General features: G+C 48.9%; 2 protein-coding genes across 2 annotated transcripts; both read right to left on the bottom strand.

Annotated features, from left to right (window-relative positions):
- Positions 1–6,892: 6,892 nt before the first annotated feature.
- SELPLG (selectin P ligand) lies at positions 6,893–8,524 on the bottom strand. The gene has a single exon (XM_075534401.1). It carries the CDS (start codon positions 8,522–8,524, stop codon positions 7,184–7,186), a length of 1,341 nt encoding a protein of 446 aa, XP_075390516.1. The 3' UTR covers positions 6,893–7,183.
- A 23,389-nt stretch (positions 8,525–31,913) lies between these two features.
- Positions 31,914–127,219, bottom strand: CORO1C (coronin 1C). The gene is made up of 11 exons (XM_075534507.1): positions 127,065–127,219; positions 79,449–79,648; positions 56,730–56,852; positions 41,977–42,106; positions 39,195–39,376; positions 38,754–38,873; positions 37,878–37,982; positions 36,197–36,342; positions 33,855–33,912; positions 33,515–33,760; positions 31,914–32,895 (listed from the first exon to the last, which is right to left on the bottom strand). The coding sequence occupies exons 2-11, from the start codon at positions 79,641–79,643 to the stop codon at positions 32,776–32,778; spliced, it is 1,425 nt and encodes a 474-aa protein (XP_075390622.1). The 5' UTR covers positions 79,644–79,648; positions 127,065–127,219; the 3' UTR covers positions 31,914–32,775.
- Positions 127,220–144,179: the final 16,960 nt, after the last annotated feature.

Below are 144,179 nucleotides of genomic sequence, written 5' to 3'. Positions count from 1 at the left end.
TGGCCTGTTCCAACCTCCCCAGCTTGATCGCCCGAGTGTCCCCCTGTCCCCCAAGCAGTCTGGGTTCACAGAACACTCTCCTCCCTCTCAGCCACCCAGTCAGCAACGTGGTCTCCTTCAAGTTGCTAGCATGGTGTTCCTGACCCCTCTCACCTTGGCACCCCTGGACAAGTTCAGGCCCTGCCACACATGCCCAGTGTCCTTTGGGTACAGGCAGGTTCCTCTCTGCCTCCCCCTCTAGACTGGGGGCTGTCCTGCTTACATGACAGACTCAAGATACATACACACACATTACCACCATCACCATCACCACCACCACCACCACCACCAGGCCCCCATGCCCAGTCGTTGGCCTAGTGGGCACTCGCTGAGCTGGGGCCTAGCTGAAGGGCAGGCAGGGGCGGCACCTGGAGAGAGTTAGTTAGAGAACCCCTCCCCTGAGCAGATGTGGGAGAAGTTCACCAAGAGGTGGCAGCCCCAGCGGAGAGGAGACCCAGAGTTTATGGGTATATTTAGTGGCCCCCTCCCATCCCATCTGCACGCCTTCCTCCTGTGCCAGCTGAGCTGAAGTCCGCCGAGCCTGGTTCGTAGCAGGGTGGAGCTGGCTCTGGGGGCCTCAGTCTCCTCAGCAGTAAAATGGGATCACAACTGCATGCACCCACCTCAAAGGTTCCTTGTGAGGCCCAAGAGTGGCATGGGGCAGAGCCCATAGTAAGGGCTCAGGAAATGCCAGCTCCCTGCCCCCCAGCCAGACATCTCTGCCCTGGCCTCTAGCTGCACTCTGCTGGGCGGTCTCTGCAAGGACTGGGCCGGGTTGTGCCCGAGGCTGAGTGCACATGTCACACCCTTCCTAGTAACGAGGCCGTCCCCCCACCCCGGACTCGACTTCCAGGCACCAGGCAGGTCAAGCAGGCGCCAGTTTGGGGCTTGGAATTTCCCTAGGACCCCACTGAGCTTTCAAGAAAACGAAACATCGTGGTAAAAACCAGGATGACTTTTTGACTCAGTCCTGGCTTGGCATCCCAGGTCCTCGTGTGCCCCGGGGTGGCGGGTGACTTCACCTGCCCGACCCTCGGTGTCCTCATCTGTAAAACGAGCAGCATTCACACGGGATAGTTCAGAGAGCACCTGCGAGGGCGAGAGTTCAGGAACTGCGCGTGGATGAAGGGGTCGGGGCTAGGGGTCTGCCGGATGGGCTCAGCAGAGCGCCTCTCCCGGCTCGGGAGGCCACTGTCCTGTATTCAAAATTCGCCGAGGCAGATCTTTAATAAATAGTAGACTGGACCATAATGAATGTCGCAGAGCCTGACATTCTACCGTAAAGACCAAGCTCATCCGTTCTTAAAACTCACCCCCTCCCGATTGGCCTTACAGCACATTACTCTCCTCTGTGTCCTCAGTGCTGGCCAACGACAGCCTGGAGAGCAGACAGGTCTCTCTTGGGGGAAGTGCAAGCGGAGGGCTCCGTAGGAGAGGGTGGCGAGAGGTCGTCGCACCTACTTGGGACGTGTCATCCGGAGGGGCTACCTCTGAGGGCAGTGCAGGACCGGGCGGTGGTTTCTTCTGTCATGCACACAGAACTGCCTGGGCCGCACCAAACAAACCACACCAAGATGCCCTTGAATGTTATTTACAGGGACTGTAAGGTAAACTCTCAAACCCACTGTCATCCGGTCGATTCCACTCGCAGTAACCCTGTGGGACGGGGTGGAACTGGCCCTGTGTCCCCGAGGCTGTGCATCGTGACCCGGGGTAGAGAGCCCCCTCTCCTCCTGATGGTACGATCGCGTGTCCATCCTGCTTCTGTAGGCCAGAGGAGACCTGCCCCATAGGGTTTTCCAAGGCTGGGCATCTGTCAGACAGCCTCGTCTTTCTCCTGGCAAGCCACTAGTGGGTTTGAACCGCCGGCTTGGCAGGGAGCCGTGGAGTGCTGATCTGTTTGTGCCATCAGGGCTTCAACTCCAGCTGGTGGCTGCAGGCTCAGAGTCGGCACTGGTTGGAAATTGGCCAGCAGTCAAATCATCAGGACTCAGGGCCCCCCTGCTAGCGTCCTAGCGTTTCCCTGGGCTAGGAGCTGGTCAGTTTGCCCAGCTGAGGACCAAAAGGTTCGGCTGGAGTCCGCTCAGAAGAAAGGCCTGGCCACTTACTTCTGAAACCTCGGTGGCAGCGACTATGGACAGGGACTGCTTTCCTGGCTCCCGGAGTGACCCCCCTACCTCTTCCTTCCCCCAGGGATGGGGCTTCAATGGCTTGAGAGGTAGAGGCGGGCGCCCCCTGGCGGCTGCTTCCAGCACCCACCCGCATCCCTGTGAGCTGTCCACGCTCATTAAGGAGCCGATCCCAAGGGCTCAAGTCGTAAGAAAATGTTCTGAGAATGATGATGGCAACATATGGATAAATGTGCTTGACACATGGATGGATGGATGGATGGATGGATGGATGGATGGATGGATGGATGGATGGATGGATGGATGGATGGGTGGGTGGGTGGGTGGGTGGATGGTGATAAGAGCTGTACCAGCCCCCTAGTCTGGGGCACCCACAGGGGTGGTGGTGGTGGTGGTGGGGTGTCTACTCAGACCTCGAGGGCTGCTGAGTTGGGAAAGAACCAATGGCAGTGAGGGTTTGTTTGTTTGTTTGTTTAAGTCAGTTCTGACTCCTTGGTGACCCTGTTGTGACACAGTCAAACAGCCCCAGAAGGTTTCCCCACTCGCAATCTTTTTTCGAATCCTTTCACTGGGGGCTCTCATGGCTCTTATCCCAATCCCTCCGTCCCTCCGCGGTATTAAGCACATTTGCACACAGGCTGCCCTCATCGGCTGCAATCTTTACGGGAGCGGATCGTGAGGTCGCTCTCCCTGGGAGCGGCCAGGTGGGTTCGAACCACACACCTTTCCTTGAGCAGCTGAGCACTTAACCACTGTGCCAACCGGGCTCCTGGCACCGCCCATCACTAATCACTGTGGCCAAACGAAACCCTTGGCCCAGAGAGGGGTCCCCACCAACCGACTCATGGGAGACCAGACTTGTACTGTCACCCAGCGTCCCTACACAGGACCTCGCAGAGATGCAAGAGCTGCGTGCACCCTGCCCAGAAACTGAACTGATGTGGCCAAGTCCTCTAGCCTCCGGGTCCCCAGCCCCAGCTGCCGCTCCTTGATGTCCCCGTCCCCTCCCAACAGGGACGTATGGGATGTACCCTTCTAATCCATGAGCCTGCCTTCTCCAGGGCTGCCCAGCCCACAAAGAGTGACACCCACACCCCTCCCCGATCAACACCCACACCCCTCGCCTGCCACCCCCTGTTTCTATCCCAGCAGGATTTCCTAAACCTGCTTGGTCCTTTCCCACCCACCCCAGCCCCGCCCTCACCCACTCTGTTCCCTAGACCTCTGCTGGCTGCCATGCCTGCCCCCAGCCACTGTCTCCTGACATGCTGCCCAGGGCACCCACCCCAGTGCTCTCTCCGTAAGAGATTCCCTGGAGGCAGGAGCCTACCTTTCCTCCAAAAGAGGCCACTGCCGGTGTTTTTTCTAGAAGGGAAAGCAAAAAAACTTCCCCTAGCCCCTCCGGGAACGAAACCGGGCCATTTCTGTAGGTTCCAGCTGCCTTTATCCCCAGGAGCCCTGGGGGTTAAAACACTAGCTCAAGAGGTGGCAGTCTGTGCACACGGAGGTGAAAGCTTTGGGAAACCTACTGGGACCGTACTTTCCATCCCGCAAGGTCGCTATGACTCAGAGAGTGTGGGAAACAGATTTCTCCCAAGTCATCTCCCCCAAATATATGTTAGATTTAGGACGCTGCTTGCAGCTAATGGTAAACGATTGTCAAGTTACCTCCCTGAAGGCAGTCAGTTGCCAGACTACTGTCTGGTCCCACCACAGGTAGGACCCTCTCCCTGCTGTTAAGGATAAGGGGCTACTTCTCCCTAAAGTCTTGCAGTCAGGGTTTGGTCCCTGTAGGTGGGGTTTACACCTACTGATAATGGTTTCTATAGTGAGCCAGAGGACAGGTCAAACCTGCTCAGTGACATCATGAATCAAGGATCCGCCCATTCTGTCACATGTGTACCCCCATTACCTCCCCTTCCTGTTGTGTGTATATCCCTAGATTGTCCCCCTCTCATTGCTGCATAACCTATAGTGCTGCCCATTCCTGTGACATAGGTCTTTATCTATAATTAGTGGGCTTGCACTCCCCCCAAAGATATATAGGCCTGGGTTAGCAATAAAGGCCCCCTTGGCTAAGGTGACCAGATTTTAACATTGGTAAAGCAGGACAACATTGATAAAACTCATATCCTGGTGAAATAGCCACATGGCAGCCGAAAACCGTATACCCTAGCTTGTCGTGCATTCTTTCCCAAAATCAGGACTTTTTAAAACGCCGCGGGACGTGGGGAAAAATTGTTAAAAATCGGGACTGTCCCGCCAAAAGCGGGACATCTGGTCACCTTATGGCCTTGGCCTCTCGTTGGCTCCTCCTTCCTCTCCTCATCCTCGTTCCCCTGTTCCTGTTCCCCTTGTCCTCCTTCCCCTCCCCCTCTCTCCTGCCCTCTGGTGTCCCATCTCCACGTGGACCACCAAGCAGGGCTGATTTGAGCATGCTACCATGAAATGTGTCTGACTCCATCATTTCAATCTCTCTTCTATCTCTCATGCTCTCTATGACTTTATTATAATCTATATAGAGATATATATATATTTCAACCGTACAATTGTGCCCATCAAACCCGTGATTAGTTGTGGGGGGCTGGTCTTTCCCTTGCCAAAGAGGGCCCATTGGCCGTGACGCTCCGCTTCTCCTCCCTGAAGAGGACTAGAGGGCGCGTGGAGGCAAACAGTCAACAGTGTGAATCCCAGCTTGGTCACCGACGGGGCGCCCCTGCCTTTTCCCCTCTCGCTCGTGGCTTTCTGATCTGCAACATGGGAGTAAGGGCAGCGCCCACCTCGTAGTGCTGAAGTGAATTCGGAGTGAGCAGATGCATCCTGCAGGCTCACAGACCAGACCAAACTCGGTGCCATCGAGTCGACGCTGACTCAGGGACCCCACAGCACAGGGTCGAACTGCCCCTGTGGGTCTCGGACACTGTCACTCTTTACAGGAATAGAAAGCCCCATCTTTCTCCTTGGGAGCGGCCGGTGGTTTCAAACTGCTGACCTTGTAGTTAGCAGCCCAGCGTGTAGTGCACTGAGCCATCAGGGCTCCGTATGCATGCTTGAGCAGGCGGGGGGTGGGGGGGATCAGTGTCCCTTAAATCGGGTGGCCCACCTTCCTGGTTTGCCCGGCGGCACGGAGCTTCCCAGGACAAAGGGCTGTCAATGCTAAAGCCAGGACAATTCCATTCAACGTGGATCACGGCTGATCCCCTGATGCTCAAATCGGAAAGCTGCCAAGTTACAGGGCCTCATATGGCTCACCACCTGTGCGTAAATAAAGTTTTATTGAAACGCAGTCACGCCCACCTTAGCACTACAGGGCCATCGCTGAGAAATGTCCACAGAGACCAGGTGGTCCATAAAACCCAAAGCCCAAGCCATTTGCCATCCAGACTCACGGCAACAGATTCCACAGGGCAGACTGGCTCCGTCTTTCTCTCGGCAGCATTCTGTACAGAAACGGATCGCCAATCCTTTCCACAGCGGTGCTGGTGGGTAGGTGTGTACTCCGAGGTTAACAGCGCTGTGCCAACACCTTGAGCTATTTACTCCCTGGTCCTTTAAGGAAAAGTTTGCCAACCCCAAACTTTCCTTGACAGCCACTGGATACCCTCAGTGGCCGCATGGAAGATCAGAGGTTTGAATCCACCCAGAGGCACCTTGAAAGACAGGTGTGGTGACCACTGGAAAAAAATCAGCCTCTGAGAAGTCTATGAAGCACAAGTCCACACCGACACACAGGGGGTTGCCAGGAGTCTGGGTCGACTTGCGAAACCGTGTCGCTGTGAGCAGCTGCTACTGGGTGCTGGGGTTGCGGAACAGAGCAGCCAGGATGGGCCAGTGGTTTATTTGCCTGCCATTTCAGAGCTAGTGGGGTCTCAGGAGCTGCAGAGAAATGAAAGGGACTGAGGGGACAAAAGAGAGCCCAAACCCAATACCGTGTCAGGACTTCACATTTATTAAGACTCAGACAGGACAAAGAGATGTGGGAGACTGTTAGCACGAGCTCACACGTGCTAACAGAGATGGACAGGAATCCGGACCTTACATGGGACATGAGAGGAAGCTGTCACAACAGCATGGTGGTGGCAGACGGCTACGTCGTGGCTGCAGGCGGGCTGCCGAAGGGGGACGAAGCCCGTGATTGGGATACAGACATGATGTTGGACAGAAGAGCTTACAGGAACTTTCTCTGGGAATTGTGTCCTGGTGACACAGTAGTCCTCAGTTCTGCTCTGGGACCACGTTGCACTGGGCATCTGTCATGCTGAAGGGCCCACCATCCAAGGCCTAGTCCGCAGAGACGCCAGTGCTCAGGAATGCTGGCCAGTCCTTCTCAGTAGCAAGGGGGTGGAGGGAGGGGATCAGGCAGCCCTCCCTGAGTTGCCCCTCCGCTGCTCTGCTCCGAGTGGCAGCCGGCTCCTGAGCTGTCATCTCAGCTGGGGCCTCTCAGCTCGCCCCAAGAACCTTTCTCTTGTCTTGGGCGATGGGGGCAGTCTCTGGCTGTGGGGTATGTGGAGGGACCGGGGCCCGTATTCGAGTTTAGCCTGAGCCCAGAGTTTGTAGGCGGCTCCGATTTACCGTGAAAGCCATCTGTGAGTCTCCACATGGGTTCTTGTCCACACGGGGCCCTCAGAGGCTCAGACCTCACCCTAGGCTCCCTGGAGACGCACCCAAGAAAACCCAACCTGCGGAAATCCAGGAGCCTGTCACTCCTGAGCCCCGCCCCCAACCCGCCTGTCTGCCCTTGGCAATTGGGTGGAGGAGGAATGGAGGGTAGGTGAGGGTCCCTGACAGTGGGGGCAGGTAGGCGGAGGGACTCTTAGGGAAGCGACAGAGGGTGGGAGAGGATAGCATCTACATCTAGGTCCACTGGCACAGGGTGCTGGCTCCTCCTGGTCCCACCTGGCGGGGCTGCCAGTGCCCCTCCCCAGAAGATCCCTAGCCCTGCAGAAGAGAAGTCGGGTCTGGGTGGCTCCAGGTGACGCGCTGCCTGCGAGGGATATGGCAGGCGGGCTGTGGGGCTAAGGCAGGAAGCTGTGCAGGGTGAGGTCATCCCCATCGTGCTCCTCTGGCTTCTGGCCCTGACTCTTGGCGGTGGGGGGGCCCCCGTTGGCCATGGGGGTGGCGTTGGGCGCCTCACCCCCGTCGGGCAGCAGGGCCGAGATGCAGACCATCTCGGTGGGAGAGTAGCTGCGTACCGGGTACCTGTGGTTCTTACGCGACAGGCGGACGGCCAGCACCACGGTGCACACGAGGAAGATCGTGGCCACCAGAGCCAGGACCAGGATGGCCAGCAGGCACTGCCTCACGGGGATGCTGTCGGGAACTCCTGAGGGTCTGGGGGCCTCCGAGCTCCTGGGGGTCAGAGCCTGCTGGTCCTCCCACTGCTTGATGCTGCCTCCGTGCCGTTTGTTGGTCGCTGTCGTGACGTCCCTTTGGCCATCGGGGGCCATCGGAGGGTTCACTGTCGGACCGGTTGTAGTAGCAGATTTTGTGGTCTGGGCCTCCGTGGTTGCCAGTTCTGTGGACACCATGACACGGGGCTTCAGGGAGGAGGTTTCCAGGACTGTGGGCAGCACGGGCAGGCCCCCAGTGGTGGCTGGCTCCGTGGACAGGGGTTCCGTGGACAGGGACTCTGTGGTGCCTGTCTCTGTGGACAGGGCCTCTGTGGTGCCTGTCTCTGTGGACAGGGCCTCTGTGGTGCTTGTCTCTGTGGACAGGGCCTCTCTGGTGATGGATTCCATGGGCAGGGCCTCTGTGGTGCCCATCTCTGTGGACCGGGCCTCGGTGGCGGTTGCTTCTGTGGACAGGGCCCTGGTTGTGGCTGGTTCTGTGAGCAAAGCCTCTGTGGTTGGGGGCCCCGTGGGCAACACAGTCAGAGCCTCTGTGACTGTGGACCTTGTGGCTGCCACTGTGGACTGGGCCTCCATGGTGGGAAGGACTATAGTGATCAGTCCTGTGCTCCCCCGGTCCTGTGTCCCAGCATCCCCCGGGGAGATCAATTCTGTGCTCGGGCCCCCTGTGGCTGCCCCTCCTGCACCCAGACTAGCAGAATCTCTTGGGATTGGCTCTTCAGTGGTGGGCTCAGGAGTTCCAGGCCCTGGGGGTCCTCTCTGGCCCAAGTTCCTCATCCCGATCAGGGTCACCGGCTGGGTGTGGTTTTCAAGCATTTCTGGAGGATCTGTGTTGCCTTCATAGTCATCCTCCTCCAAGTCTGGGTCCTCGGCCATGAACCCTTGTCTCCGCACCCGGGCCAGCAGCGGCCCTGAAGTTCCCTGGGCCCTGTCCTCCAGGGGCTCGGGCAGCTGGAAGCTGCGGCCAGGGCCCAGCAGGGTCAGCAGCAGCAGGAGTTTCAGAGACATGGCACCTGGGGGGACAGGGACAAAGCATGTCAAGCCCCTCAGGATGACCGTGTGTATGTGTGTGTGTGTGTGTGTGTGTGTGTGTGTCTGTGTCCGGCCCCTGGCATTTTCACCCTCACCACGGAAGCAGCCAGCACCAGCAGGTGGCTTCCAGTCCACCGCAACGGTTGTTAATCCTGTTTCAACATCAGTTAAAAACATCTGTGGCCGGGTTTGGGGAGCCACATCAGAACAAGAAGGGTCATGAAAGCAACGCCACCCAGAGGTCGGCTCTATGCCAGTGTCTGCCAGGCACCAGGTAGGGCATAGGCTGGAGCCAGCTCTGTCTTTGACACTGACCTCCAGCTGGGCGCGGGGCCCTCTGGACCTCCGTTTTCTCAGCTATCAGTTAGGGAGAGCAAAGAGTGCTAGAGTGGAGGGCCAGTGAAAATGAAGGACACCCCATCCCCCCGAAATAAGATCCATCAACACAGCTGACACAATGAGAGACGCAAATAGACCCACAGCCACGAAGATGGCTAAGAAGTCCCAGTGATGTGGCCTATTAGCCACACTCAGGAGAGCAGCTGAGACCACCGGCCACTCCTTAGGAGAAACAAGGCTGCCTACTCCTGTCAAGAGTCACAGTCTCAGAAACCCGCAGGGCAGTTCCACCCTGTCCTATCAGGTCGCTGTGAGTCGGCATCGACTCGATGGCAGTGAGCTTGGCTGGTTGGTTGGTGGAGATGATGCCAGGCCGGGCATTGTGCAGTTCGAGCCAGAGCCAACTTGCCCACGGTGACGCCACCCCACCTATCGCACGGGGCTGTTGGGAGAAAGCAGTGGGGTGACGGAGGTGGGAGTTCCAGGCTCGCAAGGCCCAGTAGAAAGACACACCATTCCCATTAAGTGCATTCAGCCTGATGGCAGAACCGGGGGCTGCTGAGCTGAGCCGCTCCATAGGACTTTCTTGGCTGTCACCTTCCTAGAAGCAGGTCACCAGAACCTTCTCCGGTGGTGCTGCCAGGTGGGTGCCAGTCACCGATCCTTAGATCAGCAGTTGCATACAAAGTGGGCATCCTCCCAGGTCGCTCTAAGCCCAAACTCCCCTGCCATCGGTACTGACTCACAGCCACCCGCTGTGGGCTTCTGAGATTGTAACTCTTTAAGGCAGGAGAAAGCCCAGTCTGGACTCCCCAGGAGCTGCTGGAGGTTTCGAACTGCCGACCATTCCGATTGCGGCCCACTACACTACCAGGGCGTAATAAATCTCACACACATACACACACTCTCTCCCTCCAGCCTGCCTTAGGGACAAGTAGAGTTGTTTTGTATATTAGGGTGACTTCCTGTTTGGGAGGAAGGTAGATGACCCAACCTTGCCACCATGATCCTAGGGCGGGGCCTTTCAGAAGAGGCCACCAGCTGGGAGATGTCATTGCATAATGTAGGTCAATAGTCAAGAATGGTACCTACCACCCCCACTGGGGTAGCTCTTGGTTCCTGAAAGAGAGCCCTGGGCCATTTCCTGGAAGCTGAGAGGGAGGGGACAAAGCCTAGGGCCCACTGCCTGCCAGGTTCTGGGGCATTGGGGCTGCACCTTGGTAGCCTGACTGCTAGGGGGGACATATGTGTGTGGGGGGCTTCACGCTCAGCAGCGCCCCCTTCCTACATCCGTGCTCGCAAGCTCAGCACATGGACAGACAGGATTGGAGGGAAACCACAGGCTTTGCTGAGCCTCCGGTTCCTCATGTCACATGGGAGGGGGCATGACAGCTTCAAAGGATTGTCAATGAGGAGACCAGAAGGGGTGGTGAGGCCCCTCCCCGGGTTGCAGACAGAAGGGCAGCGGGAAGGGAAGCCTGAGACTCACTGGGGCAGATTCGGAGGAGGCCACCTCCCAGCATTCCTCGGGGCAGGGCAGTGCCAGTGCGGGAAGCAGCAGGGCCCTGTGCGGGGTGGAGAGCAGCTGGCACCCACTAGGCACCGCTGTGCCGGCTCATGCTGACACCATGTGTCACAACTGCTCCGTGCAGATTCCTGGGCTGCTGCCATCTGTGGTTTATCCTTCTATTAAAAAAAACCCTCTTTATTGGCAATTTACTGCACGTATCATACAGTAGAATCGCTCCATCCTCTCCATTATGATCAATCTCAGAATGTGTCCTTCCCCTGCTCATAGTAGGGAGCTTCCCATTTGCCCCCTCCATGGGGGACTGGCTGGGATCTTAAAGATAGTAGTAGATGGCCAGACCTTTCTGCTGTGGTGCACTATGCAGGAACTGCCAACAGTTATGAATAGCAGTTAAGTGCCACCCATGTGTCCCGTCGAGGGACATGTAAGGACCACTTAAATCGGCAATTACAGCCCCATACCCTCTCTGCCAGCAAACCCATTCTGACTCATAGCGACACAATAGGGCGGAATGGACTGCCCCGGTAGGTTTCCCAGACTGTATCTCCTTACGGGAGCAGACAGCCTCCTCTCTCTCCCATGGAGTGGCTGATGGGTTTGAACGGCTGACCTGGCAGTGGGCAGCTCAACTCATCACCCACCACGCCACCTGGAGAAACCCCAATCTCCCCACCTGGGCCTGGTCTAGGACGGACCAACTCGTCCCAGTCTGGGCCTGGAAAGTCCCCCAACCTGGGTAGAGCAGGGCAGGGGCACAGTCTCGTTCGATGGGCAGTCTCAGAAACACACAAGGGCAGTTCTGCTCTGCCCGAGGATCGAGTCGTACGGCTCTGTTTGGTTTGGAGTTCAGGGGCGTTCAAGTCCACCCAGAGGCGCCTCCCAAGAAAGGTCCAGAGCTCGACTTCAGACAAATCAGACGCCGCTGACTGGAGCCCAGCTCCGAGCACGACAGATCAGGAAAACACAGCTCAGAGCTGAGAAGTCGCTTCCTGAAAGCCCCACCTGCCATTTCTCCTCTCCCCAGGGGGCGGGAAACGGAGACTTACCACCAGGACTGGCCTGGAAGGCGGGAGGGGGGGGGGCGGGCGAGAGCTACCACATCCGATGTGTCTTGTTGCCCCTAACGGAGGCTCCGAGACCGCCTGCCCCGCTTCCTGCCCTGCACCCTAGACCAGCCTGCTTCTGTGCCACCCAATCTGTCCGTTAGAAACCTGGTGTCAGGTCCCCTCCCCTGCACCCTGGAGTGCAAGCCACACACCACTCTGTCTGCTCAGGAAGTATGTTGACTGAACCCTGAGAAATTCAGGGCTTCCTTCCATTGCCGCCCAGTGGAAGCTTAGAATTGGGAGAGGCGACTTGCCCCGGGAGAGAAGGCTCTGACCGATTCCATGGGAGGTCAGACTCGGGGCTAGGGTGCACCCCAGCTAGGCCTGGACTCAGGAGCCCAGTCAAACCAGGGCCAAATTCCACCTCCATCACTTCCATGCTGGGTGACCTTGGGCAACCTAACTCACCTCTGTGAGTCCATCCCTCCTCTAAGCTACCCACCTACGCCTCATGGGGTGGTTTGGGTTGAAGTAAGATAGTGGAGGGTCGATGGCAAATGCTGGCTGTCGTCATGCTCAGCATGGATCTATGATGCATCAAGAGCTGAAGGAAGAGTCCTCAAGGTCAACAGTTCAAAACCACCAGCTGCTCCTCGGGAGAAAGACGGAGCGTTCGACTCCCGTCGAGTGACAACCTCAGATACTCACAGGGGCAGTTCTACCCTGCCCTATAGGGTCTCCGTGAGTCGGCATCGACTCGATGGCAGGGAGCTTGGTTTGGGGTTGGAGGGCAGATGGAGGAGTGGGTTACACATCGGGCTGCTCCCCACAAGGCCAGCAGTTCAAAACCACCAGCTACTCTGAGGGAGAAAGACCGGGCTTTCTACTCCCATAAACAGTTACAGTCTCGGAAACCCACAGGTGAAGCCCGCCCTTGTCCCATAGGGGCATCATGAGTCGGATGGCTCGGTGGCAGTGAATTTCTGAGTGAGGGCAGAGGAGAGTGAGACCCCCTAGGTGACATGCTCACCGGCTACCCCACCCAGTGCGGCTGCGGGAGAAAGGCCTGGCGACCCACTTCGGTAACCTTTTTTTTTATTATTAAATATAACAACCGAGCCAGTTGCCACCAAGTCAGGTCTGAGTGCTGGCGAAGCCCGTGTGTCAGGGTGGAATGTAGCCCCCCCGCTCAAGCAGAGCTTCTGAAATAGCTCAACCAGGTCTTTCTTCCGAAGCGCCTCTGGGATTCAAACAGCCAACCTTTGGGTTCCTGGTTGAGCCCTTAACCCTTTGTCCCTGCCCGGGGCTAGGCAAAGCTGAGAGCCACAAAAACCGGGTGAAACAGTTCTGCTCCATAACCCAGGAGAGGTCATTGTGAGTCTCGACTCAAAGGCAGCAGGTTTGGACCCTTGTCTCCTCCCTGTCCCCAGCCCTGGGTCAGACTTGGACACACCTCTGACTTAGTCTGGAGAGGGCCGAGGCAAGGGCTCTGTCAACCTGTTGCCATTCCAAATTTTACTGGCTATGGTCATGTATTGAATTATGCGCGTGCTCCCCCCCCCACCCCACACACATACACGTTAGCTCAGCTGAATCATGAACCTCAGCAGACTGGCAATTAGGTAATCATGTCATTATCCCCATGATTAGGACGCGATGCCACACCCTTACCTGGGTCACAGCTGTGAGGGGAGCTTCCCTGGGGGGAGAGGGGGTGGCCTGCAGCACCGCTTACCTCCCAAGAGAACAAAGGTGAGCGGAGAGACCCATTACCACTGAGAGCTGAGAGCAATGCACATCATCTGGGCTCGGGGCCCATGCGCTGAGAATCTCCTAGACCCACGGTGATGCCCACAGGTGCCGGCAGGAGACAAAGCCTAACCTGTGAGCCCACAGAGCCGCCTCCTGGAGCTGGAGCCCCGAACTGGAACTTCTCCCTAATCTGTGAAAGAATGGCCATCTGTTTGTAAGTTCCACCCCCTTGTGGTGTTCTTGCCACAGCAGCCCTAGATCACTAGATAAAGAAGAGCCCCACCCTCTGCTGCGATGTAAGTCTCCGTATTTACTCGTGTGTGTGATGTGCCAGGTAAGGAGTCCTGGGGGCCCAATGGGTTACACATCAGCTGCTAGCTGAAAGGTCAGCAGTTCAAACCCACCAGCCACTCCCTGTGAGAAAGACAAGCCTTAAAGAGATACAGTGGGAGAAAAGTGAGGCCGGCTTCCCTTGTCATGACTTACAACTTCTTGGGCTGCCAGCTGCAGGGTCAGCAGTTCGAGACCACCAGCCACTTCGGGGAAGAGCAAGGAGGCTTTCTATTCCCAAAGAGAGCTCCAGTCTGGGAAACCCATGGGGGCAGTTCTACCCGGTCTTGGAGGCTCGCGGTGAGGCAGAACGGGCTCCGTGGCCATGAGTTTGTTTTATGGCTTGGAATGTCCGACATCCTGGGAAATCCACAGGAGCAGCTCTACCCTGTCTTGGTGTGGTGTGGTGTGGTGTGGTGTGTGTGTAGAGTTGGCATCACCATGGTGGCAGCGGGTTTGAGTCCCCTTTCCATGTGGTAGCGCTGTTCTGCGCATGCAGCGTGTGGCATTAGCTCAATGGGTTCTCATCACCTAGGTAACCGTTGCTGCCCCCGCCCGCCCCCTCACCCCCCCCCCCTCGCCCTGATAAGGAGGAGGAGGGCTCCTGGGGTGGTGCAGTGGTGAGCTCAAGGGGGAAGCTGAAGTCTGCCTGCAGGCACTGAACAAGAAAGAATCCTGTGATCCCATTCCATCCCAAACCCCATGGGGTGCAGTTGCACTCTGACCCATGGGGGTCACCACGTGCCCAGGCGAGCTGGAGCAGGTCCACCCGCCAGACCTGCCCTCCTTCACTCCCCAGGCCCCCTGGAAGGGCCAGGCTCAGACTGGGGCTCCAGGAGAGGCGAGGCTGGGCAGCCCAGCCCCTTCCGCTGGCTGGCTTTCAGTCCCCCTGGCTGCTGGCCAAGCTGGGTGAGCAAAGCACAGGGTGTGGCCCAGGGAGCGTGGGCCTGGGCACCCCACCCCCCACCGCAGCCCACCCTCCCTCTGCCCACAGAGAAGACCCCAGGGGCTGGGCCTCGGGCTGGAAGGAAGGCAGCCAAGGTCAGCGAAGAAGGAATGAGCCAATTCCAGGTTACATAGCCGCTGACACTTCACCCAGGCCATGTAGCGGAGAGGGGGTTTGCCAGGGGGGAGGGGCTCTGTGGCTTCAGCCACCAGCCACCACCCCCATCCTCCTTCCCTGCACCTAAGGCACACCCCCACTCCTCCAAACAATTTCTAAGGAGAGCCTTCGAATGTTTGCTGTGACTTGTCTTTTGCTGAGGACAGCACCCCAAGACTGACCACCACCCCACCCCACCCCCAGCTGTAGATGAAGACGGAACATGGTCAAAGGGTGAACAGTGAGTCTGAGGAAGCTGCAGGTGGGGGGCCTGGCCGGGGGCGGCTTGACAACCAGTCGGGGACCCTCCAGTCTGCGTCTCAGCCCCGGCCCTAACAGACCCCTCCCTCTCTGGACCTGGGCTTCCCAGCCAGGAAAGCCAAGAGTAGGGTCTTTGCCAGTAGGGACCCCACTGGATAGTCTAATGAAGCAGGTAGTCCCATCTGGCAGGGCGGTGGGCAGAATCGGATGGGCGCAGGGTCTGGGAGAAACATCACGCCTGCTGGGTCTGGGTTGTGAGACGCCCTGGGGTCTGCAGCGAAGAGCAGGGCCTGACTGTGCAGCCTGGGACCTACCAGCAGCTGTCAGGTCACCCAACAAGGCCCTAGGGTGTCCTCCCTCCCGCCGTCCCCGACACCCTGTGGCTTTCCAAGAGCCAGCACTTACCTTGCTCAATGGAGCAGGAATGACCCAGCCTCGTGGGTGGCTCCTCTGCTTTTAGTGACAAGGACTCAGCCCAAGCCACTGGGCACACACCCCTGCCCACCCTCCACCCCCAGCTGAGGCCCCAGCCCAGGCCCACCCCCAACGGCTGTGTGCTGGGGAAGAAGGAAGCGAGAATGTGGTTCCCCAGGCAGGGCCACGTGACGCGTCTTGTTTATTGCGTCGTGGTGACAGTGCTGATGGAGACACAGGGTGGGTGGTGGCCTGACACCGGTCTCGGATTTTGTGACCACAAGGCACCAAGGACCCTGTAGAAACTTGGGGGGCTGCACAGAGAGCCCTTTGAAGGGGGACAACATCATCACTCCACAAACACGGGAAACCCCACCCAGGTGGGACCCCACCCTTAGAAGGGCGTGACCAGGTTGAAAAAGGAGGGTGGATCTCCGGTCTTGTTCAAGATGTGGGTGGGAGGAGAAAGCAGACGCTCACAAGGCTTGTCAAGATGATGCCTCTGTTCTTTGGCCCTTAGAGCAGCATCTCCACGTGTCTCTGGGTGGCCCGTCACACGGTCACCGCACATGGCATGCTCTGGAGATCCAGAGGGGACAATTCCTGGTCCTACCCTCGGGAGCCCTTCGTGTGGGAGGGAGGGGAGCAGGTGCAGGAGCACGCAGGACTATGGTGACGGGGTGGTGTCCCCCTGGAGTGAGTCCGGTCCCCATGCTGCCCTGGGCTGGTCAGAAGGAACTCCCAACGAGAGGTGGGCACTTGAGACGGCACATGGGTAGACCGAGTGAGCAGCTCGGGAGGACAGCACCGTGTGGGCAGGGCTAGGAGGAAGGGCAGGAAGGGGTCCCCTCCCATGGTTGGCCTGTGGCTTGGCACACAGAGGGCTCAGAATGTAAGCAGAGTGGCGGGGACTGGGGTGGTGGTGGCGGCGGGGGGTGGGTGGGTAGACACAGAGCCAATGAAGCTTAAACCTAGCACATGGAAGCTAGAACACAGAGCAGGAACAAGAAACACTCAAAGTTGAGAAAACTCGCTAAGAGAGGGTCAATCAGAGCAGAAGGCAGTTCCTGGAAAGGGGCCGTAGAGTGGACGGAGCTTTTGCTGAACTGACCAAGCACAGAGAAGCCAAGATGGTCATCGCCAAAGTTAACGTCATTTACAAAGAGGGGCCATGACAGCTGTCCTGGTGAAGGAACATGACGACAGAATGGTCAGGTGGTGGCAAACTGGACAACGTGGGCGAAGGGGACAGTTTCCCAGAAGCACACGAGTTGTTCACACCGACTCGCAAGGAAGCAGAAAGCTTCAGTGGACCCGTCACAAGAGAAGATACAGAATCAGTGATCGGATACCACTCTGCCCCCCTACCCCCCCAAAAAAAAGGGGAGCTGGAAAAGATGCTTCACTGATGTTCAGAGAAGAGTTGACACCCAACTGTTGAAGCTCCTCCAAAAGATGGAGCAGGCCCACAAACACCGGTGGGGTTAACTGAAGGGCAGAGGATAAATGGCTCCGTGAGCCTCGCCTTTCTAGTTCTCAGGTCTCTTGCTTTGTGATGGTCGGACCAGGGTGCAGCTGCCTTAGCCAGTTCCCTGCTTCAGCTGGCAAGGCTCACTTCCTGCAAGACATCCCTGAGGGGAAGCCACATGAATCTACACCGATGCAGCCCTGGGTGCTGGAGCAGCCAGTGCTGAGATGCTTGCACATTCACTGACGCGGCTTCCCTCCTGCAGTCGGCATCATTGGGTGTGTTTTGTGAGATGGAGGACTTTGTGGATTGGTGTTGGACATGTAGGTTAATGTTGGGCTTGTGGGCTTGGACAGCACTGGGTTGTGATGCTTTCTTAATGTACACTTATGTACACTTAATATACACTTGCCCTTTATATCAAACTCTCTCTCTTTTTTTTTTCAAACTCTCTCTTATACATTAAAAAAAAAAAAGATGGAGCAGGAAGGTGTGGAATACGCTCTCATTCATGTGACAAAGGAAAGACAACCCTGATCCCCAGAGTGGTCAAAGACATAGCACACAAAAGAAAACCACAGGCCAATATTTTTTTATGAGTAAAGATGCAAAAATCTTCCAAAAAGTTACTATAGACTTCAACAGCATCTTAAAAGAAGATTCACCATGACCAAGTGAACGGTATTCCAGAAAGCCAGGGATGGATCAGTGCTGGGAAAGGAGTCAACACAGAGGATTCCATCCACAGGTCAAAGGACACACACCAGACCGATCCTTTCCACTGACCCAGAGAAGGCCTTTGCTGATCTCCAACACCATTTCTTGACGAAAACCATAAGGTAAGGTGACCAGACGTCCGCTTTGGGTGGGACAGTCCTGATTTTTAACAATTTGTCTGCGTCCTGAGGAGTTTTTTAAAAGTCCCGATTTTTGGAAAGAATGCACGACAAGCTAGGGAATTGTGGGAGAACGGGAAGGGAATATATGGTTTTCGGCTGCCATGTGGCTATTTCACCAGGATATGAGTTTTATATTATTTTTGTCAATTTTATGTTAAACTTTAATAATAACAAATAATTGTTGAGAACTGATTATCGAGAACTGCTTATCAAAGTTCGCATTGTTGATCAATTATTAGAATTCGACCACCATTGTTTGGACTTAATGGACAATGGCATTATTTGGCATTGGCAATGACAAAAACATTAGTAACTGCGTGCTAGTGCTAGTTAAACAAGTGATGTTAACAAATCAGCTATTCAGATAATTTAGGTAAGCACTTTATTTATTTATTTCATAAATACATAAATTTTCTTGAATTTAGCAAACAGTAATCTTATTATTATTTATATTTTATAGTGGCGGCAAAAAGTCTAGCGCCAGCCTTGAAAGTGACACTTAAGACTTACGTTATGGCAAGTTCAGAGAAAAAATAATACAAGTTAGTATTGTTATTATTTAGAAAGAAATATAGGATTAAAATGAAAATAATTTTTAAAATATAGTTACTTCATAACAATAAAATTAATTTAATTTCTAAACTAACAAAATATGTTCATGCAATTATTTACCTATTGCTGTGTTTTTAAGCAATATGTATATAATAATTTATAATATAATTTTAAATTATTTTTTAACATTTTTAACATAATGAGTAAGAAAAGAGGATGCAAATTCAATGATGGTCTAAGAAGTGAATTTCCTTTTATTAAAAAAACCAAAAGTGATTACATTGTAAAATGTGAGAAATGAAATGGTGAATTTTCTATTTCGTACGACTGGAAGAATGATATTTCAAAGCACTTGGAGACACAGAAACATAAAAGATATTTAAATACTACTGCATCTTCCTCCAAAATATAGGAATTTTTTGGGAAAACAACTTATGGAGACGAAGAAAAGAAATTAGCATTAGCAGAAGGACTTATGTCTTTTCATGCTATTAATCACAATCATTCCTTCAGATCTATGGACTGTACATCACAAGTTGTCAAAAAGTTAATCAACAAAAAATTTTCCTGTGCTGGAACAAAATCCGAGGCAATTGTGTGTAATGTGCTTTCCCCATATGCACTTTCAGAATTAAGCAAACATCTAGAAAAATTAATTTTATATCCATATATTCTGATGCATCTAATCATAAGGATATAAAGTTATTTCCAACCATTATTAGATTTTTTTGATTCAGAAACTGGAATAAAAATTAGAATTTTACATTTCATTTCTGTGCCCGGTGCAACTTCTGAAATAATTTTCAGTTCCATTATTAACATTTTGAAAAAAACAATTTAAAACATAAAATGACTGCATATTGTGCTGACAACATGAACACAAATTTTGGAGGAAAAGTGAGAAGAGATACAAATAATATTTTTTATAAATTAAACAAAATCCTTAATCAAACATTATTGGTGTTGGTTGTGCAGCGCACATAATACATAATGACATTCAAACAGCTGCTGATTTGTTGCCCGTAGATGTGGAAAATATTGTTATTAACATATATTCTTATTTCTATATATTCACTGTGCATGTTGAAATACTTAAAGAATCTTGTGAAACTGCGGAAGTCGAATATCAGAAAATACTTGGATACAGTAAAACGCGCTGGTTAGCTCTTTTGCCAGGTATCGAAAGAATTTTAAAAATATACGATCCTTTGAAATCCTACTTTCTATTACAGGATAAATGTCCTAGAATTTTAAAAGAGTTTTTTGAAAAAGGATCTTCAAAAATTTGGCTAGAGTTTTTACACAATCAAGCAGCTCTTTTTCAAAATACTATAAAACTTATTGAAGGTGACAAAATTTCGGTAATTGAAGTAGCAAATGAAGTTAATAATTTAAAATTTCATTGTCAAGAGTGGTTAGAAAATAATTTTCTTCTGTATTGAGAAGGAAAAGGTTAAATCTTGGGCATCAGCAAAAATCACAATAGAGAACAAATGGTTAGAAATATTTCATCATTTTGAACCAAACCACGTTCCATACAATAATGCACTAAAAATTGTGGAAGATGCGCTGCCCTTACCAGGAACTAATGCTGCGACTGAACACGCTTTTTCTACGGTGAATAAAGTGTGGACATCAGAAAAATCATAATTAAGTGTTGAGACTTTGAAAGCCATTTTATGTGTGAAATATAATTTAACAAATTCTTGCGAAAAATTTCATGACCTTTTAAACAACGACAGCAATCTACTAAAAAAATCCACTCAAATGAGAAATATGCCAAAGAATAAAATAATACTATACATATTTTAATGTATTATATTTGTAAATTGGACTTATGTTGAAAGTTTAAAAAATATTACAATACTATTTTTGCATTCTATGAAAATTTTTGTTGCTCCAGATAGACCAAATTTTTAATCAAGAACCCCCCCCCCACACACTCCTAGTCAATGGTGTCCCACTTTACCAATGTTAAAATCTGGTCACCTTACCCTAAGGACGAGTGGACTAGAAGGGAACTTGCTCAGTGACATGCAGGGATGAGGTGAAAAGCCAACAGTCAATATTATACTTAATGGGGAGAGATCCAGGGCTTCCCCCTTGTAATTTGGGGCAAGATGTAAGGATGCCTGACCTCACCACCTGTATTCAACATTGTCTTAGACCTCTTCGCCAGAGCTAGAAGACAAAAACCAAAAGAAGAAAGAAAAGATAGCCAGATTGGAAGTTTACTTCTAGTTGTTAATGATACAACCCTATACATAGAAAAATTCGGCATCTACAAGAAACTTAGTGAGCTAATAGGGGGATTTGGCAAAGTTTCAGGGTATGAGGTCAACAAGCAACACTCAGTTGGACTTCCCACACACCAACAGTGAGAAATTTGAAAGGGAAATTAGGGAAACCGCTTCATTGACAACGGCATCTAAGAGAATAAACTCCCTAGGACTAAATCTAAGGTGAGACATGAAAAATACACACACACACACACACACACACACACACAATGTGTTAAATACACTGCCGAGAGAGATGAAAGAAGACTTACATAAATGGACCGATGTTCCGTGGTCATGGATAGGAAGACTTAATATTGTTCAGATGTTAACACAACCCAAAGTAATCTAGACTATCAAAGCAATCGCAATCAAAATTCCAACAGCCTCCTTCACAGAAGTAGAAAAATGAATCTTCCAACTTTATTTGGAAGGGCAAGAGGCCCTGAGTAGCTACAGAAAGGGTGAGAAAGAAGTACAAAAGAGGAGGGCTCACGTTACCTGATTTTAATCGGTCGTCAGAACAGCCTGGTAGTGGTATGCTATTAGACACATTGACCAATGAAGAGAATGCTAATTCTATCCTGCTGGGGAAAGTGGGTCCCCACAGGCAGGAAAAAAAAAGAAACAAGCCCTGGGCCTCACACCATACACAAAAACAAGTTCAAAGTCGATTAGAGACCTACCTGTGTAAACACCGAACCCAAACCAAACTCACTGCCATCGAATCCATGCCGACAGACTCAACACGACTCTGTATGACAGGGTTTCCAAGTCTGTGACCCTTTTTGTGGGAGTAGAAAGCCTCATCTTGTCCCCCCTCGGAGTGGCTGGTGGTTTTGAACTGCTGACCTTGAAGTTAGCAGCGCAACATGCAACCCACCACACCATCGGGGATCCTTCACATGCAAACTAAAACCACAGCATTATCTGAAGAAAATTCAGAAGCAATGCCGCCAGGCCTACTGGACTGACAGAATGACAAGGGTACAGATAGCAAAAGACAACAAGTCAATGGGATCACCGAAAATAATTTTCTTACGCTTCATTCACGAAAAGACTTTACCAATAAAAGGAGAAAGAAATGACAAGCTACCTACTTGAAGAATAGCAGCACAAAGCAGATAGCCAATCAGAATCTAAAATCCAGGATGGGGGGCGGGGGGTGGGGGGGAGCTAATATCAGAGAGTTCAAGAAGGAGGAGAATGGTTTGAAACTGATCGCGGTGGCAATTATTCCATCCTGCCTGGTGCGATTAACTGTGAAATGATACGCCATCTGTGTGAGTTGTCAATAAAATGGCTTTGAAAAATGATCATTAGAAGGTGAACAAGCGGCCATCTAGCTCAGAAGCAAAAAAGCCCACATGGAAGAAGCACACCGGCCAGTGCGATCACGAGGTGCCAAAGGGACCAGGTATAAGGCATCATGCAAAAAAAAAAAGATATATGTGTGTATGTGTATGTATATATATGTGTGTATATATGTGTATATATATATATATATATATATGTGTGTGTGTGTGTGTGTGTGTATATATACCATAGTGAATGAAGGGGGAAGTGCAGAGTGGAGACCCGAGGCCCAAGTGTTGGCCACTGGAGATCCCCTCACAGAGGGGTTTAGGAGAGGAGATGGGTCAGTCAGGGTGCAATGTAGTACCGATGAAGAACACAGCTTTCCCCAGGAGAGGGAGGGGAAAAAATGAGGAGCTGATGCCAGGGGCTTAGGTGGAGAGCAAATGTTTTGAGAATGATGAGGGCAATAAATGTACAAATGTGCTTTACACAATTGACGTAAATATGGATTGTGATAAAAGTTGTATGAGCCCTAATAAAACAATTTTAAAAAAGAAAAAGAACCCGTAAATAGCATGATCTCTACTTGGTGTGGGGTTGGGGTTGGGAAGGGTACTTAGAGGACTGTGGTCCACGGAACGCCTGGAGGAGGATGTCCTGCAGCTAAATCATCCATGACCATCGTGACGGATCTGAAAGCCGATTCCGGTGAGGAGAGACTCTCACGGTGATGAGCTAGAAATAAATCTTCATATGTATTCTCCTGACCGGACACAGTCCCTCCAACAACCCCCCCAGTGAGGAACTGTCATCCAGGAGCTACCGTCTACGAGGAATCATTTCTGTGTCTGGCTACTTCACAATGCCCAAAGGTTATCTGCAGATCAAAGCCAGCAGGTTCTGTAGTCAAGCCCCTGGTCAACTAACACTAGGTCAAGCCAATGACTCACCTCATTGCTGGTTTATGACATTACCCGCTTGTGATATTACCCATTGACTGTGTGATATGCTAGTTGTATGACGTGCATTCCTTACAAAAGATATGTAAGACCCATGATCTGTCCCCATTGGAAAATACATGGTCGCTCTCACTCCTGACATGGGACGAGCAGCCCCTGTGCCCGCTGTGTCTGTCTTTAATATTTCCACAATCGCCAAGTTGCTCCTGAGGACCCATTCGAGTGTTGGGGACCCCTCACCCCAATAGAGAATAAACTGAAAATTCTCGAAACATGCCTAGTGCTTATCTCTCAGAGACTCAATGTTGGTAGCATGTTCCATTTGAGTCTATTTCCCTTTTCTATGTTGTTACAAGGCTCCCTGGTGGTATAGTGGGTACATACAGGGCTGCCAGCCGAAAGGTCAGAAGTTCCAAACCACCAGCTGCTCCTTGGAAAGAAGAGATCTCTCTACTCCTGCCAAGAGTCACAGTCTCAGAAATGCTCAGGAGCAGTTCTAGCCTGTCCTCTAGGGTCGCTGTGCGTCAGAACAGGCTCGATTCAGTTTTTCAGTTTGATACTGTTTCATAGAAAAAAAAATGTGTCTGAAATGGGTGAATAAGCAAATGTGGCGAAGAAAGCTGATGGTGCCCGGCTATCAAAAGAGATAATGTCTGGGGTCTTAAAAGCTTGAAGGTAAACAAGTGACCATCTTGCTCAGAAGCAACAAAGTCCACATGGAAGAAGCACACCAGCCTGTGCAATCACGAGGTGTTGAAGGGATCAGTTATAAAGCATCATTATCAAAAAAAAAATCTTACCATAGTGAATGAAGGAGGAAGTGCAGAGTGGAGACCCAAAGCACATTTGTTGGCCACTGGAGATCCCCTCACAGAGGGGTCTAGGGGAGGAGATGAGTCAGTCAGAGTGTGATGTAGCACCGATGAAGAATACAGCTTTCCTCCAGTTCCTCAATGCTTTCTCACCCCCCCCCCACCCCACTACCATGATCCGAATTCTACCTTGCACGTCTGGATAGAGCAGAGGTTGTACACTGGTGCAGATAGGAGCTGAAGGCACAGGGAATCCAGGGCGGATGATCCCTTCAGGACCAGGGGTGTGAGGGGCGATACTGGGAGGGTAGAGGGTGAGTGGGTTGGAAAGAGGGAACCGATTACAAGGGTCTACATGTGACCTCCTCCCTGGGGAATTGACAACAGAAAAGGGGGTGAAGGGAGATGCCGGACAGGCCAAGATATGACAAAATAATAATCTATAAATTATCAAGGGCTCATGAGGGAGGGGGAGCGGGAGGGAGGGTAAAACAGAGGACCTGATGCAAAGGGCTTAAGTAGAGAGCAAAGGCTTTGAAAATGATTAGGGCAAAGAAGGTACAGATGTGCATTAGATAACTGATGCATGTATGGATTTTGATAAGAGTTATATGAGCCCCTAATAAAATGTTAAAAAAAAAAAGAAAAATGTGTCTGATGATGTACATTTTGTCTTATAACCAAGAAAGTGATTTTAAGCGGCGCAAAGGTGTTCTGGGCACTCAAGGGTGGCTGGACCTCAACTGCATTTGTCTGTGAACTTTCTTCTCCAGAGAGCCCTGGTGGTATAATGGTTACGAGTTAGGCTACTAACTGCAAGGTCAGAAGTTCAAATCCACCAGCGGCTGTGTGACAAAGCTGAGGCTGTGTGCTCAGTTCCAGGCTCAAACCCACAGGGGCAGTTCCACCCTGTCCTCTAGGGTTGCCAGGCGACAGAATCGACTTGATGGCCATGAGGCGTTTTTCTTCTGCCTCCTGGGGGCACAGCTTCCTCCTGCACCCCAACCCTGTGTTTCTTAGGGTACCAGACAGATGCCCTATCAGTCACAGCGATGGAAGGGGCTGGTGAGGCTGGGCTGACCCTCTAGTGCCAGGCCCGCTTCTCCAATTGCTTCTCCAATTGCTTCTCTGGAGGGTTTTAGGATCTGTTCGAACCTCAGAGACTAAATCCTTAGACAGCAGCTGACCCAAAATAGAAAAGCCTATAAATAGTTCAAGGTCTGTTTGTTGACCTTTAGGAGTGTTTTCCGGTTGAGTCTGATGGGGTGCCACACCCTGGCCCCAAAGTCTATTTTTGGTATTCCCGTGGGACTTCCTGCTCTGCTCCCCTTGCTGTTCTGTTGCACACCCTTAGTGTTTTGCCTCGGTGTGGAGGGGTCAGATTGGACACAATTCCCACACTGTGTCTCCAGTGTTGTCCCTTGTAGGACAATGAGTCAGTGAGGGATTTCATGTCTCATAGTGGGGCCGGCCATATGGTCCTCTCTCTGCATTCGCTGCTCTGAGTGGAAATATCGTCCTCAGGGCTTGGTGGGCCAGGATGTGCTCCATTCTCTCTTCCGCCCCCTTCATTTGCTCCCAGGTGCTCTGATCAGACATGTCCCTCTCCTTGAAGCTGTAGCTACAGTGCTGTCCTCTGAAGTAAATTCTTCTGGGGGCAGGGGCTTAAATGCTTTTTTTAAAATAGCCTCAAAAACCCAAATGGGCAGTTCTACCCTGTCTGATAGGATCCTATGAGTTGGCGTCGAGACCCTGTGGCAGCGAGTTTGGTCTGGATGGGTCTGCTCTTGTCCACATTGACAGCCTCAGAAACCCTGGACAGGGTCGCCATGCCTATAGGGACGTACATGTTGGCAATGGGGTCAGACTGAACTGCCTACGTTGGGCAAGGATGATGGATTAATAAGAAGTGTCTTCCCCTTTGACCAAAACGATAGACTGCACAGGTGGAAGGACACTGGAAAATCCAAACCATTGAAACACTTACTCTGTCAGGGCTGCAGGCTGCCCTCAAGCCAGGCTGAGCAGAGACCGGTTGGTTGGCCAGCCAGCTTGAGGCCGGCCTAAGGGTAGACCAGGAGCAGGACTGTGTCCTGCAGGGCCCTCCAGTGAGATATCTTGGCAATTTATAGGCCACGAATCCCTTTGCTCAAACAAAAGCAACATCTCTCAGCAAAGATGCGGCTTGAACAAAAGGGCCTGCCCGGGCACGGGGGCGGCCGTGCCCACTCGCCCTTCTGTGCACTGAGCCCTCTTTGATTCTATGGGCGGTGGGGGGGTGGTACCGGGGAGGGAGCCCTGGTGGCATAGAGGGTTGGTGACATGTTGGGTAGCTAGCTAACCACAAGGTCAATGGTTTGAACACACCAGGTGCTCCTCTGGATAAAGATAAGGAAACCCATAGGGGAGGTTCCCCCTGTTCTGTTGGGTCGCTGAGTGGGAAGCGACAGGATGACAGTGAGTCTGAGTTTAGTTTTTAAAGGGGAATTGGTCCTTTGGGGGCCTGCTGCGTCCAAGACTCAGTTCCCCTTCTCGAAAGGGAAGAGCTGGGGAGTTTCACATGTACCCCAGGCCTGGCCGCCACTTTGAATGGCAGGGCTCCAGAGTCCACTGGACTGGCCAACGGAGGGTGAACACCAGGGAGGTCGCCTAGGACCCTGGTGCAGACTGGGTGACTTTCTGGAGAGGGAAGCCTGGCCTGGACCCCGGAGCCCTGGCTTCCTGAGCTGTAGGAGATAGCACGAACTCAATCCAACCAGTTGAACTAGAAGTTGGATTTCAGGTCAGAAAGGCAGCTGGCCCTTAGGTGTGGATCACATAGCTAGATAGACGCTCCCGCCTCTCCACCTCCATTGCACACTGCTTGGCTTTTCCAGGCCCGTCGGTGGGCTCCCCTGGCACCCTGGCCCACCCTGTGAAGGTAGACTCAAGTTCACACATCTCAAAGTGACCTGCTGGGCTCTCTGGAGAAGGGTGAGGGCCTTCGCCCTGGAGCTGATGCCCTATGATCAGGGGACTGCCCCGACTTGGAAGCAAAGGGCCACCCAACAGGTGCCCCTACTGCTGCTAAGATCCTGATTTCCCATCATTCCCTCTCCCAAGACTTCCTGGCACAGGGTGCCAGACCCTAGAGCACACATTCAGGCTGGGGGAGCCAGAGCTGGCGGGGATGAGGCGTGGGGGGGGGGGGGGAAAGCAGGTTAGACACCCAGGAAGTGGAATACGGTTCAGGTGAAGGGGTGAGGCATGCAGAGTGGAGGGGTGGCAGGCAGGTGGCCAGGACACAGGCAGAGGTGGAGGGCACGGCCTTAGGCCATCCCAAGGCTTGGCGCATTTCCTTTTTTTTTTCTTTATAACTTTTTTCCCCTTCATTTTAAAAATCATTTTATTGGGGCTTTGTACAGCTCTTATCACAATCCATCCATCCATTCATGGTGAGCAACAGCCACAGGGTGGAGTAGGTCACACTCTGCCACCGTGCCCATGCTGACTCACAGCGCCCCTGGAGAGCAGGGTAGAAGGGCCCCTGAGACTGTCATTCTTGACTCCGGGGTAGAGGGCCCCGTCGTTCTGCAAGACTGGGGCCAGTGACAATGACCCTCGATTCAAGGGACACTGAAATGTGCACCTCCTATCATTTCCATGTCAGAAATGTTTCCAACCACTTGAGAGTACCAAGCCATCCTTCCCTTGTGGGCTGCACCACAGGCTAGGGGGCAGCGGACCTGGAGGATGGCGTCAGGGGGATGGACAGGGAGGCCAGGCAGGGTCGATGGAGTGTGTTTCCCAGAAACCCAGCCAGCTTTGCTTCTAGGAAACACTGCAGTGGAAGGGAACAAGGGAGCCAGGGATTGGAGAGTGATGCCCCCCACTCCCCACGAGCGGGGGTGTCTGGTGGCGGGCTGGCTGCCCACGAGATGACGTGGCATTTTGTGCCAGTTTCAGGGCAGCTGGGGGTCGGGGGCCAGGTAGCATCCCAGGAGGGTGCAATCATGACCTTGCCTTGCCCAGCTCCTGCAGTTCACACACCCACCTGGGGAGGGAAATAAACCTGCACCAACTTCTCAGACCGCATCATTCTAGCTGGGAGCTTGGATTTCGTTGCTCAAATGCTGGTGGGGGTCTCGGGGTCTGGAAAACGTCCTCTCTTCACACTGTTTGGACAACCTGCGCAGCGACCATCTTCTCTGGGATCACACTCACGTGGTGCCGGTGGGTTTCCGAACCCGTGAAAACCGGGGTGAGGAGAGGCTGTCTAACGGGAGGAGGCGATTAGGATTAGGAGACATCCCAGGGCTGGGATGAACAAGAGCCCGCCCCGAGGGAAGGCAGGCTAGCGGCGTCTAGCATCTGTCCTGTTCTGCTTTCGCCTGGCCTCCCAGCAGTAAGAAGAACCTTGTGACTGCTTCTGTTTCTCACCAGGATTGTCACCAGGGGACATGGACTCTTGGCAACTTGATGTCCCACAGAACCAACCACTGCCCCACCCTAAGCCGTCCCCCTGATGGTTTCCTTTGATGTCCAGCCATCTCGCCGAGGGTCACCTCTTCGTCATGGACCCTCTACTTTACCAAACTGATGCCCCTTCTCTAGGGACTGGTCTCTCCTGCTACGTGTCCCAAGTACACGAGACCCAGCCTCACCAACCTTGCTTCTCAGGAAGCCTTCTGGCCATACTTTTCCCAACACAGATTGGTTTGTCCTCCTGGAAATGCAGGGCCTATTTGATATTGTTCAACATCTTAATCGAAATGCCTCAATTCTTCCCCTTATCTTCCTTTGTCACTGTCCAGCTTCCACATGCCTAAGGAGGTGCAAAATGCCAAGGCTGGGGTCAGGTGCAATTGCCTGTGGCTAAGCATCGGACCGCTCACCACAAGGTGGGCAATTCAAATCCATCTGCCGACCCATCGGAGAAACACCAGGCTGCCTGCCCCAGTGAAGATTCAACTTCAGCAACCCTATGCAGGGCCGCCAAGAGGAGCTGGAATCAATCTGGCGGCTGTGGGGCTGGGTGTGCGGTTCGCCGCAGATTTACCTAACCTGCTTTTGACTTCCTGTTGTCTCCCTGGGCGTTGATGGCAGATCCAAGGGCAATGAAACCCCATGAACCCAATCTTTTCTGTGGATCATGATGCTGTTTATTGCAGTTGTGACCCTTAGCGAAGGCTGGATTCTGGATTCTGCTAAGGCAGCCGGCAGGGTGGCTGAAGAAAGGCAGGAGTGAGATTGGAGCTAGAGGCCCCGGCACATAGGTACCACTGGGCCGGGCAAGTGAACGCTTGACTCTTGCCCTTCTGAACTGCCCAGAGCAGTGTCCATGCTGGGCCCTTGTCAGGGTCCTAGCTCCCTAGTGCTCCCCAAACCCACCAGACCACCCTTTCATCCACTGCATGAAGAAACTACCAATCTAAACAAACTGAAGGGTGCAGTGCTGGTCCCCCAAAGGAACGCTCCCTCGGGTTTGCGGTGTCTACTCCACGCTTGACACAATAGTGAACAGTGGACTCCTGGCCTTATTGTCTGCTGACGCCCAGGCTCGCGGGCGGCTGGGCTGGAGAGGCTCTTGAAGGTCCTCACCCCCAAACTCCCTGTTTGGAAGACTGCTAGCTCTTCAAACCTGCTTGAATTAGGTGGGGGCTATGTCCCCCTAGTTCCACCCAGGAACTAAGACGACTCACACCTCCCATCCCGCCTTTCCAGACACCCCCAGCCGGGCCAGCTTCTTCAAAGCACACTAGTGCCAGGGGCTCACAGCAGACTCCTTCCACTTGCCCGGAACTGATACCCCGGGGGCTGGCAGGTCACCTCCCACTTCCCCATGGCACCAAATTCCCAGAGGTGGGGACCCTGGGTGTCAAGAACACTTAAGCCTCCAGATGCACCTGGAGGATGAGGAAGGTGGTCCTGATTTGTGTAGGATCTCATAGACCCTTCCCCGCTGCTTGCCCACCTTCTTTGAAGAAGTCTCAGTCTGTCGGGGGACAGCCAGATGGGAGGCCCATGCCTGCGAGTCCGTGAATGTCTCCATGTAACCACAGGAAAAGGCCTCTTAGGGGTAACAGACTCTGAAGAGCCAACAGAAAGGTTTTCTGGACACAGGATGCCAAGTATAGCAAGGGAAGTCTTTTTTTTTTTTTTAATTCAAGTTCTCTCTAGACCTAGGTCTGGCAGGGGCTGGCACGGTGGCCTTCCTATCTCCTGGCAGAGGGTCAAGGGAGCCGAGGCCAGAAGGCAAGTCAGTTGTAAACACACCAGCCCCACGCGGCTCAGTCCTGACTCTGGCCACCTCAGGGCCAGAGGGGCCACCCGCCGGCGTCTGCTTCCTGTGTCCACAGGCAGACCAGGAACCTGGCCGCCAATGTCGTTGTCCTGCTCAGACTACAGTATTTGGAGGGGAGGGTGGTGGTGGAGGAGGAGGTGTATATGTGTGCGGGGGTGATTCATGCCAAGCTGTAGAAGCGCCACACCACGAGGAGCACCAGGTCCAGACATGATCTCAGTGCAAAAAGGGGGCCGTGCCACCCAAGCCAGCCTGCACCTTGTGCTGGAGGAAAAGCCGCGGTGAGCCAGGAGTGGTGCACATTATGCCTGTACGGTGCAGAAAGGCTCCAGCGGGTACCCTGGTGGTGATGGAGGCCTTGGGGGTGAGGGGACACCTGCGGGGGTCTTCTCCCATCTGCTCCTTTCTAGGAAATGATCATCCCCCTTTCAAGATGAGCCGTGTTAGGGGGCTGCTGCCTTGGCGAGGGTGGGAGACAGCAACGTCTGCTTTAGGGCTCTGCTCCCAGCCCCCACTTCCTTTGTACTTACCCTCAGAGCGGAAAGGGCCGCCTGGCCAGGCCAGCTCCGCTGAGTCAACGGCAAAGGGCAGGCTGCCTGAGCGCGCGCTGGGTGTGAAAGAAACACCCACACACAGTTGTGCTTTTTTTGTCATCAATGATCTTTATCTTTGAGGATGGAAGCAAGTGTCTGACAGCATAAGGATGGTCACTCTATAAGAGCCGGTCTGGGAGTCAGTCACTGCTCTCCTCTGGGACAGCACGGCCTTGCACACACACACACACACACACACACACACACACAAGACAAAATGGGGTGGGGGTAGGTGTCAACCCACAATGCTCCAGGCAGTAATCCATCCGGCATCTCCCAGGGCACCCATTCATTAAATAACTCACAGGCCAACCCCTGAGACCAGGGTGACGGTCCTCCTCCTCCTCCTCAAGCAGTCACCTTCCTCGGGACAGGCCCCCACTGGCTCCTTCACTGCGTGCCTGACGTCAGAACTCACATGGCTTCCCGGGTCTTCAACGGGTCTGAACAGAAGTCGCCCTAACTACGCCTTTCTCCACGTCACATCATCCACCTCCGCATTGGAGAAACACACACGTGCTCACACACACACACATGCAACTGCACCCATGTCCCCATGCCCGGGGCAGTGTTGACAGCGGTCAAGGACTAGGGACCTGACCTGCTCTATGCAGACATGAAGTCGGCTTGGCTGGGCCCTGTCCAGCACCTATTCCCCCCACCCCCCACCCCTGCGCCCCGGATTCCCTGAACAACCTTCCAGCTAGCCCCGTCCCTACATCAGCACAAGTATGTGCAAATGAGTCCCTTCCATGGCACTAGACAATTCTCATTCGATGGCTCAGCCCTTCCTGATGGCTTGCTTCTCACGGACGCTGTACAAGAGAGTCAGAAACTGTTTAGCCCACTCAATGGGCCAGGCGGCCAGAGCTCATTTGCGCTCTGGTCCTCGGGTTGGGGCCTTCGGGCAGTGGCACGAAGGGGTATGGTTGCTGCTGAGCTCAGAGCGCAGCTAGGGCCTGTGTGCCGCACATCTGTTTCTTTGTGGGTAACCTCCTTGTCTCGACACCTGGCACACAGTCTGGCCGCCCCTTCTCAGGGGTGAAAGGGCTGACTGCAGGGAACCCTGAGACAAGCTGCTGCAGCCGAGGGGGCTCCGCACGTTCCCAGGACAGATGGAAGCTCCGCAGAGATTTAGAGACCCGCCTCCCCTCCTCTATGAGGCAGAGGACAGAACACAGAGCTTTGTGGGTAAAGGCAGTAGGATCGTCTCCCCGGCCAGGCGTGGCACCCCCTGCAGGAGCTCTGGTCTTATATCCCCACCACTGCCCTCCAGAAGAGGGAGGTCAGCTGTTGGACCGGGCAAGGAGGGACGCCGGACACCAGGCCTAGGCTGTCTGGTCCCAGGCACCTTGTCAAGTATAGGCCAGAACCTGCAACACAAGGTTCGACGGGACAGAAACAATCGGTTTCCTTCCTGTGCAACAAAACCTCAGGAACACGTGCTAATTTAGGGCAGGTTATAATCATCCGGAACACAGGATGCCCAAGAAGCAAAGTCCCATTCCAATACAGCCACTCCATTTCAGGGAGGGAGGAGGGGGAGAGAAAGAGACGGGGCAAGGCAGATGACAGGAGCCGAACATCTGGGCTCCGAGGACTCAGGAAGAGAGGGGTGGTGCGGCGGGCCCACGCGACTCCTCCCGTTCAGACGTGAAGGTGGCCAGGCGGGAGCTGGCAGGGAGCCAGCACGACATGGCGGCCGCTCTGATTGTTCTCAGAACATTTGTACAAAATAGTATCTTCATTCAGTCATAAACATACACAGCGCTGTTCCTTTCAGATGGAAGGAAACAGAGGGAGCTCACACACAAATACTGCAACGTAGCGACATACAAAGGGGCTGGGAAGCTACTTTTGGTTTTGGCAACAGTAAAAAAGAGAGAGCGCGACAGGAAGAAGAAATATAAAAAAGAATGTGGCATTGGTCCCTATTCATTAAAAAACAAAACAAAAAAACAAACGTACTTGGGCACGACACCGGATCAGGCTTGGTTTGTTGTTTAAAATTTCAGAATAGGGGATTTCTTTTTGTTTTAAAGTAGCGCTTTTTTTTTTGATTTTTAAAAGTTCGACAAGTCACATAACACTTAGAACATCAAAAAAGCTTTTGAGGCCGAGCCCGGCTTTGAAGTCACCGTCCGTTCCTGTGCTCGGGGCTCTCGCGGGACGCGGCCTCCCAGCTGGTCAGTGGGTCTGAGGTGGGCGTCTCCAGAGCAGTGCCACCCCGCCCTCCCACGGAGCACGCCCACCACCGGCCACAGGAGCAGCCCTTGCTCACGAGCCGGGCGGGCGGCGGGCAGGGCCCTCAGGCGGCTATCTTCGCCATCTGCTGTTCTAACTTGGAAATGCGCTCGTCTTGATTGCAGATTGTGTCTTTTATAGATTTGATCTCTTTTAAAATCTCATCCAGCTTGGCTTCATTTTGCTAAGAAAACACACAAAAGGGAGGGCAGGGCGGAAGGAAGGACACACGTCAAGATCTGTGCGTACAGCTCCACATTGCGGAGAGTTCCTAAGGCAAGGCCTTGGCACCCAGGTGGCCCTCCACCCTGCCACCTGCCATGGCTCAGCCTGGCTGGGAGGGGACCCAGGTGATGGGAGAAGGGGGGACTCCTTCCAGCTTCGCCACCTAGGAGCCTTCTCAGGAGTCCCGATCCTGTCTGCCCCCATCTCCCGCTGACTCTCCGCTTCTCAGCATCAGGGGCCCCCGCCCCTCATGATGTTGTATGCTCCCCCACCCCCAAACTCAGAGATGGGTTTGTCTTTAGAGCATGATGGGGAAAAGCAGGAGGCTCCCGTGCCTGCTGAGAGGCAGGCAGGGACAGACACCTCCTGTGCTTTTTATCAACAAACGGAGCTAATAAAGCCAGCCAGATGGCATGTGCCGCTGTGTCAGGTGACCAAGGGCAGCTGAGGCTTGGGCACCTAAGCTGAATCCATCACCACTTCCTGAAACCCCACCGTCCATCCAGCCTGTCCACAGCTGATGCCCCAGGCAGGAAAGAGGACAAGGCCACCTGGCACTTCTTCCCTCAGGTGCTTACCACGCTGGCTGTATCTGCGGCTTTCTTGGGAACATTGATCAGGTCGCACTTCTTGTTCGCCGTGGGCTTGCTATCGAGAATGTTCTTCTTGACCACCTTGAGGTCCCTGTTCTTGCCTGGAATGTAGCCGTGCTTCAGGGAGATGAGGAGCGGGTCGGCGTTCTTCCCCTCAAACCACTCTTCAGCCTCCAGCGCCGCCTCCGGCCCCGCCGTGTCTGGGTACAGGTCGTCTTGGAACAGGTCCGACTGCAAGGGAGGTTGTGGGGGACCCTCAGACCGTGAAGGAGAGGGGCCTGGACTCGGACTTGAACCGGAACGACCGAGAGAGGTGGGCACTCACCTTTCTGGGAACTGTCATGATAATGGGCTCGCACTTTCTCTCATGAAGTTTGAAGAACCTTCGATGGGGAAACCAAGGCAGAGTTGTATTAATAAGTGAGATCGGGAGGGATGACCTCAGTGCTGGGTGCAGTCAGCCCACCACCCAGGGGCAGCGCCAGAGAGTCGCCAGTGACAGACCCCAATCATTTGTGGTGGAGACAAGTCATAGCAGCCACGGTGACTCAGGGGCGGAAAGACTACTGCGGGCGCGAACACCGGCAGGCCAGACCGCCTCGGTGGCCTGGATGCCGGCCCTTCCCGGGGCGGACATGATGCTTCAACAGCACAAACGAGCCCGGGAGAGAAAACGCTGTCATTTGAGAAAATTACCATGCGCATCAAACTCAAGGAAAATGGGAATTGACCCAAAAATGTGGCCCGGATGCCAACTCACAGAAACAGTAAAAGGATCTGTGCAGAAACGTGGAGGAGCACATGGCTTTCTGATTTGGTGAGGGAAAGGGCTACAAGCTCTTCCTTCTGCCAGAGACAACGGTTCCTCGGGAAGCCGCTGACACGGCCTGTGGGCCTTTTCCTGGTCAGAACAGGGAACCATCAAGAGGTCTCACCCAGGCTCCTGGCAGGAGAGCCCAGCCCTCTGGCCAGCCCACCAGATGCGGTGACAGGAACTCAGACGCCAGTAGAGGTGACCACCTCTGCATTCATGAGCCTAAAGGAGCCGAGTTACTACTATCTCAAGCCTCCGACATCCAATGATGCTTCCTCCTGTGGGAACTACGCAGCCTTTGGCATCTGAAGGGCCTCGGTTGGGGCGTGGAGTGCAAATGGCCTGGCGCTTATACATGTGTTGCTCCACTGTGTGTGGCTGGGAACGGTGCTGCCTGACCAGTACACCACCTCTGCCCCACTGTAACCAACACCATCGGAAACGGCGGCCTCCCTCAGAACCCGGCAGTCAGCGCAGCAGTGGGGAAGGCTGGCCTGGATTCCATTTCCAGCCCCCCACCACAGCCCCTCCAGGCCCCCCACCACAAAGCCGGCTAGAAAGAACACCGAGCCCAGGGAGTTGCTGGACATGGTGGACATTGAATGAACACTCAGAAACTCACAAGCAGGAGGTGTCCCGAATTACTGTGGGTTGTGGTCTTTTAACTTTTAGATGACCCGTAAAACCAATACTGGACGTAATCTTAATAAAGCTCAGATTAAAATGACTTTGACAGGGGAAGGGAGGGGAAAAATGAGATGCTGATACCAAAGGCTCAAGTGGAAAGAAAATGTTTTGAGAATGATGATGGCAACAAATGTACCAATGTGCTTGACACACTGGAAGGATGTATGGATTGTGATAAGAGCAGTAAAAAGGATTTAAATAAATAAATAAGTAAATAAAAATAAACGGACTTTGAACCGGTTTTTAATAGTTTGGTTTAAACTACAATTTTGGATGATCTGCGATAGTGTTCCTTCATTCCTCCAGGCAACAGAGCTAAATGCATTTAAAACACCGGGAAAGTAGAAAATCTATTTAAAAAAACAAAACTTTTTCTCCTTTCTTAAAAAAAAAAAAAAATTGCCAGCGGTCACTCAAGTCTCATGCAGCTGAAAATTGGGGGTGGGGGGGGGTGGGAGTCTGACCATTACACCATCAGCATAAAACTAAAACAAGCCCTGAGCCATAAGGGAGGCAGATGTTTTGTAACAGCAGAATTTCCTAAATGAAACTAAACTAACCCCCACTGTCCCTCTTGACTTGTCTGGATCCTGGGTGGGGTCCAGGATCCAAGTCAGAGCCCGGTTCTTTCTCCTGCATGTAGGATGCCACCCCTCATTTTTGTCTGGGGGCACTACGGCCAGGCCCAGCTTGAAGATACGGAAATCAGGTTTCACTACTTCAGGAAGTGAGAGTTGCGCCTTGACCTGGTCCCTCGCGCACAGCACCCGAGCTCCCCCAGCTGAGTAACGCAGGGGCACGGCCGGAGTCAGCGGTTGTGAAGGGTCCCTAGAAGACCAAGTTTCTGAATATGGGCAAGAAGCAGTCAGTAATTCTAGACCCCACACGGGGTGCCAGGACTCAACGTTCGTAATGCATAGATGGTAAAACCTCCTGGTGCCCAAACTTAGTTAGCCTACCATCCTCTTTTCAGAAAAAAATTTTTTTTGCACAGCCACCCCTCCTGGGCAATTCCAAACGTGTGGATTATAATCCACAAATCCCACAATCCAGGGCAAATGCAGGCATCTGTTTTTGCCGCCCCTTTCTCCTGTTCCAGGATTGCCTACTTTGGGAAGCAAACATTGGTACCAAACTTTGCATGTCAAAGAACGCCAATTCCTTACCTGGCAATCTCGCATTTGTTCACATCAAGTCCCCTCTTGGGCATGTAACCCATCCCTCGCTGAGGCTCTTTGCTGCTGAATGTGTTGAGGTAGTGGACATACGGGGATTCATCCGTGATCTCAAAGTAGCGGATACTGCTGTCGCCCTGTAGGAAACCAGAGACAAGTGTGCTTAATGTTCACAGAGGCATCTGGCTTAAGTGGGTCTCTCTACCATGTCAATCCAGCATCATCTGGGGTCCTCTGCGGTGGCTGACCTTCTGTGGTCCCCAGAGGCTTGCCTAAGGCATAGGACACCTTTTCTTTCTGTGGTGCTCTGAATTACTAGGTCTGGCTCTCCTAGCCTTAGTCTTTGAAACTCCCACCAAATAACTAGACAGGACCTTGTGGGTGGCATTCTAACATGGGGACTGGTCAGCGCTGCCATCCCCCTGAATCTAAAATATGCCCCCTCTGAAGTGAGGGCGGGCTCGCTCAGTATTACACGGAAGAAGAGCCAGGAGTGGAACATGCCACGGGGGCTCTCGAGACCCCTCCACACTACACCGCCTCAGTCCAGAGAGGTGGTGGAGTGGTGACAGCAGCACCATGCACTGGGACCACTGGGCAGGCTTTTGAGACTCAGTGAGTAAGCAGAGGGCCTTCAGCAGGAGGCTGGCTGGAGGCGGGGGTGCCTCTGAGCTCAGGCTGATGGCAGAAGAGTGTGTCCTTTGGGCATTGACTGGCTGGCGTAAAGAAGCTTAGATCAAGAAGGCTGGGGGTGGGGGGCAGAGGTATGTCTGACCCCCACCTTGGGCAGATGTTGAGTTTGACTCTCCTCCCCCTTGGAGGATCAGAGGTGAGACATCGCCCTCACATTCTTTCACACTTCCTCACAGAGCCAACCTGCACCACTCATCAGCGATAACAAGCTGTAAACCCCCAGCTCCCTCCTACGGAAGCTCCCAAGTTCCCCCAAGAAACCCGGCGCCAAGTTAAAAGCAGAAATATTCACGCTGCTGCCAGACAACTGTGTTACAGCTCCACACTGATGAGCACCAGCAGAAGATCCAAGCGCCCCCAAAAAACCCGCTCCGGACAATCAGGTGATAGTAACAGTGAGACTCCACCCCCTCTAGTTAAGCATTGTAGTGGGTGATCTTTAACCTCGAAAGGTAGTACTATCTCATTGCAATGTGTAAAAGCCTCAAGTTATCTTGTTCACAACGGTCAGATGTTTTGGGAATCTGACGCTGAAACTCGTCTGTCAATGCTTGCGTAATTAACATGTGGTCACACCAGCCTGAAGGGGCAAACGTGTGGGAAAGAAAATGGTGCAAAGCACTGTCTTAGCTCAAGAGCTGGGAACAGCAGCTAAATGTACGGTTTCCTTCCAGAATACCCACAACAACAGGCCGCCTGATGCTCACATCTGGGCAGCCCCCTCCCTGTCTGTTCTAAAACCCTCTGTGGCGGGCACTCACCAGCTGTTGACATCTGGCAAGATCTGTTTCCAAGCAAGCAGGCGCACACCCTGGGACTCCACTGTGAAGCCAGGTGAACAGGCGCATGCGACAGATACACACATGCGCACACTCGACAAGTCACAACACCAGAGCCACACGTTTCCATGTTCTAAACCTCTGAGGGATACACTCCTCACACAGCAGTGCATGAGACACACGTGAAAACAGCCGCTTACCTTCCCACACAGGTAGATGATACTGGTGTCAGGATCATAAAAAGGCAGCAACACCCCATTGCTGGTGTCCATTTCATGAAGGGCAATTGGCTCCTGCATGTTTTTCTAGGGGGAGGAAAACGAGATGCACATTTTAAAGATGCATTTCTATAACCTTATTAGACATTCCTGTGTGCTTAAGTTAGGGCCCGTCTCTGTCCTTCACATTTAAATCTTGCCAGTTTGAGCTCCACGCAGCAAGAGTTAAGGAGGTTACAAAGTGGGATCCGGCCCGCTGCACATTTTACTGGCTTCACAGCTTAACCGACTGACTCCCTGGGGGGGACCAAGAATGCACTTTGGACACACAGGGAGGATGAGCACTGGACATTCAACTGATGACAAGGGAAAGCTCAGAAAACTGCACTGCGAATCCTATCATCTGAATCCCCCAAACTGAGAACCAAACCGAACACACTCACTGGTGTAGCTGGTCCGACTCACAGTCATCCCATAGGACGGAGCAGAACTGCCAAAGGCTGCCCCATCTTTGTGGAGTCAGGCCGCTGGCGGCACGGGCAGGCACTTGGCAGATAACCCACCAGCCGCTCTGGGGGGGAAGTACGGTAGGGGAGTCTGCTTCAGTGCTTGTGGGGGCAGTTCGACTCTGTCCAATGAAGTTGCAGTGAGGCAGGATCAACCAGTCTCTGGTTTGTTTGTTCAATCTTGACAGAAGAAGCCGACTGCCGTGGAGAAGATGCTGGGGTTGAACGGCCAGCCTTCCACTTAGCGAGGAAGTGCTGCCCCCCTATCTGCTTACTGACCCTAACACGAAAGCCCACCCAGAAGAGGGCGTGCGCTCCAGTGGCCCGTGGCAGAGACGGGGCGGGGGCGTACCGGATTCCAGAGAGCCAGCTGCCGCTCGCTCATGCGACTGAAACCAGTGGTGAAGACATTCCCGTCGGCCAGGAAGATGGCCCTCATGGGCCTCGCCCCTTCGTGGGCTTTCTCCTTCTCCTGGGGAGAGAGCAAAAAAGCACAGGAGACACCTTCAAACACACGCTCGGCCCCACGCCAGCTCACCCGCCAGTCAGGCTCCCCTCGGAGGTCAGTGCTGAGTGCCCACCCCGCCGAGGAGAAGAGGAAGCAGAGGGACACTAGCTAGTCAATGAGCAAGTGCCAGGCCCTGACTTGCCGCCTTCCCTCGTCTACTGCTGCACCCTGCACCTGACCCCGGCCCGTGCGCTGGGAAGAAAGGACACACGGAACACTTGGTCAACTGCTGGCTCTCCAGAAGGTAAGGCCCCGGCTGCCAGGACTGGGCTTCGGGATACTCACAGCAACAATCTCCTGCTTCCTGGGATCGATGACTCTCACTTTCTTGTCTTTGGAAGCCGTGCAGATCAGACTGCCGTTCCGGTTCCAGCTGACATTGTAAATCATGTCGGAGTGCATGTCGTCCAAGTTTATGAGGGCTTCCCCGGTCCCCACGTTCCATATGATGATGACATTATCGCAGCCTGAAAGCAAGCACACCCGTACCAGTAAAGAGGAGCAGCTGGACACTGCCACGCTGCAGAAAGTGACGGATGGGGGGCACAGCCAATGGTCACTCCCCCGACAGCAGCCCCTTCCTGGGAGAAGAGACAGTCTTCTGCCCCCTTCAGGGCAGCTCTCCTCTGAGCCACACGGCGGCTACGGGCCAGCACCGCCTTGATGGTACTGACTGCCCACCTGAGAGCGCTACAGAGAGATGCACAAGGGGCTGCCTGGTGGGCGCTAAGAACGAAAATGACGTGAAGCAAAAAGATTCTTGTACAAGAACTACAGTTCACAGAGAGCAAACACAACCCAAGAACGACACCAAACCAGAATACAGGTTTTTTTTGGGTGTAAAGAGTTAGACAGGCTGGGTGGGCCTTGAGTGAGGACAAGTGTCACCGTCGGGTGGACAGCCTCAGGGAGATCGCGTTGCTTCTCTTTAACAGCCTTGGAGCGACTACTGAGAGTACTGCACCACGTTGAAGGGCAGGTTATTCTGTAAAACAGAGCCCAGACTCCCTGAGCTACTGTGGTACGCCACAATAAATGCAAGGACTGGCCTGTTGGTGGGGGAACCCCGAAGCGTAAGGAAGCAGGCATGTGAACTCAGGAACTGGCCACCGCGAGGCTCACCACGCAAACTCAGCCGCGCCGTGCTCATCACCCTACCCTTTCCTGCCTCCAGGCCCTAACGGCAAACCCCAAGCCAGCGGCTGTCAAGTCAAAGCTGACTCACGGCGGCCCTGTGTGCCCGAGTCCAACTGCCCTCTGAAGTGTTCAGAAGTCCACCCCGGGCCTTTGTCCTGCGGGGTCTCCGCATGGACTCTTCTGGCCAACAGCAAACCAATGACTGCTGCTACCAGGCCCTCGGGTTCCTTAGAGAGGCATCTGTGCTGCTTCAAGGCCATGCGGGTGAACTCGAGAAGAGAAGGGCAATCTGGAGGGGAGTCTTGCCAACGAGACAATTTGTTAAGCTGTGAGAAGTCGCCCACACGGGACACCGAGTACCTCAGGGCTGGAACACATGAAGTGGAGAAGGGGCCAGCACAGAAGTATGACAAGTTAGGACTGAACTCTGGGGTCACAGGCCGACGCTTCCTCTGCCTGGGTCATCCCAGGAAAATGGGTCACTTCAGCCACGGTGGCTGGACCATGTGGTCTCGAAATGCGCAGAGTGCCACAATCGATGGCGCTCCTGTGCTCCTAACCCACAGAGTGGAGGCCAGTCTGCTGGTGACACAGCGAGGCTGCGCAGAGACGAGCAAGGTAGCAAAAAATTTCCATGACGAAATTCGCCCCTGGAATTTCCTCTTCCCTTATCACACCTGAGGTTCTGTGGGGTAACCTGGGAAGGGCTCTCTGGTATGGGGATTGGTCTGTGTGGGGGGAGGGGGGTCGCCGGGCGGCGGGGGCACCAGAATTAGGTAGGGTGCTATTTTTGCAAAGCAGCCCTTGGCGATTTTTTTGTTTTCTTTTCATTGAAAACTCTAAGTCACAAAATACCTTCTACTCCCCAGATACCTTGCCCACCCATTTACGAGTGAAGGGAAAGATCCGTAACATTAGTAATGATTTTTAAAAAATAAATCAGCCTCTTGGACTTATTATTTATAAACAATACACGCACCCATTTTTGAGTACACACATGGTCAGGTCTGACAGATGTGGAGGCCAGTGTAACCAGCAGCACCAGCACAATAGACAACACTGCCCATCCTCCCGGGGCTCCCTGCTGCTCTGAGTACTGATTTTATAAAAGAAAGCTAACACCTTAAATCTGAGACACAGGGAATGATTGTCATGAGATCAAAGTTGGAAAATCAGAAAATGGGAGACAACAGCCCTGGGCCACCTGGGCGCCCCCACACAGATAAATGGAGGTTCACCCCCACAACAGACTGCTACAGCGCCTACGGCAGGAAGCACAATGCCTGGCCTGGGACACGGGTCACAGTGTGCCACCAAGTGCCACAACAGGTCAGTGCTAAGTGCTGGAGCCCCTCTCGTCTGTAGGAACATCAGGTCTGCGGAGACCTTCGGGACAGAAATCTCAAAATGGCAATGATCTCGCTGCGTGGTGGGCTCACAATGGACTGTCATGGACTCCTTTTACTAATCCTCTAAATCCACAAGGACTACTCACCCCAGGGAAAATGAGATCACTTTCTTAAAAAGGATGGAAGGAATGTGCCTAACGGGGCACCTCAAAGGCGGTGACAACATGGGGGCTGGAACCCAAGGCCGCTTGGTCCCAAGTGTTCCTTCTGTGCCAGCCGTGTGCCCAACACTATAGCCATGGAGGGTCCCAGAGGAACCACCGGAGTCTGGGGACAAGATGTCTGCGGGACTGCCTGCCAGAGTGTGGCTATGAAAACGCTACAAACCCATACATGCACTTGTTTGGGCTCGGGAACCACAGCACCTCCTCCTCATTAGAGCTTCCTACACACCCGTTTCCCGCGCTGGCCAGCACACAGAGCTTAAATGGCCACAGTCGAAACACACCCGCCATTCGCTGCCCTCCACACACAGGGCTGGGAGACGTGACGGCTGGGCACGGGGAGCAGACGGCTCCTACCTGCGCTGAGAAGCACGTTGCGAGAGGTTGGGTGCCAGGCCACGATGCCCACTCTCTTTGAGTGGCCTTCTAAAATCACCACGGGCTCCGTCAGGGAAAGGGTGAGTCCGTTCTCGGGGATCTGCCATACCTGTGGAGAAGAAGGAGGCGCCTTTAGGGAGCACACAGAAAGCGGCCATTCGACGTGAACACTCCTCTGCACACAGAACCATCCGTAGTCTGTACGTGACAGGCAGCGCAGCGGAAACGACCGGCTTCCCCGCTAAGGTTACTTTTACATTTGGGGGAACATTGAAAATGAGAACCTCGACATGGTCCACACACCTGGGGCCTTGAAGGTGTATGACTGGCCATTTGAGAGGCCACTATGGGTCTCTCCCCAGTAAGAAGCGTCATGAGAATCGAAATTCACAGGGAAACAAGTAGTCCAATGGACTAATGGGCCACCCAAACATCAATCTCCACAACCCAGACACCAGAACTTGACTGGGCCGTATCACCAGCTCTCCTGAAAAGGACCCCACTGGCTGGTCCTAGAGAGAAGAGGAAGCAAATGTGGAACAAAACTCAAAATGAAAGAAAAGCGACCAGGCTTACTAATTGGATAGAGTGGTGAAACTCCTGAAACTGTGGCCCCAGGCACCCTTCAGATCTGGACCTGAGCCCAACCCCTGGCTCACATTTCAGCCAAACGACAGACAGGTCTGACAGGGACCAGCATCACTGGTGAGACATACATGGCTCAGCACCACCAGCCACTGGAGGGAGGTCCAAAGGGCAGCGTTAGTTCAGGATGGTTCGTGCTAGGGAGGGATGGAGACAGGAAACACAGGGAGCCGGTGAGTGAGGCCACATGGAGGGGCTCCACTGGGTGAGAGGACATCACGTGTTGAATGGAAACCCACGAGCTCTCCTGTAAGCCTGCACCCAGTTTTTAAAAATAAAATATCGAAAAAAAATAAAATAAAAAATAAATAAATAAATAAATAAAATATCGTCTACAAAACACTTCCCCTCAGCTTTGATTGACTATCGGTGAGGACTGTGCTTTACACTCTGTTCCGTTCAGAACCCTCCATTTAGGAGCCGTCAACTCATGAAGAACCCCCAGGATGATGGAAGGGCCAGGGCAAAGAGAGGAGCTGAAGTCAGGCATTAGCAGACTTGGGAGCGCACCGATACTGTATTTTAAATATGACATTTTCTGCAATGTAATTTACATGTGGAAGATGAAAATGATACTTAATGCCTTCATAGCAAAAGAAAGGGGGGGAGGCACATGGAACCCCATCACAAGTAGTAACTTGTATTTGAAAAGACACTACACAAGACAATGTAAAGACAGATGGGCTGAAAATATTGGAAAATCAAAAATCTGATTAGCAGCTTGCATCTAAAATACTACATAAGGAACTCTTACAACTCAACCATGGAAGGAAAAGTGACCCAATGTGAACATGGGCTGAGGAATCTAACAGAAGGGTCTTCAAGACAGATAGGCACATGGCCAGTACCCACACAAGAGGCCAAACCTCCTCAGTCATCAGGGAAGTGCAAGTCCAAACCATGGAAACGTGCCACCTCCCACCCACTGGGAGGCCACAGCCAAAGCGTTGGTGAAGATGTGGAGAAACTAGAACTTTCTACTGGGGATGTGAAGAGCAAGGCTGTGCTTTGGAGAACACTCTGGCCGAGCCTTGGACGATCACACTTCCCGGCGGTTCCACCCTCTGGTGTACACTCAAGAGAAATGAAAATATGGAACATCCACACAAAAACATGAACACGAATGTTTTCAGCCAACATCATTCAGAAGGAACCGCTCCCCAAGTGCCCACCGACTGATGACTGCCTGAACTAAATGGCGGTGGCCACACAAGGGAAGATCATTGCGTCATAAACGTGAATGAAGAACCGATCCCAAGCCCACTGCTATCTTGTGGATTCCTAGCCAGTGACCCTGTGAGACAGAGCCGCACTGCTTCAGAGCGTCTCCAAGGTTGGCAGTCTTAACAGTAGCAGACAGTCTCATCTTTTTCTGCCTCCAGCAGCGAGTGGGCTCAAATCGCCGACCTCTCTGGCCAGCCCGGCATTTAACCCACTGCCCCACCAGGGCTTGAGTGCTATTATGGAGCACAGAGTATATGGTTCTGTTTATGTGAAATGTTTGCCAACAGACCAATAGGCAGAAAAGCAGATTAGTGGCTGCTTGGGGCCAGGGCCTAGGGCGGTGGGATAACAGCTAAAGTCTGAGAAGTTTCTTTCTCAGTTAAGAAAGCTAATAATGGTGCTTTCGAACTGTTGACCATGGGGATCGCAGCCCAATGCATAACCACTACAATACCGGGCCCGAACACTGGAGACACATAGACATCTCACCAACTGGAAACGGGAAAAGGCCGACAGCAGTGGGGGAGGAGAGCCAAAGTCAGCAAGGGGAAAGGAACAAGGCGGCTTTGTGCTGGCTTAGCAACGGGTTTTTTAAAAAGTGGAAAATGTTTATCTTCTTAAACGTGACAATTACAATTAATAACGATCATCCCAGAAGTTGTTGAGCAACCAGTCTATGAACAAATGAGTCAAGAGTGTGCTGCTGAAACGGCCTGGCTGCCAGTGGAACAAGTGAGCAGCAGGATTTTCCTACGGGAGGAGTTTTACGGAAGAGTCACACAAGGTATTTTTGCCACTCACGGGGAAGCAGAGAGCTGGATCAGATGAGCGCCTGGGCCCAGCTGAGCTGTGTGGTCCTGCAAGGAAGGAGAGTAAGAGCGGAGCAGAGCCGTGCAGAGTGGGGACAGGCGGGAACAGAGCGGTGGCTTATGCTGACAGCTAACTACGCCCCTGGTGTGTATCGTGGCCAAAAAGCCCCTACCCCTGAGGGTCTCACGTTCAGGCCATCTCTGGATTCCCCAGAGCCTCTCAGCACTCAACACATTTTGAACAAGGCAGGTGTGACCCAGTAGAGGCTCCTGCCTCTCTCTGGCCACAGCTTTTTGCTGGGCACTGGGAGAGGGCTGACATCTGCTTCCCACACAGCGCTATCTACACCTTTGGTTAGGCAGGCACAGGAGGAGCTGGGGTTAGCTCCGAGCATGGGGTCAGCCCACTGCATGAGACCTATTTAGAGTGTTGACAAGCAAGGAGGTCACTCTGAGGACTAAGGGCACGTGACCCAAGCCAAGGTATTTTCAATTGCTTCATATGCACATGAAAGTCGGGCAATGAATAAGGAAGACCAACAAATCGATGCATTCGCACTATGGCACCAGAATGCTCCTCAAAGGGAAGGATAGCGAGGTTAGTCTCATGTACTTTGGACGTGCTGTCAGGAGAGGATGTCATGCTTGGTCAACGGGGCGGGGGGGGGGGGGGCAAGGAAAAGAGGAAGGCCCTCAACGAGATGAATCGGCACAGCGACTACATCAACAACAACTGTGATGAGGGCCCAGGACCAAGAGGTGTTTCATTCTGTTACACAAAGGGTTGTCAGGAGCAGGAATCCACTCAACAGCACCTAACGATAACAACATGCTCTTTATCTACCAGGTGGGTTCCGCCTCGGATGACTGCTAAACATCAGGTCAGCAGATCAAACCCAACAGCTGCTCCTCAGGAGAAAGGATGAGAGGGTGTAATTGTAGAGATGTACAGTCTCAGAAACCCAAAGGGGCAGCTCTACTCTGTCCTGTAGGGGCAAGGTAAGTTGGTTCTGACGGCAGTGGGTTTGTTTGGGGGCCTGGACTGCTAACTGAATGATCCGTGGCTGAAGCCCACCAGGGGAGGAAACCCTACATTGGGTCACTAGGAACTGGAATCAACTCGGTGGCAGTTGATGATGAGCATAAAGAGGAAGCCCTCACCCTCAAGGAGATGGATTGACACAGTGGCTGCAGCAATGGACTCAAACATGACACGGGCTATGGGAACAACATCTGAATATAAAAGCAGGATTGAAACTGTAAATGGGTTGAAAACAAAAACAGTGACAGGAAATTGATCAAAGCATGAAGTCAGTAGAGGAACAATTATGAAATGAGGTTTGGGTGACTAACAGGAAATGCATTTTGCAAGATCAATAAGAACTGAAGCTGTAATACCTCCTACCATCACCAGATGGCACCAAAAACACAAACAAAACAAACCCACTGCCACTGACTAGATTCTGACTCAGAGACCCTGAAAGGACAGAGTACAACTAACTATTGCATAGGGTCTCTGAGGTTGTCGGTCTTTGTGGGCGCAGACTCATCTTTTTCTCAAGGAGCAGTTGGTAGATTCGAACTGCTGACCTTGTGTTCAACAGTCCAATGCATAACCCACTGCACCACCAGGGCTCCTTTTAAACGAGGGTAGCTGATTTCCATTTTGACAGTCACTAACTTGCAGAGCAGGAGCCCTGGTGGCTCCGTGGTTACGTGTTTGGCTGCTAACCATGAGGTCAGTGGTTCAAACCCACCAGCAGCCCTGTAGAAGAAAGATGTGGCAGTCAGAGTCCCACCACATGAGTCACAGCTCTGTGCTGTCCCATAGGGTCTTAGGAGCAGGAATAAACTTGGGGGCAAAGGTTTGGTTTGAATGGTGAGAAACCACAGATTCGCTAAATCCCTAATGAGGTGTGTGGGGGGTGGGGGGGGGCAGCCATCACATCCCAGTTCCTCCCCTCTGGGGACATCACCTTTTCCTTTCTCTGGCTTCTCCACCATCCCTCCAGCTAGCCTGTGGACTAGGAGGAAATGGTAATGAAAGAGAATAGGCATTTCTACCATTTTTTTTTTTCTCTACCATTTTTGAAACCAGGAAAACTCCCCGCTTCTTCTTTACGTCGCTCTCATGGCTGACTCAGCGGCTCCTGGAATGCAGGTACCTCGTCCACCTCAAGACCTCACCGCCTCTACTGCAGAGCCACGGGTAGGCCATGGAGGCGGTGGGCAGAAAGGCCCGGGTCTTGGGAGCACAGTGTCTACTCTAACAGGAGGAAGGGCCTCTTCCGCTAGACTGGAAAGCAGAGACTGCCACTAGAAGGGATGGCTGTGTGGTGATGTGAAGGGAGGACACCAGTGCCCACAGGCAGAGAGCGGGTGTGCAGTGCAGCCAGGAAGAGCAAACGCTTCAGCCAAACTGCCCAGGCCCAAGTCCTGGTTCTGCCCTCTAGCAGCTGTGCGGCTGTGGGGACAGGACTCCGCCTTTCTGAGCCTGTTTCCTCACTGTAGAACGGGGACCGCGAGGAAGCTCAGTGGGGTTGTTGTGAGAATGACTGTGAAAGGTCACACAGTCAGAATAAGCCTGGGCACATGGCACGGGCTCATGAAGTCCCCGGCCATACTTGTATAAAGCAAGTTCTGGGGGCAGATGCCAATGTCCTGAGGTTTTAAAATCACGCTTGCTAAGTCATGATGACCTTGGTGGGGGGAGGGGAAGAAGAGGAGGAACATTTGGGTAACATGGGTGAAAGAAGGAAGGACCAAGTATCCAGCTTCAAACTGAAAAGTTAGAGAAATGCCCGTCAATTTGCTTCCAAGTTCCCGGGGCATCTACACAATACCCAAAGAGGTCCACCTCGGGCTAACGAGGGAAAGGCGCCTGGTTCTTCAAGGCGAGGACTTACGGGAGGAACAGAAGTGACTAGGAGAGTCTGTGACACGAAACTGAAAAGACAACGGAACTCCGACCTTGGCTCGTAACAGAGGTGGTCACCCAGGGTGGGACCTTCCACAGCAGTGAGCACACCCCCTCCCACCTGGCTGGGGCCTGCGGCCTCCCCCACCCCCACCCCACGCCTTTTTAATGGAAGAGGCTGAGTGTCTGCCAGAGCAGAGAAAAGAGGGGCAGAAGCACCAGCTGGTGCATGCTGAGTCTTCAGGTGCGCATCTAGTGTGGTGGGAAGGATCCTGCCCCGATGTCAGAAAACCCGGTGGGTACCTTTCAGAGCTGGCCACTAACTGAGCAGGTTACCGTTGAGAGGAATTCATTCCTGGGTGCCTCAGTTTCCTCATCTGCAACTCTTAAGAGTCCCATAGCTGAGTACCAGGTTTGCAGAAGCTGTAATTCATGGGGGAGCCCTATGAGCTCCAGTGGAATAGTAGTTATGCTAGTAGTTAGCTAGTTGGGCTGCTTAACACCAGGTCAGCAGTTCGAACCCACCAGCTACTTCAGGAAAGAAAGAGGGGTTCTTTCTGTTCCAGTAAAGAGTTAAGTCTCAGAAACTCACCTGCCGGGTTGCTCTGAGCAGGCACTGACTCGGAGGCGGTGAGTGTGGTTTTTGTTCGTTCTTTCAGACATTAACCAGCAATGTAGAAAGTCTGCCTTCAGGCAGATTACTAACGGCTCCCCTACCGGCCTCGGAAGGTGTTTCAGGGGACAAGAGACCCCAAATTCAGAAGGCAATTTAAGAAGCACTTTTATTAAGTTTTAAACAGGAAAAGTCAAGACGTAGACAGACACATGTGCTGGATGATGGAGCCCATTAGCACGAGGTCATACAGCATTCAGAGATTTACAGAAATCCGGCTCCTTACATGGGACATGGGAGGACAGAGGAAACTGTCATAACAGCATGGGGGCAGCAGATCAATACGTCACAGTTACGGGCGAGGCTGCGAAAGGGGGAACGAGCCCTGGACTGGGACGCAGACATTTGTTAGACAGAAGAGCTTACAAGAGTGGCTCAGGGCCCTCTGACTCTAGCACCTCAATTCCCATGAAGAGAACAGCCAGGAGAGTCCCCAAGGGCCATGCTGCTTCCCCCTGGACCGGCTAAGGGAGTGGCCTGAGAGCAAGGCTCTGCAGGCTGCAGGGGGAGGGTCAGAGGGAATTCAATGGATGCCGAACCCATGTGGAGACTCCCAAATGCACCGAGGGCTTCCACTATAAGTCGCGGCCATCCTCATGGCTTCAAAATGTAAGGTTTAACATAGAAGGGCAGGCTCAGCCTCAGGGGTTTGTGTGGACACGCCCCTAATGGGAAATGGACTACCAGAGCCACACGGTCCTGAGTCATACCCCAAACAAGGTGGTGGTGGGGGGCCCCAGAACCAATCCCGTCGGCTTCCCCAATCTGCTGTGTGGTGCGTTTCCCGTTCACGCTCCCTTTCCCACTTCCCCTCAGCCTGCCTTTGACAGTGATGAACTGATGTGCTGCCAATCATGACTTTGCGAAATGCCCTTTGTTCTCAAGTTCCATACAATTAGCTCTGTGGTCGTCTCTGTTGGGATGATTCATTTGGGACTTTGCTTTGTTTTTGCTTTAAACTTCACAACGTGGCTTTTTCTATATATAGTTGAGCTACTGGGTGGACTGTGTGAACTGCAAGGTTGGCAGTTCAAACCAACAGCCACTCCATGGGGGAACGATGGTTTCTCCTGCCAACACTTACAGCCTCAGAGACCCCACACAGGGTTGCTCTGAGTTGGAATCGACTCAATGGCAGTGGCTTGGGACTTGGACATGTGATCACCTGTAAAAAGAGCATCATGCTTCGTCAAATAGCCGCCAGTGAAAAAGAGGAAGGGCTTCACCTTCGGGGAAATGGAGTGACACGGTGGCTTCCCCAATAGCTCACATGTCCCAACAATTGAGCGGGTGTTCTGCAACACATGGGGTCGCTGTAACTCAATGGTACTTAACAACGACGACATGCACTATATTTGACTTGGGGTCTTTCTCCTTCCCCCTAGATTCAGCGGTTCTGAACCTTCCTAAGCCACAACCTTTCATACAGTTCCTCATGTGGTGGTGACCCCCCCCCCAACCATAACATTATTTTCGTTGCTACTCCATCGCTGTCATTTTGCTACTGTGATGAATTGGGCGACCCCTGTGAAAGGGTTGTCTGACAACCCCCCCAAGGGGGTCGGGACCCACAAGGTTGAGAACCGCTGCCCTAGACCAAAAACCCCGGGCAACAGCACAAGCCATAGCTGTGTCTGTTCTTCAGTCACATGAGCAGACTTTCAGCTCCTAAGACACTGCATGCCCGGCTGTGCTAGCCTTCCCTCGTCTATTGCTGAGGAGGAAGACGGCATGGGCTCTGCAGGGTGGGGACAGAGCTGGGTCTGGCCCGGTCCCCCACCAGGTGCCTGACCCACAGCAAATGTCTCTGGACCTTGGTCTCTCAATTTGTAAGACGGGATACAGCTTTGCCCCACTGGGACCTTAAAAGGATTTTAAGAGATCTTTTTTTATTTCAAAGAGTGCCCACTGCATCCCTGGCTGCTCTTCCTGCTGTCACTACGACTACAACATACCCATTAGGTAGGTTTATTAGGTTTGAGCATCCGGGTTCCCTGGACTAAGTCTCGCCTTCAGGGGAATACAGCACTGAGCACAAGAAGCGAGCTGCATCTCAGGTATCCTATTTGTGACGATCTAGTTTACGCCTAAGCCAGCCAGCACAGGGCGGACTGGTGTCATCCCGTGCGGCCTGTTAGCTCGGCTCTCCATGGCTACCAGCTGGCACTCTCACCCCAACCAGCACCGGATGGCATCTCAGTGCAGGGGCACAGCAAGCTGTCCCCCACTTCACCCTTCACTTAAGGGGAATTAAAAAAAAAATACCGTGCCTCCAGCATTTTCTCTCGAGGCCACGCACCGCGATGGCAGTGTTTGGTCTTGTTTTGTCTTGAAAGCAATCTGCCCGCAGTCCCCAGGGCTCCCAGATGACAGCATGACGCCCTCAGCGAAAACCCCGCGTGGGTTGCCGGGAAAACAGCATCAAACAAAACCAGCTCTGCGCACGTAGTCTGAACCCTGTTATTTCCGACACCCTTCCACAGGTGCAGTTCTAGGGAGGAAACCGGAACCGGAAGCGCTCCAAAGAACTGTTCCTGTGAGGCAGCATCAGATTAAAAAGGTGAGGAGTGAGCCGGATGGTTTTATTTTTCCAGCAGGGGGCCATTTCTAATGGTACACAGAGGACTTCCACAAAGGCTCCTGGCTTTTCCTCAGGAACTTGCCACTAGCTGGACACCTGAGTGACAGCCATCAAAGAAGCTAGCCTCTCTCGAAGGGCATGGCTTTAAATGTGCAGGGAAACCCGCCACAAAGGAAAGACAGAGTGCGGCCGAGCTTCTGGGATGGGACGAGGTGGCAGCTACACAGCGGCCAGGTCCCCATAGAAGCCAGAAACCCAGTAAGCCTGCGAGTCGTGAGTGGAGTAGAGGGTGAGCCATGTTCCGTGAACCAAGGCACTGGGGGCAGTCGGTTTGGGGAAGTCAAAGAACAGAGTGCTGGGTTTTGACTAGCCAGGCCGCAGCGTCCCTGGAAAGTGGCCCGATGTAATCTGTGTAAGTGGAAGGAACTGGAAGGCCTGCTGAATGCCCGAGAGGACAAGAAAGGCTCAGCATCGACCACAGCCTCACCTGTTCCAGTTCACGCTAAACTGTGTGAAGGTGTACGGACAACGGAGGTAAGCATCTGTGAAGCGGGGCATTTCTTGCTGCTGATTTCTGCAGGAGAGGAAGTATCTGAGAAGAAAAAGTCTTCCCCATCTGAACTCAGATGGGACCATTCAGAGCACATCCAAACTAACTGCCATGGAGACGATCCCAACAGAAATCCCAGAATTTTTGAGGCTGTCAGTCTTTACGGGACAAAGAACCTCATCTTTTTCCCAAGGAGTACCTGGTGGGGTCAAACTACTGACCTCGTGATTCGTAGACAGCTACGCCACCAGGGTTCCCCTCAGAACACAGAGCTGGAGACAAAGAAGACGGCAACATCCAGATGTGGCTGCTCAGTCTCCTTGACTGGACGGAAGAAGCAAGCCCTATACTAGCACTACATGCAGACCCCTGCTGGCCGTGGATTAAACAGTGGGTTGCAAACCACAAGGCTGGCAGTTCAAACCCACCAGGCAGTCCAGGGGAGGAAGATGAGGCTTTGTGCTCCCAGAAAGAAAAGATTTACACACAGCCACGGGCACCCTCTGGAACAGTTCCTATAGCAGTGGGTTGAGGACTTGTACACACAGAAACATCGATATCTTAAGCAAATTACAGTAAAAATGGTTTTTAAAGCACTGTTGTTTTCTTTAGAGCTGAAATGCTCCCAAGTAAAATACTCTCAGTTGCTACAATCTTAAAAAAGTTTCTAGAAGACACTGTTGGAAAACACACCAACATTTTTGGAACACCCAGGAGGCAAAGTCTAGTTTCTGGCCAGGAAGGTTTACAGAGCTGCTGTTTACTGGGGCCAAGCACTGCTTCAAAAGGTGGAGTCATAAAGGCCCACTTCACTGACGGGGTTTACTTTTAGGCTGCTTAAAGACATCGTCTCTAACAGGTGAAGACACGTACCACAAAGTGGGTAGTTCTGAGACCAGACTGCAACCCAAGTAACATCGCCATCACCTGATCAACGCTCCTCACAACGCTACAGAGCAGAGCTTGGAAAGGCTCTGAAAAAGAGTGTCGAGAGGAGGCAGAGCAGAAAGTGCTGTCTGTCCTCTGGTTTCACACAAGGAAACTGAGGCTCCCAGAATAACCCACTGCCATCCAGTTGGTCCCTGGGGCTGTGAATCTCGTCGGGAGCAGCGTCTCATCTTTCCTTGGAGGTGCAACTAGTAGATTTGAACTGCCAACCTGGCAGATAGTCTTCCAATGTTTGCTCCTCCAACATCGTCGCCACTAGGGTGCCTTCCCAGAAGTAAAGTCCTTTTTGATGCTAAGAAGTGAGGCAGAAAGTAGATTTAAAAATTACTTTTATCCTTTCATTGTTCACTTGATAAACTGATTCTAGTGTATTTTCCTGCTTTAGCCTGCCTACTGTTATGAATCTGCTATCAGTACATACCAAACTCATTACAAACAATATAGCCACTCCTTGTCTATTTATCGGGCCCATATACTGTGGGGCTGCTAACTGCAAGGTGAGCAGTTCAAAACCATGAGCCGCTCTGTAGGAGGAAGATGAGGCTTTCTGCTCCTGTAAAGAGCTACAGTCTCAGAAACTCCCAGGAGCAATCCTACCCTGTCCAACAGTCAACTCAATGACTGTGCGTCTGTGTTTTTTGTTTTCCAGTTTTTAGATCTTCACAATAGGTATTATTGTCATTTCACCTCCACCATCTTAAGCTAGGCCACTCAGACTAAACACGTTTCAGTGACTGAAGTGTTCAGAGCTCTGGGTCCCATTCTGTATGACAACTAGGCCTTGTGACATTTAAATACCATTTGTCACCCAAGGGCTACTAACCACTGGCCAAGGCATGGGACACTACAGTTTTTCTGTTACAAATCAACCGCCAACCAACCAGGGTTGGTTTCCAGCGTATACCTTCACCAGAACCAAGTGGATGGTGAGTTAGCACAGGAGAAGAGCCTGTGTCTCTGTGACATTTCACTTCCACTGCTAAGCCAGAAAAGTGTCCTGTATCGACCCCAGTGCTATCAGCAGGCCAGGGTCTGAGGGTCCCTCTGCCATGAGGGGTGGGTTCACAATTGACGTCACACCGACGAGTTGGGTTCTGTTGGTTTTTAAAACTAGAAGACTTGGTCCCACCGCTATACTTCACTTACACTGACAATGCCAACCAAGGGGCAGTCTGAGGGGGTTCTGGGAAAACAGGGATCTCACTGGCAGCATAGGTTGGAGCTCTCCCCAAATCCTCCCCTAAGAACACAAAGCAAGCAGATAATCTAACAAAAGTCTAGTATTTACACAAAACTACACAAATTCCAAACTCAGCTGACTCAAAGCGACTCTATGAGATAGGGTAGACTGGCCCCTGTGATTTTCCGAGGTAGCTGCTCTTCACAGGAGTAAACTGCCTCATCCCTTTCCCTAGGAACAGCTATTGGCTTTGAACCGTTTTGGAAACAATGTAGCTAGTAAGGCTGAAGCCCACGACAGCAAGCTCTCTTCTTGCTGCTTACAACACAGACGCTTCTTCACCAGAGGTTGAGATCCTCAGTTGATGGCTACTTAGATAATGAGCCTGAGCCAACTGTGATCAGCGGCCAAGAAAACGATCACTCCTGCAGGTGCATTTAACAGAACAGCTCGGCTGAGCAGCAGTGTGTGTCTGTCTCTCTTGAATGTTCTTCGTCTGCCAAAATTAAGAGATCACAGAAAAAAAGAGATCACAGGACAAGCCTCTCAGTGGAAATAGAAATGAATCTTTCAACGAGGCAATGTAGGACTTACTGTGCATTTATGTGGAACAATTTTCATTAATAAAGCTCTCCAAATAAGGTTGTCAGCCCAGGGAAAAGGAGGAAAAATCCACTGTACTTCTATGAAAATAATAATCTATAATTTATCAAGGGTTCATGAGGAGGGGAGGGTGGAGGAGGGAGGGAGGGAAAAGAGGCTCAAGTAGAAAGAAAATGTTTTGAAAATGATGATGACAACATATGTACAAATGTGCTTGATGCAATTGATGCATGGACTGTTATAAGAGCTATGAGAGAACCCAATAAACAGAATTCTATACTGTGAAAAACAACAACCCATGCTTCTTAAATTCTCCACCTGGCCTGGCTGAGACCCTTGACAGTTTAATGAGGGATGACCCCCCCCCCTCCCATTTCCCTGCCTGTCAAAGCGTTTCCCCAGCTCTGCAACACTGTTTGGACCATGGTTAGAAATTGATCCACACTTAGATGCTAAAAACACGGTCAAGGACAAAACTCCAAACCAAACTCAGTCGTGGAGTCGATTCTGACTAATAGCGACCCTTCAGAATAGAACAGAAAACTACCTTTGTGGGTTTCTAGGACTAATCTTTACCGGAATAGGAAGTCATCTCTTTCTCTTTCGGGGCAGTTTGTGGTCTCAAACTGCTGGCCTTTTGATTAGCACTCCAATGCGTAACCCATTCCACCAATAGGTTTCCTAGTCAAGGACAAGGAAGCAGAAAATATGCAGACTTGAATTTCAATTCCTTACAGTATCCAACCTTTATGGAGTCACTGAGGCTGGTAGAACCCTGGAAACGATTTCTGTGAGATACAATTTAAACTGTAAACCAAAAGTATCACCTGAATTTGTCTTAAAACCGAACAGTAGCTTCGCTTAACTACTAAAGGCTGCAGGGCCTTTTTGAAAGAGCTATCCAGAGGCTCAGAAGGATACAAAGACTCAAAGATAAGAGCCTGGGGGTGGGGGTGGGAGGATGAGTTCACATTAACAGAAAAAGAGGGTGCAAACGGCAGAGTGACTGAAGAACATGAAAGTCCCTGTAACCCATGTGGAGAACCTGCGGCCCTGCCTTGGTATATGTTTGCCTGTGTACACTCTCAACAACAACAAATTATAAAAGAAATGAAAAGCAGGGAGGAAGATCCCACAACTGGTTTCACATCACCAACGATAACTAGAGGGAAATGCTTCGAGAATCAGAAAGGGCATTTGCAGGGTATGTAAACAATTTACTTTATCTTTGAATTCTGTCATTTACATGGCTGTGTAAAGAGTGTTTTCCTCCCCAGGGTCTCTGGACAGAAGACACGTCTGGCATTAGCTTGGAAACAGGCCCCTGTAAACACTCTCACTAGGTTCCAAGACTTGTCCCATTTTATTTTTTTAACCTAACCAAGATGTATGTCAGTGTGATTTAACACAATAAATGATACATATCCAACATACAAACTGATATGTTTGACATATGTATAAGCCCATTAAACTATCACGAACATAATTAGAAACTTACCCAACCCTGCCAAATGTTTTTTCTTTCTTTCTTCTTTTTTTTATTTTAAAAAGAACATGTATTAAGTCTTACTGATTAAGAGAGTATTTATTAAGTCTTACACAGAACAAGGACAATTACAGAGCCTTATCACCCGGATGAGGGAGACATTAGCCTGAGGTCACCATGGGGTCTAAGGGTTCGAGGAGACACAGAGCTTTCAGAGGACTTGGAAGGGCAAAGGAAACGGTCACAACCACACGGCTGGTAGCAAATGAAGCCATCCTAGGGATCCGTGGGACTGCCGGAGTGGGATCAGGGCCATGACTAGGACACAAGCATTACGGTAGACCTAGGACATTACAGAATTGGTGGAGGGACTTCCCCAAGGCAGTCAGGGGCATGACTTATCACCATAAGACACCCCCCCACACATAGTATAGTGATCTCATCGACACTTAGGGAAGCTCTTGGGGAGACTGCCCCTCCCTGGGCTGGTCAAGGACATGGTGGTAATCCTCTTTCCAATATACTCTATCTAAGGCAGTGGTTCTCAACCTTCCTCATGCCGTGGCCCTTTAATATGGTTCCTCATGTTGTGGTGACCCCCAACCATAAAACTTTCATTGCTACTTCATAACTGTCATTTTGCTACTGTTATCCGCTGATCTAAGGGCAAAGACCATCCCGTTTTATATGCACTCTGGCATCAGACAGTTTATGCCGGCTGCTCTCCCTGCCTTTCTTTGGGAACCAGGTAATCACAAGCAGTCACCGAATTACTGGGAAGTCATTCTTCTTTCACTAACTCATCCCAAAGCAGATGCCAGTGGTCTACTAACATGTAAAGGCACATGCACGCACATGGAAAAACAGTCACTGCCAACCTAATACAGGAGCGTGTAAAAGGCTTCCCTGTAGTGAAACTTGAATGTGGCCCAAGTTTTGTATAATCTAACAAACAATGAGAAATGATAAGCTTTTCTGTTTTCCCAACACACACACACACACACACACACACACACACACACACACACACACACACAATCTCCCCCCCCCCACCACCACCACCACCGACAGCAGGAGGCTAGAGTTCTGTTGAGTGCAGTCCTCTGGGGTGCTTACCATGACCGTGCAGTCCTCGGAGCCACTGGCAATGACCTGGTCATTATGTGGACACCAGTCAATGTCGAGCACTGGCCCTGTGTGGCCACATACTGTAGGGTAGGACTTGTCGATGCGGCCAGTCTGAAAGAAGAGAAAAACACGCTTATTATTGGAACACCGGTGATCTAGGAACATCTATGCTATGTCAGGCCCATGTCTCCCCTTCTTGGTGCCACACAAGACTCTCAACTACCTAAACACACAGATTCAGGCAAAAGGTATTGCTACAGACCCATAGGAGCAAAACTTAGTCATGACACCAATCACGAAATACGACTAGGTATATGCTATTTGTGGGCCAGATCCCATGCTAAGTGCTGGAGACATAGATGTGAGTCCTCAGTCCCGTCCTGGCTGGGTGTGAAGTCCAGGGAAAGGAGAGAGGGACTTGACTGAGCCACCAATGAAAGCAGAGGACCGCTTCACGAGGACAGACATGAGGGCTGTGTGTGGGGCCACAGAAGCACATTCAGTCAGCAGTGGAGGGGACAGGTGGGCCCACCTTCTGTGGGGAAAGGTAAGCTCTAAATCGAGATGTACAGCCTCGGTTCTTTCATGTGCTCCTGCTTTGTCCAAATAAAATGACTGAAACCCAGTTTGGATCTCCTATAAATGATCATCCAAAAGGAGGTCATAATAGAAAATGACAAAAAACACTATCACATAGACTCTGGGGGTTAGAAGAAGCCTTCTGCCATTTAGTAGCTGCGAGGCACAGTCCACAGTACTGCCTCTTTGTAGTAAAATGAGAATAAAGCCAAAAAACACCAACCTCACCGCCATCGAGTTGATTCTGACTCACAGACACCCTACAGAGCAGAGGAGACCTACCCTCTGGGTTTCCAGTCTTTCAGTCTTTATGGGAGTAGACATGCCCATCTTTCTCCCTTGAAGTGGCTGGTAGGTTTGAACCACTGCCCTTGAGGTTAGCAGCTTAATGTGTAACCCACTAGGCCAGTGCTTCTCAACCTTCCTAATGCCGCGACCCTTTCATACAGTTCCTCATGTTTATTAGGGGCTCATACAACTCTTATCACAATCCATACATACATCAATTGTGTAAAGCACATCTGTATATTCATTGCCCCATAAAATTATTTTTGTTGCTACTTCATAACTGTCACTTTGCTATTATTATGAATCGGGCAACCCCTGTGAAAGACTCGTTCAACGCCGCCCCCCCCAAAAGGGTCACAACCCACAGGTTGAGAACCGCTGCCCTAGGCCAACAATAACATTTAATTCCTTAAAGCTGCAAGGAGTGAAGGAGACAACCTGGTAAAGGACTAAACTCACTGTCACTAAGTCCATCCCAATTCATAGTGACCCTATAAGGTAGGGTAGAATTGCCCTTCCAGGCTTCTGAGACGGTAATTCTTCATGAGAGTAGAAAGCCCCGTCTTCCCACCAAGGAAAGGTCTTGAACTGCTGACCTTGCAGATCAGCAGCACCACGTGTAACCACTGCGGCACCAGAGCTTCGGTAAAGAACTAAACAGGGAGAACTTTGTTCTGTTGGTGCACCTAAAGAAATCAAGAAATGTCACTCCCAGATCCTAGAGGTCTGGAACCCCTACATTGCATCCCTAGTTGGGGCCCTCCCTTACGCAGGAACAGCTACGGAACACCTGTGGCCTGCTGTTCCCACCTACTTCTCCGATGGCGTCCTCACAAAAAGCCACGTGGGGTGGCCTTTTCCCTGCCATGCTGACAGCCCTCACCCCAGGTAATGTTCTATCATGCAAGCTGCTGCAGGTGGACCTGTAAGTGCTCATGGCCTTATAATAATAGTCATTATTGTTATTATTTAAACTACACGGATGAGGTGCTCGTTCATATAATGTGTTATTTCGTAATTTACAACATTCCGACGCAGGGAGGTCACAGTGAGGTCTGCCATGCATCTTTAATAGGCATTTCAGAAGAAGGAAATCAAAAGCCTGGAAGGATGGCAAAGGGGAAGCGTCGAATGGTCACAATTTTCAGGTGCAATTCAAGTGTAAGCCTTCAAATTCACCAAGAACAAGTGCCAAAGAGTATAGGTAATATAACTCCACAGCTCCTCACCTTGCTGGGAAATTCACAACACCCCAAAGAAGAAGAAAATCGTAAAAGCAACCACAGAGGGAAGTCAGAGTTTTGCAAGAGGGAGTACTTCATCTGATTGTGGGCAGACTTCTCAGAGGGCATGACTGCAGCAAACAAATGTGAGAAAATACCTGGGAAATGCTGAGACATATAGTCATGTGAGCATGTTTAAGTGCTTTAATTGAAGGAACAAGTAAATCATTGCCAGGTTAAAAAAAGTCATAATGGGCAAAAGAAATGCAGTTGTAACTGACCAATAAAGATAAGACACGACAAAACTTGTGGCAAGCAGCTAAAGCACATCTCAGAGGACAACCTGGAGCCTTAAATATACATAAGACACATAACAAGAGAGAGTGAAAATAAACAGATCCATACCATTAAGAAAACCCACAGCGTAAGTCTACCAATTACCCACACCTCCCCACAAATCAATCACAGCAGGACAAAACACTAGACTAGTCCAGAAGGTTTTACAAGGGAATTTGGCCAAACATTTAGGAAACAAAATATCTCAAACAATTCTTCCCAGAGAATAGAGGGGGAAAGACAGGGGATGGGTACTACTCAACTCGATGCACAAAGGACAGCCTAAGAGTAAATTAAAACCCATAAAGATTGATGCTAAAAATAAACAAGACCAAATCCAGCGTGAGTTGTGCTCCAAAAAAGAAATAAAGTGAAATGAAAAGGCGAATTACGAATTCGGAAAAGACAAGGGCAACATACATACGGGCAAAGTTGGTAAATAACTGTCTAAAAGAATGGGCAAATGGCATGAGCAAGCCATGATACTACTTTTGTTTTGTGCATGTTAAACTTGTACATGATGCTTACAATGAAATATTGCAAGGACCATGGACCCGCCAGAAGAACAAACAAATGGAAGAAGTCCAATCAAAATGTTCTTTGGAGGGATGGCGGCGAGGAGACTTCATCTCTTGTATTTTGGACAACATGTTGTTTGGAAAAGTAAGTAGAGGGGCAGTGGGAAAAGAGCAAGAGCCTTGACAAGATGGACTGGCACACTGGCTGCAGCCACGGGCTCAACCCTAACCACTGGAGGATGGCTCGGGCTGGGCGGTGTTTTGTTGCACACCGGTCACTGGGAGTTGGACCCAACTTGCCTGCACCACTTAACAGAGGGCAGTCAAAGTTAGTTCTTCAAGAGATTGTTAGCCCAAAGGCTGGTGGTTGGAAGGCAGGGATGGAGTTCTGCGTCCTGGAGAAAGCCCGACAGGAAACAGCTGCACTCGGCACACATGGCTTGGCGGCACCTGGCATCAACTCCTGTGCTCCCTCTGCCCTCAACACCCCCAACACCGCTCCTTGGGGCTCTTCCGTGTACGGGAGGCAAGGCCACACTTTACAGGAAAGGTGTCCGCTGCCGCCCTGGCACTCGCGAGAACAGGGAAAAGGCAGAAGCAATTCAATGGCTCCTCAGAGTATCGTTTATGGAAAAGCGTCCCACACCCAAGTTAGAAACATGCGTTAGAAACCCGTATGAATGTAACAAAAGTGCCAAGACCTGCCACTCTGTAGCATGATTACCTCTGGGGAGCAGATGGGCGGGGCCAGAACGCCCCGTTGGGAGAGCGCGCGTTAGACTGAAGATCTAAAGGTCCCTGGGTCGGCAGCAAGAGGGTAGGGAGAGGAATGACCACTCAGCGGCATCTGTTTTGCTTTGTCTTCCCCCCAAATGAGAGATATACAACAAGCAATGGCAAAATATGAACATCCGTCAAGTCCTGTGGGTAAGTGTACATGTCCTATGAGTTTGCTTGATGTGTCCAATTTGGGCCACACACACACCCAATTAAAAATGATAAAGTCACCCATGTTAAATTACTAACTTTACATTAAAAGGAGAAAGTAACACCCAGGGGGGGAAAAAAAAAAGCTTTTCTCCCTCCATTGCTTTGTTTTGCTGCCGTGTGTTGGCCAACTGGGGTGCTTCTTCAGCAAACCACATCTGGCACCCCTGACAGCACATCACCCTCACTGCACCTGGACCATCTGCAGACACCAAGGGACTTCTCCCAACCCAGCTACAAAGCCGTATTTAGGCGAAGCTGGAAGTACGGCTACTCACTGTTCTTAGTCACACACTGAAAAGCTTACTGACTGACTTTTTTTAAAGGTAAAATCAAGCAACTTGGATACAAGTGAAGAGCTCCTCACTCGCAGTTTTCTCAGTAAACTAAGATATTAAGAAAAACGTTATTAACAACTTCTGCCGCTTATGGCACAAAAGCACTTACAGGGATCCAACATTTCCACTGGGAGCCGAACACCACTTACAGGGTAGCTGTCACTGACACCCTTTATTTCTGTCGAAACATGAGCGCCAGTAAATAAATAGAAATACTAATAAGAACTAACATGCTTCCACGAACTCACCCCCACACCTCTATCGCTTTTCTCACGATAACCTTTAGGCTAGAAGGACTTTGTTATCTTTGGTTTCTAAATTGAGAATATAGTATATCAAAACAAAAACTGAAGCCGAGGGGAAAAAAATCAAGAGGCAAAGAACAAAACCATCGCTGATCATTCAGACTAGATTTGGATGTAACTCAATCAAACTTGCTGCTAACCAGTCGATTCCTGACCCATAGGGACCCTATAGATTTGGACAGGGAAGAAAAAAGTCCCCCCTCCCCCACAAATGGCAAGGGGTTCTGAAAAGGATGGAGAAGTGATCTCCAAATGACTGGCAGCTGGCGGCAGACACACAGTGGAAAAGCAAGGCTGTTCTGTGAGCAGCTGCTTCCTCCGGCTGTCAGGTCACCACAGACAATGTTACAACAAATAGCCAGGAAAGAACTGCCACGGGCAGAGGTGGGGGGGTGGGGCGTGGGGGAGAGGGCTCATTCAAATGTCTGCCAGGGCGAAAGGGACAAAAGGAGTAGTGGGAGAACTGGGGAGCCCTGGAAATGGACTCTGGTCCTTTTCACATTTGGGGTGCTCACAAACACAGGCGAGTCGGGAGATCAGACCTGCAAATACCTTCTGACCCATAACAAAATCCAACCCAAACACAATGGCCAAGGTGGATTTTGCTTGATGAGCATGTTATTAAGTATGCGAAGCTGGGCAATTATAAGCTGCCGAGATGAAGCGTCGGGAACAGAAGGGAAGAACACCGGCACAGCCTTATATGGCAAGGTCAGGGTGCCATCGCTGCTGAAAGACATGGTGCACTGGGATCTAAGAATGCCTCTTCATTCACACCCATGCGCACACACACTCAGCACCCCGGGAAGCCCCAAGGCTCCCATGTTCAACACACGAGGTTTATGAAGGGCACTTCCGACAGGTACATGTCAGGGTGGCAAAAGATCTAAATAAATGATGAAGCTGGAAGATTTACAGTAATGACAGCTTTTAGATAACTTGCAGGGCAAGAGGTGACTTTAAGAATCTCCCAGGGCCACATCATCAACGCATGGATTTGCTTCATCAACCTTCCATTCAGGATGTCATTTCCGTTACATCTACAGGATGTGTCGCTTACTGTCCGGCCACACATATACATACATCTGTAGTCCCAGACCCTGGTGGTGTTGGGATTTAGACACTGGACTGTTAACCACAAGGTTGTTAGTTCAAACCCACTAGGTGCTCCATGGGAGAACGAACCATAAGGCAGGATGCTCTTATAAAGATATAAAGCAGCGGTTCTCAACCGGTGGTCGCGACCCCCTTTGGGGATAGAATGACCCTTTCACGGGATCGCCCAATTCATCACAGTAGCAAAATGACAGTGATGAAGTAGCAACAAAAATAATTTTATGGTTGGGGGGGTCACCATAAGATGAGGAACTGTATTAAAGGGTCGCAGCATTAGGAAGGTTGAAAACCACTGATATAAAGGTATAGACACGCTACATGGGGGTCCCTATAGCTTGGAATCTTCTCGATGGCAGGGGGTTGGTTTTGATTTATGCTCCCATAGGGCTTGCTTTGTTTTTAAAGGGAAAGCAGCTCTCCTTGGTGCATATTATCCTCCTTAGTGGCTAGAAAAACCCCAGACCCACTCTTACAGTCCTGCCATGGCCCCAGTCCCCTAGCAGTGGCGATGAGAAAACCCAGAAACCAGCCCCTAAGGGTGTCAATGTGGGAATCACACACCGCCCGATTTCAGTGTGGGTGTCGTGGGCTTTAGGCAACACATGCCTAGGTTTTTCTAGCATGGAACTGTAGGTTTAATCATTTTGACTCTACATTTATACATACATGTATTTTTAATTGTATCGGTCTCTTACACGTCCCCCATCGCTGCTGCAAGAGAGCTTTCACAGCACCGCTCTAGGTAAGAGCCCCACCCCAGTGGTTGGGGTTGCCAGCTAGAGGTGAAGACCACTGCCAAGGCTCCCAAAGGCTCCGGCCCCAAAATCGACCCTATGGGACACATTTGTGAAATTGGTCGGGATGCTGGCTCAGAGGCGACATTATCTGAAGGATCCAGTGGCCTGCCTGGGGCCAAGCAACTTGAGCCCAAAGGAAAACTCCGCCTCTGAAGCGTGGACAGCTGGCACAAGGGAAAGGTGTGACAGCGAAATGTCCATGTGGCTGGCCCAGAGCTGAGGTGGATGGCTTTGAACACGTTCCAGCCAGCTACCCTCACAGTGGCAGAATACCTCCCACGCAGCTCCAGCATCTCTGCTTTGGATTTGGGAAAAGCACTTTAGAAAATCCCAGAGCAGCAGACAGACTGGGCCCAGCTTGCAGAAGCTGATGCTTCAGGAAACCCACACAATGGCAACATGTTCATCCAATCGCCACTTTTCTTAGTAAAGGATGGAGGTAAAGATCGAATTTCAAGTGTCCGTAAATGCAAACACATCTAGTGGATCTAGCAAGGAGTGCTCACCATTTTAAATAACTGCAACAACAGCCCTGCGCCTGCCTGCAGCAGGTAACATTCAACATTGCTCTGAAGAATAAAGATTCCCTTCTTAAAGGGAAACCACAAGTGATCCCACCTAATCCTACTGGTGTTTACTTATTCCCAAGGGGCCCTGCTGGCGCAGTGGTTACGCCTTGTGCTGCTTACCGCAAGGTGAGCAGTTCGAACCCACTGGACCCTCTGCAAGAGAAAGACAAGGCTTTCTACTTCCGTAAAGATTTACAGTCTTGGAAGTTCACAAGGACAGTCCTAGAGAAATGGACTCAATGACAGGAAGCATTGATTCACATCACTCCTCATTCCCCCAAATAAGAAAAAACAAACAAAAAGCCAAAACATAAAAACAACCCCAAATCAAGCTCACTGCCATCAAGCCGATGCGGACTACAGGACAGGGTAGAACTGCTCCTGAGAGTTCCCAAGATTTGACTCCTTACAGGGGCCCAATGCCCCATCTTTCTCCCTCAGCACGGCTGACAGTTTCAATGACTAAGCTTGCACTTAGCAGCACATTGAGTAACCATCACAGCCCCGGGGCTTTCCCTCCCTGAAGGAAACTTAAATACTAAAGGGGCACTCAGCCCCCACACACTGTGCAATCCAAACACCCTAAAGCTCCAACAGACTCGCATGGAAGTTTTCAAACAGGTTTCCCTGAATGAGCTCCAGATCGGGTCTGTGCTAAACGACTTATGTCAGAAGTGACGAAGTGACGCTAGGACAGTGTGTCTGGTTTTGAGAATGGTCTCAAGAGCCCTGGTGGGACAAAGGCTAAGCCCTGGGCTACAAACCAGAAGGGAGAGGATGAGGCAGTCGCTTCCATGGGATGCACTGGGATGGAAGCCGCTCCCAGAGAGCCGCCACACAATGGACAGGAACACCTGGGCGGGTCAGACTCCTCAGAACCACCACTACCACACAGACCAAAGGGGGAGGTCCGTGATGGGGAATGGGGAGCCCTGGGAGGATGTGGAAAGAGGGGATGACAACTAGTGAGTGGTGTGAAACAAAAGGTGTAAGAATTGTCGAATGGGAAATAAATAGGCTCTGTAAACTTTTACCCAAAAACCTAATAAAATGTTGTTGGGGCAGGGGGCTGTTGGAGGGAGACAGATGAACTTTCAAGGGCCAAAGGGTGTAATGGTATGGATTGAACTGTCGCCCCAAATACGTGTCTATTCAACGGGGCTGCAACTCTGGTCTGGCAGTTGGGGAGTGCTGTGATCATTCTTCACAGCGCTCAGGGGCTCTCGCCCAGTACCCCAGTACGGCAGGCATCACCTTTTATCTTACGACAGAGAAAAGGAGAGAACAGGACGCAGAGAAGAAGGGGCTTTAGTGCCACCAAGAAAAAATACGCTGGGAGCTAACTAAATCCTCTGACCTGGGGCCCCTATGCTGAGAACCCCCTAGACCCCCAAAAAAGGAACAGTGACGCCCAAACCCATGGTGACCTCCAAGAAACAGTGCACCTACAGATGCTGAAAGGAGACACGGACGTTCCCCCTAACCCAGTGGTTCTCAACCTCCCTCAAGCCGCGGCCCTTTCACAGCTCCTCATGGGGTGGTGACCCCCAACCATAACATTATTTTCGTTGCTACTTCATCACTGTCATTTTGTTACTGTTATGAATCGCGCAACCCCCATGAAAGGGTTGTTCGATATCCAAAGGGGTCAGGACCCACAGGTTGAGAACCGCTGTCCTAAACATTGAGCAGACAGCAAGAGAAAGCCTTTTCCTAGAATTGCTGCCTGGAATTCAAACTTCTAGCCTTCTAAACTAAATACATTTGTTTGTTAAAGCAAAAAAAAAGTAGATTTGTGTATGGGACAGTTCAGTTCTGCTCTGTTTGCTCAGAATTGACACAATGGCAGTGGGTTGGGTTTGGTATCGGTTTTACAGGTGTACCTACTTGCAGATATTTTCATCTTCCTAAACCCACCCTCAAAATTTAATATTGAGATACTCCCAGTAAATCATGTATATTATATAATCCATCATTCAGATTGGCCACTTCTTAATGTCAAAGTGACCTCTCGTATGATCATTTTCAATCCATATGCTAGCTTGCTCACTATTATACCAGTCTAATAATTACTGGTTTCTCTAAGAATGAAGAGGAAGCATTTCACTAAGACTACCCAACCTTTACCTAGCAGGTCTAGTTCTTTTCATAACTGACATATGGTTCTAATTTGTGGTGAGTGATAGAAGGGGACTGACAGGGATTTTAAACAGTCAAATCAAAGGTCACCAATATGCAACCTCTTCTTTCCTTTTAAAATAAGATTCTATTGTGTTCATTTCCATTCAGGGTTAGTAGCACTGGTTACACTGGTTACATCTATCACAACGCCAGCCAGCGCTCCTGCTTGCTCTTGTTTGTTCTCTTCTGCACTGCTCTGGTTTCCCTGCCCACTTTACAGTCTCACCTGTGCTGTGGAACAACTGTTGATCTGGTGGTTTTTAAGTAGGCTGCCTGTCTTACAGGTGATACCCTTTATTACGGGTGCCACCTTGCTATTTTGTTACAAGATGAACTCGGGGTAATTCAGTTCTAGGTTTATTTTTTCATTCGTTTACTTAAAGAGTGGCTCAGAACTATAGTCTTGGGGAAAAGTCCTTTGTTCTCTTCTGTCCCCGTTTGTCTGTTGCTGTTGTTGTTTTAATTGAGAATTTGAGTTCTTTTCGTAAGAATTGCCACTCCCTATCTTTCTCTCTTTTTATCAGGGTCTTGCTGTGATCTCTTTCAGAATGAACAGTGGCGATAGCTGGGCACCATCTAGTTCTTCTGCTCTCACGGTAGACAAGGTTGTGGCTTGTGTAGATTTGTTTCTTCTGAGTTTCTGGTTACCTTCTTGCTTGGTCTGGCTCATCTATTCATGTCTTCGAATGACTAGTGGGACCATGCAAACAGGGCATGTAAAACTCGACCACAGGGACACAGTCCGTCTCTCCACTCCATTTCAGAAGCAGGAAGAAAGAGGACTCCCATGACCATCGAGGAGGAAAGGCCACCGGTGGAGCATGTAAAAAACCACTGCCTCAAGTGGAGGAGCCGCAGAGACTGTAAGGCAGACCAGCCGATGGGCTTCCCAAGAGAACTAGAGCCATGTGCTACCAGCATGGGTGAGAGGGCAAAGGAAGTGTGCCCCTACCACTGGGTAACCTATCACCCCACCACTAAGCATTGTCTGTGAATTCTCTGGAGCCATTTCAATAGATTAGAGAACTAGAGTGTTGTGGGAGGGATGGTTGGTGTCAGAATAGGGTGATGGAGAAGGAAAGGTGAAGCAGGTCTGGCTTCTGCCTTTTGGCTATTGGCCTTGGACTGTACAGTTGGATTCCCCGCCCTACAGAAGCAGGAGGAGGTCAGATGAGGCCCCCACACCTGGTCTTCATTGGGTCTTAGCTTTTAAGACCCCAGACAATATACTCCCTTTCCTAGACGCAGATCTTGACTTTTGTGAACTATGTCATGACAGTAGGCTGAGGGGTCCTGTGTAAGCCTTCAAACTCAGAGAACCAATCTCAGAGGGTGTGTGGTCCCATCTGAGGAGCATCACATTTGTGTCTTCAATGAGCTGATGCATTCTGGAGTTCAACTGTACACACCCAACCATTCTGGGCGGCTGCGTCTGGCTGCTTTCTGTTCAGTAGCGCCCTTATCTAGCCAGCAGCACAGGCTGCTGTCTCACTTCCGGGTACATCCCCAATTTCAAATCTCCAGTCTTCTGTGACTATTATCACTTGGTCACGCTGAATGCTCGCCACAGTCTCCAGCTCATCCTGGGGAGGGAAATCAAAGGCACGCTGTGCACTACCTGACTCAAGGTGTACTTAAAGGTTGTCCTATTTATATTCGTTTTCATTTTAGGGAGTGGGGGGGGGGCGCAGACTGCTTACCAAAGCCACTTTCTGACCCCAGACTTCAATAAGTGCATCACACGGGCCATAAATCAAAAGCAGATCTTTTCAAAGGCACTGACAAAAAGGCATTACTGGTTGGAGGGCAAACCCCAGTAGGAATTCCTGAGCTCCCAGCAAGGAGAGCAGCCAGTGAAACACGTGCCCGGAAGCGCAGGACAAGCTTCCGACACGCACATAGGGGCTCCATTCACAATGCGCAGAGTTCAAAGGCCTCAAAATGGATGCACATTGAAGTGGGTTTCCCTGCTTTTTCAACACTCACCTTCTTCTGACAGCATCATTTATGTGGCTGTGTGTGATGCTGCAGGCCCTCAGGACCACCCCCCTACCCACCCGGCCCCCTTACAGCACAGGGAGGAACCAGAATGGCTGTGGGACTGGGGAGAGCACACCAAAAAGACTGAGGCACAGGACCTACAGCCTGATGACAGCCTCCTGGTCAGTGAGTGACCTTCTGAAGAATAAAACATTTAAGGGAACCAGAACCGCCCGCCTGGAGGAGGGGTTCTGGAATAAACCGGCCAGGTTGGGTTACCCCGTGTGGTAAGGTAAGCTAGAAACGAAAGCTTCCAGGGAGAGGCAGTGTGGCTCTCTGTAAAGGCCTCGCCTGCCTGGGTAAGTGAAAAAGAAGAGCCTTTGTGGGCACAGCGCAGCAAAGCTCTCTCCAGAAGGCGGCTGTACCCTGAAACGGATGCTGTGCTGTGTGCTGTCAGGCTGACCCAGACTCATGGGGAGCCCTGGTGGCGTAAAGGTTATGTGTTGGGCTGCTACCACCAAGGTCAGCAGTTCGAAACCAGCAGTCACTTTGTGGGAGAAAGAGGCGGTCTCGGAAACGCACTGGTGCAGCCTTACTATGTCCTACATGGTGGCTCTGAACCAGCCCCAGGGCAGTTAGTTTGGTTTGGAATCTTTCTGGGAGCAGACCACCAGGTCTTTTCTCCCTTGGACATTAGGTGGATTTGATCTGCTGACCCTCTGATTGAATCACTGCCACACTGGGGCTCGCAGCTTAAAACTGACTACAAACCACATGCAAACTCCCGTCAGGACTTGGGAGAAGTTACTGTGGACAATTACCATTTTGCTGAGTTTACATTTCCTTATTCAACCTTGCCTAAACATGCAACGGCCACCAGAGACACTGTACTGAGTTTATCAAGTCAAAGCCTAGTGCTTTCTGCTCATCCTTATACAGACATCATATCGTATCCCATATGACACTTCAGGTTTGAGGGCAAGCAAAAGCCAAGAACCCACTGGGAGGTAGAACTGGGTCAAAACATAATTCCCCTTGAAATCACAAGCGTGACCAGAACACTTTAAGTGCAAATACAAAAAGAAAACAGCAACACGGCATTCCCTGTCCTATCAGGAGGGGCTGGGTGGTGGACCCCCGCCCCCGAGTCAGGGGCGCTCAGGAGAAACCCTCTGTGAACCACGGCCACTCCAGGCTGCCCCTTCCAGCCCCAGCTCCCACTCAGTCTAAAAGGGCATTCTTGTTGATGTGAGAATAAGAAACAAAAATATAATCGCTTTTTTCTTTACTGAAAGACAAGTCCGTGGGCTCTGAGGCTGAGCCAGGTCACCCTTTGCACAAGGTCTTCATGCACACGAAGCCCAAAGGCCAGCCCTGGACACACGGTGGTCTTTTGTCACTGAGCCTCTACTCTGAGCCCTGCCAGCAAAGAGGGCCAGAGTCCCAGCTCTTCTGAGAAAGCAGAGCTGTGTGCCACCACCCGCCATTTCCCCGTGATAAGAGCAGAGGGTCTTCTGCATATGGTCACAACGTGGCTTCTCGAGAGACCCAGACCCTGAGTGCAGACCGGTGCCTGTTAAACTCTGAATCTCTTCAAGAGACATCTGTGGTCAGAAGCCTGGTCGTGGCCCAAGATGGGTCATCGTCCTGGCCTGGGGGGTCGGGTGTTTTGCCCTGTATCCTTCAGCCTGCCCATAGCACTTGTTTCTGGGCTGGGGCCAGGCTTCAGAGAGCAAGGAAAGAGTTAATTGCTCTTTGCACTTGACTCAGTGGCCTCCCTACACCACAGACTCACTGATCCCACCATTCTTTGAGCTCACGTGCAGCCAATCAAAGCCCAGGAAGGAAATGATCCTGGCCGGCTGACAGCCCAGAGCCCCAGCGAGCTGATGGCCATATATGGTAAAAACCACTGTCAGAGCCCTGTCAGGCCTGCTGGGCGGTGGCTGTGGACACACCAGCAGCAAACTGCACAAAGCACACCCTGCCACTGGGGGTGGGGGGAAGGCATCATCTGCTAGGACACACTCTGAGTCACAGCCACTCACTGTCATAAAAAATAGCCATGGGGCACATTGTGAGGATCTGTCTGCCAGGACTCTGTGCTCCATTGTTAACTGGGGTGAGCAGGGTGCCCCCCGCCCAACCAGCCCCAAGCAAGGCTGTGGTAAACGCAGTAACCAGGAGCAAATGAAAAGGCCCTTCTGTGGCACTTCATGTGGTAATGAGGCTGTGCAGTGCTCACCCCGTGACTGGCAGCTCATGACATAATTTGGAAGCCATTGTTCTGCACCTGCTGTCTCCCACCATTCGCCTCCCCTGCCCCCTTCCCCAGCCTCCCCTGCCCCCTTCTCCAGCCCATCCCATCACCCACCCTCTTCAGGGGCCAATATACTGGGCATCCCACAGCACAGAAGGACGCTAGGTATCATGTGCCTGTTATACTCGAGCTGTCATGTACCACTCACCCACATTCACTCCCCGTCTTCAAGCCAGAGGCCTAGTACTTGGGACCATGGCGACAGCCAGCACAGGCCGTGCCATGCTGTGCCGTGCCTGGGCCACACACACAAGCCCCGTCAGGTCACAGGCCACCACTTTTGAACTCGTTTGTGAGAAAGGCACTGGTGTGTCAGCATGGTGCCCGAAGGAAGCCCTCTGAGGAGCGCATGCTGCTGCTATTTCATCTTTGTCCTGTTTCTTCCCAAGGCAGGGTGGGGACCAAGGAGCCTCCAAGCCTTATGGCAAGTCCCCAAGCCGGCAGGATCAGCGCCCTGACAAGCTAGGGCTTTTCTTTCTCAGTAAGCCTTCCAATCACAGGAGAAGCTTGCCAAGGATTACGTGTCAAAAGCAGGCCAGAGTTTCTATAACAAAAAATATCCTTCACCAGTAGGAAACTTTCCTTTTCTCTCTTGTGTAATGAATTACATACATTCGCACCATGTGCAAGTCAAAGACAACCCCAAAAGGCTTAACTTCAAATCCACAAAAGACATAGCGCTTTGGGCAACCAATTGGTCTCTGCTGCAATTTCTCCAAACGTAGAAAAGAGACGTGACAGCTCGATTGGAGCAGGAGTGGAGGCTCTGATGACAAAGGGAACATTTTGATGGCACTCGGGAGCCTCACTTTTGTGCAGAGGACAGGAAGCCACTGCCTTTTCCTAACGGTGACACAGCACAATGCGGGGTAGGACCCAGTGAAAACCAAAACTCTAAAAGGGACAACAGTGCTCACTTGGGTTCACTCCGTGCTGCTTGAGGAAAGCGCCCATTCTGTACTGTTGGTACTGCAGGGAGGGAGGGAGGGAGGGCGAGCCAAGGCCTCCAACGTCTACCGAAAGGCTACCTGTGGGCACCTCTTACCTGGCTCGGTAACCACACATCTCTCATCTTGCACCAATACCAGCAAAACCAACCGAGATGGCCATTTTCAATGGCCACTCATATTTTTTGTTTTGTTTTGTTTTTTAACTTATGCATCTAGTAAGGTCATTGTAGAAGACTGGCTAAAATAAAGTGTTCGGTAAATAATAAACAAAACACAAGGAAACCTTAAATCCCACCACCAATGTTTACAATCCAGACTTTCCTGTAGTAAACAACGTGAAGTGACCCAGTCAGGGCCGGAGCACGCACATTCACGATGGAGCGCTCACCTGGTTGGTAAATGGGGGCTGGCTGTTAGTGCACATCCGTAGCCCTTTCCACGCATGGTGCCTGCCGGCTATGAAACCCAGAGGAGCTCCAAAGACCTGTGAGTCTCAGGACTCACAGTGCCGTTTAATGTGGGAGGGAACCACACCCCAGTGCAATTATCAAGACCTTACAATTTCTGGCGTCATGGTAAGGCTAGGTGGCACATATTCAGTATTCTAGTCAACTAGAAAATAATAGTATATAGTGATAATACAGTCAGAATAGTGGTGTGGAAGAAACTCCAAAGCAGTCTTTTTCAACCCAGATGCTGTGAAAGAAGGGAATCCTAGCGCCACCCAAAGCAGCCATCAGGTAATAAACAAACTTCTCATCTGGGCACTGAGAATATGTTAGCATCCTTAGATGATCCAAAAAAAGGAAAGAGCCAGCCCCTCAAATTATTCTCCAGGGGTATAATTGACAGTTCACAGGCATAAATAAAGCCTAAGGGCAAACATTTCCCCTAGACCAGCTCCTACACTAGAGGGGAAAATTGCCAACGGGGTGAAGAAGGGGCCACATAGCCACGCCAGACCCAGCCACCACAGCCCCGAGGAGTGTCTCTCTCAATAGAGACGGCCAGATTGACACCCACCATCACTGCAATTTACCATGGTTCTTTCAAGAGAACCGTCCAGAGAGGACAGGGTTAAAGAGTGGTCAGGGAAGGCAGGAGCCATCCTGGGCCTTACCCTCCTCCTTCCATGTGAAGGTCAAGAGGAACAGCATGTACCTCTAACCACAGTTCCAAACACACTCCTTTTGATTAAGGCTAGGGTTGCAGGTTACCTATGATTCAAAGGATGAGTGAGCAAGTGTGCTCGTGCCTCCCCAGAAATGCCTGCTGGCTCCACACCGAGGGAGGGCAATTTAGCCCCAGTGAGCAGTGACAAGGGAGCTGAAAACCCTGTCTCCCTGAGACTACGCAAAGTGTCTCACAGCCAAAACCACACAGCCGATTCTGTACAGCTGGGCTGCTGCTAATTCATCCTCTGAAAGACTGAAGAAGAAGAAGATGGACTGAGCCACCGCCTGCAAAATGCTGACGCGGTGGCAAGCCACAGCTTGATGGGAGTGTGCCTTAAAGGAGCCAGAATCTTGTCCCAATCGGAGCTGCCCTACCCCAGAAAGGAGCGCTTCCCAGAGTCCTCCTGCAGTACTGCTGAAAATTCTACTTTCTCTTACTACGTCCTTCCTGACAGAAGTCATGTAACACCCACTTGAGATAAACAGCGCTCATTCCCAGGCTGCCTCTTGCCATGGGCTGAAATATATCCTATGCCCCTATTATTCTTTCTGCTTCCCATGTTGCAGTCCTGGAGAACAAATTGCCATGCCAATTTGTTCAATACATTAACCCAGAAATCTAACCACAAAGCCCACAAGGCGGCCACAGTAAACCCTGTAACTGCGAGTGCTAAGGAGAGAATCGTGGACAGCCACGCTTTCTAACAAGAGCCTTCCTGAAAGGCTCACCCGGGACCCACCAGCGATCAGCCTGTGCAATATCAGTATGTGCATATCAATATTAATATGCTCATAAACAAAACTACCCCCTGTTGCCATGGAGTGGAGTTGGAGTCACAGGACAGCAGAGCTGCCTCAGACGGCTAGCCGAAGCCGTGGCCCTTCTCTCCCAGCGTGGTGGATGGGCTCACCCCAATTCCTTCCAGCTTGCAACCAAGCACTGCTTCACTACTGAGCTGAAGCCCCAAAGGTGTTACCCAAGTCTACCTGCCTGTCTCTAATCGGAAAAGAAAGGGGGGGGGGGGGGTTTGAACATTTGCCAGAAACCCCTCAGATAAAAACAGAGCTTTCTGTAATCCTGATTTTCAAGCATCACCTTTTATTTCTAGACTTGGGGATTTATTTCTTTCTCACAACCACAAAGCAGCAGCCCTTCAAAACAAAACTGTCTCACAGACACTGATACTGTAAGAGGGAGAGAGCCCTGGGGGCAGCATGGGTTAGGCACTAGGCTGCGAAGCACAAAGTCAGCAGTTCAAATCCAAGAGCACTCCAGAGGAGAATGAGAAGACCGCAGAGCTACGTTTCGGGAACCCACAGGGGTAATAACAGGGGTAATACTACCCTGTCCTATAGGGCGACTATCGGAATCGACTCAAGGGCAGTGAGTTTGAATGTTGTTGGGATGTCTGTTCCCAGCTGAAATGCCCTTACCATCAGGATTACTGGGTGCGTCTTATACCTGGGGACCCCATCCATTTTTCTCTTCAATATTGTCTTTCTGACGGAGACAAAGGCCGCACTCAGTGCCAGCAATCTATGGGGCAGCCTACTTTCTGGGGTAGACCAGGAAACCAGCCACCCAAAAACTAGATGCAGGAGCTCCTGGGGGGACTGGTCTAGAAAACACCTAGGCAGAAACATGTGGAAGAAGGTTAGGGATGCAGTGAGGGAAACACTACTGCTCACCTTTGCTGGACGCAACCTGGGCCGCAGTCACAGTGAGCTGAGAGACAGTGACTTTATGCGACCAGGGAAGGGGGAGCAACACAGAAAAGGCAGAGGAGCAGTGGCACAGTTCCCAGAAGGCAGGCAACCAGCATCACTGAATTGTACCTGGGGAAACGGGTGAATGGTGTCTGCCTTGCTGTATGCCCCTCTTTCCTCCCCCCACAACAGCACAAAGGAAACATTCCAAATGAAATAAATACATGAAAGTGAACATTTTTTAAAAGCTGCCACAGGAAAATGGTTTGTGTGCTTTCCAAAGTTTTACTTTGGCACTGCAGCTCAAAAATGAAACAACTTGCTGCTACAGAGCCGATTCTGACTGCTAGCAAGCCGTGGGCTTCTGAGAGTGCAGATGGCCTCGCCTCTCTCCTGTGGAGGGGCTGGTGGTCTTGAAATGCTGACCTCACCGACGCTCAGAGCAAAAACCTTAATGTGGGGGATAATAACACGTCACACCCACTTTTACACCTGATTTCATACAGTACCCTGGAGCCTACCTGTTGTAAAAGCCAGAGGGCCGAATAGTCGATCTTACTGTCCTGTCACGGGATTTGGTTTACAGCAATCCCACCTGCTCAGAGACGACCATCGAAGGAGCAAAGGAGCAGTGAGTCAGTGAGAAGACCTTCGCGGAATCTACAAAAAGCAGTATTTCATCCAGAGGAGCCTAAAAGCTACTTATTTTAACCTGATTCCTCTGAGGCCAAAGAAGGAGCAGAACAATGAAATACATCAAATAGATAGTGTCTGGTGTCTTAGAGGATTTAAGGTAAACAAGCGGCCATCCAGCTCAGAAGCAACAAAGCCCACATGGAAGAAACACACCAGCCTGTGCGATCACGAGGTGCCAAAGGGATCAGGTGTCAGGCATCAAAGAACAAAACATCCTATCTTTGTGAATGAGGAGGAGTGCAGAGTGGAGACCCAAAGCCAATCTGTAGGCAACTGGACATCCCCTTACAGAAGAATTGCAGGGAGGAGACAAGCCAGTCAGGGTGCAGTGTAGCAACGATGAAACATATAACTTTCCTCTAGTTCCTAAATGCTTCCTCACCACCACCACCCCCAACTATCATGATCCCAATTCTACCTTACAAATCTGCCTAGACCAGAGGATGTGCATTGGTACAGAAAGGAACTGGAAACAGGGAATCCAGGGCGGATGAGCCCTTCAGGACCAGTGATGAGAGTGGCGATACTGGGAGGGTGGAGGAAAGGGGGAAACCATTACAGGGATCTACATATAATCTCCTCCCTGGGGGACGAACAGAAAAGTGGGTGAAGGGAGATGTCGGACAGCGTGAGATATGACAAAATAATAATGTATAAATTATCAAGGGTTCGTGAGGGAGGGGGAAGCAGGGAGGAAGGGGAAAAATGAGGAGCTGATGCTAAGGGCTTAAGTGGATAGCAAATGTTTTGAGAATGATGATGGCAATGAATGTACAAATGTGCTTTACACAACTGACGTATGTATGGATTGTGATAAGAGTTGTATGAGCCCCCAATAAAATGATTTAAAAAAAAAAAAGAAAAATACATCAAGTATAGGCCACTTAACATGAGATCAAATTATAAGCTCCAGCTGGCTTAGGAACTGCATTCGTCTCTGTAATGGTATTAAATAATAATAATAAGAGCCCTGGAAGCACGGTGGGGTAATCACAGGTCAGGAGTTGAAACCCACCAGCTATGCCACAGGAGAAGACGAGGCTGTCTGTCCCTAGATAGGATCGCTATGAGCCAGCACTGACTTCATGGCAGTTGGTTCGAGGTATAAACAGATGCAAAGATTCCCAAGGTTTGTTAGAGCAAAGATGCGCTTTGTGGATGAGAAAACGGAAGTGAACTGTCAGAACTCAGAGGGAGATGAGCTAGTAAACGCCTAGTTTGGTTTGAGTTCTATTGGGTTTACCCCAATTCTTTGGAGAGGAAAAAAATTCTGAAACGTGTTCCTCAGTCTATAAAAAGGGGAACTACAAAACAGATTATGGTTTTCAAGTACCAAGCTGAGGAGCCCTGGCGATGCAGCAGGTTAAGTGTTTGGGCTGCTAGCCTCAAGGTTAGCAGTTCCAAACAACCAGCTGCTCCAGGGGAGGAAAAATTAGGCTGGAAAGACTTACAGTCTCAGAAATCCCCAGGGGCAGGTCTACTCTGTCCTATAATCTATCTCTATGAGTCAGAATGGACGTGGTGGCAGTGAGTGCACACGTACGTGGGTGTGTGTGTGCATTCGTGCCTGCAAGCTTATTTTTTCAAGCTGGGTCTGTCTCCTCAGCTGGCCATCATAAAGTCCACCACGGGGCAGCCAGGTTTTTCAATGCTCCTTGCTCTTGCAGCAGAAACTAAAAATCAGTGGAAACATACATGGCAATAGAATGTGTAACATGTGTAACATACATTATGTAATGTGGACATACATAGAGGACGGAAAAGAACAGAGCATTGGCTGATGGTCGGTCTATGTCTGTAGCATTTATAATGTCTGAATTCATACTATTAAAAGTTAGTATAAGTAAGACCTTTCTAAGCCAATGAATAACTTAAAAAAAAAAAGCCAAACGCTGTCTTTAACTCAACCCTAACTTCAAAACCATCATGAGGAACAGTAATAATTGTTCAGTATTTAACACTCAAAGTGATTCTTTAGGCAGAAATATCATAGCATTTTTAATATTAAAAAAATTGGGGAAATGAGGAGCTGATACCAAGAGCTCAAGTAGAAGGCAAATGTTTTGAGAATGATGATGGGAACAAATGTACAGATGTGCTTGACACAATGGATGGACGTATGGATTGTGAGAAGAGTTGCACGAGCCCTCAATAAAATGATGTTTTTAAAACTTCAATCTAAAGAGAATCAAGAGTCTCTGTAGATTTCAGGGGGTGGTCCTGGTCGTGTAGTGGCTGTGTGTTGAGCTGCTAACCACAAAGATCAGCGGTCTAGCCCACCACCACTCCAAGGGAGAAAGATGACTCTTTCTACTCCCATAAAGAGTGACGTCTCAGGAACCACAGGGGCAGTTCTACCCAGTCCTATAGGGTCCCTGTGAGTCGGAAGTGAGTTTGAATTTTTATTGTGATATACTCTCGGCTAAATGTTTGAATGTTAACCACAAGGTCAGTGGGTCAAACCTACTCGTTGCTGCTTCAAGGGAGCACATGGAGCTCTCTTCTCCCACAGGTCTGTAGCCTTGGGGACCCTACAGAGAGAGGGTTGCCATGACCCCAATCCACGTGATGGCGGTGAGCTGCTCACCGAAACACTTGTCACGCCAGTTCTCTAAGATCACCCCCGATGCCCCAGTGAGGCGGTATGTAGTGTGACAGCACATCAAGCAGACCATAATGTCAACATCAGAAGTTTACAATACATATACGTGGGGGCATCTCCCCCCAAACAGAATTTTTCTCCCAAAGCTACGTATTTAAATTTTTTAATAGAACAAGCTTATCACCTACAAAGTAGTCTCCATTATACTTAATACATTTGGCAAATCTGCAATTCCATTCTTGGAAACATTTTTCAAACTCATTGGTTTGGATGGCTGACAGCACCTCCCTTGTTCTCCCACCCCACCCCCCACCCTGAGCAGTAAAGAAAATCTCATAGCTGCAGGCTGGTCTCTTAAATCAGCCATCGCCAAAAAACGAGGTTTGAGTGAAACTGCTTTTACGAAAAAATTCACTATGACCAGACAGAACCTTCCCAAGTGATGTCATAGGGTGCACTAACTTAGAGCAAGTTGCTGATGCTCCCCTAAAAGGGAAAAAGGCATACTATGAAAGCTCCACTGGGTGAAGTTCCCCTCCCCACCCCCCGCCACCCCCTTGTATGATAGAGAACTCCACTTGACAGGAATTCCCTTTATTCTAAGCACTTTCAGAAGTTCCTGGTCCATTACTAATGAGCTGGTTTGTTGGAGGGATGGCACTGAGGGGGGGAGGGGGCATGGTGGTGGTTCCCTTCCCTAGTGCTTTCAGCGGAGGGGAAAACAGCTGGGAGGTAACTCAACATCTGCATCTTCACCTAGCTCCTCTCTGTCTAAAGCTCAGGGCTATGCAAACATACCTTCCTCTTAAAAAGGTTAACCAATTAACAACAAATCTTCTAGTCCCTCTTCCCAGCCCCGCCACCCCCACCCCTTCTGTCCCCCTCACCCCATGCCCAACTCAGGGACTTCCGGATAAAGGAAACACGGATCTCAAGCGGTGTTATTCCAAAAGGACCAGCAGGGGACACAACTCCTCACTTCTCTCCCACCTGGAAAGGGGTTCTCTGGGAGGGTGAAGCAGGGATCTCAAATGGAGTTGCAGCCCAGTCCACCCAGATCCACTTGCAATAAAGAGCATTCCTTTGTGCCCACTATCGCCATGTAAATCTGATGCTACGGCGTATCATTGTACAGCCTGGAAATCTGTAGTGCTTCAGAACATTTGTTTGAGTTAGTATCCCAGTTGCCATTCAAAAAATCCACTAAGTCTCAGTCCCCATGACTTGGCCAAAACAAAAAACCCCAAAGAGGACACTATTTGTCAAGGATTTCACCTTGCTGGGATCACAATCAGTGTTCATAGAAGCAGCAGTCAAGAGACCAAACGACATTTTGCATTGGGTAGTCTGCTGCACAAGACCTCTTTAAAGTGTCCAAAAGCAAGGATGGTACTTTGAGGATTAAATAATTAATAGGCAAGAATGAGGACACTTCGTCTCATGCACTCTGGACACGTTATCAGGAGAGCCCAGACCCTGGACAAGGACATCATGCTTGGTCAGGTAGAGGGTCAGTGAAAAAGAGGAAGGTCCTCAAGGAGATGGATGGATGGACACAGTGGCTGCAACAATGGGCTCAAACACCACAATTGTGAGGGTGGAACGGGACCAGGTGGTGTTTCATTCTGCAGGGACGGGGCTGCTGTGAGTCGGCACTGACTCAACAGCATCCCACAACAGCCCACTGAAAAAGAAACGCATCATTTTATCCACTTGAAAACAAAGGGAGCCCAATCCAGCATCGGTAATTGTTTTCAAATGCTGCTGCTTGACACAGGAAAAATTTGTGACGGTTACTAACCAAATCCTAATATCCCTGTCCAGCCCACGCTGACATCATCATTCCACAACATTCTTCTTCCTCCTCAGCCCGCCCAGCCAGAGGCCCTCGCTCTGTCTGATGCTGCTCTGCGAGGTCCAGAGCACGTAGCCTCCCAGACGAGCCATCAGCGTTGGATCCCACCAGCCATCAGGCATTGCTGAGTGGACAGTCAATCTCTACAGTCCATCTTCTGGAGACCGGAAGGCGAGGTCACTTACCTTGTGCAGAGGAAGCACGAGGAAGGCTCCTCCCCCACTCGCCTCGATGATGATGGCAACAAATCGGGGGTTGACCGCGCAGAAGGAACTATCCCAGGTCACTCGGGAGACCCGGATGTCATCGTAACACTGGTCGTTTTTCACCGCTTGCCCAAAGACGTGCCGAAACTTGCTCTGCCGTACCACGCGCCTCATAGTGCCTGCAGGGGAAGGGCGGGATGGAGTTAGCGTAAGCTGAGGGCAAGCACAGAAGGGGCCTCGGGATGGCTCTCTGCTCGCTTCAAACCCACATTCCCTTTAGCTGCCCGAACCAGGGAGGGCGGCCACATACGCCAGTGACAGAATTACAATAAATGCCGGGGATGGGGGAACCTAATTCAGGACCCAGAAGCAGCCTATCTGTTTTTTTCATGTCAGGAGAATGATCAGGGGAAGAAGGAAGACAAATTAGCCTTTCAGGCTGGGTGGGAACTGAAACTCCCTCCAACCCCCTGGTTTTAAAGATAAGAAAACCCCAGAATGAAGTTATCCGATCAATTTTTTTTCTCCCCGCGCTGAAAAAAATGCTACAAACCAAGTTAGGTTCTTGTGGCTTTTTCCTCAGACTGTTCACTTCCTAAAGAGCTTTTCCCCAATGTCTCAGCCCTCTGCGTGTGCACAGCGGAGCGTGGCCACAGGACCAAGGACACGGTGAGGGGACGAGCCCAGGAGCTCCAGGCAGCTGTTCTTGTCCAGAGCTTTCTAGTCATTAACAGACGCAAGGAGGGAATCAACTCGGGGCCAAGCAGCCTGGTACTGCTGCACGCGACAAAGCCAGAAACAGGAAAAATCCGTCTGAGCGGAGACAGGCAGCCGAATAGGTCCAGAGCCAGGTCTTGGGAAAGCGGAGCAAGTGTTTAAAGAGTAAGTGATGTAGTGAGAGGAAAATTTGGGATGATAATCTGTTTGGCAGCAGTGACAAATTTCAAGGATTAGACAGGAAGCAGCAAAGATGCCAGGTGGCTGGGCAAAATGGGAGGGAGGAGGGAGGAAAGGAGGAGGCAAAAGAATCCAGATGGCTGATCTGCAAGCCCTCCCCTCCCCCAGTAAACCAGGACTGGAGGAAGCGGGGTGACAGTGGTCACTGAAGACTGTTTTGTGCCTGCACACTGAAAGCTCCAAGATGTAGGCTCTCCAGACCCACCCAACCGAGGTTCCTCGCCCAACCCCGGGCGATGTGACTTTCCCATGGGCAGGGGCAGGCAGGCAGAGGGCACTGCTATCCCACTAGGGAGGAGACAGGAGCAAACCGAAAGGGGAATGAAACTGGAGCACAGAGAACCTTTGGCAACTCAGCTCAAAACCAGTCATCCTGATGGCCCACAAAGACAGGGAGGCCAACACTTGTCCACTTGTGCCAGATGGTGGGGGTGCCAATTCCTGCCCTCGGAGTCACTTCCTGGTGGGTCTGGACTCCCCATTACCCAAAAGGAAAGTCTTCCCTCCTCTCCTGCCAGACCCCCGCTTCTATCCCATGCCAAGGCATGTGCAAAAGTGGCCCCACTCCAACTCCTGGGGCATCTGGCTGGGCTGAGGCAACAGACCCTTGGCAGGCAGCTGAGCATCTGCCTGCTCAGCTCAGCTGTCGCCAGGCCTTTCCAGCTGCCTACAAGGACCATCCACTTGGAATGCTTGGTCGAGACAATGGCACGTGACAAGCCTTATATGCTTTGACAGTGTCCTTTGCTTGTGGAGCGGTATGCACGCTTCTCGAGAAAGGATTCCACAAGACAGCTTCCCCGAGGTGGTAAACACCAAGCAGAAAAGCACAAGCTTAAAAAACGGTCCATCCCCAGCCAGCAGCTCTCAGAACACACTTCCCTCCACAGCCATCTGCATGCACTCTCTCCCTCCAGCATCTTCCAACACGTGTGCTGAGAACCAGTGGGCCAGAAAGAGATGGGATGGTGCCATATGTCAGGGTGAGCAGCCTTCGTACACAAAAAGTTCTTTCAAAGTCCTAAGGTGGAAACCTCATTAGAGAATTAAGCAGAGGACATCAAGCGGTAACTTACGAGAGAAATGTGAGTGGCATTTCTCGGCACTCGCGCCTGATACAATGGCAGTAAAGGATAAAAGCGAGGAGAAACAAACCCAGGAGGGCAGGAGGCTTACATGGGAGCAGACATGGCGATGACACTTTGGAAGAAGGAATGCGAACATGTGCGTGTAGCTGGCACGTGCGCGTGTACCTGTGTTCCAGTGTCCCAGGAGAAGGGAGCCTGTGACTCCCTCCCCCCAGATGCTCAGAAGAGAAGGTAGAGGCATGGTGTGTCTATCGACAGGGATGCAGGAGTCAGCGTAAAGAGAGAACTGACTGCAAATAAGGAGCCACAACCAAAACAAAACCAAAAACCCAGCCGGCTCTCATCAAGCCCACCACAGCTCACGGTGAGCCCCAAGGGTGATAGTGTACTGCCACTGTGTCTGCCCTATCAAGACACAGTCCTTCATTTTGCAATCTATTTTTCGAGGTCTGTCTGGTTCTAGGGCCATTGGGGAGTGCATTGTCTGTTCTGTCAGTGAGGCAGGATCAGGGAGAGTGAGGCCTCACTAGAGGGTGTGGCGCGAGTCACCACCCTTAGCTTCCTTTGGGGGGGGGGGGTGAGCGCTGTATCCAATATATAGGAATGCTTTTGAGACCTGCAAAGTGACTACCATCTTTGAAATCTGTGTTAAAACAAGAACTTCCTGTTCTGAGCTGTTCCCTTATTAGGCAAAACGCCAGCTTCCTGCTTAATTAGGTAAAACAAAAGGCTAGGATGGAGGATCTGGCAGAGGCCAGAACTGGACTGTCTAACATAAAGAAATGACCAAAGCGTCCTCAACCTGACCTTTTGACATCATAGGGCTGAAAACACACCTCCATCAACACCCCAAACCTGGGCAAAAAAACCATCTTTCAGACATCCTTTCTTACTGCAGATGTACAGAAGACTTGCTCTTGTGCTGACTCATCCTAAAGAAGACCAACCAGATGCCAGTGACTGCCCTAGAAGACCCTAATTTAAAAAAACTCTGGCCCAGGACTCAGTAAACTGTCCCAGTGACATGACTCCTGGTGTGCTCCTTTGCTTGGCCAACCAAGTAAGGGATTCTTCCTTTTGGCTATTTTGTATCTCCACAGACATGCCAGGGGGCACTAGGAAAACCACAGTAATGCCTTGGCCAAGTTCACCCTCTTCCTCTGGCTCCTCCATCTGACCTCTGGGTCTTGGGACTTGAGCCAGCAGCTGATCGTCTGATCTGATGTGCCAGCTTCCACAGCCTTATGCGTGGCAATCTGTCATTTGACCTGTTGGCTTGGTTGACCAGCCTCTGCAACTGCGTGAGGGAGAAGGATTCTCCAGACAGGTGTCTGCCCTACATATTTGGAATGTGCCAGCCTTCAAAATCATGTGTCATTTCCATGGTGCTTGAGTTCTGTGAGATGCTGTAAACGTAAGAGGGACTACTGAGAGGAGGCGTTGATACCAGGGATGATAATGGTATGGTATTTTGGGGAAATTGGGGTTTGGGGACATTTCTAACTTCTACTTAATAGGAACCAGCTTTGTAACGATCCTATTAAAGAAATGATTCATTCACCATATATATATATATATATATATATATATATATATATATATATATATCAGCGTAGAGCTGTACTCGTTGTTTTCAAAGGCAAACTTCTTAAAAGATCACCAGTACCTTCTTCCAAGGTACCTCTGGATGGTCTCAAACTGACAACCTTTTGGTTAAGAGTCAAGGGCAGTAACTGTCTGGCAATGAGCTAGACTCCTAGTTTCCCTCCTCTGAGTCTGTACAATCAGAAGCCTGCCAACCCTTATCACTGAAGAAGGCAAAAGAGGCCAGATGGCTGGCCCCACACTGGACAACACCCAGCACAGCTGAGAACAGGTGTAGGCAGATGCTGCATGGACAACCAGTTCCTTATTTTTCATGGGTTCCACAGCTCTGGGTGACAGATGCCATCTGTTTGCCTTTGATTCCCATAAAGTCCACTATGCAAAGAGCCACTTCCACCACACTAGCATCAGATCAAGCTCATCTTTCAGTGAGAATGGAGTTACGGTGCTGCTTTGGGAGTGGGGAGCAGGGAGAACATCTATATGAAACCAAAGAAACCAGGGGGTCAAGAAACTGAGCACTGGAAATGAGCCACTAGAACACAAGTAAACAGATGCTCACTCACTGGGGGAAAACTGTAACTGGTGTCAATAAACAATATGTCAAGAAACTCAAATGGGAACCTAACTTTTGAGTGGACATTTGTGAAAGGTCTCTAGCCAAGATCCAGGTTAAATCACCTAATGTCACCACAAGATCCAGATTCCTATTGCTGTCAAGAAAGGGCTTTGATGACATCACCGTAAGACACTGCCCACACCTGCTGGCTGACTTCCATACTGAAGTACCCTAAGAAGTCATTTCCACAGCATGCAGAGTGACACCTTGTTTCATACTACCTACATCTAATCAGGACAACGCCCAGGTTATTTTGGGGCAGCCATGATGCAGACCAGAGTTTCCCCAAGTGGGGATGCTGGAACAATGGGGCGACGGGAGCTGCAACTATTTCTCATGGAGGGTGGGGGCATAAGTAGTCTTGTTTGTTTGTTTTTCTGAAATGGGGGCAGCAGGCCAATTAAGTTTGGGAGCCGTGATCTAGAAATGGTGTTGAGAGAGAGCAGAGGGTAGGCCAAGTTGGTGCTGGCTGAGTAGCAGGTCATTCTGAGCCCAGGTTCACCGTGATCTGGGGTGGGGTTAGCTGTCCACATCTGGCACAGACGCGCTGCTCTGAGACTGTTGCATCACGGCCCTTCCGGACACACAGTAGAGGAGAGCAGTTAAGAAGGCAGGCCTGGGTCTGGTGAGTTGGTGGCCCAGCTCCACCATGTGTACAGCTGCTGTGGTTAAGGATGACAAGTCACAGAATCTCCCTGTGCGGCATCAGTGGCTCTATCTGCAGAGAATGACAAGTCATTATGAGTGAGCACTTGGTGCTGGCAGAAGAATACTCTGTGAAGCCCTCTGTAGGTTGTGGGGTGCTGTCAAGTTCATTATAGCTCATAACAACTTCCCAGAACAGAGGGGAACTGATCGGTAGCCTATGCTCCAATCTTCATGAGAGCAGACCACCAGGTTGTTTGAACCGCCAACCTTTGGGTTAACAGGAGTGCTCATAACCACTGTAGCCAGCAAGCCTCCTTCCTTGTCAGTGAGACACCTAACCAGTGGCTCCCTAAGTGTCAGCTCTTGCTATTATCCTAGCCACTGACAGAAAGTCTTCTGAATGCAAATCCTAGCTCTGCCACTTCTAAGCAGAATGCTTAACCTCTCTGATCCTCCATTTCCTCACTTACAAAATCAAGAGGTAGGCTAGACTGCAGATGTCCCCAAATTTATTTGGCCTGCCACCTCTTTTTCAGGAGGTAGGGGTTACTCGAGCCCCACCCCACAATTAAAAACTTGTGTACTATAGGTATCACAACCTAGGATAAAATGTAGGTATCTGCTTTTGCAGTTCCTGTGGGTGGCTCCAGGAACTCCCAAAGGGCAGTAGCACCCACTTTAGAACAATGGGCTGAAGGACAACTAACATGAAAAGTCGGAGACTAACAAGTGCCGGTGAAACTCCAGAGAGCTTAGAACTCTCTTTCACTGCTGGGAGAAATGCAAAACGGTGCCCATACTTTGGAAAGCAGCCTAGCCAGTCCCCAAAAGCTTACACATGGTCACTGTCTCACCCAGCAATTCCACCCCTAGGCATACACTCAAAACAACTAAAAGAACTAGAAACAGGTAATCGAAAAAATAAGTACATACAAATATTCCCAGCAGCAATACTCACAATAACCAAAAGGCAGAAGCAACCCAAATGCACATCAAGTGACGAGTGACTAGATAAACAGAAGACATAATGAATACCACTCCATCATAAAAAGAAATGAGGTGCTGGTAACATGTTGCAACCTGGCTGGACTTGAAAACATGACAAATTCAAGAAGGCAATCGCAGATATTCATCTACTATACGAGTCTGTTCCTAAGAAAGTCCAGAATCAGCAAGTTTATAGAGCCAGAAAGTAGATTGGTGGCTGCTCAGAGATAGGGTAGAGGAGCTTGTGTGTGTGTGTGTGTGTGTGTGTGTGTGAGAGAGAGAGAGAGAGAGAGAGAGAGAGAGAGAGAGAGAGAGAGAGAGAGAGAGAGAAAGAGAGAGGGGGGGGGAGATATTGAGAGAGTGGGAAGGAGGGAGAGAGAGAAGAGGAGATGCTCTAAAATTGATTATTATGGTGTTATCTGGATATTCTAAAAGCCACTGACATGCTAATTTAAGTAGGTGAATTATGTAGTGTATGAATTAGACCTCAATAAAACTGTAACAAAAAACAATTGCCAAGTTCCTCATAGAGATGTAGTAAGCAATGTCCCATAAATGTTAACAATTATTATTTAAGAGCCCACTAATAAATTTCTCTAACCAGGGGAAAAACCCAAAATCAGTCTCCAATGCTGGCACAACACTGGATCTACATACATAAAAACCAACTCCTGATGGATCAAAGACCTAAATATAAAACTTACAACTATAAAGAAAAAACGGGGGCAACTTTAAGCCCTGGAGGCGTGCTGGGTTACATGGGGTTGTTAACTGCAAGGTCAGTCCTTGGAACCCACCAAAGCACTCCATGAAGGAAAGAGGGCCTTTCTGATCCCATAAAGATTTACAGCCCCAGGAATCCACAACCACCTGGTCCTACAGGGTCACTATGAATCATCCGGGCACCTCTTTATGCTCAGTGACATTAGGCATCACCAAAAGCAAATACCATATGAGACTACTGCAAGAAAAGATTTACACATTGAAAAAAGTTGGGGGATGGGCAACAGAAAAGTGGGTGAAGGGAGACACTGGGCAGCGTAAGATAAGATAAAATAATAATTTATAAATTATTAAGGGTTCTTGAGGGAGGGGGAGAGGAAAAAGGAAAATGAGGAGCTGATTCCAGGAACCGAAGCAGAAAGTGAATGTTGAGAACAATGAGGGCAACGAACATATAAGTGTGCTTTACACAATTGATGTATGTATGGATTGTGATAAGAGTTGTATGAGCCCCAATAAAATGACTTTAAAAAAGTACTCTTTGGAGGTTACCACTGATGAAATGAGAAATGTTGAACGTCAAATAGATATTAGCTTAGATGACAGGAAAGGGAGAGGCCAATGCAAAGGAAGATACTTTGGGAGGTGCACACAAGAGTAAAGGGCTACAAAGGTAAACACTATCACATACCCGGTTTTGCAGTAGCAGAAACAATATTCTGTGAGTGGATACATAGCTACACACTCAAGCTGAACAAAGGTGGGAAAGGGAATGGGACTACATATAGCTATATGCATATATAGAGACAGAGGATCTCTCTACATATGTATTTATATATATTATAATATGCCCATGAATACAGTAGAACATTGCAGTGAGCTAGAATTACGTGGTAAGCCCTTTCTATCCATAAGTCTGTAACTCCCATCAAAAGTCTAAGCGGTGATGTGACCCCACCAAACCGAGGCAAAACACTAAGGGCGTGCAACAGAACAACAAGGGGAGCAGAGCAAGGAAGTCCCGAGGGAATACCAAAAATAGACTTTGGGGCTAGGGCATGGCACGCCATCAGACTCAACCGGAAAACACTTCTAAAGGTCAACAAACAGACCTTGAACTATTTACAAGCTCTTTTTGGTCATTGTTTTTTGTTGTTGTTGCTGTGGTTGCTTTGTTTTCTTTTGTTGCTTTGTTTTGCTCTGTCTTGTTTTTGTGCATATTATTATCTCTGCAGGTCTATCTATATAAGATAGGCAGGATAAACAATCTTGAGGATAAAATAACAGGACTGATGGTTGGGGGGTGGGGGGAACATGGGAGAGGGAGAGGTTGGGGAGAAGGAGTGGTGTTAACAAACCCAGGGACAAGAGAACAACAAGTGATCCAAAATCAGTAGCGAGGAGGGTGTAAGAGGCCCGATAGGGATTGATCAAGGGCAATGTAACCCAGAGGAATTATTAAAACCCAAATGAAGGCTCAGCATGATAGTGGGACAAGAGGAAAGTAAAAGGGAATAGAGAAAAGAACTAGGAGGCAAAGAGCATTTATAGAGGTCTAAATACAAGCATGTACACATGTAAGTATATTTTTAGATGATGATGGGAAAATAAATCTATGTGCATATATTTGTAGGTTTAGTATTAAGGTAGCAGATGGACACTGGTCCTCCACTCAAGTACTCCTTCAATACAAGAACACTTTGTTCTATTAAACTGGTATTCCATGATGCTCACCTTCCCTACATAATTGCTGAAGATAAAGTGGGTGCATAAGCAAAAGCAGTGAAGAAAGCTGATGGTGCCTGGCTATCAAAAGATAAAGTGTCTGAGGTCTTAAAGGCTTGAAGATAAACAAGCAGCCATCTAGATCAGAAGCAACAAAGCCCACATGGAAGAAGCACACCAGCCTGTGTGATCTCAAGAGGTGTTGATGGGACCAGGCATCAAAGAACAAATAATCATCTCATTGTGAATGAGGGGGCGTGCAGAGGCGACCCAAAACCCATTTGTAGGCAACTGGATATCCCCTTACAGAAGGCTGGCAGGGAGGAGACAAGCCAGTCAGGTTGCAATGTAGCATTGATGAAATATAAAACTTTCCTCTAGTTCTTAAATGCTTCTTTCCCCTCCAATATCAAGATCCCAATTCTACCTTACAAATCTGGCTAGACTAGAGGATTTACACTAGTACAGATAGGAACTGGAAACACAGGACATCCAAGACAGATGAACCCCTCAGGACCAGTGGAGAGAGTGGCAATACTGGGTGGATGGAGGGAAGGTGGGCTAGAAAGGGGGAATCGATGACAAGGATCTACATATAACCTACTCCCTGGGGGGCAAACAACAGAAAAGTGGGTGAAGGGAGACGTTGGACAGTGTAAGACATGACAAAATAATAATAATTTATAAATTATCAAAGGTTCATGATGGAGGGGGGAGGGAGGAGAAAATTGAGGAGCTGATACCAAGGACTCAAGTAGAAAGCTAATGTTTTGAGAATGATTATGGCAACAAATGTACAAATGTGCTTGACACAATGGATGGATGTGTGGATTGTGAGAAGAGTTGAATGAGCCCCCCCCAAAATTATTTTTTTTTAAAGTCTGGCCGGGAGCATGCAAATAGGGTGTATGAGACTAACTGGAGAGAATTGGTTAGTTTTGCAATTTGGCTGGGTATAAAAGTCATCTCAGACAGAATCCCAAGACCATCATGAAAGAAGAGCCACAAGTGAAACCTGTCTTTTGGACGCTGAGATTCCTGCACCAAGAGGTTGCAGCAGCACTTGCAGTGGCAGCATGAGACAGAGCAGTAGGCTTCCCAGTCCAGGGAAAGAGTAAAGGGGAGTGCAGGAGGTCAACTAGCAGAGTGAGGCACCCTTTGGACACTGATTAACTTTGTAACATTGTTGATGCCAAGGACAAGAGAGCAGCGCTTTGTGCACAGCTGAGAAAAGATTCTGCAGATGTAACATTTCTGGTCATGACTGCAAGTACTCTCTGAGTTCCGTGTGGCCACTGCAAGAATTACCTAACCTAGCAGAGAAGCAGAGTGCAGTAAGAGGGACGGTTGACATCCGAATAGGGTAAATAATGTGGGAGAGTAGAGGCATGTCTGACTCTGCCTCATAGGAACCACCCTTGTGCAGATGTGATGAGTTGGATTCTCTGTGTCCCTAGTGAAACTTTCCATGTCATTTCCTCAAGCACATAGGGGGCAACATTAAGAGAACTTAGCCATAACCAAGCTCCTTGACAGAATGAGTCACTGGTCCAAGGGACTCAAGACCACAGTTTTGGGGAGCACCAAGGATAACAGGCATCACATTATCTACAATGTGTGACACATCCTACTTGGGAAGTAGCTTGTGGGAGGCCATCTAAGTGCAACTTAGTATCTCCCCATCTGGAGCAAAACAGAACGATGAAAATCAGACGTATGGAGACAAATGATCCTAAGAACTAATGCATAACGTGAATCCGGCCTTTATGACCCCAAGACCACAAGAACTAGATAGTGCCCCACTTAGGCTGACTGTTACCAAGGGATCACAATAGGAGAGCCTGGGAAGGGAGGAGGGAGGGGGAATGTGGAAATAAATTCGAAATCATAAAAAGGACCAAGTTTACTAACCTGACAGAGAGATTGGTGGAATTCCCATGGCTATAGTCCCTAGTCACTCTTAGGCCTAGAACTGAACTTAATCCCAGAGCTAAAGTTTAGCCAAAAGATAACCAGGCCTATAAGGTAAACAAGAACACCAGGGAGGGTCAGGCTCTATATAACCAAAGGAGCAGCATTTGTCCAGGAAAAAAGTTCAGAAGGCAGGAAGGGCTAGGGAACCAGGACAAATGGAAATTATAAATACAGAGAATCGCAACCCATGTCCCGAATCAAAATGTGTATGCACTGTTGACTGGAAAAGCAATTTGCTCTGTAAACTTTCAACCAAAGCACAAAATAATAAAATGCAATCCATCACTGTATCCACATTATCAGTAAGACAATTACCTATTACTGATCTTATTAGATAACCTATCTTATTAGAGTACTATTCTAAAATTGTTTTCATCATAATAAAAATTGGCACACCTACGAAAGACACTGTGAAATTATGTTGGGAGCATCCGCCCAGCTGTGAGATAGTCTCTCTTGGGCGTGGTTGAAATCTCTATCTCAGAAACCTAAGTTTCCTCTTAGGTGGCAGCTTAGGAAGAAGCCATGGTGGCGCAATGGGTTACACTAAACACAAAGCTACTGGTTCAAACGCACCAGCTGAGCCTCAGAAGAAAGATGAGGCTGTCTACTGCCATAAAGATTTACAGTCTCAGAAACCCACAGGTTGCCCTGTTCTATAGGGTTCTATATGTTCTATATGAGTCAGCACAACCTGGATGGCAGCTGAGTCTGTTGCTCAGGGACTCAATAAGGCCCAACTCTCCCCAAATTAGCTCTGGAGGTCCCAAAACACACTCCACAAGGAAATTCATCAGTCTACCCACTGCTGCACCTCTAGAAGAATTTCTAGTCTCGACTTGTGGAACAAGAAACACTTCATGTAATTGTGATTTTAATGACTGCCAAATATAATGCAGAAGAAAGGTCAAATTCCTTTGGAAACTGGTCCTGGATATGACTTGATTCTTCCTGGGAATATTTACATGGAAGTTTTCCTGAGACTCATCTTCATAGTATAGGGACTCATATTTGGTTTGCAGGCTCCTTATCTGGCTTTTGTCCAAAATGATCTTTTTAAAAAAAACTATTATAAGAATTAAAAGGGCAAAATCATTAATACAGCTAAGGCAATGTTAATTTTTAAAATGGTCTGACTTTGTGTGTGTGTGTGTGTGTGTGTGTGAGAGAGAGAGAGAGAGAGAGAGAGAGAGAGAGAGAGAGAGATTCCATGGTAGGCAAGGGGGGAGGAGAGGGAGGCAAGATTGTTTCCATGCTAGGTGATACTGAAGGCCTGAAAACAGAATTAAGGATTTGATTTTGACTGCCTAAGAACCAGGAATAGACCATTGTTCTTAGCTTCAAATAAAGAACATCTAAAAGGTGCCCAGTGATTAAGTCCTTACCCTTAACATCTCATGCCAGGAAGATAAAAGAGGCGCAAAATTGTTTTTTCGAAGTGGGATGAGCATCTTATCCAAAGACAACCGTTAGGGTTATGTGTCTGGAATAAGGCCTGGTTACATCAAGTGAAAGAGCAAAATTTGCTAAAATCCCTCTCAGAATAAAATTTCCATGGCACATTTCGTTGCCCTAGAGTTTAGAGGCAAGTCAGATTATATAGAGAAAAATCTATTTCAGTAGTCATGCAAGAAGCGTGTGTGCCAGGTGTTAGGAGAAAAAAATGTAGACAAAGAGGTGTTACTGTATCGGCACCAAATAAAAACACGAGTAAATGTTACCACACCTTCTCCAGGCTCTCTACTTCCATCAATGTCAGTAGTATATATATTATATATCACCATGTTGCCATTTTCCTGTTTATTGAGTAGTTATCTGCTTAGTTTCCAGCAGATGTACTTCCATATTCCATCGTTCGGAAGACTTTCAGCTAGCGCACACGAAAGGAAACACATCCTGCTAGGAATACATGCAGGAAAACCCTGACTAGTAGCAAAATCCTGCTTGGCACATTTGCAGAGACCATTCCAGGGTGTCAATTATTCAAGTGCACAGCCAGCAGCAACGCACGATCACGCCACATTGTTCCCACTGGGAAAGGACAAGGTCTCTCTCCAAATGACTGCTTTTATCGCAGGTCCTTCAAAATGTGGGAAAGGGTCAGGCTATGTAATGGGGGGGGGGGGGGGGAGGCAAGTAAGATAGCAAATAAGGAGGCAGATGTCCTAAAAGCAGCGCTTTCTATGGTAATGCCAACAGCCAAAAAAACCCTGTTAAGCTGGAAGTATAATATGTGAGGTTTCACAGAATACACATTGAGGAGAGCAGACACCAAAGCAAACATGGGAAGGAATCTAAATAGAAAAAATGCAATGCTCATCATTTCTTGAGTATGAGGGCTGAAGGTTTTCCTAAATGTTCCTAAACAGTTATCTCCCAGTGTCACTCAGAGCTCACCCAACAAATCTCAATCTCTCTCTCTCTCTCTCTCTCTCTCTCTCTCTCTCTCTCTCTCTCTCTCTCTCACACACACACACACACACACACACATTCTTCCAAACCATTTTATTAAGAGCGAATCCAGATATCATAGCATCCCATAGTTCAATCACATCAAGCAATATTGTACACAACTGCCACCTCAATCCGTTTCATAACATGATCTTCCATCTTGAACACCTTGATATCAGCTCCCATTTACCCACCCCTCCTCACCTCCCCCACCAGTAGTACCCTCTGGGAACCCTTAATTTCATCAATCCTGGATTTCATATACTGAAAACCAGAAAAACACATAACAAAGACTCAAGAAGGTTACCACCCACAATGACAAAAACACACCAGAGACCCCAATATAAAAACAGATTAATATTGAAAACCCAAAGTGTATGGAGGGAGATTAAGTGACAAGGTTTTGACCATTCAAGTAAGGTTTGTCACTTTAATCTACTATAGCTGCAGTTCTCAACCTGCGGGTCGCAACCTCTTTGGGGGTTGAATGACCCTTTCACAGGGGTCTCCCGATTTAAAATAACTTTATGGTTGGTAGTCTCCACAACATGAGGAACTGTATTAAGGGGTTGCAGCATTAGGAAGGTTGAGAACCTCTGTACTATAGTCATCTCTCTAATACTTTGTTTGGTAACTAGTTTATTCCCATCCCTCCACTATGGTTAGAGGGAAATCACCAGAGGCTTATTTCCTGTGTAGAGCTTGCAAATGTATTTTGGGCTTTCCCTGTCATTCATAGTCTTCTGCAAGACAGAATCTCACAATTTAAACTCTGATGCAATTTACAATCCTTGGGTCATGGATGTCGGTGCTTCTTCCATGTGGACTCTGTTGACACAAATCATCCATTTTTATGGTATCCCACTCGCTAGACGAGTCAGACAAGCCTAACTCATCTATTTTGGCAGGTTGTTGTTACTGTTATTAGTTGCTATTGGGTAGATTCCTACATATGGCAGCCGCAGGTGTGCAGTACCAGCTGCTGCAGCAGCAGGTAGCACTGGGGCACAACGAGGGTGGACCAGATAAAGGTTCCCAATAAAGTCTCCTAGGACAGTGCTTGCCAGCTTCCAAGAATGAACAGGTGCATCACTGTGATGGAAAATAACTTCTGTTGGTTGGTTGGTTGGTTGGGTTGAAAAAAATAAAGTCTTTACTAACAGCTGGTTCAAGAGGAGGCTATTACCCTGAAAACACTTCTGACTCAGGACCAATAAAGTACAGGATTTTGTTTGTTTTAAAATTAAGAGTTTTATTTGGACATAAATCAAATATCACACAATTCAGTAGTTCAATCAAACTAAGAATTGTACAATCATTACCCAAATCAATTTTAGAACATTTTCTTCTTTCTTTTTTTAAATCATTTTATTGGGGGCTCGTACAGCTCTTACCACAATCCATTTATCCATCCATTGTGTCAAACACATTTGTACGTTCATTGTCATCATCATGGAAAAGAACTTCTTAGGCCAACGTTCTCAACCTTTTTCCTCACCAATGCAGTTCTCAATTGTCTGAAGACATCTTCCTAGTAAGCCATGTGATTGCCCTGTGCCTTTCAAGAAAATCTATCAAGATCACCCTTGGGAGACCCTAAAAGCCGTCTGTCTTATTGAGCTTCTGACCTCTCTGCCTTGAATTTAACTAGCCCAGCAGATCCCCTCAGAAGCCACTGTTCTGGTTGGATCTTGCTCACTAGAACACATCGATATATCCAAGACTCGTCTCTGGGTACTATTAGATCAATAAATCGTCTCCAGGACCTTCGCTTTTTCTTAAATGACTGATGCAAAGGGCAGATCCTTGAGCTAGCTTATCTTCACACAACACTTTCTGCACCATCCTGTCACACGTTTGCTGAGGCCAAGATGGCGACTTAAAATGGGAAATGCTGGGGAGGCCCAACTTCAGAAGCATATTGCATCAATGGTGGCTCCATGGTCTTCTTACACCACTATCTGGACCTTATCCAATTTCCACAGTGGCCAAGGTTGACAGTCTCCCCTCTCTTGAAAGTGTGTTTCTGAGAGAACTTGTCTGCTGCCATCCCCTGATCAGAGAGACGAGTTGAAACAGATTTTAAATGAAATAAACCCATGCAGGGGACCCTAACAGCAATATTTTTTGACGTACCCTCTAATTTCTTCAATGCTCAATCATCTCCTCACAAATATCAAACTTGGCTTTCCATGACAGCAAATAGCTCCACTTAGAACTTTCATCAGGATGCTGCCTCAATAGCCATGGTTCCACACGGTCTATTTAAGCAATTTTTAAACATGCAATTGCATTTTGCCCAAAATTCATTAAAATGTTTTAAAAATGGGAGGTGGGGATGGATCATAATGTGGAAGTTAGCTGTAAGCAACTCAAACATCTTGAGACAATCAAGAGAGGGCATTAGGAAGCCAAAGGAAAGCTTTACTTCTGATGGAACACTCTTAGGCTGGAGCCAGGACTGTGTTTTCAATTGTCTAAGCATAGAACAGCATGAAAGAACATGAATGAAACACTAGGACTACATAAATCTCTAAAAAGTGAGGGGTACTTTCTGAAACTTTCAAAGAGAACTCCTAAGCTTACATTCTACAGTTTTGTACTCATCTCAGGAACCTGTTCTGAAGAGAGGTTGGGAACTACCGAGCTTCACTCATAAGCACTTACTGAGTTAGCTTAGAATGGGAAGTCATGAAAATGACTGCCAAAACTCAAGTTTGACGAGAAATTAAATGAACAACACACCACAGATCTTACAGACCCCAAAAACAGTGACTGCCATCAAGTCAATGCTCACTCACACAGACCCCCCGTGGGTTTCAGAGACTGTTTGGGGGAGTAGAAAGTCCAGTCTTTCTCCCAAGGAGCTGCTGCTGATTTTGCATTGCTGACCATACAGCTCGCAGCCCAGCACAGTAACCACTATACCGCCAACACTCTTTCACAGATCCTATATATGAAAAAATTAAAATTGTGAACTTGTAAAGTTTCACACTTGCATTCAAGAGAGTCTTTTCTGGAACTAATAAATGAACCAGGCAAATTGTAGGGAACCAAGTCAACACACAACAGTTGGTTTTTAAGCGTCAGCAATAACATGAAAAAGTGAAAAGGAAAACAAATCCAATTGATTTATTTTTTTAATCCATCTAGGATATTAAAATACATAGGAATGAATTTTACCAGGAAGATGAGAAATTAAATACAATAATGACACATTGATGAGACATTAAGGCATCCCTACGTAAATGAAACAACTTTCTATGCTAAGATGTCAGTACTACCCAAAGCAATCTATAGATTCAATGCAATCGCTAACAAATTCCAATCACCTCTTTTGCAAAACATGGAAAAGTCAATTCTCAAATCTATATGGAATTTTAAGGTGCCGCAAATAGTCAACACTATGGGGGAAGGGGGGAAACAAAGCAAAAAAGAACACAGAATGACCTTACAATTTCAAAATGTACTACAAGGCTACAATAATAGAAGCAGGATGGTTACTAGTATTGACATATAGACCAATTGGGACAGACGGGTTGTTGGGTGGGAGTAACAAAGGCTAAGACCAGAACACCATATTAAATTATCCAGGGCGTGACAGGTACCACAGTGAGTACTCCACCGCCCCATAGTTCCCCCCTCTCTCTTGGGTCCTGCCCCAGCTTCTCTTTCTCTAGTTTCTTTACCTTCCCTTCTTTTCATCTTCTTTACTACTTTTTATTTTCCATGTCTCTGTTTTCCCCTTCCTAGTTTTGCTCATTGTATTTTTTCTTTTTTTCTCTAACTTTGTTTCTACTTCCATTTATTTTTCCTTCCTTGCTGCGGATTTTGTTTTCTTCTCTAGGGGTTTTTGTTTTTTAATTTCACCTGACCGACAGCTGAAAACGTCAGCAAAGCCTGGCCTCTATTGTGCTACATTAACAACTTTGAGTTGTGTATACATCCACATTCTCCATCACATCCACCAGGGCACAGGTACCTGTCTGTTTAAAGAGACTATGCGTTTAAACATAAACAGGCAGTGAGTGGCTCAAGTCTCAACACAATTAATGTAAATCCAGTAACACTATACCATCTCGAGACAACTGTCTCAGAGACAACAAGACACAACAGTTCAAACAAGTAGACAATACATAGAATTACCTTCCTCAGGAAGAAAAACCAATGGAACTACCCGATATGAAATTCAAAAGAATGGTATATAGAATCCCTCAACAAATTGAGAGACAGAGAGAAGGAAACTTTGAAAACATGCCTCCCCATCCTTGCCCCCCCCAAAATTAGATAAACTATCATAAAGAACCAGCAAGCAGAAATCCAGAAGATTAATACTAAAATTTCAGCAATAGATAACGTATTGAAAGGGCAAAGGAGTAGAACTTAATCCATGGAAGGGCAAATTAGTGAGCTTGAAGATAAATTTCTCAATACTAATCTACCACAAGTTCGGAAAAGAAAACTTTAAAAGTCCAAAGAAACCCTAAAGATTGTGTGGGATACGATCATGGGAAATAACTTACATGTGATCAAAATTCCAGAACTGGAAGAGAAAATTGTTGAACAGTTATTGAAAGAAAACTTCCCTAGCATCATAAACAGTGAGAAGATATGGCATTCGGGAAAGTTGAATGAAGCCCAACAGAATAGGTGTCCCCCGCAAAAAAAATCACCACAAAATATCATAATCAAACTTATCAAGACCAAAGGCAAGTAAAGAATCCTGTGAGTGACAAGAGAAAAACAAAAAACTAGTTACAAAGGGGAGCTAAAAAGAATAAGCTCAATTTCTCAGCAGAAACTATACAGCAAGAAGGCAATGAGTGTGTGTGTGTGTGTGTGTGTGTGTGTGTTTATACATACATACATATAGAGAATAATTACCAACCAAGAATCATATACCCAGTAAAATGTCCCTCAAATAAGATGGTAAAACTAGGACCTTTCTAGTTACACGGAGATTTATTGTCAGACCAAACTTAGAAGAAAGATTAAGGGGAGTTCTTGGGTGTAAATAACCAACAACAGTAGCCAACAACCTGAGATTGACATACATGACAAAAAGCAGAAAGCAACCCAGGCACAGAAGTTACCTAAAACAAACCTACAAGACTGAAAATAGGGAACCAGACACATCAATTTGTAACAAGGGCAATTATAAAGTAAAAAGCGGAAATAGTAGTTACAGAACTTTTAAATGGAGAGGAAGTCAAGTAGTTTTCAAGGCAGAGCACTCTCTGAAACATGGGAAGTAATAAACGATGCCACTTTCGATGAAAGATGGAAGAACTGAGAAGAAACTCAAGAAACACATATAATGAAAGGCACAAATTAGCCAACTGGGCTTCAGGCATACACAGAACACTCCTTCGTAACAACAATAAAATGTACTCTTTTTTTCCTCTGTGCACGTGGAGTATCACCAGAATAGAGCTAAAAACACAGAGCTATTACAAAGTATCTTCTCAGATCACAATGCTATAAAATTAGAAATCAACAAGAAGATGATGGAGGGGGCGGGAATCGACTAGGGAGCATTCTTAAAAAGGAAATAAGATGCAAATAACTTGAGGAAAACATTAAATAGGCAATATCCCATCAGAACCAGCTGAAGTTAAAAAGGATAATGGAATGATATGAAAAAGGACAGTCAACAAATTTGAAACTGAATCGACATTGACAAGTTTCTAAAACATACTACCTACCTAAACTTCAGTCTTAAACATGGACTAAAGCAGAAAACCTAAACAGAGTCCTAACAAAAGTAATTGATGTGGTCATTTAAAAATTGCCCCCCAAAACCCAAATTGTTTAAAATTCCAAGCACAGACAGCTTCACTGGTGAATTCTATCAGTCAGAGAAGAGCTGACACCAATTCTACTAAACTACTCCTGAGCACAGAAAAGGATAGAAAGCTGCCAAATTCATTCTCTGACGCCAACATAGCCCTGGTACCAAAACCAGGCAGAGACATTGCTAACAAAGAAAACTATAAAGCAATATCCCTCATGAACACAAGTGGAAAAATTCTCAGCAAAATCCTAGCCAAATGCCAAAATGCTAGCCAAATGCCAAACTGCTAGCCAGATCAAAATTGATGAGTGAGAAGGAAGAAAGGGTGAGATGCTGTATGGCCTGAGTTTCTGTTTAGGGATGATGGAAACATTTTGGAAATGGATAGCGGTAATTATTACACAGCACAGTGAGCATAATTCATGCCACAAAACTGGCCATAAAACTGATGGAAATGGGAAGTCTGTTTAATATATTTTACTACAATAAACATTTAAAGAGACCTTTTATGAAGAACTACAAGATGTCACGATGGAGCACATAAGTCACTTAAAATATAATAAAGTGGCATTATTGAGTTTTTTTCCCGTAAACTTGATTTTAGAAGGTTTTAGAATATCTCTAGCTGTTCATGACGGCAACACTACATTTTTATCACACTTCAAAAGGAGGGCAGATTTGTTCAAACAAAAATTAGAACCCCTCACATGTAGCCCTTGCGCTTATCACCAAGCATCCTGACAGTACCACTACCTCCCCGTCTAGTAAAGTGCTCTGCATGACGAAGGCAGAGGCGGGCGAGAGCAGGTCCCGGGAGTGCTGGACAACCACATAAAACCCTCTGAGGCTGCAGCCTTCTCCCTAAAGTGCACCACAGGAGACATACTCAGAGAACAACACAACTCAGAGAGCCAAATTAATCCCAAGAGTTCTCATATCAAGCACAAAACTTTTACAGACACAAAAGACCCAGCAACCTCACTTAAAAATGAAACCGTGTCTTTTGAAATTTTTTATATAAACGATCGGCTTTCCTTAACAACTATCACATGATTACTTAGCACTCCCTTTCTAGTCACAGGCCTCCAGTCTGTGATGCACTGCAAAGGCTCTCCTCTACATCTATGGTTAAAATCCAATTTGGTGTGAGTTCTACGTCACACTAATGAGGCAGGATTATTGTTGTTAGGTTCCATCCAGTTGGCTCTTACTCAGTGACCATGTATACAACAGAATGAAACACACTGTCCAGTTCTGCACCATTCCGTACGTACTGGAGCCCCCTGTTGCAACCACTGTGTCCATCCATCTCACTGAGGGCCTTCCTCGTTCTCGCTAACCCTCTGTTTTACCAACATGAAGCCTATTTCCAGGGATAGCTCTTTACCTGTGCTGAGCAACTTTGGCAATGTTTGCTCTCTTGCTCTGAATTCCGCATCTGACTTGTGTCTGCCTGACTTCTGGCTCTTGGTACTTGAGCCAGCAGCCTATCACTTGATCTGTCTCACCAGCTTCAAATCCATCAACTGCCTGCGCATTTTTGAGAGTGTAACTCTGTATGGGTGCAAAAAGCCTATTTTTTCTCCCGAGGAGCAGTTGGTGGTTTCAAACTGCTGAATTTGTGGTTAACAGCCCAATGCTTAACCCACTATGCTCCGAAGGCTCCTGCTAATAGGTTTGGTGTTAGGTGCTATCAAATCGGTTCAAACTCACAGTGACAATATACACAACAGAGAGAAACTGCCCGCCCAGTTCTACACCATCCTCACAAGTATTCTTATATTTGGGTTCCTATGTCCATCATTGCAGCCACTACGCCAATCCATCTCATCGAGATCTTCCTCTTTTCCGCTGCCCCTCTACTTCACCAAGCATGTCCTTTTCCAACCACTGGTCCTTCCTAAGAACATGTCCAGAGTACATGAGACAAAGTCTCGCCAGTTTTGCCTCTAAGGAGCATCCTGGCCAAATTTCTTCCAAGACAGATTTGCTGGTTCTTTTGGCAGTCATGGGACTTTCAATATTCTTCTTCAGTACAATTTAAATTCTTCATTCTTCCACATTCAATCAATTCTTCAACAATTCTACTTCAGTCTTCCATATTCAATGTCCAACTTTCCCATGATAAAAGGCTGTTGAAAATACCATGGCTTGAGTCAGGCACACCTTGGTCCTCAAGGTAACATCCTTGCTTTTCAATATTTTAAAGAGGTTTTATGTAGCAGATGTACTCAATGGAATGTTTCGATTGATCTCCTAATGCTTCCATGAGCAACAATTGTGGGTCCAAGCAAGAAAAAATCCTTAACAATTTCAATCTTTTTTCCATTTAGCATTGGTACAGTTGTGAGGATCTGGTCTTCTTTACACTGAGTTGTAATCCATTCTGAAGACTGCAATAGTTTATCTTCATCAGCAAGTGTTTCATGTCCTCTTTACTTTCAGCAAGCAATGTTGTGTCATCTGCATATCGCAAGCTGTTAATAAGCCTTTCCTCCGATCCTAATGCCACATGCTCCATCATATAACTCAGCTTCTCTGATTATTTGCTCAGCAGATTGGGAAGAGGCTATAACCCCAGCACATATCTTTCCTGATTTTAAACCATGTTCGATTTCCATGATCAACTGACTGTTGATCCATGCACAGGTTCTGCATGAGCACAATCAAGTGTTCTGGAATTCCCCTTCTTCTCATGGATATTCATAGTTTATGAATCACAGAGTGAAATGTCTCTGCATAGTCAATAAAACACAGGTAAACAGCTTTCGGATATTCTCTGCTTTCAGCCAAGATCCATCTGATGTCAGCAACGATATATTTTGTTCCACCTTCTCTTCTCAATTCAGCCAGAACCTCTGGCCAGCTTTGGCAACGTTCTGCTTCAAATGTTGTTGGATGATCTTCAGCAACATTTTACTTGCATGTGATATCGATGATATTTGTCTAGTATTTGAACATTCTGTTGGGTCACCTTTCTTGGGAATGGATACATATTCGGATCTCTTCCAGTCAGTTTGCCAAGTAACGGTCTTCCAAATTTCCTAGCTGAGACCGGGAAATTGGTTTGCCATCAATCCCTAGAGCTTTATTTTGTGCTAATGCTCAGTGCAACTTGAACTTCTTCCTTCAGCACCACTGGCTCTACATCACATGGGACCCTTGAGATGGTTGAATGTCCACGAGTATAGTGACTCTGTATATTCTTTCCATCTTCTTTGGATGGTTCCTACATCATTTAGTATTTTGCCCACAGAATCTTCCAATAGTGCAACTCAAATCTTGAATATTTTTAGTTTTCTCAGTTTTAGATATGCTGAACATATTCTTCCTTTTCGGTTTTCTAACGCTAGGTCTTTGCACCCTTCTTCATAATATTTTACTTGGTCTTCTCACGCTGCCCTTTGAAAGAATCTATTCAGCTCGTTTACGTCTTTTCTTCCATTTGCCACGGCTACTCCATCATTCAAAGTTTCAAGTCTTAACAACGATGTATAAATTACCAAGGGCATATGAGGGAGGGGGGAATGGGGAGGGAGGAGGGGAAAAAAAGAGGACCTGATGCAAGGGGCTTAAGTGGAGAGCAAATGCCTTGAGAATGATTGGGGCAGGGAATGTATGGATGTGCTTTATACAATTGATGTATGTATATGTATGGATTGTGGTAAGAGTTGTATGAGTCCCTAATAAAATGTAAAAGAAGAAAAGAGAAAAAAATGATTAGGGCAAAGACTGTACAGATGTGCTTTATACAAGTGATGTATGTATATATATGAACTGTGAAAAGAATTGTATGAGCCCCAATAAATTGTTAAAATTTAAAAAAAAAAAGAACTATGGCTTGAATCAGGCACACCTTAGTCCTCAAAGTAACATCCTTGCTTTTCAATACTCTAAAGAGGTTTTGTGCATCAGATTTACCCAATGGAATGCATCATCTGTAGTGCATTGACTGCTGTTTTCATGAGCATCGATTGTGAATTCAAGCAAGACAAAAACTTTTACAGCATCAATCTTTTCTCCATTTACCATGATGTTTCCTGTTGATTCGGTTGTGAAGATTTTGGCTTTCTTTACATTGAGTTGTAATCTATACTGAAGGCTGCAATCCTTGATGTTCATCAGCAAGTGCTTCAAGCCCTTCTCCCTTTCAGCAAGCAAGGTTGTGTCATCTGCTTCTAGATGGTAGATACTTGTTATTCTTGATGATGGAAAAGATAACACCTAATTTTGGTGAAGTATGTATAGCTTGATGAAGGCAAATGATATTATTAAAATGTACTCAAGTAAAAAGAACATTTTAATAATTTCTGTGTCATATAACCACCTAAAATATGAGTGCAGGTATATATATATAAACACAAACATACATATATATAATTTTATGTGTATTGCTATGTATGTGTGACTATATATGTGTATCTATACAGTTATCATTATATGTATATGCATGTGTGTATATTTATTTATATATAATAAAACATATCGAGTAAAAAAAAAAAAGTTTCAAGTCTTTTCTGACATCCATTTTGACCTTTGCTTTCAGTTTGACCTTGTTTTTCAGTGACCTTTGTTTTCTTCGTGTATGTTGTTCTTGATGGCATCCCACAGTTCATCAGATCTTCTGGCTTTAGCGTTCACACATGTCAAGTCAATGTGTCAAATTTGTTCTTGAGCTGTTCTCGAAATTCAGGTGAGATCGACTCAAGGTTGTATTTTGGCTCTCAAGGACTAGCTTTAATTTTCTTCAGCTTCAACTTGGGCTTACTTATGAGCCATTGGTGCTCAGCTCCACAGTCTGCCCCTGCCTTGGTTTTTGTTGTTGATATTGAGCTTCTTTATCAACTTATTGACTCTTCCCACTGATGTAGTCTATTTAATTTCTATGTATCCCACCTGGAGAAGACCATATGTATAGTCCTCTTCTGTGTTCTTGGGAGGGGGTGGGGGGTATTTGCAACAAAGAAATCAGCTTTGTTTCTATCACCAAGGCTGTTTTTCCAACTATTGTTCCTTCCTCTTAATTTATAACTTTTGCTTTCCAATCACCAATATTTATCAATACATCTTTGATCAATTTCAGACTGAAGACATTGGTAGAATTATTCAATTTTTGTATTACTAGCTTGGGGGTTGGTGTATAAATTTAAATAACAGTTGTGTAAAAGAAGAAAAGAGAAAAAATGATTAGGGCAAAAACTGTACAGATGTGCTTTATACAATTGATGTATGTATATGTATGAACTGTGAAAAGAATTGTATCAGCCCCAATAAATTGTTAAAATAAATAAATAAATAAATAAATAAATAGCAGTTGTATTGATTGGATTTCCTTGTATGCTGATTTATTATGTACTACAGACAGCATTGTACTTCAAGATTGATATTAAAATGCCCTTTATGATGATGAATGAAACATCATTCCTCTTGAATGTATCGTTCTACCAGCATAGTAAACCATATGATTTTCTGATTCAGAATGGCCAATACCAATCCAATTAAACTCACTAACACCCAGGATATGAATCTCTATGCATTCCATTTCATTTCTGATGTTTCTAATTTTGGTAGATTCGTACATTTCAAGTTCTCCTGGGTTTAGCACAATAAATTACTTGGTATGGCCCATCTAGCCACAGTATTTTTAACACTCAACAAACGGCTGGGTAGGCTATGCAAATTCAAGGTGTTGCAGTCCCACCAAGGGGCTGGGATAAAAATAAAGTACCTGGCACCTGTGCGGTTTATGGAATCCCAACAAGGAGATTGGTCAGTGTTGTCATCCCGTCTGGTTAAAAAGAAGACATCTCAAAGGTGGAAATAGGAGTCTAAGTCCAATCAAGAGAGAAGAGCCAGGAGGGTAGTATGACCCAAGATACCTGTGCAGACCCTACTAGATCCAAGAGACAGAGAACCAAACAGAGGTGTCGAATGACCGAGAGAAGAGGCAGCAAAACCTGCAGCCTGACTTAAAACAGAGGAGCAGGCTCCTTAGCCCATACAATGAGAACACTGTCTGTCTTTTGGCAGCAGTCTTGCTGACTGGGTAGAACACCTCCAGCACTTAAGCAGGGGTGGAGGAGGGGGAGGGGGAAGACAGGTGAGCTCACCCTGAGTACCTTCAGGCCAAGGCTTACTGGTAGAGTGGAGTGCCTCTGGGCATTGAGTCACTGAGCTACAAGCTCTTTTAACACTTGCCTGAACAAGACCACAAGTAAGGCTGCTGGCAAAGCTGAAAGGAAGTTGACCGAAGAAATGCATCCTAAGTGTTTCTGATAGTGAATTGTAACCTACTAATTTCCCTAAAAAACTTCATAACTCTATGTTCTGTCTGTGATTCTGTATGGCCAATTGAGAGTAATTACTGAACCCAGCTGAGAAGTGGAGTGCTGTAGGAAATACAGTTGGTGACCCGAACTGGTAAAAATAAATTTTTAAAAATCTGCCCTCCACCTCAGAATAATCAGTCTTGTGCTGCCGCAAATGAGGGATCTCTTCCTTTCCCTTCGTGAGCTTAGCGGAGGAGTGAGCAGCCCCACGTTATTGCACTAGGGTTTTTTCAGTGGCTGATATTTTCAAAAGTGGGTCAACGGGCCATTCTCCCGAGGCACCTTTGGTTGGTCTCAAATAGCCACCCTTAAAGTTGGAGTTTCATCCAGAAACTCCAAGCATGATTATTACACGCAGCCTTCACCAGCCTTGCCAGTCTTAGCTGATAAAACTGCAATCCTAACTACCCCAAATTCATTTTCCTTTCAAACTGAATCAAGACTTGAAGAGAAAATTATAGCTTTTAATTCTCCATGTGAAATGAATGGGCCTGCATCATAGTAACTAAAAGAGAAATTCTCTCTTCCTCAAATGAAAGCAGGAAAATTATTTTTAACGTATTTTGAGGAGATGGCATCTCACCTTAATACTTTAACAATGATATTAGTGGGATATCACTAAAACCTCTTTTAAAATACCATCAGGTTGATTCTGACTCATAGGGAACCTATAGGTCAGAGTGGAACTGACCCTGTGCATTTCCAAGGCTGTGAATCCTCACAAAATAGAAAGCCTCATCTTTCTCCCACAGAGCTACTGATGGTTTGGAACTGCTGAATTTGTGGTTAACAGCCCAAAGCATAACCTGCTACACACCATCAAGGCTCCAGTAATTGCTAAAAATGGCCAGGCATACCACATATGATTAAAACATGCAGTTACAAAACGGTCAATTTATGGCCAATTATTATAATAACAGCAATCACTAATGGAAGAATATAAAACAGGAGCTACAGTTGAAATATGTTGAATACTGTAAAATTAACTTCTAATCTAGGAAGCCATCCAATAGTTGGAATGGTGTGGACTGTGCCCATGTCAACATACTCATTTTTTGTCACATCCTCAAGTCACAAGAAGTCCAAACAGATCCAAGCCTTTGGGCTCTAGGAGGCACTCAAATGTCTTCCAGACTTGCTCAGATGACTCCTGAGGGCTGTGACGTGAGGGCCCAGTCAGGATCCATTTCAGACAAACCTCCCACAGCCTGCTCTGCTGCAGTGTGGCGGGTGATAACACTTTCTGGTCAGCCACAGTACTAACGGATAAGAAGCCAGAGTCTCTAAAGAAAGAAAAGGGTTGTGAAGAGATAATTAGCTTTAAAAAAAAAAAAAGCTACACTGTATGCTTGTAAAGAACCACCTGCAGGAGATCCAATGAAGGGCAGCAGCAACCCTAAACGTTAGATAGGAAGGGGCCCGGCGGACAACTCAGGAAACAAGGGTGAGAAGCCTGCCGAAGGCACTGAATTCGGTGTATGTTTTCACTCACCATCAGGGAGTGGATTCTGACTCACAGCAACCGTATATGACACGCAGAACTGCCCCTGTAGGTTTCCAAGACTACTACCTCTAGGGGAGTTGAAATCCTCACCTTTCTCCCACAGAGCGGCTGCCAGTTTCGAACTGGTCTTGCAGCTCCATGCAGAAGCCACTCCACCCGCCGGGGCACCGATGGTGTATGTTTCACTGGGTATGTTTTCAACAACAATAAAAAGTCCACCGATGATAAAGGCAGATTCCGCTTTTTCCACAATGACCTTAACTTTCAATCGGCACCTGGGCCCAGATCAAGGTGCTTCCCTTTGTCGGTTTTGACAAAGCCCCTAAGCGGGACTCCTGCTTCCATGATGAAGGCTGCGTCACCATTTCTGACTTGCACCTCACGGACCAAGCCTGCAGAGCTAAGCCACCAGAACCCCGGCTACCGAGGGTTTCCAGTGCTACCAGAAAAAGCAGTTCGTGGATCTGCAATAAAGTATATCATAATATGCCACTTCTCAAGCTTGCTTTTCATCAGCACTCACGTCTTAAGTAACTGGAACACTAAGATGTGCTTGTGGCAATGAAAGATCTGTCCACAGAGACGCTAATACTTTATGAACATATTACCATGAACCATCTGCGCTTTGCTACCCAGAGGCTAATCCAGTCAGCAAACCATTGCTGGTCTCTTTTCCTTCACCACACAAGAGGCCTTTACGCTCCTTCTTCTAGGAAACCAGCACAAAGGAATCCCATCAAACCCCTCACTGGGCTCACCTGGGCCCAAGGGGCGGGCTGGAACCCTGGAGGCCCCAGACTAAGCTCCTCCACCTGTGTCCCAGCACACTGGGAAAGGATCATTCCTTACTCCTGCTTCCCTAACATGTCTACCTGTTTTCGCCCAATAATGAGTACAATCATAGAAATCACAAACACAAGCGACCCCCACAAATTCTACTTTCTTCTCCCTTTGTAACATGGCAACTATGGGGTGGGGTAGGGGCCTTCAAAAAGCTCCTGGGAAATGGAAAGATAATGGAATTTTTCCACCAATATCTTGGTGCCCCTCATATGTACACGATGCTCAAAGCCACTATATAAATGTATTTCTCAATAGCATGCCTTTGTCCAGCCTAGCCCCACCCTGCCTCTCCACCTTACCTGACCTCCCAAACTCACTGCCATCGAGTCAATTCCAACTCAGAGTAACACTCTAGGGCAGGTTATAACTGCTCCTGTAATTCTTCACGGGAGTAGAAAGTCTCCTTTCTCCTGAGGAGTCCTTTGTGGTATTGAACTACTGACCTGTGGTTAGCAGCCCAATAAGTTACCAGTGCACCACCACAGCTCCCCAATCACACCTGTCTAGAGTCTCACCCACTGATAGTACACACACATCAGGGGCAGGGGTTCACCCCAGGGTGCAGCCGCTCCAGTGCCCTGTGATCTCATCTCCTGCTCACAGCACATAGCACAGAATTCTGCATCCAAACATCAGACACCAGGCTACGTGAACAATTGTCACGTCGCTTTTACACTCAGTCATGTTTTCAAACAAATCAAAGCTTTCAGCTTGCAAAAGCAGATGATTCACACACACACACAATTACACTACAAAATCATGTCCCTTATTCTCATTACCTTTCTCATAAACGGTTTGCTTGAGAAACATTCTTGGAAGCCAGGTGGTGCGAGCCCTTCACTGAAGGTCAACTTCGGAAACCTCGGCTCCCTCTCAGGAGTGCTACAGAACAATGGAAGATTCTGGGCAGGGGAACCTCAAATTCTGGTCAAAATGAGTCACTGCCGGGAGAGGGAAGGCCTCGTGAATCGCTTTCTGTAGAGGCAATAACCAAGAAGAGCTAGCGGGTCTCTCTCCACTGAGGCACTACGGGCAGGAGTCACAAGCCAGAGCCAAGCACTGACCTGCACAAGATGCCCCAATTGACAATCATATCACAGCCTGATCTACTGTCCAAAGTTCATAAATCAAGACACTTTGCAAGAGCCCAAGCCCTTTTTCAAGCTGTGGCTCCCAAATAATTCCCACCCCACAAAAAATTATTTTAAGTATTTTGGAGAAAAAAAGTCCCAAAAACTCAGCTCGCCTGCCCACTCCTGCCCCCCAATTCCTGAGGCTGAAATTTAGTTTGGGGGTAACAAAACTTTTCAAAAGTAGGTCGGACCTCTTCCAGTTTCTAGGAAGCAAGGTCAGGCTCCTTGCGAGTTTCGGCCTGACCCCAAGTGCTCTTGTCCGCTTTCCCCCGGATATTTTTACCCTTCAGAAAACAAAGTCAGACACACAACCTGTTTGTAAATACAAAATGCAAAAATAATAAGTACAATTAATTTAACTAAAAAATAAGGAACGCCAAGTTGGGCTATTAACCACCAAGTCAGCAGTTGGAGACCATCAGGGGCTCTGCAGAAAAAAGACCAGGCTTTCTACTCCTGTTGAAACAGTTTTGGAAACCCACAGGGGCAGTTCTACCCTGGTCTCTTGGGTCACTATGAGTGGGCGTCAATGTGATGGCAGTTAAGTTTCTTGTTGTTTTTTAAAAAAAAAACAAAACACTATTGTACCAAAGGAATCAGTTATCAGGCATCAAAGAACAAAAAAACGTATCATTATGTGCTCTCCTCCCTGTTACGATCGCTGAAGGCAAATGGACGCATAAGCAAATGTGGTGAAGAAAGCTGATGGTGCCCGTCTATCAAAAAATATAGTGTCTGGGGTCTTAAAGGCTTGAAGGTAAACAAGTGGCCATCTAGCTCAGAAGCAACAAAGCGCACATGGAAGAAGCACACCAGCCTGTGGGATCACAAGGTGTCGAAGGGATCAGGCATCATCAGAACAAAATAATCTTATCATTGTGAATAGTGGGGTGGGGGGGTAGTGCGAAGTGGAGACCCAAAGCCCATTTGTAGGCCACTGAACATCCCCTTACAGAAGGGTCGCAGGAGGGGACGAGCCAATCAGGGTGCAGTGTAGCAACGATGAAACATACAATTTTCCTCTAGTTCCTAAATGCTTCCCCACCCCTCACGATCATGATCCCAATTCTACCTTACAAATCTGGCTAGATCAGAGGAAGTACACTGGTACAGATAGGAACTGGAAACACAGGGAATCCAGGACAGATGAACCGCTCAGGACCAGTGGTGCGAGTGACGATACTGGGAGGATGGAGAGAGAGTGGGTTGGAAAGGGGGAACAGGTTACAAGGATCTACATATAACCTCCTCCCTGGGGGATGGACAACAGAAAAGTGGGTGAAGGGAAACGTCAGACAGGGCAAGATATAACAAAAGATAATGTATAAATTATCAAGGGTTCATTAGGGAGGGGGAAACGGGGAGGGAGGAGAAAAAATGAGGAGCTGATGCCAGGGGCTTAACTGGAAAGCAAATGTTTTGAGAATGATGAGGGCAATGAATGTACAAATGTGCTTTACACAATTGATGTATGTATGGATTGTGATAAGAGCTGTATGAGCCCCTAATAAAACGATGTTAAGAAAAAAAAACAAACCACACTACTATTGACCCCTGAAAGGGTTCAAGGGTATGGGCCGGATAAGAGACCCACAGTAGTCAATTACAGTGGTCTAGTAGTAACTACGAGGACATTTGGTGGCGCAGTAGCTACATGCTGGACTGCTAACTCCAAGTTCAGTAGTTTGAAACCACCAGTGATCCACGAGCAAAAGCTGGGCTTTCTACACCCTTGAAGAGTCTCAGAGCCCCTGGGGCAGTTCTACCCTGGTCTTGCAGGTTCACTATGAGCCGGCATCGACTCGACAGCATGAGTGGTCTGGGTTTAGGGCAATAACCATAAGGAACCTTGGTGATGCCGTGGGTTACATGTCGGGCTGCTTACCAGAGGGTGAGTGATTCAAACCCACAGCCACTCTGAAGAAGAAAGCTGAGAATGCTCCTCTAAAGGTTTATAGAGCCTCAGAAACCCGAAAGAGCAGCTCTGCTCTCTCATAGGGTCACGGTTGAGTCAGAATTCACTTAGTTAATGACAGGCGAGTTTGGTTTTTAGTTTGGTGGCGTAATGGGTTCTGTGTTGGGCTACTAACTGCAAGGCCAGCAGGTCTAAACCAAGGGAGAATGGTGAGGCAGTTAGCTTCCGGAAAGACTGACCGCTTTGGAAACCCACAGGGTTTGCACTGCATTTTGTTTGGAGTGGCCCGTGTCCCCTACGATGAGGATGGGAGGAGTGAGAGTGAGTGTGAATCACTGGCTTTTCTATCACGTTATTAGCTCCCCCAGAGAAGTAGACGCTTCCAATTGCAGATGAGATGGTGGAAGACGGAGAACTTGTAGGACTAGAACTGCTGGCCTGGAGGATGGTAAGCACCTGTGGGGGCAGTGGGGAGGCGGGGAGATTCCCATCAGCTCTGTGACTCCCACGTCCTCTCAAGATCCAGAATCTGGATATCGACAACAATCAGTTTCAAAGACTACGTAGTTAAGGAAGCATGTTTTCTTTCAGGCCAGGCTAGGCTCGTACCACCATTTGTTAACGAGGAATCGTTAGGAAACATGCCACTGATCTCCAGTGAGCGTGGGGCACACCCAGCACTGTGCTGGAGCCAGACAGTGCAGACCAGAGTGCATGCAGAACACAGGCCAAGCCTGCACTCTCTCATGCTCACTCGCTTTCCCCGAAGAAGCCTGCGGCTCATTCTCCTTACCAGGTAAGATCCACCATTCTATCCCACCTGACGGTGACGTTCAGTCCATGTCCAAGAGGCATCTCTGAATGGCATGAGACGACATCTTCATGTGGGGGCAAAAAAAAAAAAAAAGCCACCTAAACCCTTCTAGTAGCACTATAAAAACAACAGCGTCCTGTGGGAGAGGGGGGGCTATGGGCCAGTTACACTATTTCTAAAGCAGCCAAAGTGTATTCCATTTAAAAAATCCTCAATGTCATCATGTCCATGCCAACTCATAACGACCCTATATGGCAGGGTAGAACTGCTCTGTGGGATTCCAAGGCTGTAACTGTATAGGAGTTGAAAGCTCTGCCTCTCTCCTGCAGAACAGCTGGTGGTTTTGAACTGCTGACCTGATAGTTAGCAGCCCAATGGGTAGACCCCTATGCCACCAGGGATTCTGTGCGTATCACTAAGGCATCTCATTAAGGACCAACCCCAAAAGAGCAGGGGCCCAAACTGGGTGGTTCCAGTCTCTCCTGTCAGGCAGAACCAGGCTGGCAGTTTTAGGCTAAAGACACCACTGACCACAAGATGAATGTATCATCTGGCTTGGGAAGAGCTCATCTCCTCCTAATTCCCTCTTGCTTAAGGGAGATGACAGCTCACATCGGCCTGGGGTTCCCCATCACCATCGAGCAGCATTTGATATATGCCTTTTTAATATTTTAATACACGAGTCTCTTAAGCTCCTAAGGATGAAAGGAATTAGAATCTTTAACTAGAAAAGAGCGCTTGGCTGTGATGAGAAGGAATGTCCTCTTTCACGTGAAGTGAGCAAACAGCAGTGATTCAGCATGTGCCCTAGAGAGGGGGTGCTTGTGGTTTTGCTGAGGACCTCTAATGTCCAGAGTGGAAAGCGCCCAGCAGAGGCTATGCTCTACCAACATTTCCTGTCTTGGTGTTTCTGCCCTTTTGTGAGCGACATCAAAAACCCCTAAGACTCTACAAAGAGACACAATAAAACAGGCCACTGCTATCCAGTCATAGTGACAGGCTAGGACAGAGGAGATGAGCAAATAATCAGAGAAGCTGGACTACATGAAGAATGAAGTACTGGGACTAAAGGAAGGCTTATTAAGCAGCAAGAAGCAGATGACACAACCTTGCTTGCTGAGAGTGAGGACTTGAAGCACTTGCTGATGGAGATCAAGGATTGCGGCCTTCAGTATGGATAACAATTCAACGTAAAGAAAACCAAAAGTCTCACACCCCTACCCACAGTAGCATTATGATAAATGAAGAAAAGATTGAAGTTGTCAAGGATTCAGGCTTGCTTGGATCCACTATCAATGCTCAAGGAAGCACCAGTCAAGAGATCACTGCACTGGGTAAATAATCTGCTGCACAAGACCTCTTTAGAGTGTTGAAAGTAAGGATGTTACTCTGAGGACTAAGGTGTGCCTGACTCAAGCCATGGTATTTTCAATTGCCTCATGTGCACATGAAAGTTAGACATTCGATAAAGAGATCTAAGGAGACTTGCTGCATTTAGATGATGGTGCTGAAAAAGAACATTTAAAGTACCATGGACTGCCAAAAGAACCAGCAGATCTGTCTTGGAAGAAGGACAGCTAGAATGCTCCTGAGAGGCCAAGGTGGGGGGACTTGGTCGCAAGTACTTTGGCCATGTTGTCAGGAGAGGCCAGCCCCTGGAGAAGGACAGCAAGCTTGGTAAAACAGAAGGACAGAGCAAAAGAGGAAGGCCCTCAAAGAGACGGAGTGACACAGTGGCTGTAAGAAAGGGCTCACACACAGCAAAACCTGTGAGGGTGGTGCGGGACTGGGCGGCCTTCCATCTTCTGTTGTACCCAGGGTAGCTCTGAGTCAGAACCAATCGGATGGCCCCTTACAGCAGGTCAGCGAGGGCTGCTCCTGTGGGTTTCCAAGACGGAAGTCTTTCCCAGAGCAGACAGCCTCATCTTCCTGCAGCAGAGCAGCGGGTGGGTTCAATAGCTGACCTTGTGCTTTGCAGCCTAACCCACCGCGCCAACAGAGGTCTTCTAAAACCCCACTCATGTCGGTGAGAATCTAATAAGTCCCAATGCTGGATCTGTGCTGCTCCTGCCAGATAATCATCTGAGGCAGGACACAGGTCAGGTGTACTGTATGAGGTGAGTCTCTAGAACAACGGTTCTCAACCTATGGGTCGCAACCCCTTAGGGGGTCAAACGACCCTTTCAAAACATATTATTTCTGATGATCTTAGGAACCAAGGCACCGCTCCTCTGTCTCCAGGTGGGTATGCCCACATGCAGATATGCCCATGCTACACCATGCTTCGAGACAAAATTTCATTTATTTGTAATTAGGAATGTTTCACAATATGGTTTTTGTGATTAATCACGATGCTTTAATGTTCAATTTGTAACATTACTGTGTTAGTCTGGGTACATTAGAGAAACAAATCCACAGAAACATATGTATAAGAGTTTTACATAAAGGGTAAGTGCACACCAAGAAAACATCCCAACCCAATGCTTCCCAAGCCCACAAGTCCAACATCAGCTCATTTGTCTGACACCAATCCACAAAGTCCTCCTCCTCCTCCATCTCACAAAACACACACAATGATGCCGACTGCAGAGGAAAGCCAAGTCAGTGAACGTGTAAGCATCTCAGCACAGGCAGGGGTCTCCATACGGCTGCTCCAGCACCCAGGGCTGCATCAGGGTAGGTCCATGTGGCTTCTCCTTGGGGATGTCTTGAAAGAAGTGAGCCTTGCCAGCTAAAGTAGGGAACTGGCTAAGGCAGCTGCACCCTGGTCCAACCATCAGAAAGCAAGAGACCTGAGAACTAGAAAGGCAAGGCTCACTGAGTCATTTATCTGTCCACCCTTCAATTAACCCATGTGTTTATGGGCCTGGTTGGCACAATAAACTTTAACTATCTCAATTACAATTCATAACAGTAGCAAATTTAGTTATAAAGTAGCAATGAAAACAATTTCATGGTTGGGGGGGGGGGTCACCACAACACGAGAAACTATATTAAAGGGTTGCAGCATTAGGAAGGTTGAGAACCACTGTTTCAGAACCTCTGTGGCAGCCCTTATAAAGGCCAGGTCATACAAGTGAGGAAGTAAACAGGGGCCACTGGAACATTGTCAAGGAACATGACATTCAGACACAGAAACCAACTCTGCCAAAGGCTTGGCTTCCAGCTAGAAACCATACCACATGGGGAAGTTCCTGTCCTATTCTGGAGCAAGTTTCCCAACTTCCTGTGACTTTACCGTTGTTCTGTAAACGAGGGACCCGCCAGCTTGGGTTTCCCCATTCTGGCTGAGTTCACAGAAATGGCAGGGCTGAGGCCCAGGGAACTGTGCTGTTGGAGGTTCAAGGTCCACAGCTGACCTTCACCAGTGGCCCTGAGGGAAAAAAAAATTCTCACCCCACCAAAACCCCACAGGAAAAAAAACTCTATATTCTCAAAAGTGATGAAATGTTGAATGCCACAGATGATCTATTTTCCATAATTAAAAATTTTTAATGTAGATGATCTGCAGGGTAAAGGTGTGACAGTCTGCTTCTGTGACAATTATAGCTTGGAAACCACACGGGGTGGTTCTACTTTGTCCTATCGGGTGTCTATGAGTTGAAATGGACTTGACAGCAAGGGGTTTGGTGTGGCCAAAGGGGGTGAAAATACGCTTATTGTGAAACTACTGTCTTCTGTCCTATGGATAAAAGACTAATAAGTCTAGTTTATATTCCAGGTTCTCTCATTCCCATCTTGCACTGTTCTCATTACTTTGTACTTAAGTCGGGACAGTTAGGCAAGAGTTGTATCTAACATCAGTAGAGTGTTTTGTCTTAATATAGATAATTATACAGTGTGGAAATTACATAAAGATGGAGCGTAGATGTTTGTTTGACCTCTCCTTCGTGGTAGTGTTTATTCTTTGGCTAACCAGAAGTCCGACATGGCCACGCAGTTTACTGGGTTGTTTTCTGGAAGGAATAAGGAACAAGTTTGTGAAGTGGGCCCCAGCATCTCTGAAGACTCCAGTGAGCCTTGCTATTTTATGTGCACCAGGATTAACTGTGGGAACTGCCCTAAGTAAACTCCAAGCAGTGCACCTGGCCATTCAGTTTGCCTGGAAAGAGAAATGGCCAATGTGAAGATGTGGGGCTATATACTGATTCATGGGCTATGGCTAATGGCTTGGCTGGTCAAGCCATTGGAAAAACCATGATTGAAAAACTGGTGACAAGGAGGTGTGGGGAAGAGGTATGTGCATAGACCATCCTGAATGGGCCATGTGAATGCTCAGCAAAGGGTTACCTCTGAAGAGGAGCACTTTAACAATCAGGTGGATAAAATGACACGTACTGTAGAGACTGATCCTCCTCTTTCCTCTGCCACTCCTGTCATTGCCCAACGGGCACATGAACATAGTGGACATGGTGGCAGGCATAAAAGTTATGCATGGGTACAGCAATGTGGACTTCCACTCTCCAAGGTTGACTTGGCCACTACCACTGCTGAGTGCCCCATCTGCCAGCAGCAGAAGCCAACACTGAGTCCAAGATATGGGACCGGTCCTCGGGGAGGTCAACCGGCAACCGGTGGCAGGTTGATTACATAAGACCACTTCCGTCATGGCAACGTTTTACTGGAATAGACACCTACTCTGGATATGGATTTGCCTTCCCTGTACACAATGCTTCTGCCAAAACTACCATCCATAGACTGGTATCCACCAGCATGGCATCCCACAACGCATTGTTTCAGATCAAGGAACTAACTCACTTCACAGCAAATGCAATACTGCAATGGGTCCATGACCATGGAATCAACTGGTCATACCATGTTCCTCATCATCCTGAAGCAGCTGGCTTGATAGAATGATGGAATGGACTCCTAAAGACACAATTCCGACGCCAGGTAGCAACCATTTGTGGGGCTACGGTTGTTGAGAATTTGTGATGGGGCAGTGGTCTAAAGGCAAGAGGACCAATGGGCACCTTGGTGAGGCTGAGAGGCAGCCCACATTGACTTAACCAGAATCCGATCTGATGAAGAGAAGATATTTGAACCTGTAAACTGGTGCATATTGCTGCAGACTTTATGAACAGCCTGTCCTGATTGGACTTTGCTTATGGATGCGGTCATCACAATGTTCTAACTGGAACAAAGATTCTTCACACCAAAGAATATGACTGTCTCCTTAGAGCACTGGGTTGATGTAAGTGGGCAGGATAGAAACTGGATACCCAAAGTGGAGGAATAAAGGCATAATGTGGTTGGTTTACATACTTTCCTATGTGGGGGAATATAGTCATAGGATTATAGGATTAAGGTATAGGTGTTGCTTAACTGCAATTGTTAGGCATAGGATATTTTATAGAATGTTATGTCTAAATGAGGATGGCACATTTTTAATTGTATGCATTTTAGTTTTATTCTATTAGGTAGAGATATGACTTTATTATTGTTTGTTTAAAAAGTGTATATGGTTAAAAAGTTATGTGGAAGTGTCAAATTGACAAGGGGGTGGTCTGTGGTAGTTACATAATCTGGTGTCAATTTGGGACTTCAGAGGATTAAGAGAAGAGGTGGAGTCTAGTCTGTCAATCGGCTCATAGCCAATAAGGCCTCTATGTGGACATGGCCTTCTGAGACTTCTGGGAACTCCTGAATTTTCTCCTTGGAGGCGGGAGAGACTCTCGCTACTCACTCCCTCAGAGACACTCTACTGACAAGACACATGGTGCTATGCCCTGGGAGCTAGAGAAGCCACACGGACCTACCCTGATGCAACCAGACCTCTAGAGCTGGAGAAGCCACACAGAGACCCCTGCCAGCACTGAGAAGTTTACAATGCCACTGGATCCACAAGACTTCCAACCGACTGGTCTGTGATCCTCCTGCATTCAGCAGCATTGCATGTATTTCATTAATCTGGAGAACTTTATAGATTGGTATTGGACATATGGGCTAATATTGGACTTATGGACTTGATCTGGACTAGGCTGGGATGTTTTCTCAATATTCAATTGCTCTTGTATATAAACTTTTTTTCTTATACACATGTGTCTCTATGAATTTGTCTCCCCAGACTAATACATGCATTGTCTTAATTAATCTTATTTTTTAAGTTTTATAATTTACATATCATACAATTCAATAGTTCAATCATATCAAGAAGAGTTGTAAGATCATCTCCACGATTAGTTTTAGAACATTTTCTTTATTCTTGTACTTTAGTTATTAGCTCCTTTCCCTTCAACCTCCCCTGGCATATCCCCCAAGAAACCATTAATCCAATTACTGTGTCTACAGATTTTACCTGTTCTGGATTTCATATACAGAGAAACATTGAAGGGCGGGTGACTAACAAGAATAGCAAAGTAAAACAGATGAAAACTTCAACTGAAAAGAAAGCAGAAGATAGTAAAAACTAGAACAAATCTAAAAACGAGATCAAATAATAAGGGGTTAAATTTTAACCTAACTGCCCTGTATAGTGTCTTCATACAGTATATAGTCTACCTTTCTAGACATATAAAAAAATTAAAGAAACACTTCAAGACATACTAGGTACCCTCAACATAGTAATGTGATAAAAATAATAATTGGTTTGATACACCATGCTCCTGTTTGTTAGGAACCACCCATTGTTTATGTACCTGAAGTTTTAATATAATAACTTGGTGGGAGATGTGATTTGGAACAACACTCAGTCGTTGACCTATCCTAAGTCCCAGACTACCTGTGCGATGGCAAACAGGAGGAATCATGCTTGTTATTAAAGGAAGATTCAGATAGGCACCATTTAGCATGTCATGAAACTCTGGGTTCTTTCCCCATAGAAAGTGACAGCTTATCACATGCTGCCATCACCGTGCCTCTTAAGCCCCTCTCAGACCCTGAGAAGATCCATCATTTGACTGTGACCTAAGTCTTTTCCGTAAGGAACCCTGATAGGGTAGTGGGAGAGGAGTCAGGCTGCTACCCACAGCTCCCGTCTACTCCTAGTGGCCTGTGTTTGACATCTGAATGGAAGCAGATCACCTGGACTTTTCCTCCCTGGCACTGCTGGATGGGTTTGAGCCACGGCTTTCAGGTTAGCCTTTCACTGCAGATAGTTTATACCGCCTAGTCATGTCTGTTAAGGAATAAAACGCTAATCCAATGGAGTTGAGTTTAACACATTTTAGGAGGCCTGATGGAGTAGTGGTTATGCATTGGGCTGTTAACCTCACAATCGACAGTTTGAAACCTTCAGCCACTCCAAGGGAGAAAGATGAAGCTTTCTACTCCCTTAAAGAGTGACAGTCTCAGAAACCCACAGGGGCAGTTCTACTCTGACCTATGGGGGTCACCATGAGGCAAAATAGACTCCGTGACAAGGAGTTTGGAGTAACAACTGTGTATTAGGTGCTCTCCACTCTTTGCCTCATTTGATCTTGACAATAACCCTCCCTAAGAACTGGGGGGCAGGGCACCCCCACCACTGGCTACCTTGATTTTGCTAAATGCAAAGCAAGATCGAACCCTGATCATTCTGCGCCTACTCTGCCAAAGCCAAAATCTAACGTTCCTTTTTCTTCTTTTCTCTAGTTACTTGCCACAATCCCCTCACTTTAATGGATCCCAAAGAGGGACAAATATACTCTGGCACAGTTATGGGGTTTCTCCTCAGTCCTGGGAGGCAAACAGAGACATTTGAATTGAATTATTAAGAAGGAATACATAAAAAATAACTGCGGAGGGGTGAGAAATCAGGAGCTGATTCCAAGGGCTCAAGTAGAAAGGAAACGTTTAGAGAAAGATGATGTTAACAAATGTACAAATGTGCTTGACACAATGGATGGATGGATGGATTATGATAAGACTTGTATGAGCCCCCAATAAAATGATTTTTAAAAAATGAACTGATAACAAGGGCTCAAATAGAAAGTAAATGTTCAGAAAATGATGATAGCAACATATATACAAAAATGCTTGATACAACTGATGTATGTATGGATTGTTATAAGAGCTGTAAGTGCCCACAATAAAATGATCTTTTAACTTAAAAAAAAAAATAATGAACACATGGACATGGCATGGAGCTCAGCTGACAAACGAGCTGAAAGCACAGCACAGGAATGAAAAGTTCAGCATGGCATGCCCTTAAAATCCAATTCAGACCCATTATCACCAGTGCTGTTTGTAGCCGTCTGCCGGTCCCAAGTGGCACCCTCGGCTAGCAGCCTGTGTGCACCATGTGTGGTGCAAAGGTACAGAGGAAATGTGTTCCCTGGCCACACGCCCTGCGGAAAAAGCTGTGCACCACTCATTACCATTCATTAAGGGGTTAGAACCTGAAGAGGATATTCTGCCCCAGGGAACAAGTTCCAAATGCTTGTTTTGCATCCGAGCACTTTGGGCTAAGAGCTGGCTTTGGATGCCCGAGAGAGGGGAGGGGAATGACTCCCGTGTGTCATGTGATTTTAACCTCCGCAGCCAAACTGACTTGGGGATCTTTCTAGTGACCCTCGGTGAAGAGTCATTTGCTCAGCAAATAGGGACTAGGCACTGAGGAAGGGTTATGAGCAAGAGGGGAAGGTCTGTCTGCTGCCTTCCCCATGACTTAGCTCACACTACGCTAACACCAGTAAAGGTAAGTTTTCAGAAGGCCCTGGTCAAATTCCTCAAGCAGGAGGTGGCGATGACTGTGACAACAGGGACCCAGCCAGCTGGGCCATGAAGTGTCATCGTCTGGGTGGGATTCCGAAGTGGAAAGGAGATGGAGGGATAAGCATATCCCAAGAGGATGGAAATTCCGGGAGTGGACCTGAGATGAAGACAAAGGATGGGGTGCAGTAGCAGGGAAAGCAGGCAGAATCAGAGACTGTCCTCATCCACATGCACATTCAGAAGACAGACCCGTTCCACAAGCAGGGGGCTAGAGACCCCCCCAGAGGAGTGGAACAGGAGAATGACTACTTCAAACGGATTCTTTTTAAGCTATTAAAAAAAATTTTTTTTTTACCCCAGTGCTCCAAGATCTGAATGCAACATGCCAGCGCGGAGTAGGGAACCAGTAGAGAGGTCTGAGGGGCCGGACCCAATCTCAACTATGTGGATACCTGCCCCTCCCCCTAGAAGAATTTATTTCAGAGGACAGCACTGAATCTGCAGCTCCAGGAGAGGGATATGTCTGATCAGAGCACACGGAAGCAAATGAAGGGGGAGGAAGAGAGAGAGGAGCATATCCTGGCCCACCAAGCCTTAAGTATAATATTCCCGCTCAGAGCAGCCATTCCCCAGAGAAGACCACATGACCGGCCCCACTATGAGACATGACATCCCTCAATGACCCATAACCCTACAAGGGACAACACTGGAGACAGTGTGGGAATTCCACCCAATCTGATCTCACACCGCGGCAAAACACTAAGGGCGTAGAACAAAATGGCAAGGGGAACGAAGTCCCCAGGGAATACCAAAAGCAGACTTTAGGGCCAGGGCTTGGTGCCCCAACAGACTCGTCTAGAAATCACTCCTAAAGGCCAACAAACAGTCCTTGAACTAACTACAAGCTTTTCTTTCTTGTTGTTGTGTTTTGTTCTATGTCATTGGCTTGTTGGTGTTGTTGCTTTTGTTTTATTTTGTTGCTTGGTTTTGCTCTGCCTTGTTTTTGTGCATGTTATTATATCCGCAGGTCTGTCTAAATAAGATAGGCTGGATGAACAGTCTGGAGGAGAAAACAACGGGACCAACAGTTCCAGGGGGACATGGGAGAGGAGGAGGTTGGGGGAAATAGAGTGGTGTTAACAAACCCAGGGACAAGGGAACAAGTGATGCAAATCGGTGGTGAGGAAGGTGTAGGAGATCTGATAGGGGATGACCAAAGGTAATGTAACCAAGAGGAATTACTGAAACCCAAATGAAGGCTGAACATGATAGTGGGACAAGAGGAAAGTCAAAGGAAATAGAGGAAAGAGCTAGGAGGTAAAAGGCATTTATAGAGGTCTAAATATAGGAATGTACATATACGTAAATATATTTACATATGATGTGGAAATAGATATATGTGCATATATGTATAGATTTAGTATTAAGGTAGCAGATGGACATTGGGCCTCCACTCAAGTACTATCTCAATACAAGTATACTTTGTTCTATTAAACTGGCATTCCATGATGCTCACCTCAAAGGATCAATTACCAGGCATCAAAGAAAAAAAATCATATCACTGTGTGCTCACCTCCCTGTTACAATCGCTGAAGACAAATGGGTGCATAAGAAAATTTGGTGAAGAAAGCTGATGGTGCCCAGCTAGCAAAAGATATAACATCGAGGGTCTTAAAGGCTTGAAGGTAAGCAAGCGGCCATCTAGCTCAGAAGCAACAATGCCCACATGGAAGAAGCACACCAGCCAATGTGATCACAAGGTGTAAAAAGATCGGGTATCAGGCATCATCAGAACAAAAATCGTATCATTGTGAATGAGGGGGAGTGTAGAGTGGAGACCCAAAGCCCATTTGTAGGCCACTGGACATCCCCCTTACAGAAGGGTCTCAGGGAGCAGAAGAGTCAGTCAGGGAGCAGTGTAGCAACGATGAAACATACAACTTTCCTCTAGTTCCTAAATGCTTCCCCTCCTCCCCACTATCATGATACCAATTCTACCTTACAAATCTGGCTAGACCAGAGGATGTACACTGGTACAGACAGGAACTGGAAACACAGGGAATTCGGGGTGGATGATCCCTTCAGGACCAGTGGTGAGAGTGGCAATGCCAGGAGAGTGAAGGGAGGGTGGGGTGGAAAGAGGGAACTGATTACAAGGATCTATATATAACCTGCTCCCTGGGGGGGGGGCAACAGAAAAGTGGGTGAAGGGAAATGTTGGACAGTGCACGATATGACAAAATAATAATTTATAAATTATCAAGGGCTCATGAGGGGGGGGAGCGGGGAGGGAGGGAGGAAAATGAGGAGCTGATGCCAGGGCCTTAAGTAGAGAGCAAATGTTTTGAGAATGATTAGGGCAATGAACGTACAAATGTGCTTTACACGATTGATGTTCTGTATGGATTTGTGATAAGAGTTGTATGAGCCCCAAATAAAATGATTTTTTAAAATTCAGTGCCATCAAGTCAATTCCGGCTCATATTAGCTCTACAGGCCAGAGCAGAACTTCCCCTGTGGGTTTTCAAGGCCATCAATCTTTATGGAAGCAGAAAGTCTCATCTTTCTCCCTAGGATTGGCTGGTAGGCTCAAACCTCTACCCTTCAAGTCAGCAACCCAACACATAATACACGATGCCATCAAGGTCCCTTTTTGATCAATAAAAACAAATAAGTACATTGCCACGGATCTATTCCGATCACGACTCTACAGGACAAGATAGAACTGCCCCTGTAGGTTTCCAAGACTAACTCTTTACAGGGGTAAAAAACCTCGCTGTTCTGTGAAGCAGCTGGTGGTTTCAAATTGCTGACCTTGCAGTTAGCAGCCCAACAAGTAACCACCACACTACCACGGCTCACTACAATGCCCATGCCCATCGAGTTGACTGCAATTCTTAGCGACGCTATAGTGCATCTTAAAATGAACTAATTAATTCAAATCATTCCCTAACCCTTCCATATTAAGGTTTTAATTGAGCGAGCCAAGATACTGATGAAGATCTAAGTTAAAGTCTAATGATTTCTACCCAGTGAGCCTCCATTATACATAAACTGGACTTCATCAGACTTAAAAATGTTTGTACTAAGAGACAATCCACTAAGACACACAGGGGAAAAAAAAGACACAACAGGAAAACAAGTTTTGCAGCACACGTATCTGGCAAATCTAGCCAACTCTTACAACTCCACTATTCAAAGGCAATAAACCAGTTTTAAAATGAGCAAAGGCTCCAGACAGACATTTCTTCCAAGATAACACAAATGGCACACCAGCACATCTAAGAATGTTCTGCATCACTGGTCCTAAGAGAAATGTAAATCTAAACCACAATGAGGTACCACCACACACCCCTGAGGACAGCTGCAATTAAAAACAACAACAAAAAAGAGGTAATAACAAGCATCAGAGAGTACGTGTAGAGGCAAGAACCTTCCATTACTGTTGGTGGGAACATGGGAGGATGCAGCCACTTAGGGTAACAGTCCCGCAGTTCCTCAAAGGGTTAAAGCGTTTCATGTAACCAGGCAGTCCACCACTAGCGATCCACTCTGCCCAAACGAGAGAAAAGGCAGTGTCCCCACGAAAACTTCTCAGAGCGTGCACTTGTAACCGAATCCCGAAGGGAAACAACAGGAATATCAATGGGTGAATAGATACAAATTACAGGGATAAGTCAAAAAGTATTGGTTTGAAAAGAAAAGAAAAAATCACAGCAAACTGTGGGGCTACTGCTTCTTAGCACACCATTCATCTAGAGCGGTGGTTCTCAACCTTCCGATGCCGATGCGGCTACCCTTTCATAGTTCATGTGGTGCTGACCCCAACCATAAAATGATTTTCACTACTACTTCCATCACTGCCATTTTGCTACTGTGATGAATCAAGTGATTCCTCTGAAAGGGTCATTCAACCCCTAAAGGGGTGGCGACCCACAGGTTGAGAACCACTGATCTAGCGGTGTACACTTCTGACAGTAGGGTTTTCATCTCCCTACCCTGCCCTCCAGAATTCTAGGCTCTTCAATTCACACCATGACAAGACAGCAGTTTGGGGAGCCTCCAAAGAGCCAAACTGTGTTCCTTTTCGATGTTCCTTGAGTACTTGCAACAAAAAGCAGCAGTCAGAAGGGGCAAAACCAGGGCAACAGGGTGGATGGCAGAAGACTGCCCGATGAAACCCTTGTAGTACAGGCCTCGTCAACCTTCACGAATGAGCAGTGTGGCACTATCGTGTTGGAGAGGAGGGGAATTCCTCAGCCCAAGTTTCCTGGCCTTTTTTTGTTTTAATCATCAATGCAAAAATAAATAAATAAATCATCAATGCAGTTGATCATCAATGCAATTTTAATTTTCTGGAAACTTCTTCCTAATAAAATCCTGTCATGATCCTGTGTCCTTCAAGGAAACCCATCAAGATGACTCCTCTGGAATTTCTGTGTCTCAAGTTTAACTGGTTTAGCAGATGTCCTTGGGAGCCACTGTTTCGATTGGACCTTCCTTAATGAGACAAAGATAAGAAGAGTATTCTGAAAGAACTTGTTTGCAGCCTTCCACTGATGAAAGAGACATATTTTGTTTGGAATGTATGACCTGGAAGCCACGTGGCAAGACTGTTGCACATTTCTTTGTACAAATGGTACAGACATACAATGGGAAAAGATTAAACTTGAAAACAATCTGCTAAGTAAAAGAAGCCGGCACAAAATATTGTTTGATTCCATTTACCTGGAAAAAAAGCAAATGAACACACCCAAGCCCCACCCATAGAGTTGATTCAACTCACAGACCCTAAATGGGAATGCAGGTCTGAGACTGAGTCTTCATGGAGCAGCCTCCTCTTTCTCCCATGGAGGTGGCTGGTGGGTTTGAACCACAGACCTTAAGGCTAGCAACCCAATGCCTAGCTCACAGCACCACCTTGGCACCTTATGAAATGTCCAGAGTAGACAAATATACAGAGACAGAAAGTAGATTAGTGGTTGTCTAGGGCTTAAGGGGTTGGGGGAGGAATGTATAGGATTTCCTTTTGAGATGATGAAAACATTCAAAAACTGACTATGGGGATGATGCACACATCCTAAAACATACCACATACTACCAAACATGTATCTAGTTTAAATGAATGAACTACATGTCAATAAAGCTTTTCTCCCTTTTTTATTTATGAGTACACTGATAAAATGCAGAGTAAATTCTCAGAAAGAAGTATAGAATCTTGCTCATTAAAGGATCTGAACTAGGGCAATGAAAACCCAGAGAGATTCTATTACTTAACATTCTAAGTACTAGGTCATACTGAAATATTCATGAGGATTTTCCTGTTTTAATACAGAAAAGGCACCTTAAGTTAAAAAAAAAAGGCTTTCTCACAAGCACAAAAAAAAAAAAGTTGTCCTAACTGAGGGAGAAGAAGGTATCAAAACGGAAAAGCTTAAAAAGCTGTTGTCACATGGTCTTACACCCTGGCTATGAAAGTGGCACCCGAATCTAATATTGCTCCATCCTCCAAGAAAGAGGACAAAGGTAAAGGTAAACAGGACATTTAATAACATGTTTCTAAACCGCCAGTTTGTAACCAATTAAAATGTTAAGAAATATGTCTTTGGCAATCCTGAGAGCTGAAGAGTCTACCTTCCCAGCCATTTATCCTCTCAGACAGTCTAAGACAGAGACATTAAAGCCACTCTGCGCCTTCTGGCTGGAGGGGAACCCAGAAGGGCCAAAATACAAGCAGCCTAAAACTCAAATTTTTTAAAAATCCAACAAGTGTTTAAAAATTGCTATTTGCCAAATCCTGCCTTCAGTCCTAAAATCTATACAAAGGCACTGACAGATATGCTGAGGAGGCAACAAGCTGTCGCCAAAGAAACACGCGTGAAAAAAATTCAACGCTGGGAGCAGGCTTATTTCACTAGCATGCACCTATTCAAATTCATCAGGTTTTACTACTGTGCCTTTCACAAGAAATCAAAGAGCAAATACGGGCAAGGCACAGTCCAGATTTGTTCAAGACAGGTGTGTCCCTGGCTTTTCTGACCCATCTCGGCTCTACCTTTGGTCTACAGGGATAGCCCTGACCACACAACACTGCACTTCAGGGCCTAACTGTACCACACAATTAATTCTCAGTCTTGTTTCACTGTTGATGGTATCCTTAATTCACTCACTCACCTCCCATGCTCCCTGTACTCTAACATGACTGAAACCGACCTCCGCGCCAAATGATTTAAATCAGTCTTTGAAATGTACAAATTTTAAAGCTCAAAAGTGGCTCCCCGCCTCCCCATTTCCTTAGCTTTATAGGGAACGTAGGGAACGAGTGAATATTAAAGCAGATATCTACTGGCTACCGCTTGCTCTTAACTAGGCTTCTGTCTATTGCAGCAGGCGAGATTTCTGCCGGATAAAAACAATGCGAAGCATTATTATCTAAAATGACTACGATTCCGGAACAAGTCGCGTTTTCGAATGGCATCTCCCGCGGGGAGGTTGCAGGGGAAAGGGTCTAGTGTTTTTGGCAAACACGATTTTAAAATCGACTCGCCCACCCGCGCCACTTGAAACGTGGGCACCCAAACCCATTCTTTCCAAACGTCTTATGCCCCGGGAGCACGGCTCGGATCCGAGCCTGCCATCCGGAAGGCCACGAACAACTCGCAATTTGCTTCTCGCTCTGGCGGCTCCCGTTTGCAACGTGTAGAGCAAGCGCTGGAGACACCACAAAACAAGGGCAGCCTCCGCGCAGGCCAAATATAGGATGCGAGTCTCCACTGCGCTGCAGACGAGCCCACGTTTCCTTTTCCAGCGCTGAAAAAGCCTTTGAACGCTCCCAAAAAAGGCCGGCGGGGCCTGCGCCTCCCTCCAAGAGGAAGCCCCTTTCTTCTGCGCTCGCTCCCCGCAGCAGGCCACTTCCCCCCCTTCCCCCGACACATTCAAGCCGGCCGAGACCCAGCGCGGGCATCGGGCGCGCGTCGCCAGGGTGGACTGGCGAGCCAGCCCTGCGTTTCCACCCTGCCCATCTGACCTCATCCTCCGCCACTGGGCGCTGCGGAGCCCCACCTGCCCCCGCTCCAGTGGCCCCTCCGCGAGGGTGGGCACAGCCCACCAGCTCCCCGTCCACTCTCCGCCCCCGGCCCCCGACCCCCAACCCTGCCCGGGTGCAGAGACCCAGCCCGGGTCCTCCCAGGCCAGCGCCCCCCACCCTCGGCCCGGCTCAGCCTCCTCCCCAGACGCCCCCGCCCAGCCGTGCCCCGCCCTGCGCGGGCCCCTCCCTCGGCCCTGCAGGCCCCCAAACTGACCTCGCGCCCAGGGCCCGCCCAGCGGACCCCTCCAGCCCCGGCGGCCATCCTCGCCCCGGCCCCACGTGAGCTGGGTCCCTAGCCACCCCCCCCACCCACTCGCTCCCTAGGGCGGCTCAACGCGGCCCCGGCCTGGCGCCTCGGGGCCCTGCTCCCCAGCCCAGCCGCCCCTCCTCACCAAGCACCTCACCCACCCAGGCGGGCCCCGGACCCCTCAGGGCTTCCCAGGGCACCTTGGCCCCTCACTCGGTCGAGAAGGTCCCAGAAAGCTCCCCGGGAAGCCCGCTCCCCAGACCACGGCGTTCTGCCCACAGCCTTCCCCTCAGAGTCAGAGCCCACCGCAGCCGCCCCCGGCCCAAGCCTGCACATCTGCCTGGGAGCACCCCGATCCGAGTCTCTGCGCCCCACGCGCCGACCCCAGCCCGCTCCCTCCTCCGGGCCCAGCCCCACGCCCAGCCGACTCCTGTCAGCCAGCGCCGGCACACGCGGAGAAGACGGGGCTCCCCGCCTGGCTCGCTCCCGAGCGGCCCCACCGGGCGCGCGCCGCTCACCGGGGCCGAGATGCCTGAGGCGCCGCCGCCGCCGAAGTCCCCGCTGCAACGCCGGGCGAAGCCTCTAACCGCTGCCGCCTCCGCCTGGCACTGAGCGCCGCGCGGGGGAGGGGCGCGGGCTGCCGCCGCCGCCGCCGCGCTCAAACCCCGCCCCCGCGCTGCTCCGCGCCCAACCAGGGCCCCCAACTGGGGATGGCCACGCCCACTTCCGGGAGGGGAAGCCCGCTTCCCACCCCACGCCCCATGCCTGCTAGCGCCACCTCTGGTCGCGCCGAGTCATGCAGGCGAGGCGCGGAGAAAGGCGGTGTCCAAGCTCACGCACCGCCCACCAGTCAGCCTTTTAAGAGGCCGAAGGCCACGCCCACTTCTTCGGAGACCATGACGAAGGTTTCTTGAGTTCCGCCTACTAACCCGCAAGGTCCCTAAATCCTTACGTCAGCTCCTCTGAGCCCCACCCACTACTCTCCAAAACCCTTAAGCCAGCTTCCTGGCGCCCTACCCTGGCTCTGCGCCCTCGCCTTCCCTTGGCCCGTGGGTTCCACAAAACTCCCTCCCCTCCCCACCTACTTCCAAAAGCCCCGCCCACAAGCCCACAGTCTAATTCGTAGCATCTTAGAGCCCCGCCCTCTATCCCCCACCCAATGCTTCAAGCCCCGCCCTGAGTTCTTGAAGCCCCGCCTCCGGCTCCCGAAGCTCCTCCCCTGAACCCTTTCTCTTCTTCCAACCGAAGCTTTCAGCCCTCTTTCCATCACCTACTCTCCCATTCTTGTTAGCCCTTGGGCTGGGCCACGCGCGTCTTAAACCGGATTCGCCCTCGGCTCTTGACTCCATTTCCCGGGAGGGAAAACAGGTTCCAAGTTCCTTCCCGCCTACTTGGCACCCTGGCCAAAGTCCCCCACTTTGTCCACTCTGGCCTGAAACTTGCTGGTCACTGCCAGCTCTGCACCTGTCAGACTGAGTGACCTGAGGCATATCCCTTCACCTGTCAGAACTCAGAATGTTGGCGGGTTGAGCCCAGCGCTTCCTTACTGCGCTATCCGAGCTCCTTGGCTAGTATTTCGCTTGAGGAAGTTACTCTGTCCATAGCCTGGGCTCCTTGCAGGTTTAGGGAAGTGGGGCAAGAGGAAAGGAATTGGCCAAGCAGGACTGCTCAGCAGGAGAACTCATGACTTCCCCCCATGGAGGCAGCTTTGCCATTCTCGCTGGGATCCTCGTTTTAAACATCAGCCTTGGACATGTGGTTGTGAAGTTCAACTTCCACCAGGACCAAAAAGCTACCACGTTCGTAGCAAATGACTCGTGGGCTCTAAGCTTCAGTGTCTGCATCAATGAAATGGGAGCAATCGAAAGCAGTTCCTTGGTTGCAAGACTGTTGGAAGGCTTCCACGAAAACATCTCTGTGCCTGGCTTGTGGAAGCCCTCCAGAAATCGTGCCTGTTGCCACTGCCACTGTTGTGACTCTACAATATAAGGAGTGGCTTTCAATTTGCCACTGCAAAAAGCACCCTTTCTACACACCCCTTCACTTAGATGAACTATAGGAGGTAAGGGGCCTAAACAATTGGTTATTGTTATGATGTTACCCTTAATTCAACAAGGCGCCTTCATAGCAGAGGGTGCTGAGTGGTTTTGGAGAGAAGGGGACTTGATAAAATACTTGGTTCTTGACGTTAAGAACCAGTCTGGTTTAGTCTTTAGAGACAAATGGTTGGTGTGGTGGTGACGCGTTCGGGTGCAACCCACAAGGTCGGCAGTTCAAAACCACCAGTAGTTCCAAGGGAGAAAGACTGAACTTTTACTCCTACAAACAGTTCCAGTCTCAGAAACCCACGGGGCGTTGGGGGTGTCACTAGGAGTCAGCCGTGACTCAATAGCAGCAAATTTTTGAGTTGATGTATGCAAGAGCCTTGGTGGTATAGTGGTTATGTGTTGGGGTTAGCTCAGCAGGATAAAGACGGGGCTTTCTACTCCAGCAGGGATTTACAGTCTCAGGAACTCACAGGGGCTGTTCTATCCTGTCCTTTAGGGTCACCCCCAACTGGCATCGACTCCAGGGCAATGGCTTTGGTTTTGTGCATAGACACAGAAGAACTCTTTAAAGTCTTGCAGAATAAAGATGTCGCTTTGAGGACTTTGACCCAAGTCACAGTGCTTCCATCACCTCCTTTGGTGGTGAAAGCTGGCTGTGAATCAGGAAGACAGAAGGAGAATATTGGCTACACCAGGGGAACAAGCAAATCCGCCTTGGAGAAAGTGCAGCCAGAATGCGCCTTAGAATCGAAGATGGAGAGACTTTGTTGCACTCATAGGGGATGTGTTACTGAGAGGTACAGGTCCCTGGAGAAAGATACCATGCTTGGTAAAGTAGAAGATAAAGAACATCCTCAAAGAGATAGATTGATACAATGGCTGCAACCATGAGCTCAAACATAGAAGCAATTATGAGGATGGCAAATGAGTGGGCAGTGTTTTGTTTTGTGGCTCATAAGGCTCATGAGTCGGCACCAACCCAAAGGCACCCAACAATACCACCCACCTGGTGCTTTGTTTTATAGTCATTGCCTGCAAACCCCCTCATCCTTCCCAGGGCCAGAGAAATAAGTTTTAGGTACCACTTTATTTATCTACTTATTAAAAGTTTATTATTAATTGGGAGTTCATACAAACATCATATCATTCCGTAGTTCAATCACGTCAAGCAGAATTGTGCGGTTGGGACCACAATCCATTTCCGAACATTCCTTTTCTTTCTGGACTCCTTGACATCATCTCCCTTTTACCCACCCCAACTGTACCCCTCCACCTTCTGAAACCCTTATTCCACTTGCTGTCCCTGTAGGTTCATCGATCCTGAGTTTCACATACTGAAAAACAGAAAAATACAGAACACACCTTCAAGAAGGTGATCTCCAATGACTAGTTCCTACTTGATAGGTGAAAAAAAGAAACTTGGACAGGTTAGGTGACTTTGCCTATGGTACACAGCTATCACCGAAACCCCAAAACCCAACCTCACTGCCATCAAGATGCTGCCAACTCATAGCCACCCCTAGGACAAGGTCGAGTTGCCCTGTGTGTTTGAGAGACTGTAACTTTACGGGAGTAGAAAGTCTCGCCTTTCTCCTGAGAAGCGACTGGTGGTTTCGACCTGCTGTGCTTAAGGATAACAGCCCAATGTGTAAACACAATGCCATCTGAGCTCCTCCAGCTCTAAGCAGGCAGATCTAATACAAGAACCCACCTCTAAGTGCAGTGTTACACTCTTTGGCAATGATTACACACGCAGCCTCTTTGGAAGCTTGGCAAAAGAGAAGCACGATGAACTTGGGATGCCCACCGAGTTGCACTGAAGTTCAAGTGCTCCCACTTAGCCCTTGTATGACCTTGGGTAAACTGCATCCCTTTCTGAACCCTCCTCTGCTTGTCCGTAAAGGGGGGGTCATCCAAATGCTTCCTGACTGGGCTAGTTTGGAATATTCAATGAGGTAAAGCCTGGAAAACCCCGAGCACAAATCCACCAACCAACCAATCAAACCGACCGTTTGGCCCTGAGTCAGCGCCAACTCAGGAGAACCCAGTGAGTGGCACAGGGGAAGCAGATCACCAGGCTTGTCTCCTGAGTTTCCCTGAGTCGACCTGAGCCTCCAGGCGCAGCCATTTAGGAGGTGCTGAGAGCATGTTAATCCCCTTCTCCCTGGTTCTTTAACTCATAAAATTCGGATGACTTACGGTGACACTAATTCCCACCCACCCACCCATGACCCTCCCATCAAAGTCATTAAGTACACTAAGAATGAGAAGGCAGGACTGTTTCTTCCAGCTGTGGTTTGTCCCTGGCTTGGGGAGGTGATTCTTGCAGATAGCACCCAAAGCCAGAAGCACTTCCACCTCACCTGCATACCCCACTCCTAGAGAGTGGTCAGCAGAGAGTTGCCACTCCTAGACCCAGAACACCCAAACCCACTGCCGGTGAGCCCACTCTAACTTGTCGTTGTTGTTGCTGCTGCTGCTATTGAGTGGGTTCCAGCTCACGGCGACCCCATGTTCGCCAGAACAAAGCACAGTCATGCCCTGCGCCATCCTCACAATTGTTTCATGTTTGGCCCACGGTTGAGGCCACTGTGTTGGTCCATCTCCTTGAGGGTGTTCCTCTTTTCCGCTGACCCTCTAATTTACCAAGTCTGATGTCCTTTTCCAGGGAATGGTCTCTCCTGACAACATGGCCAAAGCGGGTGAGGCCAAGTCCCACCATCTCTGCTTCTAAGGAGCATTCTGGTCCTTCTTCCAAGGCAGATGTTTTTGTCCTGTCGGCACTGGCCATGGTCTTGCGCAATACTATCATTCCAGTGCATTGGACTCGGGGTTTATGCAAGGTTTCCAGAGGAACAGACAGCCTCATCTTTCTCCTGTGGCTGTTGGGTTTGAACCACTGGCCTTGTGACTAGCTGTCCACTGCTTACCAAACAGCACCACCAGGACGACTTGCAATAGGAAAATCTTTCCTGGAAGGAAACCCTAGCATCTTGCTGTTCTAGACTCTACTTCCGCCCTCCCATTAAGTGCAAAGGAAACCTCGACTCTGTGCAGAAGCAATATTCAACTTGCAGCCGGTGATTCCGCGCCTAGATACTGATCATGAGGTCATGACCATGGTCACATGCAAGGGTCTCGCGATAACGACACTTAGGACCCAATGGAAATGATCTTCGGTGTCCCAAAAGAGGAAAGGGGGAAATCCAGGCCAATGCAAATCAGGAAGAAAGATGGAGGCCAGGCATTGGAGGGAGCGCTGGTGGCGTTGTGTTTACGTGCCGGACTGCTAAATGCAGGGTCAGCAGTGGGGAACCCCTAAGTACCCCTCGGGAGCAAGAGAAGGCTGTCTGTTCCAGTAAAGTGTTGCCATCTTGGAAACTCACAGCGCCAGGTCTACCCTGTCCTATAGGGTCGCTGTGAGTTGACGTCATTTAATGGTAGTGAGGTTGTTGTTGTTGTTCGAGGGATCGGCACTGACAACAACAAAAATTGACGCACAGAGCAACACACTGGGTTAGAGTACAACTGCCCCCATGGCCTTATCTTGGCCCTCACCTGTACAGAAACAGACTGCCAGGCCTTTTCTCCACAGTGCCCTCGTGACTGTTGATGTCACTCAGTGTTCTTCACAGCCACCTAATGGACAACACGGCCCGGGCCTGCCCCATCACCACAATCGCCGTGACCTTTGAACCCGTGGGTGCGGCCACATGTCAAGGGTGTCCATCCGCCTTGTCAAGGATCTTCCTATTTTTCGCTGCCCCTCTCCTTTCTCAAGCACGATGTCTTTTCCCAGGGACTGGTCTCTCCTGCTAACACGTCCAGAGTCTGGGAGACGAAGTCTGCCCATCCTCTCGGCTAAGGAGCCTGCTGGCTGTTCTTCTTCCAAGACAGATGGATCTCTTGGGGAGGTCCTAGGTTCTTTCCAGACTCTTCCCCAATACCAGAATTCAAAGACCTCGAGTCGTCTCTGATCTTCCTTCCCCCACGTTCAGCTTTCACATTGATAGGAGGCCAAAATACCAAAGCTTGGCCCTGCGGAGGTGGGCGTGTGCTTTCAGCATGTTAATGAGATCACAACAGAGTGGGGGGCGTGGCTAGGGACATAACCACACACACAGTGGGGAGTTGTCACATACACAGACAGCACAGATGCAGCTCCAAGCCCAGGGAATGGCAGAGCTTGCCAACAGCTTCCAGAATCGGAATGAGACAAAGCAGGACCACTCCCCTGGGGCACTCCTTGCTTTCCAACTTCTAGCCTCTTGAACCGTGAGAAAATAAACATCTATCTTTGCAAAGCCAAAATGAATAAGTAAATAAAAGACCGTGGTTCGGGTCAGGAGCACCTTAGTCCTCAAAGTGTCTTCTTTGTTCTTTGATATTTTCAAGAAATCGTGGGCAGCTGTTTTGCCCAATGCTGCTTGTCCCTTTTTCCTGGGACTTGGCCCTCAGGGGACCCTATAGAGCAGGGTGGAACTGCCTCTGAGGGGTTCTGAGAAGGTAACTCTTTTTTTTTTAATCATTTTTTGGGGGGCTTGTACAATTCGTATCACAATCCATACATACATCCATTGTGTCAAGAACATTTGTACATTTGTTGCCATTGTTCTCAAAACATTTGCCTTCTACTTGAGCCCTTAATATCTGCTGCTCATTTTCCCCCTCCCTCCCCCCTCCCCTCCCTCATGAACCCTTCATCATTCATAAATTATTATTATTTTGTCATATATTACACTGTCTGACGTCTCCCCCTGCCTTCTTCTCTGCTGTCCCTCCCCCAGGGAGGAGGCTATACGTAGATTCTTGTCATCGGTTCCCCCTTTCTACCCCACATTCTCTCCACCCTCCAGGCATCGCCACTCTCACCATTGGTCCTGAATGAGTCATCTGTCCTGGATTCCCTGTATTTCCAGTTCTTATCTGTACCAGTGTGCATCCTCTGGTCTAGCCAGATTTGTAAGGTAGAATTGGGATCATGATAGTGGGAGGGGGGAAGTATTTAAGAACTAGAGGAAAGTTATATGTTTCATCGTTGCTACCCTGTACCCTGCCTAGTTCATCTCCTCCCCACAGCCCTTCAGTAAGGGGTGTCTGGTTGACTACCATTTGGCTTTGAGTCTCCACTCTGCACTAGAAGGTAACTCTTTATGAAACAGAAAGCCTCATCATTCTCCCACAGAGCAGCTGGTGGTTTCTGAACTGCTGACCACTTGGTGAGCAGCACAACACACAACCACTACACCTCCAGGGCTCTACGAGTCAGAATTGATTCAAGGGCAGTGAGTTTGAGTTTAATCCCTCAGGAGAGACCAGTCCCTGGAGAAGGACATCATGCTTGGTAAAGTGGAGGGGCGGCGATAAAGAGGCAGCCCCCCACCCCCATGAGATGGATGGACACAGTGGCTGCAGCAACAAATGTTCAACATGACGGTGATCGTGAAGGTGGTGTAGGATCAGGATGTGTTTCATTGTGTTGTGTCCAGGGTCCTGATGAGTCAAAACCGACTACCTCAATAGGGCCCCAATACCACCATCCCCAATCCCTCATAAGTGGGCCGCCTATTACTTCTGCCTCGTTCTCAGTCTGCAAGCTCCACTTGTTCACACTGGCTGACCCTCCGGGTCTTTGAAGCCCTGGTGGCATAGCTTCTGGCATCAGCGCAACATGCCAGTCACCCCAATGGCAGGGCGACTAGCTAGGTTCCAACCATCAACACTCCCACATCGTGATAACAGGTGGTCTCCTTTTTCCCAAGGAACAGCTGTGGGGGTTGAGCTGCTGACCTTACGGTCGAAGGCCGGTGCTTTGTGCTCCACTACGCCACCCACCAGAGCGCCTCCTGACATTCTAGTTCAAATTTCACATCTTATCATTGGTCTTTCCTGGTGACTCATTTTCCATTTGCTCTAGTTCTTACCATCACGTGCCTTCTATTGGATTAAGGTTTGTCCGTGTTGAATTTTGTTGTTGGTTTGTCTTTGTTTTATTTGTTGGTAGGATTTTCTTTACATGAAACCCAGGGTATACCCCTATAGAGTAATTAGATGAATCATTGCTTAAGGTACATAAGAGTTGAGGAAAAATGGGGAGTTAATCCGAATGGGCATAAGGATGCAGGAAATGCTCCAAAATTGATTGTGGTGATGACTGTACTACTCTTTTATACAGTTACAACATTGGCTCGTACAGCGTGCGGATTAGATGTCGATAAAGCAGTTTTGTCCATCAAGATGCTGGCAGGACTGCACAGAGTCACTGCATCAGAAAGAACTGGACGTCCTTCAACATGTGCAAGAGGGAGCAGACGATTAAGAGCAAGGATGTTAACTGTCGAAGCTGCACTGAAGGCATAAGCGAAAAGCAAGGCTCCAGGGATTGACAGAGTACCCACGGAACTGTTTCAACACGTCGATGTTGAGCTGGAAGCGCGCACTTGTCAACGCCAGGAGATTTGGGAGACAGCTACCTGGCCCACCAACTAGAGAAGATGAACACTTGAGCCTGTTCCAAAGGAGGTCCCGCCCAACAGAACACTGATATTGTCAAATGATCCGCCTGCAAGTGAAATTTTACCGAAGATCATTAACAGCGGTTGAATAGTCCATCCACAGGGAGCGGACCGAAATTTAGGCTGGATTCAGAAGAGGCTTTCTTTGCTGGTGCAGCTCTCTCTCGGCTGAACGCAGAGAATACCAGAAAGATGTTTGATTGCCTATGCGAAGTCATTCTGACTGGGTGGATCATAAACTATGGATTGCCTTGAAAAAAATGGGGATTCTAGACTGATTAATTGTGCTCCTGCAGAAATTATGCATGGATCAAGAGGCAGTTGTGCAGACAGAACAAAGGCCTACTGACTGCACGGTTGAAAGTCAGGACAGGTGCACGTCAGGGTTGTATACTTTAAGCATACTCATTCAACTTGTATGCTGAGGAAATCATCCAAAAAGCTGGGCAAGGTGAAGAAGGAAGAGCCACCAGGATTGGAGGAAGGCTTGTGAACGACCTGTACCAAGCAGGTGACACAACCTGGCTCGCCAAAAGTCAGAACATCAAGCATTTGCTGATGAAGACCAGGGACTGTAGCCTTCGGCATGGATCACAAGGCAATATGAAGAAAACCCAAATCCTCACCGCTGGATCCGTAGACCACGTCATGAAACTCAGAGAGAAGATGGAAGTTGCCCAGGATTCCGTCTCGCTGGGATCCACAATCAGTGGCCATGGAAGCAACAGTCAAGAAAACCAGGTGACATATTGCATTGGGTCAGTCTGCTGCAAAGGCCTCCTCAAAGTGTTGAAAAGCAAGGATGCCCTGATCCAAGCCATGGTGCTTCCTGTACCTGATAGACCTGGGAACACTGGGCGATAAATAAGGATCAAAGGAGAATGAATATATCTGAATTATGGCACTGGCAAAATAATATTGGAAATACCATGGTCTGCCAGAAGAACCAACCAATCTTTCTTGGAAGAAGTACATTAAGAATGCTCCTTAGGAGCCAGGATTCTCACTTTGTCACATGTACTTTGCAGAGGTTGTCAGGTGAGACCAATCCCTGAAAAAGGATATTGTGGTAGTTACATAAGCTGGTGTCAATTTGAGGATTAAGAGTGAAGGGGTGGAGTCAGGCCTGTCAGTCAGGATATAGCCAATGGGGCCTCTGTGGGGGCGTGGCTTTCTCCTGAGGGCTCCTGTATTGCCTCCTTGGATGTGGGAGACCCTCTCTCTTGGCTCACTCCCTGGAAAACATTGCAGCTGACAAGACACATGGGACTACGTTAGTGCCCTGAGCTGGAGCAGCCACATGGAGACACCTGCCAGTGCTGAGATGCTTACAACGCCACTGGATCTACAAGACTTCCTGGCCTGTGATCTTCCTGCATTCGCATCATCGCATGTGTTTCAGGAGTTAGAAGAGGAATGTATAGATTGGTATCGGACATATGGGCTAATATCGGACTTAAGGACTTGATCTGGACTGGGCTGGGTTGTTGTCTCAATATTCAATTCCTCTTGTATATAAAACTCGTTCTTACACACATATGAGTGTCCATGAATTCGGTTCTCTAGTCAATCCGGATTAACACACATATCAAGGGGCAGGGGGAGGGGAAGTAGAACATCATGGAACAAAAGGAAGACTATTAAGGAGCTGGGTTGACACAGTAGCTGCAATATGGGGTTCAAACGTGACAATTGTGCAGATGGCGCGGGACCAGGCAGTGTTCCCTGCTTTTGTACTTAGGGTCACAATGAGTCTGAACAAGCGCCTAATAACAACAATAATTAGTATAGGCTTTATTGTACCCATTACCCCTCACTGCAGTGTCCACATTGTTCTGGGGACCCTCAGAGGACTCCGTGTCGCCAGAGTGTGTCAGCAAACCTCCATGACCTCTATTAATTATTATTATTATTTAATATAATTATTATTTTAAATCCCAAACAACCCATTGTTGTGTCTCAAAGAAGCACGCGTTTTAGCCAAGTGAATCCTTCTTCAGTTCCTTGCTCTCCTGAATGAATTCCGAGGTCTTCTGGAAGTTTCCTCCCCAGTCCCAGAGCTAACTGTTGGGTGGACTGCAGTGTCCTAACCGCATGAGAAGAAGGGCGAAATGCCACCCATGCAACTGGGCTGGGTTTCAGAGGTCACAGTCTGGCCCCTCCCACCGGGGTGCGCGGCCTGAGAAGAGAGGAACGATGGGGTGGAGAGAGGTGATTGTGGCCGGCTTTGCAGACGATCAAGAAGGAAGAGCTTGGTTGAGGGTCTGGTGCTTCCGTTGGAAGATTTACACATGCTACCACCTTCCTGAGGAGGAGCCCTGGTGGCGTCATTAGGAGTAGGGCCGCGAGCTGCGAGGTCGGCAGTTCAAAACCACCAGTGGCTCTGTGGAGAAAGATGAGTTTTTTCTGCTTCTGTAAAGAGTTACAGTCCCAGAAACCCACAGGGGCAGTTTGTCTTGGACCTGTCGGGTCGAGGTGCAATCCATAGGGTGGCAGTGAGCTTGGTTTGGCTTGGCTACCTTCCTGAGTGAGGCAGGTGCGGTGACTGTGTGTGTCTGAAGCTCTGATTCAGCTGGGCAGACTTCCCTGGCAGCCCCAGGGGTGCATTTCCTGTGCTAGAGTGTCCTGAAGCCAAAGTGGTTCTAAATCACCTGGAGACACACCAATAAATAACCTGGCACCGCTTCACCCTGCATTCCCTGATGCCTCCGCTTCACATGAAAAGGGACTTACCATGAAATAATCCAAAAGAATGGTTAAGAGCAGGGGTTCTCAACCTCCCTCATGCCACAGCCCTTTCATACAGTTCCTCATGTGGTGGTGACCCCCAACCATAACATTATTTTCACTGCTACTTCATCACTGTCATTTTGCTACTGTGATGAATCAGGCGACCCCTGTGAAAGGGTTGTTAGACCCCCCCAAAGGGGTCGGGACCCACAGGTTGAGAACCGCTGGCTTAGAGCAATGGTTCTCTCCCAAGAACAACTGTGTCTTCAGGCCACTCACAGGGGCCAGGTGGCAATGTCTGGAGACACTTGGGGTTGTACCACAGCTGGAGGGGAGGGGTACTGCTGATGTCTAGTGAGCACAAACCAGAGATGCTGCTGCTGAACTCTGTGCACAGCACAGGGCGGCTCCCTGGGTGGCCCAAGAGGTTAAGCACTTGACTCCTAACTGAAAGGTTAGGGGTTCGAACCTACCCAAAGGCGCCTGGGAAGACAGGCCTGGGGGTCTGCTTTGAATAGTCTCAGTCTTGAGAATCCCCGTGGAGCACCTGCGCTCCCCACCCAGGGGGCTCCAGGAGTCAGGACAGACTCACTGGCAAGTTCCAGCAACAATCCCCACCCCAGCAGCAAGACAATACCAGCACCAGATGATCATGTGTAGTCCTGGCAGTATAGTGGTTACGCGTTGGGCTGCTCACCACAAGGCCGGCAGGTTGAAACCACTTCTCTTATTGAGGGAGAAAAATGAGGCTTTCTGCTTTCATAAAGAGTTACAGTCTCATAAAAAAGAGGAGCTGATACCAAGGGCTCAAGTAGAAAGAAAATGTTTTGAAAATGATGATGGCAACTGTGTTAGACTGAGTTGAATAGAGCAGTGATTCTCAACCTTCCTAATGCCATGACATGACCGTTTAATACAGTTCCTCATATTGTGGTGAGCCCCCAAGCAGAAAATTATTTTCATTGCTGCTTCATCACTGTAATTTTGCTACTGTTATGAATCGTCATGTAAATATCTGATATGCTGGATGTATTTTCATTGTGACAAATTGAACATGAAAGCAGTGACATTTATGTGCTTTCCAATGGTCTTAGGCAACCCCTGTGAAAGGGTCGTTTGACCCCCAAAGGGGTTGCAACCCACAGGTTGAGAACCGCTGGCCTAGAGAAACAAATCCCGAGACACTGATATGTGTGTGTGAGAGAACTTTATATCAAAGAGCAATTGTATATTAAGAAAACATCCCAGCCCAGTCCAGATCAAGTCCATAAGTCCAATATTAGCCCCTATGTCTGATACTAGTCCATGAATTCTACAGACTCACGTAGCCATGCAATGACACGGAAAGCAGGAGAATCACAGGCCAGTGAGTGAAAAAGTCTTGTGGAAGGCCCAGCTGGCAGGGTTTCCACCTGGCTCCTCCAGCTTCAGGGCTCTGGCTCCATCAGTGTGTCTGCATGTGGCTTGTCAACAGAAATGTCTCTCAGAGAGAGCGTGTGTGTCCCACCTCCAGGGAGGAAGACAGGAGTTCCCAGAATCCTCAGATGAAGGCCATGCCCACACAGAGGCCTCATTGGCTATGACCTGATGGACAGGCTAGACTCCACCCCTTCACAAGTTGACAGGAGATGTCACTGCCAAAGCAGCATATGTACAAATGTGCTTGATACAAATGATGGATGGATTGTTATAAGAGCTGTAAGAGCCCCCAATAAAATGATTTATAATTTGTTTTAAAAAGGTTACAGTCCAGGAGACCCACAGGTGCAGTTCTTGGTGCTGCAGGGTCTCGGTGAGCCAGCCTGGACTCAGTGGCAATGAGACGGTCATAATGCTGAGGTTGAGGACCCCTGTCCAGTCTCATGGGACTTCTGACTCGCCGCTGGTGTCCAGGCAGGGTCTCATTGGATCCGTGACCCAGTCCAAGTAGCAAAGTATCATTATAGTGCCCATTACCATTACACAGGCGAGGAGAGCAAGGCTTCCGGAGAGGAAGGAGCCTGGGCTGGGGCAACTGTGGGCAGAAGCAAGAGTCCCTCTACCACCAGGTTTCCGATTTCAGAGCCCACATCCTTCTCCGCAACACCCCTCCCCCCTCTGCTGACTCAGAGCGGTGTTTCTTCAATTTGTTCCGATGAAAACTAGAGGGGTGATGCCCATTGAAAGAGCCTCCATGATTCCCAGGGGTCCTGGTGGCATAAGGGTTACTCATTGGGCTGCTAACCATAGGTCAGCGGTTCGAAACCACCAGCTGCTCTTTAGAAGAAAGATGAGGCTTTCTACTCCTGTAAAGAGTTACTATATCAGAACCCCACAGGGCCACTTCCTCCCTGTCCTGCAGACTCCCTGTGGGTTGGAATTAACTCCATGGCAGTGAGTTTGGTTTGGGGGGTTGGAGGGAGAGCATGATTCCTGACCCAGCTTCAAAGCCTCCTGGCAGGACCTGAGACCATTGCATTGTTCACCCTCTGAGTTGGCTCTCTCTGGATGCACCCCTGCAGGTGAGCCCAGTCAGGCCTGAGACCTTGGGGACCCACCATTCCCTCCTTCGTGTGGCTTGGAATGTGCTGTTTTCCTTGACAGGTTTGGATCACAACTCCCGTCAGCAGTTGCTTTTCCCAGAAGAACCCCGTGTGTGATCATCTGTCTGGCTTTTCCCGGCGGAAAAAGCTGAGCTGGGAGAACGCAATCTCTGTAACAGGCTCACTCGCTACGTTTCTCCGCAGCGGAAAGGAGCCAGGTGCCCTGTGGGGGCCTCAGAAGCCTTCCCTCCTTGTCCGTATGAATTTTCCCAAAGCCCCAAGTGTCCAAGATGCTAAATAAATACTTACTGGCTATATTAGTGATTGAACCCATAAGCCTTAGACCAGATTTTAACATTGGTAAAGCGGGACACGAGCAGGACACCATTGATAAAACTCATATCCTAGCAAAATAGCCACATGGCAGCCGAAAACCGTATACCCTAGCTTGTCATGCATTCTTTCCAAAAATTGGGACTTTTTAAAAACACTGCTGGACATGGGGAAAATTGTTAAAAATCAGGACTGTCCCGCCAAAAGCGGGACGTCTGGTCACCTTACCTTAGAGGGTTCAGTGCATGCCCATGAGGGTTCCTTGGGTCTAGGAGCCGCATGAGTACGGAAAAGAGGAGTCTACTTCTGGACCAGTTTCCAGCTGAAGGGCCTCGGAAGAAATAGTCCCTCCTGGGCCAGCTGTTTCAGCCGACATACTCCTTACCCAGGCTTTGAGAATCCAAGAGGGGGCAGGGGGAGCAGGGAATGTCAAATAGGCTGGGTGTTCTCTGCTGCCTGGCATGACCTACTAGCAGGTGTTGCAGGGCCCATTAACCAGCCTTGAACAACCTGCTCAGGCACGAACCCAAAGCCAACCTCTGTGGAGGCGCAGCATGGAAAGGGGCGTGGGTCATACACCAATCCCAGATCCCACTGTCATCAAGTCAATTCCCACTCAGAGGCACGGAGCAACAATTCCCTCAGAGGTTTTCCAAGGCTGTCACCCTTCATGGAAGCAGGCAGCCACATCTTTCTTCTGCAGACAAGGGGAACCACCTCAAATCACTGACCTTTGGGTTAGGAGCCAAGCACTTAACCGCTGGCCACCCCAAGTCCATGGGTCACACACTGGGCTTTCTGAACACACCTTGTACCCCCACAGCTGGTGGGAGCCCCTCTGCTGTAGTCATCTTTGAGCTTGTCAAGGTCAGACCTGACCATCGAAAGAGACCCAATCAGTTCTGATTCCAGAGCCCTCAAGCAATTAATTAATCAATCATCAATCAAATAAAAAGACCGTACTTAGTAAAGTAGAAAACTCACTGTAATCGGGGCAATTTCAACTCTTAGCAACCAACCCTAAAGGCCAGGGTCGGATGGTCCCTGTAGGTTTCTGAGACTGTCACTCTTTACAGAAGTAGAGGGCCAGGGCACCCATATCACTGAACTGTGTCTGCCAAGGGGGTTTTGCAGTTAGCTCCTGGGTGTGAGTCTCACTAGCAGGCAGGCCACTGACTTTCAATACGCCATCAGGACAGACGTGAATGCAACATACCGGAACAAAGCAGCGAACCAACAGAGAGGTCTGCGCGGCCGGCCCAATCCCAACTATGTGGACCCCTCCACCACCCCCCCCCCCCAGAAGAATACACTTCAGAGGACAGCACTGAAGCTACAGCTCAAGGAGAGGGGCGCTTCTGATCAGAGCACACAGGAGCAAACAAAGAGGGAAGGAGAGAGAGTAAAGCACATCCTGGCCCACCAAGCCCCAGGACGATATGCCTGCTCAGAGCAAGCACAAAGAGGACCGTAGGGCCAGCCCCATCCCAAGACACAACGTTCCTCACTGACCCATAGCGCTATGGGGGACAACATTGGAGACACAGTGTGGGAATTGTGTCCGATCTGACCCCACCACACCAGAGCAAGACACTAAGGCTGTACAAGGGGAGCAAAGTGATGAAATCCCCAGGGAATACCAAAACAGACTTTGGGGCAGGGGGGCCTATCAGACTTGACCTGAAAACACTCATAAAGGCCAACAAACAGACCTGGGGGGAAAAAAGGAAAGTAGAGGGTCTGGCACCCCTGTCATCTACTTCCTTAATCCTGTCTGTCACCCCCACTGGCAGGGCCCCCAGGGACCACCTCTCCCATGTCTTGGTCAAAGACAAGGCCCCGGGCTACGGTTTCCTTGTTAATTAGAAGCAGATGTTCTTCTGATCCATGTCTCCTCCAACAATTGGGTGGGGCAGGCCCAGCCATTATCTTGACCCCAACACACTAATTATCCGCAAAGAAAATGAGACCCTTTGGGGAAGAACTCTTTGGCCCCATCTGTTCCTATTTCCCTAAGGGGTCCCTGGTCTCAGAAGGGTTTTTGCTGACGCAAATGCAGGGTGACCCCGGCCAGATTGCTGCGGGCTACCTGCAAGTGGAGCCTGGTCCATTCCTGGCTCTGGGATCCGGACATCCCTAAGGAGAAGTGGCCCATCAGTTGTAAGGACAGGACGGGGGTGGTAATTTTCCATCCCAGTCAGCCAGACCAGAGTGATAGAAAGCAAGAGAAAAACCTTTCCTGACATGATGAGAATGATTTTTAAAAATCATATTCTAGTGAAATGTATACAGTACTCCTATACCAAAACATGAGCCATTTCAATCATTCTTGTGTGTACAGTTCTGGGGCATTAATTATATTTATGGGGTCCCCGAGTGGTGTCAACCATTAAACACTCAACGACTAGCCAAAAGGTGGAGGGGGTGGAATCTACCCAGAGGCACCTAGGAAGAAAGGCCCGATTGTCAGGGGAAGCCAGCCCCTAACAAATAATCACGGGTCCAGTAGGCGCAACTGCATGGCTATAATATATAAAGATTATAGTAAAGTCATAGAGAATAAGAGAGATAGGAGAGAGAGAGTAAAATAAAGGAGTCAGACACATTTCACAGTAGCATGCTCCCCTCAGCCTCTCTTGATGGTCCCTGTGGAGGTGCAGAAGGAGGAGAGGGAAGGGAGAGGGAGTGGGGAAGGAGGGAGAGGGAAGGAGGACCAGAGGAGAGGGGACCAGAGGAGAGAATGTCTATTGTTTGGGGGCTTTTGTAAGTAACCATTAGGCATGCATATTCAGGAGTTACATACATCACAAGGTGGGTGGTCATCACAGTAAAGTCCCTGAGCTCACAGGTGAGGAAACTTAATACCTGCATTGGGGGATGGGATGGGGGCGGGCGCGGGGGTGCCTCAGGGCTGGAGGAGAGAATCAACGAATGTCTGCTTCTACAGGGAGGCAGAATCAGCCATGTGCTCACTTGAAGGCAGCAGAGCTGTTTGGGGAGAATGTGGGGGGATGACATTTGTTAGCTTCCCACACCCAATCAATGGAGCAGAGGTCACCTCTGCTGGAAGCTGGAATGGGCTGGGTGGCCACCAGCCACAAAAAGCAACAACAACCATCACGTTCACCATGATGTGTCGTCCCGGCAGTCTGTTTCCAAATTGTTTTTCTCATCCTTAACACCCGCTCCCAGGGTCTGCCCTGTAAACAAGACCTAAGGCCATTTCCTCCACCTGTCCACCTTGGCTGCCACTGATAAACTTTCCGTCTCTTGGTGCCTGCCTCTTCTGCTGTTCTTGTGCTTGGTAAGTGGCATCCAGTAGGTTCCGACTCATAGCGACCTGGTGTGCAACAGAACAAAACACTGCCTGGTCCTGAGTTATGTTCACAATTTGTTCTTATCTTGGAGCCAACAGAGGCAGCAGCCACTGTATCAACCCATCTTGTTGAGAGCCTTCCTCTTTTTCGCTGACCCGCTGCTTTACC

This window comes from Tenrec ecaudatus, chromosome 16 (genome assembly GCF_050624435.1).
Source record: "Tenrec ecaudatus isolate mTenEca1 chromosome 16, mTenEca1.hap1, whole genome shotgun sequence".
Lineage (NCBI taxonomy): Eukaryota > Metazoa > Chordata > Mammalia > Afrosoricida > Tenrecidae > Tenrec > Tenrec ecaudatus.
Note: the sequence above shows the minus strand (reverse complement) of the source record. Positions and strands in the feature narration are given on the sequence as shown.

Excerpts from the sequence above, each read along its gene's own strand:
- SELPLG (XM_075534401.1), bottom strand. The coding sequence starts at position 8,524 with ATGTCTCTGAAACTCCTGCTGCTGCTGACCCTGCTGGGCCCTGGCCGC.
- CORO1C (XM_075534507.1), bottom strand. The coding sequence starts at position 79,643 with ATGAGGCGCGTGGTACGGCAGAGCAAGTTTCGGCACGTCTTTGGGCAA. Across the intron at positions 42,107-56,729 it reads CCGAGGACTGCACGGTCATG|GTATGGCAGATCCCCGAGAA; the intron begins GTAAGCACCCCA and ends TCTTCTCCACAG. Across the intron at positions 36,343-37,877 it reads TCATCTACCTGTGTGGGAAG|GGCGACAGCAGTATCCGCTA; the intron begins GTAAGCGGCTGT and ends GGTTTCCTACAG.